We start from the raw sequence: 144,179 nt of genomic DNA on the forward strand, positions 1-144,179 counted from the left end.
CCCGCTCTCACAATCGGTTGTCGGAGTGTAGAAAGACTCCCCGTTGGCTCGGAAAAAATTCTTCCTGGCGGAAAATTTTCAACCAATTCGGAATGACGGGTGATGGTGGGACAGTTATTTTGTACAGGTGGTATTTCTTCAAGACAGAACTCGAAAGCTGATGGTTCGAGACCAAAATTGATTATATCTCCCGGGGATAGTCTGACTGTCGTTATTCTGTAGCCGTTCACGTGAGTGCCTGTGCGGGTGTTCAGATCTTGAAGGATAAATGAATTATTGTGTTTGGAATAGTGAATTGTGGCGTGTCTATCGTCCACAGAACTCGACTGAATAATGTATTATTTGATACATCGATTATTAGTCCACATTGGCGGCGTCCTACAGTGGTACATTCTCCGAGTTCGTATAATATGCCATTGCTTCTCAGATATGCACAATTCATGCCCAATTAAATAAGCAGCAAGAACTAATAAGCAATTTTGTTAATAAAATGTTGTCCGGGAAACATTTTATTCATTTTTAAACCAAAACAAAGATAAATTAAATTAACTTAATTTCATAATTAGAATTTTTTTCATTATTGGACAACTAAATTGTTCTCCGGTTAATTCGACATCTTTACTTGTCGTTTTGCTTTTCTACTTGTGGGGCAGTCATGAAGGATCCATTGACGGGGGAGACAACCTTGGATCAAATGCGGGTGTTGCGACGTCATTAAATGCACGTGTGTCCATCCTTGTTGCAACCAACCCTGCTTATGGGCGATATAACCCACGCAAGTCGAATGAGCAGAATGTTCAGCTTCCGGGCGCCCTGTTGTCCCGATTCGACTTGCTTTGGCTTATGCAGGACAGAGTGGAGCACGACAGCGACCTTCGGTGTGTGTCTGAGTATATGTCCAGATTGGCACGTCATGTGGCTTGTCTACACCAGCACGGGCGACATCCCCAAATCCATTTCAGTCCCCTTTCAATGAGAGCAATGAGATAAAATTGCAGTTGAATTATTTATTCAAACTAGAGCAATGAGATAAAATCCAAGCATTTGGTTTTTAAAAATTGAATTTGTATATTATTTTTCAGCGGAAACAGGGCAGTCAATTTTAGCAGACAGAAATTGGGATTACTTCACAACGATCCTTGAAGCATGTAGAAGTAGAGAAATTACATAAATATGACCTTTTGGCGAACGAATTGAAGGTAATCCATAATGCAAACGTGAATGTCGTACCGTTGGTTATTATGTGGGATGGAATAACATCCAGATTCTATAAACACTACCAGAACTCCTTGCAAGTCCAGGGATCTACGCGAGCTTATATTTAGTCAATCGTGATCAAGGATCTCACATTGGAAAGCATGCGCCCGGAGTATAAACTCCTTCTTACAGCGGCGAAGCATGCAACTAAATCGGACTCGAGAACAACCACAAAAGTGGCCTGCCCTGTAAAATGGATAAGTGTACCCGTCGAGAACATTTGCTCGGGCTCGAAGAGAAGGAGAATCGACTGAAAGCAGACGTATTAATTAGAAATCAATTTTATCTGGACTTTTCAAATAAATTGTTTGGTAATATGATACATTAAGTATTGTTGTTATAGGAAGTATATTTGGAAAGCCTATGGGCTTGTATTTAAGATAACTAAATTAAATGACGATGATTGCACCCTCAAACAGTAGTATTTGTTTTTTTCATTCTGTTTTGGTTGGGGATTTGTTCAGGAGACTTGCTTTCTTACATTAAAAAGCTGAGAAAATCCCGAAAATGAAGTTGGACAGAATGATAATAATTTGGAGTTATTCTTGATTGATTTTTTAGTTTAAAATAAAGTCATCAATTTATTCATTCCCCCCATTATACATCTTTATTAGACAGACAAAAATATAAAAAAAAAATTTTTTATTTACGTAGAATAAAATATAAAATAATCTGAATTATTGGTTTTACCCTCAAAATGTAAATGCGACCGCTTTATTTATTCGTGCAAGTCCAAAAAACTTTCTCAATATATCTAAATTGGAATCAACAAATAAAAATCATTAAAAATTTAAACGTCAGGGCCATTGGGTACAAACGTACTAAGGATGAATTTTATGTCATCTGGCAGATCAGCCACTTTCTGATCTTCCAAAAAGTCAAAATCATTTTCGTCCGATTTATCTCCAACTTCCTGTTCGTTCCTTTCCACCTCCGACATCACATCCAAAGGAATATCAAAGACACATTTCTCTTCTATAGTTTTGCAATCTTGGAAGATCTCTTTCAATACACACCGACTCAACGGGAAAGTCACCAGACACCTCCCCCACAGGACTATTCAATGAACCCCCCTCACTTTCCAAATTATGTGATTCCCAAATACTATCCATTTTCGATGAGGCGACTGTCGTGCATTCCACTGACAAGTCGCGGGGCTTCGATCAGGGGATAACCCGAGAATGGACAGTTTCAGGTTCCCACACACATCGACGTACATAGACAGAATGACACTGTTCGGTGAATTGTGCAGTGCGGAATAAGTGAAGAAAAAAAGGGGGACACTCGACGAAGTGACATGTGTGCACAAATGACATTGCAGCCTTATACAAAGCAAGACGACAATCGGGACTACTCCCCACTCCACTGCATAGCTCGAGGAAGACAAAAATCATAAACATCCCTCACCAATGAACAATCTAACGTGCGGCCAAATACAGAGAACACGGAAGAGACCACCGCTAGTCAAGAATGCACATTATACTCACAATTCAGCATCCCCCGAATTACCGACGGTGATTGGTGAGGACAACGCAAAGCGGTCCCCTCCAACGTCACATATTTCCGTTTTCAACGTCGTTAGTGGATGGGGACCGACACGTGCGGCCACACTGACTCTACCGTCTACAATATTACAAACCAAAACCTCATTTTTTATGACAGAATACAAAATAGAAGAGAATATACCATAAAAGCAGCAGCCTGAAGTCAAGAAAAAACGTACAATTACAGGGAGAGACGAAGGGAAGCCCCGACAGTTGCATGTTGATCGAATCCATCTGCACATACAAATGAGGAATATTGAGCTCACAAAATAAACTTTTCTTCTAGATTTTGGTCTTGGCGGGAGAAGAGACAAACGAATCGTCGACGGAGATGTTCTGTTTTATTTTATTGGCCAGAGTACGTACAAATGAGACTTTCTGCCGTTTCGAAAGCGTGGCGACGGATTCGTTTTTATAGGTAATTTAATTGCTTTGAGACTGGCTGCTTATATTTGATTAATAATTCAACTTGTAAGCCATTCTACTAATGTTCTTACACGTAATTCATATCTCACGGTTTGATAATCCCTCTGGTTAGTTAATACTCTTCTAACTTTATTAAAAATAAAGAATTGTCATCTGATCAACTTTAGTTCTCTGGACACGGTTATTAGGTACTTCAAAAAGATAATTTTGGAAGCAAGAGGATGCTATACAAACGGCATGCTGCTACTGGTCGAAGGAGGTCTGCCTTGGCCAAGGAAAGAAATCGTCTCAAGAAATCCTACGAATGACTTCAGACATGATGATCTATATCAGAACATTTTTATTTATTTATTTAAACGCCAAGACCACGATGAGAGTCAAACAAAAGTCACGTGATCCCGATGCAGTCGACGAGGGACCTCATTTTCGCTGGGTGATCTTTCCACGAGCCCACACAAGATCCCACCGAGCGGCAGGCCGTTTTTGACAGAGCCGGATTAAAGTGTTTGAAATTGAATCGGGTTCTTAAAACTGTAAACTGAAATCGATCAATAAGAGAAATGTGAAAAATCATTCGGCACGCAGCAAAGAGCAATTAAACTGCATCTGCAGAGGAATATATTCAAAAGGGTTGAATAATCTGATAAAGTTCTATGCGAAAATATCACATAAAAAAGAGAGAAAATCTGACACAGCACCCTAAAACATAAGAAACGGTCAGCACCTTTTTTTTCGGTGAGAGATGTAGGATACTTCAATAAACCCAAATGTGATACCGTCATTATGGACACAGCCATTTATAAAGAAACGACTCTCCATCTTTCATACCGGTTATGGTTCTTGGAAGAATAAAAGAATTTTTACCATAAAGGTCTTTTCAATATAGGTTTAAGGAGAAGTCCACGTCTACATGCTTAAAAACATTCACTGATTTCATTCTTACTGGATTTGCAAGTAAACCGAAACACTTAAAAAGTTTTCTTTATTCTGTCGGCATACACAAAGCCTTTAACTTTGTCTCAAGGAGAATTCTATCAAAGAAATTAATTCCAGGGAAGCTCAAATTATAAATTTCACCTTTTAAGTGGAAAAAGGAAAAGGGTGTGACTTGAAGGCCTGAAGTCTACGTATCATCTTCCGCCCAACAGAGTACCTCAGGGATCCTCTTTATCTTTGGCCCTTTTCAACTTCTTCCTGGAAGATCTTCCGCCCCCTACTGACAATAATGATTTCATCCTATTTTATGCGGATGACATCGTATTGGCCCCACGGGATCTCCACAAGTGAAGAGTACTTCCGCATCTTTTTGCATTAAGAAATTGTGGCGATTGATCCAGAGGCGGTTTACAATAAATGTGTTTTCTCTCTTGAAAGAAAACACAGTGATACAGTCCTGTTTTTTCCCATCTCCCCAATCGATCCCAGTAGGTTCAACTATGAAGAAGATTCCGAAGACTTCCAAAAGCTCTCCTGATAAGGTTAATGGCTTATTTGATAATAAAAATTTCTAAGCTTTTGCCTAGATAGACAAACTAATCACTTTATGTTTGTCATTTTTAATTTCATATCATTAAAGTTTTATTTTTGTGGCATTATTTTGAGTAAGGAATAATCTATTTTTCATACATTTGCGAAGAGTTTAAAATTTTAGAATACAAATAAAGTCAAACCCCGTTTACTTGCCAAATTTTAGACCAAGCCAAAAGATGGAGATTAACTGAATTTAACGAGTAACTGAATAATCAATAAAAATTTTATATGCACAAAATTTAAAAATAATTAAACTAAATAAGTAAGGGGGCTAAACCAATAAAGATAAAGAACATGGTTTTATGGTTTATAACATAATGATGGAACTGAAAAATTTATAAAATCTGATTAAAAAGTTGTTTTAATCCAATAGTACTAAACTGCATTATTTTATTTTTGAACTATAGTGATCTAAAACAGATGTTTAGCCTAAATTCCAGTCTTTTTGACAAATTAAATTTTAAAAATCCACCTAACTCTATTTTGCGAGAATAAATTTTTCTTTGATCTTATTTCTTAAAACCGTACTACAATTTCATACTCTACCGTCTTTGATGTTGTAGTTATAATTTTACGTCGCGATTAAAGTGATATTTATGAATATACCAACGTGTTAAATTGATAAAAATGTTTCGAATGGTAGCTTTGAATTTTCTAATTTCGTCTTAGAATGAGATAAGTAGGACAACTGTGGTGGCCCTATCCTATTTTGGAGGGGTTGTTCTTGCTGCAGATAGCAGAACAACCCAAAATCCGAATACTCGGAACGAAACCTGTAATAAATTGTTCAACTAACAAATTAGATAACAACATTACAAAGAAAATATTTCAAATTACAATCAACTCGATTGTAGGGTTCTCGGGGAACATGTATGTTTGTGAAATATTGTTGGATGCATGTCGTTCTAAATATTTGTATTTTTCTGATTAATTTGTTATTTAGATTCGCCCAACATGTCGAACCATGGACTTTAGCAATGTTCATTAAAAAAATTTTGGCAAAATACAAACATCCAAATCTATTGTCGGTATATTTTATTTTTTTATATTTTTAGGGCGTGGTTCTTGTATGTCTTTATAACGGTAGAACCTACACAGTTAGGATTAATTCCTTTGAATTTGTGGACAAATTAAATTTCCCGACGGCAATGGGATCTGGACAAATCTTCGCATTGGAGTGGATATTCAGCCAGTATTTCTGTATAATTATTGGCAGTTACCCCGGAGGATTTATAACGCAAAGTGAGGCGATTAAAGTAGCCCACGATGCAATAAATTATGCTGCGCGAAAAGACCGATTCACAGGAGGATTTTCCCAAAGTATATTTTAATAAATAATATCTTAGTTTACACAATATCTTCATCTGGGATTAGTTTTGTGGGGGCAACCCAACTAAACTAATTGAAAAAAAATCTAGAAACCGAAACCTTTGATGTAATTGGTTTAACGAATTTTGTGCCTCTTATAAAATAAATATTTTTCATTTCTTTCCTTACAGTTGTAAGTTGAAACATATTGGTGGCGAATGGTAATCAAAAAACACTCATTTCTTTTTCAAGTTCACTTCAAAAAGTATCTCAAATTGTCAGAAATCATGTTGTTTTCTTTTTGTATCGATTCATATCAGCATTCGATGTGCGGAAAGCAATGTCTTGGGGAAACTTTTCTAACAAGCCTGCCACAATACTCATAATAGTAAATAATTAACATTTAGGAGACGTAATTTTAAATATTATAAAATTAAGTTGTAATATTTTTCTAATAATTTTTTAAATATATATTAAAATTATTTTAATAAATTTTGTTTCCTTTGTTGTTGTACTTTTTTAAATGCAATTACATTTTAGCTCAATAGATAACACAACAGGCTGATTGTTTTTTAATTACGCTGTTAGATTATACGCAGGAAGAATTATTGGAAATTAGTGATACATTACATCTTGGCTCAAGAGAAAACACAACAGGCTGTTTGTTTTTTAATTACGCTGTTAGGTTATACGCATAAAGAATTATCGAAAATTCTTGATAAATTGATTTCTCCGCGATGTAAGTTCACATTTTCCAGTCCTGAAATTCAACATATGCTGTCACATAGCGAAAAAGAGTATATAAAAAATAACAACCTTCTCCACAAGAGAGTCACAGCAGAAACATTCGGAGGTGAAGAGCTTGGAAGATGCGTATATTGTGGCAGGCTCATTCGAAAAGCTTCCCCAAGTACAGTTGTACTTTGTGAGGATTGTCCCGGACATATTCGTTGCCTAAGATTTGTGAATGGAGATGACCATTTTTTAATGTATTCAAAATCCGAACAACAAAAGGTCGTAAATTTTTTTCCCAAAAAAGATAAGCTCGCAAATTTTTTTTCCGAACCAGATAACGTCGCAACATCTCTTGAATACCAACAAAAAGCCAAATTATTTGGTTTTTATTAATTGGTTTAATAAATTTCATTGGTTTTGTTTAATAAATTTCATGGTTTAATTGAGAAATTAGTTTACTTCCTTCCTTGTAGAATGTTTTTTCCATGATGTTTCACAATATGGAAATTTCCAAATTCAATATGGGATTTCCAAGTTCAAAGTGGGATTTCCAAGTTCAATATGGAAATTTCCAAGAATTTCCAAGTTCAAATTTTTAAATTCAATATGGGATTTCCATGTTCAAAGTGGGATTTCCAAGTTCAAATTTCCAAATTCAATATTGGATTTCCATGTTCAAAGTGGGATTTCCAAGTTCAAATTTCCAAATTCAATATTGGATTTCCATGTTCAAAGTGGGATTTCCAAGTTCAATATGAAAATTTCCAAGGATTTCCAAGTTCAAATTTCCAAATTCAATATGGAAATTTCCAAATTCAATATTGGATTTCCATGTTCAAAGTGGGATTTCCAAGTTCAATATGGAAATACCCTGTTGCTGTTCTCGCCTGGAGATCGCTCGGACTTGGCCTTCCGGAGATTCCTTCAATACAGAAGAGTTGGGATGTCATCCGGTGCACACACCTGTTGGAGAGTCTTCGCACGCGAGTCGACCAGTTGGAACTGGCTTCTTTGAACTGTGCCTGTCAGCCTCACTCAGGAGACTGGCTAAACGCACTTCCGTTGGCGTCCAATGGTCTGCTTATGGAAGACGAAACTATACGTATCGGAGTGTGTCTTCGACTTGGACTTGAAATCTGCCAACCTCACCGTTGTCGCTGTGGTTTTTTGATTCCTTCGAACGGTTTACACGCATTGTCCTGTAGGAGGAGTACTGGCCGATTTCCCCGCCACGTCCTCCTCAATGAAGTAGTGAAAAGGGCTTTGGATTCTGCGGGATTCCCATCGACCCTTGAACCTATTGTGCTCTGCCGCAGTGACGGAAAGCGTCCTGACGGGATGACTATATTCCCCTTTAGAGGAGGAAGGTCTCTTGTTTGGGATGTAACTTGCGTCGACTCCTTTTCAGATACTGTGCTCACAGGAACAGCCAGTACACCAGGCTACGCATGTGCGCTGGCAGAAGAAAGGAAGTTGACGAAGTACGCTGTGCTTCCGAACGTCGTTGAGTTTGTCCCCCTAGCCTTTGAGACTTCCGGTGTGGTTGGAAAGAAGGTAGAAAATCTGTTACGGGTTGTGGGAGGAAGAATCTCACAGAATACAAATGACCGGAGGGAGACGAGCTGGCTTTTCCAGCGCATCTCGGTTGCAATTCTTCGCGGGAACTGCCTCTCTATCCGCAGTGCTTCGTCGTCGGACTAACCCTCAAGTTCACGACATTAATTCTCTATTCATCCTATGTTTTTCTCTTTGTCAAAATAAATATGGAAATTTCCAAGGATTTCCAAGTTCAAATTTCCAAATTCAATATGGAAATTTCCAAATTCAATATTGGATTTCCATGTTCAAAGTGGGATTTCCAAGTTCAATATGGAAATTTCCAAGGATTTCCAAGTTCAAATTTCCAAATTCAATATGGAAATTTCCAAATTCAATATTGGATTTCCATGTTCAAAGTGGGATTTCCAAGTTCAATATGGAAATTTCCAAGGATTTCCAAGTTCAAATTTCCAAATTCAATATGGAAATTTACCATTTTTACCACCTATCGTGTGTAGGTTTATCTAAGGCCTCATCCTCCCGTATTCCTCTATGGAGATGTCTAGAGCAGGCATTCTCAATCTTTTTTTGTTCATCGCCCCCTTAGATATTTTATCGCCCCCTTGTCCACATATAATTTAAAATTTTTTGTGCATTGTCCCTTAATTGGTTGTTTTTTGTATATAACTCAAAAATCAAAATATAAAATAATAAATCAAATGTACAAAATTGAATTTTTATTAAAAATTATTAGTGAGCCCCTTGATATTGATGTTTACTCGCTAAATATTCTATGTCGGGTTTAATTCAGACCCTGGGACATCGTCGTCTCAGGCCGATCTTGCGGGAAGGATTGAACCTTTCAGAAGGATCTCCCTCGTTTGGATCGGCGATCACGGGAATAATTATAATTAACTGGCTTTGCCCGTGTTTGGTCTTTAAATAATAATAATAATAATAATTCTGCTCAACTTTAGGCGTATATCGCCTCTATAACACACTTCCAGTCTATTTCTTTCACATTGTGTATTATGATTGACAAAACTAAATCCACTTTCAACTAAATAAGTGGTTGGGAATGTCAATAGTACATTACTCATTTCCTTCCATAAATTTGGAAATTTCATTTGTAGATCTTTTGATTGCCAAAATTTAGAATATATCATTTTTTCGTGAAATTATCTCTTCTGCCAAAACCAAGTCTTCTTCAGTCTGCAAAAATGCGACTATTGCATCGTAAAAATTAACAAATCTTTCTAAAGCATTTCCTTTTGAAAGCCATCTTACTTCCGTGTGTAATAAAAGTCGAATAAAATCTTCACAAGCATCCTTACAAAACTTTCTAAAAAGACGATCACATTTGCTTCGTGTTTTATTCTGTTAATTGTTTTAATTACAATATTTAAAGATTGATGTAAATCAGGACATATAATCTTCGATACCAGTTGATGGCGATGTAAAATACAATGAACCGTAATGACCCATGGATAATCTTTTTTAATAAGAGAAACAAATCCCTTATATCTTCCAACCATTGACATAGCACCATCAGTCGCACATGAAACCAAATTTTCAAATAATATTCCATTTGTTTCAAAAAACCCTTTTACTACGGAATATATTGACATTCCAGTTGTACAGGTTTCCAATAATTCGACAAACAATAAATCCTCATTTAATACACATTCATTATCGAAATACCTAAATTTTATTAAAACTTCGAAAATAACCTCACAAATCCCATTAAAACAGCTTTACTATCTACAATGACGCTTTCATCAAGTTGTAATGAAAACTTAATTCGCTTCAGTCTTTCAATAAGGATTTCCTTTACATTGTCACCCATTTCATCAATTCTTCGACGAATCGAATCATTGCTAAGAGGTAAGAGGTAGACTTTTAATAATTTTAGAAGCATCTTGATGCATTACATCCAATATTATTACTTCCAGTGATGGAATTATTACATTTTCTGCGATAGTATGAGAACTGGAAGTTTTCGCAATAATTTCAGCAATTTTATAAGAAGCGATGTGCGCACCCACAACTACATATAAATAAATGTTAAATAACCATCATGTACTGGCTTTGTGAATAACGATTTGATCGTTTTCTTATTTTCAAATTCGAATATTTTATTAAATATATTATCGCCCCCCTGTACAAAATTATCGCCCCCCTGTACAAAATTTTCGCCCCTAGGGGGGCGATTCGCCCCCGGTTGAGAACACCTGGCGTAGAGTTTGTTTTTAAAATAGTGGAAAATTCAGATTTCAGTACATCATTGTTTATTGAAATTAAGTAGTTTTTAAACGACATTGTAAGACGGGATACATTGGTCAATTACTAAGTTTACTATTTTAACATCAATTGATTCAAGTTTCTATTTCTTAGTAAATATATTAATGATATTCATAGATCACTTCTATTGACAACATCAAGTCTCGTCCAGATTAGTGAATTTGTTTGATAAATCAGTGTACAGTCAAACGCCTCTAAACTGAATCGGACTGTCAGAATTGTCCAGTATAACGGAAAGGCCGGTATATTGAACAAGTCATTAAATTTACTTATAACTAAAAATGAAACAGTATTAATAGAAGTCTGTCAATAAGTATTTTTTCGTATTAAGCTTTGATTCAGCAATTGTTTTATTGTTCAGATAGATCAGTCTGTTGACGGGATTAAGTAATGCAAAGACTGAGAGCAAGCAAATTGCCAGATTTGCTTTAGAATTTGTTGGAAATTTGTGCGTATTAATTTTTCTATATGTTTTGGCTCTGTTTTTTATCAGAATCTGAGTCATTGTCATTCTTTTTAGAAGCTGAGATATTTGGTATTGCTCAACTAGGGCTGATTTCCATCTTTTGAATTATCAGTGGGTAGTTCCAAGTCTAAGTTGACAAATTTTTTTGTTATTGAATTATTCACTAGACAATTAATGAGGGGTATAAACAGCAAATTATGTTCAGGATTGTAGTTTATATTATATGTTTAATAAATTTTTTTTTGCAAATGGTCTCGCATTAGTTTCTGTGTCCATTTTGCCAAGAAGTTAAGTTTTAGTAGTCTTTTGTATCTTCTTTGTGAGAAATGTTTGTGTCGGCTTAGGTGTTTGGATTTTTATTTGAATTTTCTTCTTTAAAAACAATTTTTAACTTAATTTTTTATCGAAGCTATCATCTTTTAGTTTTCGGTTTTCTGTCGAGTTTTTCGCAATACAGTGGATTTTATTTTTAACGAAAATTTAAAATAATTTTCGTTGGACACATTGCATCACAGAAATCAATTTTCTCTATATCTTCATTTTTATTCTCTTAATCCTTATCTTTATAGGGCTCAATTGTTCTCAAAAATTCTTTTCATTGTTGTTGCAAATTTTATAGGTACAATTTTCATTATCATTTGAAATCGGAGAGTCCTCGTTAATAGTAGAGTCATCCGGAGTGTCCTGCTTTGCCCAATTGTTAAATACTTTTTCAATGCAATTCGTTACTGCTTTTCTTTTAATTTCATACCACGCTTCAATTATCAATGGTATTAGATCAACTATAATTTAAAATTTCTGATTTTTTCATCTTTGAGATCATAAGATGACATTTTCGATAAAAAGTCAGCATGGCCTTCATATAAAAATACAGGATTGACTAATTGCGCATCTCCTGATATAGTACGAGATTTTATTCTTAAAAAAATTAATCCATGTACTTGAAGCTTTAAAATTTGGAAATGAAAATTTTACGAAATAACGAAAATTATTTTTGTTAAATTAAAAAACTTAATTGTTATTTGCAATTCCCTTGATCACTTACCAATGCAAAATCCTCAATATGTAAAACCCTTCCGGAAACAAATGACGTGCGGTGAGCGACGGTAGGAGGCTGACAAATGGGAAAACTGGGCGGACCAGATATTCCCCACCTCTCTTTGGATCCGGAAAGCTGTATTGAAGATTTGAAGACTAATGTTGATCAGCACGAACAGTTCCTTCTTTCTTGGCTTTTTTATTCGATTAGTTAGCTATGACTGTTTGTGCCGGATTTGCTATGCTAAGCAATCTTGGGGGTTAATAATAATTTGCAATTCAAGGTTAAAGACGAATAATCGTATTTGATCAAAGATTGATGTCAAAATGCCGGTTTATGATAAAAGAAAATTAAAGTCGGACCACAAATACAGACGGTATTCTAAATAGAATATTGAAGATAAAATAGAAATGATGGCCTATAAGGTGAATCGGAACCAGAAGTTTAGTCCGGTTTTAAGAAAATTCCGATATACCGACAAGTCAGTTTAGAGGGATTTGTCCTATTTGTTTTTGCATAACCCCGCTCACACACTCATGTATGAGAGTAGCAGCTAGCAGAAACCTTTCTTCGACTTGATGCCGGCAATTTTCTCGGAAAACGCTGAAATCAACAATCTAATTCACAAAGCTCTGGAAGAGCTGGTTTCATTTCAGTTCTGAAACCGACGGGCCTTGTTCTTGAAGATGCTAAACATACCGACGGCTTACGGTTTTCGCTTTTGAATCGGGGAAGCAGTTTGTTTGGGACGTCACCTGTGCCGACTCTTTCGCCAAGGGAGCTTTGAATTCCACTGCTTGTCGACCCGGTTCGTCGGCCGAGAAAGCCGAATCCACGAAACTGAGGATTTGCGCGATCGCCTTTGCTTTTGGGCAATTGCCGTGGAGACTTTCTGTGTTTTTGGGGCAAAGACGCTTGCTCATCTTTAGAAACTTGCTGTCTGTGCACCCATCGCTTCAGAGATCCTTGGGAATTTATATTCCTTATTCAGAGGATCTATTTTACGCGGGAATTGTCTCTCAATCCTGCTAGATTTTTTTAATTACTAAAAATTATTAATGCACTTTTATTTTTTATGTCTGTACAAAACTAAATTCATTAATAACCTTAACCCAAAACTAAAATAAATCCGAAAGTTGGAAAGGTTTTGAAACATGTCGTGGTATAAAAATTATAAATAACTAAGAAATTATCTTGATTATATCATACAAAAAACGGATTTTAAATATATTTATTTTATTAAAGTTATGATTTATAAAATAAAATATCATTTCAGCGCTTGTTGTGGTGTAGTTAATTAATTATTTTATTTATTAAATATACTACTTTCATTATTTATTACAAATTAAACAGAATGGAAGAATCACGAAATATACTTCAAAATCAAACAGTCCCTTACGAACCTCATCCAGACAAGAAGTACCCACTTACCAACAAACTTCAATTCCTCAAGAAAAACGTGCTTCCGGCAGTACTGAAGCACCAAGTCTCCTGGCCCTTCCGAAAGCCGGTGGATGTGGTCGGACTGGGGCTAACTGTAATATAGTCAGTACATTGCAGGACTACTACACCCTGATCAAAACCCCCATGGACTTGTCCTCGGTCTGTAAGCGACTGAACCACGGGTGGTACAGCTGTGGGGAAGAGTGCATTGCCGACTTTAATCTAATAATCCAGAATTGTCTCGCATACAACAAGCCTGACGAAGATGTGTCCAAAATGGCTCAAATTCTCAAACGATTTTTTGTTGAAAAACTCCTAAAAATGCCTCAAACGGAATATGTGGTCACTCCTGGCAAGAAGAAGGAGCCTTCGGGAGGGAATAGTCGACCAATGCCTAAGAAGGTGTGGCTTTATCTCATTCCAGCGAGTCCGAGGACAGGGGACTCTCCAAAAAAGATGTTTTGACGTGCTTTGTGAGTTGTTGGACCCTCGTTATGCCGATTTGGTCGGAGAGGAGGCCACTGCCCTCGAAAATGTAAGAAATGACGTGGAAAATATGAAATATTCCGCATTCACGGAATTTGTGAGTGATCTCCGTGCCGTGATAGCCAATTTCCCCACATCGGGTGAAAAACTGAGAGTATTGGGTGTCCTCAATGTAGTCCTTGTTGGAGGAGACGATAATAAACGTGGGGATTCGGTATTCCAACGAGGAAGGATTGGAACGGAATTTGGACGCATTGATGGAGAGGGTGGAGAAGTTGGAATACGAAGTGAGTCTCCTAAAGAACCCGACCCCCCAAGAGAGTTCGAATCCCCCGAAGGATGTGGAGGAGGAAGGGTATTCGTATGAAGAGAAGAGGAGACTTAGTTCTACTGTGACGACTCGTTTGCCCAGTAGGGATGTGAGTGTCATTTGTAGCGGAGGAGTTGATCAGAGTTATTCAAATGGTTAAGGAAAAGGAGCCGGATGCAGGCAAGTTGAGTGAGACGGGCGAATTTGTGTTTGATTTTGAAAAGTTGAAGACATCGACGATTCGACTGATTGAACAGCACACGAACGACTGTCTTAAAAGGGCTGAAAAGAATCTGACGAGTGGGGGAAATAAGAGGAAGTACTCCGAAAGACTTAAGCAGGAGACTATTGTCGAGCGTAAACTCGAATTGGAGAAAGTTTTGGGAGACGTGAAGAGCATTCTGGCACCAAACTCGAAGAAAGCCCGTACTGTCGAACTGTTATGTGTAGGCACGGTCGAGTCGGAGACCAAGTCAGAGAATCACCGAATGGAGAGACTTAGCGAAGAGTCGAGTTGGTCGAGTCATTTTGAGAGCGAATCCGATGGAGTAGATTTGGGTTGATTTTCATTACGCTGTGTATATGACTTGGTTTGTTTGCCTGTGTGTGGACTGAGGGGCAATAATACTACTAATAACCCGGAAATATATTTCAATACAAATCAACACTTAGTACTATCGAGTGCGTCAGCGAACGAATCAACGTCAGGGGGAGAGTTAGTCATGTCGGTGGTCTCTGTCACCGTTCTACACTCTACTGACAAGGATACAACCTTCTGACAAACTCGAGTGATTCGTTCTCTAAGAAAGCCCTGATGGAGTTGGAGGCGGCCACCTACACTCAACAATGATAGTCAACCTCTGCCCAAAGAGTGGAATATCCACACCCGTGTTTGTCCGTGTGCATCAAATCTGGTCTGTTAAGAATCCTAAAGTCATCTCGAGGGCGAGCAAAGGGCATAAAATCATCCCAGACTGATTTATGCACCAATTCCCAGTGTTTAGTACTACCACATCACACCAGCAAATGTACCATCGGTGAAGATCAAGGTCATACATTCCGTAATAAGCCATCCACAAATAATCCACACATTTGAACCAGTTTTTGGCTAACGTAAATACTCAGAACCCCACCTTTGGTTATTTTCACTGCCAGATCCTCACTTAGAGAACTCATGCGGACTAAGTTATGAGGCAGGAGACAGAATTTGGTCAAAAAACGGACTCCAATCGGGTTAGGACTATGAGAGACAAGTCCCGCGATTCCGTGATAGTCAGGAGAAGTTACCAATTCACAGAACATGGTGGAGAACTGCAAATGTGTGACCCAGGACAACCTGATTAATAAAGTCCTCCAAAAAATCGAAAGGGACAGGGGTCTCTCCCTCAGAAGGATAGAGATTGAGGGAAATGTAGAAGACAGGAGTCACCGACAAGGGTCCACTCCCTCCACGGATTCGGTGACATACACTCTCGAAGGACTCCCTCTTGTCCCCTCGTCTGAAGGGGTCCAAATAAAAGGATCCAATGACTTTTCTCGAATGGTCGACCACATCATAAAGACGCACATTTCCATCCCAAACGTGCTCCTTCTCCGTGAAATCAACAGAGAAAACTTCCCCCACCACCCCAAACAACCCATTGATGACGTCACTGAGGGGAAAGTACTCAGCACGTGACTCGAATGTGGTACTGTCTCATATTGGTGGGTCAAACCTTGAAAAATGGTCCTCGTGCACTCTCCGCCAGAAGGGGATGTCGTACTCTTCCATTACATTACGGAACCCACGGTTTTCCGCGAAACCTTGAAGTTCCTCCAGTCTGTTGAGGGTGGAAGGAATCAGTCGAGACTTGAGACGAACAAGAAAGTCCTCGACCACATCTACGTTTCCCGCCGTCGACAATTCCGCGGCATTCTCATAGCCCAACAGACAAGCCCGACGGTAACACTGGTGACGAATCCTGCCGATTGTCACCGCGTTACTCTCATGGTAATTCCCCCCTCTGGTGACTCCGATCATGAGACAGGCCTGCCACAAATTCGAACGGAAAGTCCTGTTTCCAGCAAATTGGAGGACGTGGGACATTGCCGAGGGTCCCACACTCACCCCTGACCGCGGAACATTCCCGAAATGGTACTTCCACAGACTATCCGGTAGGTTTTTGAGCAGTTCTGGATCGTCTGCAGGCACAAATGTATTTTCGGAGATATTTCGGGCCAAATCACTAGTTGTGTGAATAATGGAAGGAACCAGTATTTCTTGACAGAGATGTCGAGTTCTTCCGTGTACATGAAAAAATCCTGTCTCTTATCGTCATTGGAAATGGAAAATCCGTTGGCGGAAAAATATTTTTGTTGTTTTTCCGTGATTTGATCGACTCCCCAAGGTAGCTTCGAAAACTCCTTTCCGCGCAAAACAAATTTGTAGAGAGGCTCAGACTGTCGGATCAGTTTTTGTAGGTGACTCCAGTGCTTGTGTGCCTGGGCATTATGAGGGGACTGACTCTGTCGACGGAAGTCTGAACTGCCCGATCAGTGCATAAAAGTTTGTAGAGGTTGGCAGTGTCCACCACGTAGGCTAAGGGAACTCCCAACAACTCAAATTCCTCGACCAAGTGGGAATAGTCTCGGGGAGTTCGAATGTCTGGACTGATTAGTAGTGTCTGTACTTGCTGCTTTTTTGAGTAGACCATCCAGATGTATTTCCGACACTAAACACGCCTTGTGGACAGCTGAGAAAATTCGGTGGGCGGGCATCGGGGGGAAAGAGGGCAATTGGTCAAAACTCAGTAAAGAATTGTTGGAGGGAGTGTCGTTGCTCATTTTAGGCACTCTTTGTTAATACACATCATTTTCTTACACTATGAAGCTTCCAGTCGAAGCTTGGGCGACAAGTCGGACAGAAAATAAATTGGGAATTCGGTTCACCAACATGTTCTAATTAATTTAACATTTTTTATTATCAATTCAATATTAATAAAAACTGACAAGAAATCTCAAAAATTATAAAAGTAACAACAACAGTAACAATCAGGAAATAGTATCCCCCAAATCGTCATCAAAAAGAATGTTTTGATTCTACAATACTTACAAGAGTGCCCACCATCTGCCATATCTGCAGTACATTGTCCTCAGACACCGACCCCACGACCAACTCCTCATTGGGACTCCACCCAAAGTCCGAGACCTTCGAGGTATGTCCAGCATGAATGAACTACAAATATGACACAACCACAACCATCAACTCAGGCGGACCATCCCTGGCTTCCTCAAATGACTGTTCTGCCCCAATCCGACTGCAATAATGACACAACACAACCCCAAGTCCCAAATCATGACCCTCCTGTCTGTCCCACTAGAAGCAATGACATGTTCATAGTGCGGTGACCAATCCACCTGGAATATCTCATCAGTGTGACTCTCCAGCGAATGGAGACTCCCCGACAGGTTACGAATATCCCACAAAGCCACAGTGTAGTCAGCCGATCCCGTGGCGAGGACAAATTCGTTGAAGGGAGAGAAGGCCAGACAATTGACTTCCCGTTTGTGGGCGAGGGTGCGACTGACAGGCCGAACCCCCTCCCGGACATCCCAGAAGAGGAGATTCATGTCATCCCCCACTGACCCAAACACAGAGGAGTGGAGAGGGTGGAAAGCCACGTCCTCCACCACCCCGACATGTCCACAGAATATATTGACAGGGGGGAGCACACTCACACCCGAAGACTGCCCAATATTCCACATACACACAGTCTTGGGTGAGAAATGGCCAATACACTGTCGTCGGAGGCAGAGAGGAGTTGTCCTTCCTTGTGGTAGTTCCAGGACAGGCCATATCCCTCTTTCTCATGTCCGACCAGTCGTAGTTGAGGGGAACAGGCAGAGTTGTTGGGGCGGGAGGGGTGTTTGGTGTAGTCAAAGACCAGCACGTCAGTCGAGGCAGTCTTTGTGGCAATGATATGCCCGTTCTGAGGCATGTACCGAGCTCTGTTCACTTCTGTCTCGTGATTTATTCGAATATCAATATTCAGTCTCCCATTTTGAAGTCCAAACCCCCCATACTCTGAAATGCCTTAAAAACGCTCACCCAGTCGGTCAGAGTCGTACATTGAGGCATCGAAGGTGGCAGTTTCTGGGAGTTTTACTGAGGCGATGAGGAGGTGGTTTTGTTCGTTACAGCTGGGAGGTCACGGTGGGTTAAATACGTGTGGGTCCCCAATATTAGTCGGTTGGTGGATGAGCCACCTGCAGTGATAGTCCCGGGCAACCACTGGCAGGTCAGACTGGACCATTCGAGGGAATGAGTCATCAATACGTCGTATAGGAAAGGAGAGTTCTTTTTCCATATTTTATAATCCTCATTTATTTGCTTCTCGTCGTCTTTATTTCCTTTGCTATTTATATATTTTAGTACGCCTACCAGTTTGCATTTGACACCACCAGGTTATATAAATATATTTATTTATATTAAATTAGTATCAATTTTATAATAATTAATAATTTAAATATTCCATTGTGGTGTTATGGATTCCGACGAAATTAATGTTTTATTTTCAGAAATGATTAAAGACAACTTGGACGTGCTACAAAAACAACTAAACAGTTAAGAACCCGGTGGTATATTGACAGCCTCACTAGAGGACTACAAACTGCTCACCAACATGAACAGTGCCCTGTCTGAAGAGTATGAAGAAATGAAAGCCAAACTTGAGAGAATCAAATCATTTTTTGCCCACATTGAAGAGAAAAGTAATTTGTATGACAATTGTTGCAGCAAAGAACTTGTCTCTGCATATTTCCAAAATTGATACAATCGAATTAGCAGTCGAACAAATGGAAGGACTTGTCAAAAAATTGACGGGATATACTGAGAATTTGGAAAATAAATTTTATAAACGAATTTCATAATTTAAAGTTGATTAATTGTTTATTGGAGACGGAATTTTTGATTTATATATAAAATAACTAGGTTACTTAACATTGAAAGTTTACAATTTTATTTAATTAATTTTTTATTAATGATATTTTTAAATAAATTATAATCAATTTAATTTTATTCAACGTGGTTAGTTTTTTTAATGAAAATTTAGTCCTTCATGTGGATAAAATTTCTCTTAAACAAATACGCAGGTCATTTAGTCCAAATAAGAGGAATCCATTGGTATAAATCATTAAACTAACCAAAGCCAAATCCCCTCATATTCGGGGCACAGCCACTGGCAGAACATCCAAGCCACCAAGTCACAAAAAGACTCAGAAAAATCAAAAATAATCTCCCGCCACACCGCAAACCTGCGAAGAATAATGAGTCCTCATTTAACAAACTATTCCAGTCACATCCAGGAATCCCAACCCCGTCACAAACACTCAACTCAAAAATGCGGTCGAGGAAGCACGGAAGGACAACGTTCCGCAGTCCTCCATAGACCGAGTGTTGAATAAATTTGTAATTTGCTCAAAAAACTATTCCAACAGTCCTCGGAGACCACCAGTGTGTGTGTGAGGGCAAATGGTCCCGGTGGAGTCAAGCTCTGCATCACCGGGGACTCTCAGACTCCCAAAAAATTAGTGACCGACCTACGATCCCTGCTCAAAAGGAATGGGTATCTTCCAAATGTTTAATTTTTGATTTTTTTATTGTGACGACAAACCTGTGGACCACTTTGAAGTCACCGGTGTCATCCACGTGGAGTCAGGGTCACTATCCTTGGATGAGATGGTCGACATTGGCATTGAATTGGGGGCTAATGAGGTACTCGAACGGAAGGACGAGTCTGGAAATATATATTTTCTAGTTTTGTGTTATTTTATATATTTTATTAGTTTATAACGGACAGTGAGTCGTTTAAGGCCGTCCGTGATTCGTTGATGAGGAAGGGTCACTCGTGTCTCTATTCCGGGGTGGAGTATGTGGCTTATGATCATATTTCTCTCATGGAAGGGACAGCCAAGAACGCGTACACCAAATTGATGTCTCAGTTGGATGACCTATTGGAGATAAGGAAAGTTTATGATAATGTTGATGACTAATATTTTGCTATAAAATAGTCATAAATTAAACTTTATTTTGCCTTTTTAGTAAACCATCCTTGTTCCATTAGAAATGACTTGTTTGGTTGAATTTTTTCTAAACCTTGAAGAATAAAATGGCATTTAATAATTCTTACAAATCAAAAAATCAAGTCTTTGATTTCACAAATTATCCATGTTTAATTTAGGCGTCAATTCCAGTTTAAAAAAAAACTAGGCTAAATTACATTCAATAATATTTCACCCAAATAAAGAAGAAACATCAAAAAGAAGAAATATGATGGGCTCACCGATCGTTACGTTTTCCGGCCGGTTGCTGTCGAAACCCTGGGATCGATTGGGAAGGAGTCGTTGTGCTTCCTCAAGTGTATTGGACGTCTCAAGACCTTGAGAACACACAATCCTCTGGAGACGAGATGGCTCCTCCAGAACGTGTCCCAAGCAATAGTGAGGGGAAACAGGATCGGCATCAGTTCTTCTTCTTATTGACCTTAACATTCCTGCATTATGTTAATTATGTTGAGAGAAAAAAAAATTTCACCCAAATTGTGTATGTTTCATGCCAATTTAGAATGTACTTTACAAAGATATGGATATCTAGTGATTGTGAGTAGTCTGTTTCAAAGCAACTGGTGTTAGAAAAACACAAGGACTGTTTTATCATGATATTGATTATTGGACATTCTATAAATTCTTGCATTTGACAAAATATATGATGTCATGAACTCGTAGAGAATCAGATCTTATTATTCACTTAAGCAGGCTGGATAGACAGTCTTTACTTGTCAAATCATCAGAATTTAAATAAATAGGTAATAATTCAATAACATATAATTGAACACGAACATGCTTAGTACAAGTATTAACGTCAGAATGATCGATCGACTGACCTCTCCTACAAAGAGAGAAACACAAAGCAATAAATGTTATATCAAAGAATTAGTGCACATACTAAATGTCCAGTTCATTCCCGTAATCGGCCACTTCTTTCACAACACAAATCGGGACTGATAAATCAGGTCGAACTACCAACCTTCCGATTTGTCTTCAAAATAGGAATGTCGGTCATTTGTAAAGCAGGATCTCTTAACTTTTTCTATTTTCTTATCAATTTGAGTAAGACAGCGAGTTTTTTCGAGTTCGATGAGACGTTTTTGTTGCAAATGCATTATTTCGGCGTGCCTGTTCTTTGCTATGCTCGTTCTGCGGGGTAAATTGTGTTCCACCATCGCCCGAAAAACGGCACTGAGTATTTATATATCGCATATCCCCATGGCAGTGACGACTGCAGTGCAACTCACCTCATTTATTCCACAAATTATTACCCAAAATACACCTAATTAACACTTGGTGGTTTATCCTAAAGTACATTGGCCCATTACACTAATACGGATAAGGAAAAAAAGTGAACTTCCAAAAAGAATAATAAAATAAATGTTTAATTATAAATAAGTTTATTTAAGTTTATAATATTAATTATAAAAAATATTACTAATATATGATCCAGATTGATGTGTGTCGGCCAACAAAAATGTATCGATTTGTCATAATTCTGACGCTATTAAATAATGATGCATTTATTAAGCCAAAATGTCGATCTCAATCGTTTGGATTCCCCAACAGAACGAGCTCGGACTCACTCCATAACCTCCCTAAGACAGTCCCTACAAATCGGCAACCCAGCCACTCAATACCTGGGCCGAAAAAAGCGGAATATTTTAAGAAATTGTAACCCAAAAAAATAGTCATTCAAAGGTCTCCAATTAGGGGAGTACACAGATCAGGTCGAGGGCGAAATTGTCACTCGGGGTCCTTCTCTGTTCGAGAAAATGGCCAGCGACGACGACTTGTTCAATGTCCCTTATAAACAGTCATTCCCAGCTCTGGAATGAGTTCGTCAGTCTTTCCGAAGAGGATCAGTTTTTAGTGCTACAGGAAATCCAAGAGAGGGAGTCATGTGAGAGAGGGAATCACGGTTTCCGTGGCTCAGTACTACTTTCTGGACTCAACGGGTATTTTCTGGGTTTTTTGGCAGTGGATCTCGCCTACAATGTGTATGTGAGCAATTCACGTCCAATCTTCCTACAACCAAAACACCGATTTGTTAAATTTATTAAAGTAAACTAACTTATTAATTTATATTTATTAAATATATAAATTATGTAAGTAAGATTAGAAAGAAAAGTAGTAGGCATTTTCCTCATCGTCTTTGGAGGACTTTTTGTGATCAGTGTTGGTCTTTTTTATGGAAGGGGGTTTTGATCTAAACACCATTGGTCTTTTAATCTAGTGGGAAATGACTATAATTCCACTACCTGTCGTTTCGGCTGTGCCTGAGACCTCTCCAAAGCCTTCCTCAGACGTTCTTCCTGATGAAGTTTCTGTTGCTGCTGCTTTTCATCTCTTAGACGCATCCTCCTGTCCCGTTCTCTGATCTACGGACATGGAAGGGCAGCACCTTCTCAGCCAATTCGTACTTGTCGTGAGGAAGTGCTTCTATTTGGTCAAACAATTTAAGCATGTGATTCTCAATGTCTGAGAGCATTTGAAGAGTACTCAACTACACGTGGGAAACCAACTTGATTTGAGCCTCGTTGGGGCCAATCGTCTTGATGTAGACATCCTCTACGGATTTGTGCATGTCTGCCAAAATATTGTCCTGGTCTTCCTGGCTGCATTCAGTAATGGAAAACAATTTTATTCTCAGTTCGAATTTATTGGCTTTTTCCTTTTCTTTTTGAATTGATTCTTTTAATTTGGTTAACTGTTCTTGAAGGAATCTCCTCTCCTCCTCTCTGTCATAAACACAACAAAGTACGTCTCCTCTCGATGGGCGGAGATTTGTTTCTGCACTTCCTCAATGGCCTCCTCCGTCTCCTGGCTGTTTTGGATCAAGGACAAGTTCTGTTCCTCCAATTCAGTGTACACCGCCAGCAGTTGTTTGGGGTCCTCAAAGTACAGGGCGAGTTCGTCACTTTGAGGTCACTTTTGAAAAAAATACTCGTCTGTTCCTTTATACTGTTTTTTGAGTTCCTTTTAAAAATATAAAGGGGGGTTTCCAACCTCGGGAGTGGCTTTGAGGAGGAATGACTTGTAGTAGTTTAGTTCTTTCAGGATTTCGTGTTGGCGAGACACGTCGCTTCTGATTTGGGCAATTTGTCCATTCAGTCTTTTCACTTTTGAGATTTTGTCGAGTTTGTTTCGCGTTTCTCGCTCGGCTCTTACATTTTGTGGCCAAAAGTTAACATTTTTGTAGCCTCGACTGAGTTTTTGTCGTTTTCCTTTAAAAATTCGTCGAACAGGACTGCGTCTTCTTCCAACTTTTTCTCAAAATAATCGAGCTTGTCCCCCTCGGCTTCAATCAAGTTGTCAAGTCTTTTCATTTCGTCTTTTTTGACTTTGACTGCGTACTGTTAGAGTTTTAAATTAAGAATTCACTTGCATTCTGAATATCTCTCGTTTTTTGTCAATGAAGGATGTGGTCGTCTCTTTGTTGGCGTGGCACTCTGAGATTTAGGGGGTCAGTCTACTTTTTGTGGTTTTTGTAGCGAATTGAAGGTCGATTTTATTCTGGTCGTTTTTTACAAAACATGCTTCGGTCTGCATGTCTTGTTCCAAGTTTTTTCGATTATTTGACTTTTGTAAAAGATTGGTTTTTTTGATTAGACTCATTTCTTTTTGATTTTTTTGTTGCTGAGTAATGACCTACACACCCTACCTCTAGTTTTGTTGCGTTTTCCTTTTCTCGGAAGGCAAAGATTTCGTGTTCTGACAACATTTTGAATGGGTTGTTAGACTCCATTGTCTCCAAACGTCCCTTTATTGTCATGGAGCTTATTTTTTTACTAAAAATAATTTCTAATTTTCATGAAATTAAATTTTTGTATTTCGTTTCTTAATCATTGCGTGGAAATTACTGCTGATATTTCTAGATAATTTGGATATTTTACACATCTGCGACAATAAGAAAGTCATAATATTTTTGTCGTTTGTGCCACACCCAGGAGTCTATGCTGGCTGATTTTCGTGCCATGCTCTACTCAATGAAGTGATTAAGAGGGCATTTGATTCGGCGGGATTCCCGTTGGCCTCTTTCTGGGTGATGGGAAACGTCCCGACGGGATGACTACATTCTCATTCAGGCGAGGGAGGTCTCTTGTTTGGGACGTGACCTGTGTGGATTCCCTGTCGGAGACATTATTGGCCAGATAAGAAGTTATTACGGCTAGTGGGAGAAAAAATCGCATTGAAGACTAATGACCGGAAACGAGCTGGCTCTCCCAGCGCGTTTCAATCTCACTTCTTTTCGGGAACTGCCTCTGGATTTTTCAGCTTATTTGATTATGCTCGATGTTTGATTATATTTAACTCTATCGACTTTTATACTTTACGAAAAAAAATTTTTTGGTTTCAACTGCAAACTATGACGAAAGGGGATTGGTATCATGTAAAATAAATGTTCTTGAGATAAGTTTTACCTTACATTATAAAAAAAATGATAATTAAATTGATTTCGTAATAAAACTAGCAAGATACAAGATATATGATGTTCTGCCTCTTATTTAAACCCAAGGAAACATCGTAACCCATCTATTGGGGAATTGCATAATAGCCTCGGGTCACTAAAGTTAACTAACTACTGTGATCCTGTTAAGAATAGTTATTTTAAAATGTTTAGATGCGTTTTTTTAATTTATGTTATTTTGTGTTTTTGATTTGGACAGCCTTTACACTTATTCCAGAATTGGCCAATAGATTTGTATTTTCTATTGCTAGAACCATAAAACATTGAAACAAGAAAAAATTAATAATTCAACATTCTAAAAATAAAATATCGATTTAGATTGTGAAACATGTCAGATCATTGTTGCTTCATTAGGAAATGCCAATTAAAATTTGATAGTGCTCAGAAATTTATGTGAAAGAAACGAGGTGAGCAATCTCAAAAGGAACGTGGTTATCTACGTCTTTAAAATTTAAAAGTTTTCATGCCTCAATTTTGTAATAAAAACTTAGTTTTTTAGTAAAAATAATTTCTAATTTTCATGAAATTAAATTTTGTATTTTGTTTCTTAATCATTGCGTGTAAATTATTCCTGATATTTCCAGACAAATTGGATTTATTAGCACATCTAGAACTCCAATCCCTGGGATATCGTCTTCCCAGATCGATTACCTTGGGCAGGATAGAACCTTTCCGAAGGACCTCCGACCCTTGCAAAGTGCATCAGGGATCACGGAGATTATAATTAACTGGTTTACCCTGCTCCTTTGGTCAATAAATGTCTTATCCGTGAGAATAAGAAAGTGGTAATACTTTTGTCGCTTGTGCCACACTTAGGAGTCTGTCGTCCGTAATCTGCCTTGAAGAGGATCAGAACATTGAAAGTATGTTTCCACGAGAGATCCGTCTGTAGTATGTGGCCGAAAAGTTAAAATTTAATGATATTTGTTTATTTGAATTAGACTTAACATAATCTTAATTACATTGGACGTGATAGATTGTTCAGTTTATTGACATTCACCAGGTTATTAAAAATTTTGAACGTAATCGATCTGGCGCTCCGACCTATCTGGACGGTGACAATAATTGTCTCTACGTGATCTGCTTTGGTAACGGAGTATAAGTCTTAGTTCTTGATCTTTGCATATTCCAGTTGTTACCTGAGTTGTTTCCTGCTAAGATTTTCAGCACATTTTCCTGAGTTGTAAAGTAAAGCGTGGTTTGAGAGATGCACGTAACTTAGCCATCTCAAATTTAGTCTCTTTAGTGCCAATGTCTACATCTTTTTTCGTTGGACATTTTCACAGTCACCAAGCAGTGATCCGACTTTAGTAACTTTATTTTTCGCTTGACTGTGATTGAATCAGTCTTTGGTCGTTTATTTTCAGGAACCACTCTTCGAATACTGCAGGTTAAGTGCAATCCAATCTAATAGACTACGTAATATCAATGAATAAAAAAGAGACAAAATGTTACTATTTCGAATACATAAAACAAGAAATCTTACCTTCAAATACAATATTGAAGATCTTTCAGAATTGAATATAAACATAATCAAGGAGAATCAACAAAAGAGTCTAATGAAGATTATTAAATCGAAGATGTTGCATTCCGTACTTTTCAAATGTTGTGAGGATCAGAATGTTGACATCAATATGTCTACGGAATGGCTAGTGAATGGAAACAACAGTCCGAGATCAGAAGCAATGTATTGTATTATTCAGGATCGAAATATATTTTTCAACGATAACGGAGGAATGTGTAATCATTGTAATCAAGCTAAAAAATCTGTTGATCACATGGCTACAAGATGTAGCAGAATGCTGAACAGTGATTATACCAGAAGACATAATGAAGTTATAAGATGCATCCATTTGCATCTCTGCCGCCAATATGGAATCAAGAAAACCAAAAGGTTAAAGTCACAGACAGTCCAATCGGTTAGCTCAAATCATAAAGTGGAGATAAGAGTGGACACCACCTTGCAGACAGATGTTCATGTAAAAAACAATAGGCCAGATATCTTTGTCCTTGATAAAACGAAAAACGAAATCACTCTAATTGTAGTCGGAATTACTTCCCACGCCATGTTAAACCAAATGGAAGTAGAAAAACTACATAAATATGATCTTCTTGCTGGAGAATTATCTCAAATCCACGGTGCGAAGGTAACGATAATCCCCATTGTCCTCACATGGGATGGGATAGTTTCTAAATTCTATAAGTCTTATATGGAAAGACTGAAGTTGGATGCTTCCACTAGATCGTATATACAATCGCTGACAATTAAGAAGACATTGGAGGCCATGCTTGTTGAACATAAACATGGAGTGGAAATTGAAAAACATGAGGAACAAGTTTCGAGAGCCACCAACCACCTCCTAAAATTGGCTAGAGAAACAACAGATCCACTAGATTTGCCGGAAGATGTGTCTCATGTGTCATATGAAGTGTTAGAGGAGGAGAATTATACAGATTAGTTAGTTATTAGTAACTAAAGACGTTAATTTATAATAAGGCTTTAGTTAAAAAATAAAATTAAACAACTCCCCGTCGCCGGTTGTTTAGCCAGACGGTATTCTTGGTATGACTAACAAGCAACATAAAGGAAAGCTAAAAATGATTAAAAAAGTACCAATATGAATATATATCCCCCAAGAATGCCAATAATATACCACCGATACTTCATAAACAGTTGTTTAAACTTAGTCAGACACCCCACGTGATAGTACTTGGAAATTTCCCCGTTCATCTGCCTCAGTCACCCCAATAATACCCTGACTCCATTCCCACACTCCAAGTCCTGTTTGTCGACAGTACAACACGAAAAGGGCACTCCTCCACGCTCTTTCGCCAGATTGTCGAGTTGTTGACTAAAATATATGTTTTTATCCCAGTCTTCGGGGTCGTTGAGACCACAACAGTGAGCCTGTCTCTCTCAAAAAATCAAAAAAAAAACGAAGGATTGAATCGAGTCGATAATGTTCCTCAAATTGGCATCATCCTGGTACTTCTCCACAATAAAGGACATTTTCCCGCCAATGTTGAGTTGATTGAAGTACTGGGAGACTTGGGGAATGGAGACGTAGACAGACACGAACAGGAAAATGAGGATAATTAAAGATAACAACACTTTCAGACACTTTGAGAACTAAAACCAAATAAAAAAGAGAAAAAATACAATTCTGATGAGTTTTGTGTTTTCTCTGAGCACTCCAAAACAGCCAATGCTATTCACGACTAGTCCAATCAGAAGGAGAGCCACAAAAATGCCCCCGGGATATGCCAGGATGGATATAATGGCAGAAGTCGACTTTATGCTCAGATTGTTGACTGTGAGGACGAGGGAGTACAGTCCGGCAGAGAGGAGTAGTACAGCAATGATCTATTTGAGAAGGTTTCCCTTACCTGGATAGTGCTGAGGACGATTACTATGAAGGTTTTCTCCAGGTTCCATTTTGTTAGAAGCTTCATTATTCTCTGGCGGAGATTGGAGATATAAATATCCATTTTTCGTAAAAACCACATTCAAAAGAGATATATACAAAGCAAGCCACAGCTAAATTGTTTGTTGGATTATTTGAGATTATTTTTAATATCATTTGATAATAAAATTTGGAATTATTAGATTATTACGATGCTGATTCTCGCTTTGGAAGTTGTTTGAATTTTGTGTCCACTAAATGATTTAGATATGGCGGGAAAACATTTTATTTTAATAAAATTGAAAAATATTTTATATTATTAATTAATAGATATAAAAATAATTAACTAAAATTTATTTTAAAATAATAGAAATAAAAACCCGCTATTTGTTATGATGGAAGGACTGTTTTCGTCAATTCTCGACACCACAAAATTGGGAGCTCTAATAAAGCCACTGACCATAAAAGACGTGTGTCCTCACTCCTAATGCTTAGTACGCACATGTGGTAATAACACAAGACGGCCTAAGACTGACAGCCGACGACTGTAAAAGTGTCCAAATTAATGCATATATCAATCAAGACTTATTTGAAGAATATCAATTAAAAATAGATAAAATTCAATTTATAATTAATATATCAATTTTAATAGTATGTTAAGTAATACATTTTAGGATGTCCTCTCTGTGTGTGACTCCCTCCACAGTGGGGATGCCGTGGTGTATGTCCTCTTTGGTCTCCCTCAACTGGGCTGTCCCTTAAAACTCCAGTTTTTTTGACTTTCCCGAATAATGGTAGGACCACAGTGGGCGGGAAAGAAGTCGAATGTAATCTGGGGACATATGACCCAACAGCCTTCGCAGTCCTCGACTTTAACACGGAGGAAACAGTGGCTAAACTAATCATGAAGGTATGTCTGGCCAATCCTCACTGACAGACCGAAGTACTGGAAGAAGTCCTCTCAGATCTGGACAGTTCCTTCGAGTTTATCATATTTTCTGTCGACTGTGAGTCCCTGAGGGTGTCCCTCGAGTCCCCAGTGGCCACATTGACAGTAAATAGGGCTGTCATGTCTTAGTGGTCCACAACACAGCAATTCGAGGTGTGTCACGTGACTAGACCATTGATGACCAGGTTAGTCCTCTCTCCCTACTCAGATTTCGTTGTGGCAAGTTCAGGGCAGTGGAGCGGGCCTTTGCCTGTGCTTATAAAGTGTCGATGAGGTTGGATTCTGAGGGGTTTATGTGTCTTCAATTTTTGGTGGATTTTTTGGCGGGAAAATCTGCATTTTTGGAATATTATGTAACACGTGGGTGGTTATTTGTAGTTTTGTCCTTGTTGTGATTGATTTAGTTATTTTTGTTAATAAATTGAATTTGATTTGATTAATTTAAAAATAATTAAATAGATTATATTTGTGGTCTTTCTGTTGTGGTTATACGTTATGGAAGGTTATCATTAATAAGTGATTGTACAGACGGGAACAGAACCTTTGAATCAGTCTACAGCAAGACTTCCAATGACCTGCAAGCCTTCCGTCAGCAAAGTACTGAATATGTCTATATTCCCCAGTGCAGATAATGAGGGACATTATGGACCAAATCCAGCAACAGCCTGACGACCTGAGGCTCCAAAGTGACCTGTACTGCTATATATCCTCACCCATAGGAAAAAGCAGAAAGGGAGGGGACTTGTTCTCGTCAACCGAATAACCGACAACCTGAAGGTCCTCAACGCGGAGTCGTCCTCAGCCTCCCCGGAACTGGCGGTTGTGTGTTATTGGTGACCCTCAGAAACGGTACAAACACCAAAGCGAAAGTCTGGTGAACGAATTTACCAAATCGCTGGGAAATTTCCAGCAATTTCAGCGCCAATTAGTACATGTAAACCAAGCGCGGGAAAAGGAATATCAGCATCAAGTAGTGACGACAGTGGATAGGGATACGTCGGAGATTGAGGCAGAGAATGTGTTTCAGTTGGAGAGGGACATTGGGGACGTGAATATGATCTTTAAGAACCTGGCAATGATGGTGCACGAGCAGGGGGCAGTCATTGGTATGAGTGGGGGTGATTGTAGACACCATCGAGTCCAACATTGAGGACGCCAACGAGGATGTGTATCGGGGCAATATTCAGGTCTCCCATGCCAGGGAGTATAAGAAGAAATATTATCGGAAATGTGTGTGTCTTATTTCCTGCGTGCTTTTGGTCGTCTTGATTATTATCATTTATTTTGTCGTCAAATATAAAAAGAACTAAATTATTAATTTTCTTTATCAAATATTGTTGGTTATTGGACTAGTTTTAGAATTTATTAGTGAGATGACAGTCAATTTAGTATTGCTTTAATTAGGTATAATTTAATTAGTCTGCTGCTCGAGTCGTCCAACCAGCACCGCCGCGCTTGCCTTCTTTCGGCAGCATCCCGGCTAGTGGAGCTTGGCTTTGTGCATTCCCGAACGCCCCATCTGGCACTCTCCTTGACCATGAAGTGGTAAGGATCGGAGTCTCTCTGCGCCTCGGGCTAAGGCAATGTGTCCCGCACACGTGCTGCTGTGGCTGCACTGTTGACCTTTTCGGTCTGCACCCTTTATCGTGCAAGAGGAGTGCCGGACGTTTCCCGAGGCACTCTGCTATGAACGAAATCATACGGAGGGCCCTCGACTCGGCGGGATTTCTTTCGGTTCTTGAACCACCGGGTCTTGACCGCGGTGACGGGAAACGTCCTGACGGGATGACCCTTTTCCCTTTTGAGGGCGGAAAAGGTCTCGTAGGATGCAACCTGCTGGGACACTTTTTCTGCTTCACATCTAACCTCGTGTGCTCTGGAGGGTAAATCAGCTTTTAATAAGGCTGAAGATTTAAAGCTTTCCAAATATTCTGCCCTTTCGGAAAAGTTTTTTGTGGTGCCGATAGCGGTGCTCTTGGTACGAAGACGTAAAAGTTCCTCCGCAAGCTCGGAGCCAAAATCTCAATGCGCACTCACGATCCTCTGGAGGTGGACTGGCTATTGCAACGGTTCTCGATCGCCGTTATCCGGGGGAACAGTTTGGCGATCCGTTAGGTCTCTGGCCTTCCCTTCGATTAATCGATATTAATTGATAAACTTAACAAATTTAATTAGTATATTTAAAATTAATGATTGGCTGCATTGCACGTCGTGGTGCACATTCAGTCATTTCTAATAAATGGACAGTAATGACTGCAGTATGTCTAGAGAAAAGACCTACCATAACTCCCCAACCCACAAAACACGAAAAGAAATTTGCCGAGTTGATGAGTCAAGTCGAACTAAGCAAAAGTCTTTTATCTGACTTTGAAATGAAAACAGCCGAACAAGAGTATTGAATAACCTCAATTAACCAGAGAAATACTAAAAAACAAGTCCCCCGACGACAAAAACAGAGAAACAGTCACCAACTTTGACCTTGAGGAAATTTGGACTGCCGAATTATCAGAATTTAATACAAAATATGATAAAAGTACAAACCACGTGACTAAAATAGACCCACGTGACAGATCTGATTTGAAACTGTTTTATGCAACCAGAGACAGATCTGAAGGACCCGAGAATTGGAGGTTCCCTGCAGTGACCAACGAGGCAGGGGAGACCCTTCGAATGGTAAGTGAGGCCTGGTAATTCGATTGGCCGCGGAAAGATGCCTCAAGTCTATTTTGGGGGAAGATTGTTCGACTCAGGTGATGGGGAATGCCCCCTGTGCTTTCTACGGTGGGGAGGGGACTAAGGTGGGCATCCTTGTTTGTTGTAGGTGTTTGTAATGAGGGCTGTGTTGATTGGACAGGTGGAGGATTCGGGACAGTGGAAGACGAGAGAGGAATTATCTGTGCAGATGAGTCAATCATATTGGACTTGTGTCGGGGATTGTGTCATTGATGTGTGATGGACTAATGATATCATTTTTTGTTCTTATTTTTTTTGTCTATAAGAATACTTCTCGTGCATGATTATCTTCACTTGTCTGAACTAAGTTGATTGGATTGTCAGAATATTATCTATCTTCTGTAGTTTCAGGCATTTTACAGCACAATTAGTCAGTTCTTTAGACAGGTTGTTTGGGAAAATATTAAATATGTATTTACATTTGAAAACACATTATGGAGTTAAAAAAATAGAGGATTCGCTGACAACTATTTTTACTATTAAAAGATCTATTATTCCAAAATTTTGTGTTTATTATATGACGTGTATTCAAATTCAAACGCATTTTTTAAGCGGGAGCTCCGAGAGAGGTGAATATATTTTTAACGTACTTAATATTTATTCAAAATTTTGCTTTCCATTAGCAACTAATTCGAAGCAAGCATTTATAATTTGCTCTTTTTTAAGATTTATTGTATAATTTTGGATTCATCCAATATTCCAATCAGACAACGGTTAAGAATTCATAAATAAAACAGTTACTTTATTATACAAAGAATTCATCATTTTGGAGAAGTTAAGCCGTCCAGACCAGACCCAATCACAGAGTCAAATTGAAAGGTGCCACTAAACGTCAGCGGGTTGATTACAAAAAAATTTTATGATAGAAAATCAAGAATGGTCTACGAGCCTTGATTCAGTTGTCTATACATGTAATATAAGTATTCATTCACTAACAAAAAAGTCATCGTTTACTATATTTTACCTTAATAAAGATTAAAATAAATTAATGCGGAATTAAAGTGACTTTACATTTTATAATGTTTAAATATTGATGAAAATAATTAAAAAAATCAACCTTGAATTTTGAGGATGACTATGTTTTTTAAAGTTAAAAATTTGTTAAAAAGTGAGTAATAATATCAAAATCTTGGCAGCCTAGGTGGCCCAAATTTTGGGGTAATGAGAGGGCTTGTGAATAAATAATGTTTGATTGGTGATGGAGGTTTGCGGCCCAGAAGTATTCGAAATTGGAGCTGAAAGAAATGGAATGATGAAGAGAATGGCTAAAATTATAGGTTCCAAAAGAGTATGGAACATTCGGACGGAGACGGACCTGTTTTGGGAAACAACACCGATTAAAATTGAAATGAATGTCTTCAGCCAAGGGGTAGATAAAATTCGGCCGGAAACGAACTCTTTTACTTAATAAGCTGTACAAATTTGTCCGGAAAGAAAGGGGATTGCCCCAGGAGTGAGGAATATTCGGCAGAAAAGGACTGCTGTTATACCAGGGGAAGCGGAAATATGGGTGGCGAAAAATTTGGGTAAGAAAAAATTCGAAGTTAGAAAATCGGTTTCTTAGGAGGTTGAAAACCGGGTATAGTTGAACCAACTCCTCCGAGGTGACGGGTTCTGAATTAGATTGAACATACCAGGGCAAATTTTGGTTAGGATTAAGTAAGGGAACTCTATCTGATAGGTTTCGTCTAACGATTTCCCGCCAATTTCTGCCAAGAACGATAAAATTTCCAGAAGGGCGGCTTGACATTGACATAAATGCAAGTCTGTGCCGATTACGAGTTCTCCTCAAGTTTCTCAAAGCTCGGCGGCGATGGCGGATATTGGGTTCTACAATACCCCAACAGTATCGGAAAATATGATAGTTTGAGAGAGTTTGATTTTGTAGGTTTCGGAAATTGAGTGTCCGTCGAAGGCTGCAAGGCTGGAATTTGTGATATTCTCCGAATTCTAATTTAATTTTGAATTTTTTGTCACAAATAATGTTATTTTAATAGACAATAGTCTCATTTTTATAATAAATATATTGAATAATTATATGTTGTCTAATAATTGGTAATACATTGAAAATAATTTCCTTACTAAATACAATGCTCGACAACAAATGCGAAATATTTAAACACTTTGTCAAATAGGCTGTAATAAGGTTAAACTCATTTATTTTACAATTCTTTTGTCATACTTTGCGAGTGATATATGAGAGGTAAAAAATATATAATTCTTAATCGGAGGTCTCAATCACCGACTTCAATCCAATTGAGCAGCATCTTTGTGTAATGATAAAAACAAAATGATAGCAAAATCACCCAATAAATTATGAAATATTTTTAAAATAACATTATTTTGTATATAAAAATCAATACAGAAAGAATTATAAAATTTAGTTATGTCAATGAAAAGAAGTATGGAAGTTAATGAGATAGGTGGAGGAATATCAACATATTAAATTTTAATTTGTTTGATTAAAATAAACAACTAATTTTTTTAATCCTAAAAATTAATATACTTTTGGTTAAAATAAATTTAATAAAAAAATGAGTTTAAATATTAAAAAATAATTGTACAAAATTAAATTATATTTTTATGAGTAAAAAGTAGAATTTTCATTGTTGGGCACTGTATATACACAACGTACAAAGACAGTTTAGGATTTACATGTGATGAAAACACTAACTCTATTTGGGCCTGGTTAAATAACCGCTTAGCTGATTGAGTCGAGTGTGCTACGATTAAATAGTATTTACTAATTAAATGAACTTTTTAAAAGTGCAGCTATGTGATTTTGTTTAAATTCTGGAAATGAGATTGTGATAATTTTGTATTTTCGTTGTATTTTTAAAATACTTATCTTATACACTTGACCTTCGCAAATTGGCCAATGTTTAATATTGGCTACGATTTTGAATTTATTTTTTAATACGAATTTTTTAGAAATATAAAGATTTAGTTAAACATGTCTTCTAATTGTCTTCAGGAAGAAAATGATGACATTTCGTGCTAGAGATTCGCTGATAGATTCACAAGCATATTCCGAGAGACAATATCAAGAAAAACAATAAATTATTAGAAACTCAAAATCTTATAAGAAATTAAAGTAAGAAATACGGTCTTTTTACAAAAATTGCATAGAAAGACGTATCCGAAGAGACGATCAGAAATTGCTTAAAAGCTTTTAACAACTCCGATAACAGCATTCTTGAAATTGATATTAATGATACAACAATCAGAAAGACAGAAATTCTCGATCATCTCAAAATTAAAGATTTTTTAAGCATTGAATATTTCTTTAAAAGATTCAGAAAATAGTGAACATGAATCTAAAAACAAGGCATGTTGACGAAGTTAATAATTCACTTTGTGTTAATTTCCCCGATGTTGATTACATATATAAAATAAGTTCTCTAAACAGAATAAATTTCTAATAAATAAATCAAAACACGAAATTGTTTAAATTTTTTTAGAAAATCGATTTCAAAAATATTTACGATCTGGTAATTAGAAATCGAGCTAGTGAATAAAATCACATATTGAATTTTGGAGTATTGGAAAGTAATTGGTTTAGAAATCAAATATTTCATTACGTAAATTATAAGCAAAATAAAAGGACAAGTAGAAGACTAAATGAATCTATAACTTTCTCAAATTTCTCCGGAACTTTTTTGAATATTATATCCCAAAATAAAAGAATGAGACGATATTGTATTCTCCCGTAGAAAGGCCATTAAAAATATTTTAATAAATAACTTAAAATTTAAATAAATAGGATCAAGACTGTGTGAATGTTAGTGTGCCCTCATTTTAGTTATATTAGGCAGGAAAATGAATCTCCTTCCGCAAACAAAGAGGAGAACTACCAATTCATCAAACCAATCGGAGAAGGCACATTCTCGACAGTCTATTTGTGTCACCATCGTACAAAAAACGTGGAATTCGCCATCAAAAAGTGCAGCAAAGCTACCATAATAAAGAAAAAAGCAAACAAACACGTTCTAATGGAGAAGAATATCCTCACCAAAATAAACAACCTTCATCCTCTCATTATAAACCTCGTCGAAACCTTCCAAAGCCCCGAATTTCTCTTTTTTGTGTTCGAATACTGCAAAAACGGGGACCTCCTCGAATTGATTGAGAAAAGATGGCCACTTTCCGCGGATTCCGTGATTTTCTACATCCTCCAGGTCGTCTCTGCCCTCGAGTTTATTCACGGATTGAACATTGTCCACAGAGACCTCAAACCCGCCAACATCCTCCTCGATTCCAACATGAATGTCAAACTCTGTGATTTCGGATCCGCCACAATCCTCCCCAGGAGTGTCAATTTGAAGTGGGCAAATTATCCCGGAGGTCAAGTTTTGTGGGGACAGCGGAATATGTGTCCCCCGAGGTATTGAAGGGTGCCCAAGTGGATCATCGATGTGACCTGTGGGCTTTGGGGTGTCTGGTCTTCCATTTGGTGGTGGGCCATCCTCCTTTCCGGGGGTACTCCGACGTGGGGGTGTTCTCCAAGGTGGCCAGATGTGCCTTCCTCTTCCCCGACCAGTTCGACGTCATCGAGGAGGATGTCCATGACCTTATTTCCTCCCTCATTGTCCTCGACCCATTTCAGAGACTTGGGGGAGAACAGTCGGGAAATTTGGCGGGAATTCGTGAACATGGATTTTTGAAGTTTTTTGATTGTTTTTCGACGTCTCCCGAACTGAGGGACCCTTCCGAGGGGGTTGGACAAGATTTGTATGTCGAAAAGGGGTTTATGGTCAGAAGTAATGTCAAAATAAAGACCCTCAACCCAATTTCGGGGACTCCAGGACTCCTACAAATATCATCCCCCCACCGGACTAAGCAAGTCCTTATAAATGTTAGACATGCGAGAGTACAGGCTGAATGTTCTGTCTTGGTGAGTATGGAAGATTATCAGTTTCAAATTCTCTGTCCATCAGCTGATTCGGCTCAGAATGTTGTTGATTATATTAATGGAAAGACTGATTATATACCATTTTAATATATTTCGAAGGATATATTTAATTACTTAATAAATTTTACATGTGTATTTGAATATGTCGTCCACGTTGTACGAAGATATTTTCGACATTAAAGAAATGCAGCAAAAGAAGTTCGAGAACGGTGAAGTGTGCTTATATATAGTCAGTCTCGAGATATAATTGTGAAAGCGAGTCATTCAAGTCCGACTTGTTAATAGACATAAACACACAAGTGTTCCCCCTCGAGCAAGGTAGAGTCCACGTTTTCAAAAAAGGAAACAAATTCCGTCTCTCCTCACGACGACACTGAGAGACGATGGTCTCCCCCACAAGGCGGACTACACCTCCCTCCCTCAAAACTCCGAATGGACGCATTCGAGTACGTCATGTACGGAAAGGTGTACAGAATCGATGTGCAGGGGACTGAACAAAACCCCAAATTGTGTATTTCCTGAGAGTGTGACTGCCAGGTCGGTCTACGTGTCTTATGGAGGACTACTCATGAGGATATCTGGGGATGCCAGTAGTCTCAATTACTTCAGGACTGACATGCGAGTCTACCTCCTCCTCAAAAGACTTGCATTTTAATTTTGTTTATTAAATTCAGTTTTTTATTAGCTGACTATTGGCAGTGAATAAAACATGTCTATTTTTAGAAGTGAATCACTATTAACTAAGCCCCGGTTAAAATTAAATATTGTTGTATTTAATTTTAAAGATATTTTATTGTAGTTACGAAAATAAACTCTATAAAATATTTTTAAAATAAATAATGTACATTTACTTCTAAAGATAATATCGTCTATTGCCAAAATAACTTTGTTCAAAAAGGATTCAGGAAGGGACAAGGTACACGTGACAATATAGCAAATGTCTGATGGATTATAAAGAAAGCCCATGAATTCCTAAAATAAATGTGCTTTATTGAATATTGGAAAGCTTTTGATTCCGTTATACACAAGTTGTAATCCGCTGTAAAAGAACTTGGATTGCTCATCAAATCTCTTTATTGGGACCAAGAAGCTACTATTAGAACAAAGTATGGAGACATCGAATGATTTAAAATTGATCAAAGGGTAACACAGAACTGCTTTTTATTTTATTCAATGTGTATTCCAAAATATCTAAATTGGATACTGTCGAGACGAAAATTGAAGGAAGAACATTGAGAATTTGCGTTATGCTGACGACACAACGCTACTGGCCGAAACGGAGGATGGCCGAGTTGATTCTACAAATCATAGAAGAGAACGCCTTTTTTGTTTACTGCTAAATGTCAGTAATGCTAAAACTGCCAATAATGGAAAATTCGCTTACGAGATCTTCAAGGGTCGGACACGACTTAATTGTTTTTGTTCCATAACCCCGATTTCACATTAGATTATGAGACCAGCAGCTTGCAGAAACAACAGCGCCCTCCCAGGTTGCTCCCATAGGACCTCCGGGGAGTGAATGACAAATTTTTTGCGGAGCGAAGAAGACCAGGACAGCAGAATAGATGGGCAGTTGTATGTTCGTCAGCACAGCAAGTGGGACAAAAGGGGGAGATCGAGATGTCCGTTTTATGTGCAGAGTGGTTTGATGAGGAGTGATGGCCGGAACGGAAACGAGCCAAGTTTGTCTGAGCCGAACGGTCAATAAGCAATTCAGAAAGGTGAACGTCAGGAGGAGGTTAATCGAGCACAGAGTTAGGCGTTAGCTTAAGAATTGCTGACGTAGATATCGAATTGTGAATTCTTACATTGGATATGAACATTGGTGCAGGCCATCAATTTTAGCAAGGATCCGGGAATATAGATTCGCCGGCGTGTTCTTCACTGAACGGGAATTTTTTCCTTTTAGCATATTTAGAGCCAAACATGGATGATAGGGAATTCGAGATGCAAATAAAAATTGAGCATCTCTCATATTTAGATTATTTTCAATTGGCAAAAGGTTTGTTTCACAGTGAAGATTATCAATTGGGGTTGATTTCAGACACCCAGATATTGTGCGCATGGCCTTGTTTTGTACTGATTGAAGTGCCATTGTCGAGTTTGTAGATAGGCAGGGCGCCCAGTTTGGACTCGCATAACTATATACGTATGTATTGTTTGTAAACTCGTTTGAGGAGAGACCTCTGGGCACCTGTAATGTGACCACTTATTGCTTTTAGTATTTTTGTGTGTCAGTTTGCTTTGTCAGAAATGTTAGAGACATGCTTGTTAAAGGACATAGTTGGATCAAAAGTAAATCCGAGGATAGTGGGGTTTTTGCATAATGGGAAGTCGGAACCAAAGAGGGACAATTTCGGGTGAAGGTTGGATTGTCTTCTGTCGGAAGAAAATAAGGTGACCGATGATTTCAAGGGCGAAGCCTCGACTCTGTTCTCAATGAAACAATTCTCAACGGAGTATAGTTGTTGCTGGATGTTAAAAGAGGCTGATATATAGTCTGCGTGTTTAGAAGCAATGATAATGTCATCTGCGTTAGATAATGTCAAGTTGTTTGGGTCATTAGCCGAAAGTCATGTAAATATAAGTTGAACAGAGACGGAGACAGCACAGAACCCTGCGGTACCCCATTTGGAAGATAACGTTGAACAGTGGTCCATAAGAGAGACGTATTCCATTCGACCCGATAAGAAGTTTGCAAGCCAGGATTTGAAGTTTGAGTTTAGTTCTGTCTTTAAAATTTTGTTGATAAGTCTACACCGAGGGACGCTATCAAATGCCTTTGAAATATCGATCAAAACTAGTACTGTTCGTTTTGGAAGTCTCTTCTCATTGAAGCCGTCCAGGACAAATTGTGAAAGTGTTTTAAATGAGTAGTTGTTCAGTGCAGTGGTTTAAAACCATGTTGAGTATTGGAGGTTTGCAAATGTTTGGATATTCGGGCAAGGATTAGTCTTTTAAGAATTTTAGCTATCGTGCACAGAAGCGGTAGGAACTTGGAATGCTAGCTGGTTTGTTTGGTTTGATCAATGGAATGGTACGTAATTTCTTCCAGAGGGATGGTATTTCGTTTTTGGCAACAGAATTATTGAAAAAAGAGACTATTGCTTTGATAGCATTAGGGCCTAATCTTTTGAAATGATAGATTGAAATGTTATCAGGGCCAGTTGCAGGGGAGTTTATGGAGTTTTTAATGCATTGCGAGACTTCCTCCGCAGTGAAAGTCGGTATAGAGTCTTTGACGGGAAGTCTTCTAAGAGATTTGGCTACTTTCCGTTCGTTTTTGTTAGATGTTTTGTGACTTAATGAAGTGTAATATTTCATTAGTGTCTTAGCCTGCTGAACCGGATTGAGTGGGGTATCTGAACAGGGACGAGAAAAAACAGTTTGACTTTTCGAACATCAGTTCATTCATCCCTTTAAGGGTTGACCAAATTTTGGAGGAATTGGATTTGTAATCAATAAAAGCAATTAATTGACTCCTTTGCGAGTCAATATGCCGATTTATGGCAGCAGTGATTTGTTTTTTAGATTCCTCAGTTCTATAGAGGACACAGCAGATTGTCCATTTTCTCGTTACAATTTGTTACGAGTCTTTATAAGGGTGTTTACTTTGTGGCTGTAACTTTGCGAGAAATTTTGTATAATTCCCTGAGGAATGAATTTTTTGGAGGTGGAAATGATAAGTGCATTGAGATAATTGACAGCTGCGTCAGTCGAACGGAAGTTGATAATGTCGAAATCATTCAATGATTTTTCTAGAGTGAGACGATAGTCGTCCCGGGAAGCTCTTTTGTAATTCGAATAACAACGCCGTTGAATGTCGATGTTGGATTTTATAGCATTCTTAATAATAATCGGGTTGTAGTCAGAATTTAGGTCGTAAATGACCTTCCAAGAAGTAACAGGGGCCAGAATTGGAGTACACAGCGAGATGTCAGGAGAGTAAATAACGTCGCCTTTCCTTGACGGTGTTCTGATGTGAGATGAGGATGACTAAACCATCAAATTGGTCAAATAGTAGAGATCCTCTTGAGTTGAGAGATTGATTTTTTAACCATATCGGGCTCTTTGCGTTCATATCACCACAAATAATGACATTACTGAGGGACTGGAGGTTTTGAATAGAAGGGGTCCATCCATGAGGACATGAAGAGTGAGGAGGTATGTACATATTGATGAATCATCTGGTTGATGACCCTGTAGAGATAATTATAGCTGTAATTTCAATCACTGGATCGTTGTCAATTAACGAGTAAGCTTGGGAGGTACAGTTAGTGAACGGGATGGATTTTCTGATAAGAGTTAGTAGGCCATCCTCATTTACAAAGTCCGGTCTGTCCCGCCTGGACGTATGAGTAACCAGGGAAATCTGGAAAGCGATTTTTGGTTGAGAGCTTCGTTTCTTGCATCAAAGCAATGTCCACTTCGTGCTTCTCCAGGAAGGAACAAATTTCAGCAGTCTTAAAAGCAATCCAATTGATGTTGATCTTCAAGATGCGTAATAAATTGCGGGACTGATTAGCATTCTTCTTGGTACGGCAAATAACACAAATAAATTGCGGGCGACGACGCACTCGAGGATGTCTAGTGGATCGGCTCAACGAAGACAAGCCTGCAAAAGCAAGAAGAGAATGTCAGTGAATGTGGCAAGTGACGTGGGAAGTATGATATACCCGGAAAATAACAAGACATTGACATTTAGTCAACCCGACACTGAGTTACACATATTTTTGGGATATGTGCTGAGAACAGACAGGCCGAGTCAATTGGTAAATGATATGCCTGTTCTCAGCTATTCGCACTTCTCGTCGACTGTTTCGTCCATTTCAAGGCTAAAAAGACACACTTTCCCTACGGACTTCCCGTGCTGGCCTATCAGATCTACTCACTCTTCCTCCACGAGCACACAGTCAGGGGGTGGCCAGGGCACTCGAGGAAAGACACCTCAAAGGCCTGTTCGACACTTATTTGAGGACAACCTCCACTTCCTCACTCCCCTGTTGGCCATGTTCTTCCAGTAGGGTATTCACATTACCCAATTACCTCAGAAAGTGACACGTGGGACAAGTATTGCGGGACTGAGCTGACGGACGCAGATGTTGAGAGACTGGTTGGAGGGGGAGGGCAGTGGATTGGCCGTGGCCATGCAAACTCTGTTCATGCTCAAGAAGGTAAGTGGAAGAAAGGTGGAGTGTGTGACATTGCAGAGGCCATCAGGGCAGTCTGTAGGGCACTCACAGTCACAGCCACCAGGGAAGTATTCGACCCTCGTGAAACCATTAAAGCCGCGGAAAAGTAGTCACATGTTGGTGGAGGTGAGGAAGGCGGTGTACTGCGGAGTGTGTGGGCGGTTGTTTAATTTTGTTTGCAAAGTGCCTAAATACTATGTAAAGTACATTAAATAGCAGCAAAGCCAATTAACTATGTCTCTCAATGCTGTACTTAGGTAAATAGTGGTTAAATTTCTGCCTCAAACTATTTCATATGATGTTAGAAAAATCACAACAACTGACTTATTTTTAGATTTGCCAGTTCTACTAACAGATTTCTATTGAAAATGCTCTTCGACAACAAACTTGCATATTGGATGCTCGTTTTTTACATGTTTGGGATAACTTAGTTAGTTGTGAACTTGTTTTTTTTCATTCCTAGTAACACTCTGTTTCTAAAGTAAAGTGAATGTTCCTCTACATTGTTTTGAATTCGGAGGTCTCTCCTGCCCAGCGAATCAAAGACACCTTTGCTTGTTTTTTGCATTCTGATTTTGACGAGAACTAATTATATGGTGATCCCCTTGCTTCCAAACCTCCAGAAGTGAATCCGGTACTTTTGTCGAAGTGGTCGCAGTTTTTTTAGAAGATAATTAAAATTAATTAATAACTAAAAAAACCTGCGAAATAAGATCCCAGATGATGTCTTACAGCTCCTCTTTGAGCTTTATTCTTGCATTTTGCACTTATACGTGATTTTGAAAGGATATCCACATTTTGCAGAAAATGCACTGCATCCTCCTTACTTATTGGGAGCTGTCGGAATTTGATGTTGCATAAGTCCACAACAGAATTTTCCATGTGACCTATAGTGCCAGTTTATATCAATATTAGGTACATGCTCGCCATAATATTAAAAAAATTAGAAAATAAATTAGTAAAAAATTTAATAATATTTTAAATTATTGATAGAGCGACTTAAATAAAATATAATATATTCCACCTCAAAAATTATTAGATTTTTTAAAAGGCCTAAAAAAACTGCGACCACTTCGACAAAAGTACCGTGAATCCTTGTGTCGCTCCACACAAGGTAAATTGCACATCTATGATTAGTGCTGCACAAAGTAAACTGTCTCAAAAGGATTTCCGACCAACACTTTGCGGCCATCATATCTGTCAGCCTGCTTTCCCACCACTATTAGGAGGCCGAACAGAGCGGGCTATGTCGGGGACTCAAACTCAAGGATTTGCTGGTTGCCCAACTGACCAAATATCTCTTCTTTATCCACCAACTCATCAAATACTCCAAAGGGCGGGTGTTCACGACTATCAAGCCACTAGCCACCCAACTCCTCTCCAAGATCAGCGAGCAGAGCGAGAGGGCCGAGAACAAACACTTTCAGCCAAATCACTGTCGAAGTCAGACAGGAAGGATCACTCATCCCCACTCCCTTCCAAGTTGGTCTCTCTTTCCACTCTAGACGTGGCACGTGCTCGACAAAACATTCCTTCACAAGGGGCCAGTCCGCCTTAAGGTTAGCAAAAAGAGTTACGAATGTCTCCTCGTTTTCGACACCCATTTGGTCGTCCTCTTAAAAGCAGACAACTCTCGTCACGTCCTCCAAACATTTTCTGACAAGTCCGCCCTCAGTCCACCTCCCCCGTCATCCCACTCTCACAATACCTCGTCCTCCGCATTTGCGCCGCCGGTTATTATCTCCACTCATTCTTAGATAAAAGGTGTTTCCTTGTACTCCACCAACTACAACTCGTCACTTTCCACACTCCCTCCACTTTCCTAGCCAACAAATGGGTCGCCCTCATCACTCCCGCTCTTGTTGCCGCCCGACAGTCCACTCCTTCCCAGGAGGAGTTCACTCACCACACTCCAGTCACTACTGAGGAAGTCACTCTCTCTCAGGATACTCTTGATGATACCGCATTGATTGCTTCCCAGGATGAATCCTCTCAGGATATCCTAATTACTACTGAGGATGCCGAACTCTCTCAGGATGAACTCACCGCGACACAGGATACCTCGATGACTCGTCAGTATGATGAACTATCTCAACTCGGTTGCACACTCACTCCGACGCGGCTCAAGAAAATGAACTCTAGAGTGGAGAGGTCTGCAGTGCTGATGGCGACGACTGTGTCATCCACTCAAAGATGTGGTGTCTCGACTTACTCATCCAAGACATCCAGTCGAACAACTCGGATAACTCTCAACACCTGGTGATCTCCCTCGACCAAGTGAGCAACCTTGCGGGGTCTCTTGACAGTGAAGGATAATTTGAGTGAGGACGATAACATTTGAGTGTTAGTTGTGTTAGTTATTAGCACTGCGAATTTGCAAGCATTGCCTGTCCAATTGGAGACTGTTGGTGATGGTGGCCAGTCGTTGATTTGTGTGGTGGAGTTGTTGGTTGAGCGAGTTGAGGGCGCGTCTGTGGAATGGGAGGAAATATACTTGGCGACGGCATGTGCTTGGCTGAGGGACTCGATGGAGGTGTCCAGTTGACGGACTTGAGTGAGGAGGGCATACTCGGCATTGTCTCGGCACAGTTCGACGTGTTGTCGGTTGGTCCGCTGGTTGAGGCGAGTGAGTGCCAAGTGAAGGGGAGGAGACTTTTGTGCGAGTGATTGGTCAATCTGGGCAATGAGGTGGTGCATGCGCGTCATCTCCCCCTCCACCTACCAATTCATTCATCAACCCAGACTCGGCCTTTTTCCCACTCCAATTGACTGCAGGCTTGCGAGTAATCGTGCACTCTATTTCGGAGGACCAAGTCAGTTTGCTGCTGCTGGTATTGCATGTCAGTGCTCGTCTGGTCGATCGTCCGAGCTATCTCCTCCTGCACTGTCCTCGCCCACTCCATCACCGACTCGGCCTTCCCCGTGTTGAACGAACTAAAGTCGTCCCAGTCCTCCGCAGTCACATTTGTCCCCCACTCTCCAATCCACCCGCATGTCCCCGACGTCGCGTCCATTTGTGCTCGGTCAATCCCCAGGGCGTGTTCTTTGTCCACTATGTCCGAGATGACCTGTTCACGACATTCCTTCAACACACCCTCCACTTGGAAGGCCCGATCCGCCTGTTCTTGCAGTTCCCGACGACACCCTTCCAACACCCGTTCTTCCTGCCCTCATTAGGCCAACAACACTTTTTGGAGATGCACAGTCGGCTGGTCGTCCACTGTCTCCCCTCGTCCCTCCCGGAGAGTCACACATCGAACTGCAATCCCGTAAGGACTGTTGGTGGCACACAACTGCTTTTCCGCCAATGCCTTCGCTTCCTGCACTCCCTTTATTTCGTTGTCCAATTGCTTCCTTGTGCTCCTCAGCTTGCTTAACCACTTTTCTATTGCTTCCACACGATTTCTCAGTCCACACTTCGACCCAAACTCGTCCCACTTTGTCTGCACTTGTGTCTCCTTCACCACCTCCTCGCACTGCCCTCTCACGTTCTCCGCCCCTCGACACTCTCGCTCACTCTTCCACTGCACACTCGCGTTGTTGCAGTGCCACTCTTCTATGCTTCCCATCTCCTGGCAACCACTATATTTTTGATTCGACCCTTCTGGCACGCCATCCAATAACTCCTAATTAGTCTGTCAATTAAACATGTCGATTGATCGTCAGGCGCGTTATAGATTGCAAGTGCAGTAAATGCAATGCACATTACTGGCAAACTGACTGTCACTCTCTGGCCGCCCTCTCCATCCTCACTGCCGGCATATTCTTCATGTTGGACAAGTCCAGTCTGGCCACTGGTTGTCCCTTCTTGTCATGTCCCAGGACTCTACTCCAACTTCACCTCCGACCTCCAGTTCGCCTACCAGACTCACTCACGCCCATTTCCTGGATCAACAACCAGTGGAATGCAGTCATCATCTGGCTGGCCTTCTTCCTCATCTACGGCCTCTCCACCACTTTCCGGTGAATCCACGACACCACGGACTTGCATCCCTGTATAAGCATCCCTGCAGAGGAGTGGTTCCCTATGGCGTGTACTCCTCCATTGCAGTCGTGTGTGATCTGTCCGTGGTATATCTCTTCCTCATGCTCTATTTCCGTACCTCCACCACACTCACACTCCTCTCCGCAGTCCTCGCCCACATTGCCTATTTTCACATTGCCTATTTTCCACATGATATGTGGCTCTTCAGGATTCTCGGCCTCAACGGGCTTGCCTTGCTGTCGGTCTGGCTGACTTACCTCGCACTCGGTAGCCATGGTGTATAGAGGAGGCTCCCTCTCGCCCCATTCCGCCGGGGAGGTGTTTGGCAAAATTTATTTGCTTGGATTGTAGTCACTCTCCTGGCCGACCTGTTCTTCATTGAAAAGTACACTCGCCATGCCCTCGTCCACTACATTTCCAGTATGATCTCCGCGTATGGACTCGTTCTCTTCAGACCCCATGTTTAGGGGACTTTTCACTCAGCACTCAACTGGGTATCGCCATCCTCGTGGTCGCCGGCACTGCCTTCGTCGTCAAATTCGCCTTTGCTGTTGTCCCGACATTTCTCATCCCCTCTCCCCACTCCCAATAAACACTTTCTCGACATTTTCTAATTCGTCATACATTTTATAAATGTCAGTAAGACTGCCAATAATGGAAAATTAGCCTACGAGATCTCCGAGGGTCGGACACGACTTAATTGGATAACCTAACTTTTATTTTGTTTAAATTATATTTTTTGTTCATAAAATAGAACAAATAATGACAAGTACAGTTATTTAACCCTTTTCTTGTTGACACATGGCTCCCTGTGCATTTACAAAAATCGAAAAAAAAGTTAACGACTTACTGCGAAAGGGATACAGTGAGGATTCATAATCCATTTATATTAAAAGATATGAACAACATGACATTCGAGTCCAATAAAACTAATTCAAACGCGACTCTTTCCTTTCTAGCAAATTCGCCCAAAAATGGGCCAGCGAATGGACATGTCGAAATTAAGAACAATTGTGCCAATTATGGTCCCTTCTTATAAACCTTCACTTTGTAGACACCCAACTGACCACCCGACTTACTACTAATAATGTATTCAACCAGGATATCAAATGGGTCCCCAAATCCTTTAAGGGACTCGAAGTGGACGCTTCCATAAACTATTCAGGGATATCGGAATCCAGCAAAGCCTTCTCTCTCACAACCAGATATTGCACTCCCTACATCAATTCATCACTGGGACTAATCACTGGAGACATGTCCTCGTTAATGAAGCAGTTCCTCCTCCGTCCTTCATTGGTCCTGGCGTAATGCCTGTCGGGGATATTTTAGGTACAATCAATGGTTGGTCGCCGGGACAATGGGCTATGAAATCAGAACCAATGAAGTCAAGTCATATGGGGTCACTTTGGGGTATTCCAGTGGGTCGTCTGTACTGACGATGAATTAGTTAGTTTGGTGTGTTATCCTTGTAGTAATGATTTTAATCACTTTTGTGCCACTGCCTACCAACGACTGGATAAAAAAACGGAAGTGGGAGTGTCTGCTAATCTGACTAGCAAGTATTTCAGATTTGGGGCTTCTTACGTGCTATCCCCCAACTGGACTGTCAAAGTTGAGTTGATTTAGACATTGCAGGGGTGTGTTGACAATAAGAATGATGTCAGGATGTTGTGGACTCATAGATATTCTGGTTGAGTTGTGCAGTGGTTAGTGTTAGATTCTCTATCCCTCAAGTTTTCGAATATGTTCAATCTTACTGAATCGTCTAATGTCCCAAAATTCGGGTTGGGGGTTGTTTACGATGCTTGATTGGTCTTCTGGCATTTTGTTTTACTAATCTTGTTTAAGTTATACTGGCTTAATTATACTCCGGCCTTAGAGGTGTAGAGTAGACTTATTGATTTTTGTAAGTTTTAACAATTATTGTCAATTAGAATTGAAGGGTCAGTAATTATTTAAGATTCAAAGTAAATAAATTTCTTTAGCGTACACATCGATCGGTCGGGAAATATCAATTCTCAGTATGAAAAGAGCTTTCTGGGAATTTGTGCGTGATGGTACATATCCATTTGTGTGTGCATACATTGCCTGCAGTGAACCTTCTTCTGAATCTACTTTGACTTAGAAACATGTCTCCTGTAGGAGAAATCTTGTCCAGGCAGTAGTTTTCGTAAAGTTGTTAGAAAGATAATTAGTCTGAGGTTTTCCACAGGTTTAGCCGGTTTCGCGGATTTTTTTTCTGGGTATCAGAATTTCTTTCCCTATCGCAACAGACGTGTGCTTTGCAAATATATATCATTGCGTAGTTCATATATACGTAGCGAATATTTCAGGAATCCCTACTGATACAATTAATTTTCTGACTTGTTTTGTTTTTTTAGTTTTTTTCCCAGTGTACTCAAGACTCTTGGATTTCTATAAATTGTGTTATGTGTTTGTCGTCACTTCTAAAATAAAATTCAAAGTGAACGCCATTATTCTCTGATATTTATTTTAGTCAACTAACTGTCTTTTATTCCTTATTGCCAGTCCTTCAGACTGATCTCAGTTTAGTAGCCAAATTATTCTAAAAATTTTCGGCCCAGCGTCTCTATTTTCTTAGCGTACTGTTTAAGTGTCTATTTATGAATCCCACTTACTCTTTTCGTTATTCTATAAAAATATGATTTGCTCTTTTCTTTTAATAGAGATTTATTTGTTGGATGTTTCGTATTTTCAGTTCTGAATCTCAAATGTTGTGTGTTTTTAATATAAGTCAATTTAAAGGGTACATGTATAATAAATTTGTTTGTTTTTTAGAGTTGTTAAATTAGTTTATTGAATTGGCAGTGATTTGTTATAAATAGTACAATATCTTTTTGAGATAATTAATTGTTGTGCAAATTCAAATAATCCAATAAGAAATTACGTGTTTCTGATTCAATATGTCTACCGGCAATATCTGGATTAAATAAATGCATGACAAAAAACGGAATTTTTAAGAATATTATATATATGGCCTATTCTGATGCTGAAAAACGTTTTTAGTTTGTGATAATTTAGTCCTTGGATCCGAATTTTTAGCAATTTTCTCCAAATACGAACAAGAATGGCAACAAACAGACGATTTCCAAACTGGATTAAAACTGTTATTTGAAGTTTTCATCAGACTCAAAGATACTTTCGCTTTCAAGTCCCTTCAGGAAATAATTAAATACGAATTAAACATATGCTGTCCTATACAGACCACATCCGACGGTCGATGGCAGGTAAAAGCTAAAATCAACATGGACAGATTAGGAGCAAAAAGAATCCCGTTCCGGTAATTATTTGCAAAATGGTTCGATGGTGTGATTTAAGTTCAATAAACGAACTAAAGCAGGTGTCCATATGTCAGTACCCTTATCGGCGAAATGAAAGTGTCGTCTGCCTCAATCCCTTCCACTACGAAAGACTCTGGCATTCCAGCAGTAACTTCAAGTTGACTATTTTAGGATTCCCAGTGACTATGAGACGAGTTCTAAACGACTGTCCAGTGGTCGGAAATCCGGTTGATAGAGGAGACATCACCAGAGTGTGGTTCACTTTATACCACGGTATGGAAAAAAATATAAGCAGTCGTGTTTTTGAGGCACGGAACAGTCTGGTTTGTATAAATGCCAATCCAGCCAATGTCTACGATTCTACAAACTGCTATTCTCTTTACTATGAACAATTTGTGGTAATAAAACGGAAAATTAAAGATAAATTTGCACGTCTAAATAAAGGTCCTGTTTTTTATTGATTTGAAGGAATTTTTATAATCAATGCCACCAACGGGGTGTTCATCCAGTCTAACATTCCTGAACTAATCTTTTTCCATTCACCCTTCATCAACGCTCTCAATAACTTTCACCCAGACACAATTCTCCGAATACGAGAATTCGGAACTGAAATGATTTTTAATTTTGAAGTTATTTATTTTTGTTCAAATTAGGAATTTGAAGCATTGGTCACTAATTTGTACAACAAGGGCTTATATCCCGAGTTAATTTCACTGGAGCATTATTCAAAAATCATCGTCTCTTTTTTTGATTCTTGGGGACTCCACGGCAGTCGAGAACACTACGATGAACTTGATTTTTATGTTGAAATTACACTCAATGAAGTGCTCGCTGATGTGGAAGACGTGGTCAGGTTTATTCCTGATACAAAAATGCAATATTATGATGATCATTTTCATTAGTATTTACATGTTGTTGTTACATGTTGTTTTTCTCTTTGAATGTGTTTTTTTGCTGATTTTTTAACGAATTGGACTGGATTCGAAAATAAACTTAGCTGGCTGACCTGGACATACAAGCAGCATGTGGACATACTGCAGGACGACCCCGGTATTGGAGCATCCATGGACCAATTTTTGAAATGAGCAATTTTCATTTTCAGACTAAATATTTCACGACCCGTTTAAGGCAATTTCAATATTTAAAATATTCAAATTTAAAAATGAATTATCACAAATCTTTTAATGAACCAACTTCAGCGCATTTGGATCAATTAATCATCCAATGATATGCTGGTAGAGTAATGAGATGACTTTGTCTTTCAAAACTTAAGAAACGGATCAATATTTATTTAAACTTAAAACTAGCTCACAACAAAATCATTGGTTTCATATTTTGATTCGTATTCCAAAAGTAAACATATGTAGGAAACAATTATACTTCAATTATTCATCTGCCTCTAATCAGTTCTCTGTAGAATCGCCTTCTGTTAAGTTGGTATTGGCCGTTCTGAAAATCCTTTTTGCTTTAGCTTATAGTGAGTCTGTCTCAGCTGATCTGGAAGCTAACAGGTTAATAATCATCGAAATTATGTTGCCAATGAAAAATTGTCTTATTAATTTGTAACAAAAATTAACCCATTAATTAAAATTATTGACTTCTTGTAGCTTTTATCGTTTTTCTCTTTGTCTAAATATGATGATGACTTTTTAAAGCCAGAGCAGCTTCTAAAATTTCAGAGGTCAAAAAACATCCAAATCGTCAAAATTTCCCAAATTTGATGCTAAACTTGTTGAATTTACGGATTTTATGGAATCAAAAAGTATTTTATTTTCTTAATACTAGATTATATTTTAAATGCTGCGATAATATCAAAAAAGTACAAAGTATTAAGAAAATTGCTATTTTAAGAATTCTAAAGGATTTCTTGAAGCTTCAAAAAGAGACATGAATGGGAAACACGTCATCACTCTATCGGACGATTATTTATTCTACAAAATGAGTGGATGAATTAATCATCTGCGGAGATGTCGATAATAACTGTTCAAAACAGACAGTTAGGAGAAACAACGATGAATATTACAGAGTGATCCTTTCTCACCTCAGATCTGGGTTCCATTAATTGACCCACAAAGTCGGATGCTAAGTTTCCAAAAGACAGTTGACCACCTTGCCACAAGATGTAAAAGAATGCTCGGATGACATAATTACTAGAATCTGCACTTTTGCAGGAATTTATTATAAACCATGTAGTTTTTAGATTTTTTGTACCCGCCATGTATTAACAAATTAATTAATAATGAATCAGAATCCTACACAATTGCGACCTGTCGGAGATGGAAGGGCAGTAGGGACATTTGACACTGCATATGAGCAGAAGACACACAAACAGGTTCCTCGGGGTGATGATGGACCGTATGGCGTCCAGAGACAACAAATGGCCACAGCGCAGTGCCGTGGGGGGATTGCCGAGTGTGCAAGTCTTTTTCAGCACCGGACAGATGTATATTGAGTGGGTCTGGAACTTGGGGTGCAATTTGAGGTCGATCTACAACTCAGTGAGTAGGCAAACGGGCAAGACAGGTTTTTTGTATTTCTTTTTTCTCGTAGATTCATAATTCCGTGTAAAGTTGACAAGTGGCTGAATTGCACGGATCCCGACTTGGAGACTACATTCTCACCATATTCTACATAGGGAGAAGAGCAGACTCGTGCATTCCCTGCAGAACCACGTTGGCCGATCGACAGAATTCGACCTTCATATCCAACCAAATTTCATCCAACAGTTTCTCAGTGCACGAAAAGTCCCCCAAGATGACGAAAGCAACCAACTTGTTGATGTGGTCAATCAGATCTACGTCTCGCAAAAAATTAACCTTCACAGTCGGCGTTTTCGAGAAACACAATTCTAGAAAAACTGAAGAACTCGAAGATTTGATTTCTGACGAGGAACTCGGAGCACTTCAACTTTATAAGGAGAGAGAAAAGTTTGGATTTAGTTTCTTTGAGAGTGTCCAAGTTTTTGTTCATCCAACTGACATTAACACTCTCCGTACTTTATCAGACAAGTCAAGTTACGGTTCCTGATGTCCTCAATTATTATGTTTATTTCTCTCTGGATTCCTACTAGTCGCTGGTCTACCCTCAGTTTGAGTTCCTTTAATGTTAATGTCATCAGGCCACTACTTTCGACAGTATATTGGCTAGTCCTATCTTGCCGGATATTAAGATGTGGTTGATCAGGACTTTGTGGAGCATCACCTTCGAGTAATAGTGCTCAAATTCTCCTAAAACAATCTTGTGAATATCAGTGGCGAAATACTTTCACGTTAATATCATTCATACTTTTTTACTATTTTTTGATGATTTGTTTATTATATTATAGGCTTCCTGGTGTCTACCCTTGCTTACATTCACGAAATCAGCGACGTTCCCCACTGCATTTTTGATGTCAGTAAACGTATCTTGGTCCATTGTTGTAACTCCTATTTCCACTTCTGACATCAATGTTTTTGTGCTACTTTTTTTTAAATCTTGAATGACGCGACTAAGCTGCTGGTTCAAGTCCCGGTACTGTGGCATTAGAGATTGAATAAAATCAAGTTTTTCCTTTGCAATGACAATGCTCTTGATCAGTTCATTAATTTCGGAGCTCATTCTCGGATTGTGTAATTAATTACATTATTATATTTATTTAAAACTACTCTCTTTCTATAACAAAAATTAAAAAAATATAGCTAAAAATATAGTCACATTCCCTGATTACAACCACTGTTAAAAGTGTTGGAAAAATTTTTTCTAATTTATGATCATTAAATCTTTACATTCTAGCAAGCAAACAGAGGTTTTCAGAAACGTTTTAGTAGATTAAAATCCCCCACCATTTTACTCCATGGCATATTTAACAGCAAATAAAGTAAGTGGTCAGTAATTAATAACTGTTCACTGCTTTTTCGTAATAGTCGTCAGAAAGAGGACGGAAGAGAAGACATACAAATACGCAGCCACAAAATTCCTGAAATGAGTAACAAAGACCACCATTTAAGATTTCTCTCTTCAAAGCGATAGATTGGGTCGACTCCTCAGACCTCAGTGTAACGGCCGAGGGTAATACACATTCAGGGACAGCCAGTCGAATATGAGGATTTTGGCCAAAAATAGTTGTAAAAACAATTTTAGGCTACTGGGTCGGAGCCTCGGTAGCTGGCAACTCTATCGATGTGGCCCTACGCAAAAAAGAACTTTTTCTCGAGGAAGCTTTTGATCGTATCAGACAGCTGGACTCGCACACAGCATTATTCCTCTTACGGAATTGCTTTTCGATCCAAAAGCTCTCCTATTTGCTTCATTCTTCTCCGTGTTTTGTTTTTCCAGAGAGGCTTTCAGCCATTGACCTCCTTATCCGCACTTGCACTCAGAGCATATGCAATTCCCCCTTCGACGACATGGGTTGGAGACAGGCAACCCTCCCGTTATCTTTGAAGGGCTCGGCATCCGCTCATGTTCCGACCTATCGTTACCTGCTTTCCTTTCTTCCGTCTCCGCGAGCCACACACTTGTTATGGAAATTCTACGCTCCTTTTCTGAATTTTCCTTAGACATAAATGTGGCTCATTTCAGCGAAGTCAGGAGGGAACAAAGTCTTGACTTTCCGGAAAATCAGATGTCTCAACGAGCCTGGGATCGAATTAGATGCAAGCAAACTTCCAATCTGCTGCTCGACTCGTCCAACCAGCACCGTCGCGCTTGCCTTCTGTCGGCAGCATCCCCGGCTAGCGGAGCTTGGCTTTGTGCATTCCCGAACGCCCCATCTGGTAATCTCCTTGACGATGAAGCGGTAAGGATCGGAGTCTCTCTGCGACTCGGACTAAGGCAATGTGTCCCGCACACGTGCCGCTGTGGCTGCACTGTTGACCCTTTTGGTCTGCACCCTTTATCGTGCAAGAGGAGTGCCGGACGTTTCCCGAGGCACTCTGCTATGGATGACATCATACGGAGGGCCCTCGACTCGGCGGGATTTCCTTCGGTCACAAACCACCGGGTCTTTACCGCGGCGACGGGAAACGTCCTGACGGGATGACCCTTTTCCCCTTTGAAGGCGGAAAAGGCCTCGTATGGGATGTAACCTGCTGGGACACCTTTTCTGCTTCTCACTTAACTTCGTGTGCTCTGGAGGCTAAATCTGCAGCTAAGAAGGCTGAAGATTTAAAGCTATCAAAATATTCTACCCTCTCGGAGGAGTTTTCCGTGGTGCCGATCGCGGCGGAGACGTCGGGTGCTCTCGGTCCAAAAACTGAAAAGTTCCTTCGCAAGCTCGGAGCCAAAATCTCAATGCGCACCCATGATCTTCGGGAGGCGACTGGCTAATGCAACGGTTCTCGATCGCCATTATCCGGGGAAACAGTTTGGCAATCCGCCAGGCTACATACATAAACATAATACTATCATAAACATATATATCTGTATCTGTATATATCTGTATATACATATCTGTATCTATCATAAACATAATACTGACAAGAATTATTAATTGTTTTCTAAAAAAAAATTTTAGGTTTTCTTTATGTCATTAATGTTAAATCCATATCAGGAAACATATTTATTGAACTTTCTGGAGAGCGTAAATAATAGGGAATTTCGGTGCAAAACTAAATGTTTTTTTATTAAAATAAAATTTTGCTCATTTGTACATTCAGTTTGGTTAACACTAAAAATATTTTTTGTATACTCCAATAAACCATAACAGACCAATTTAGTCTTTAATTGACCGCTGATAATTGTATTTAACATGATTATGAATATTTTCTAGGATTGATTCATAGTATCGTTATTCAGTAAATATTTCACTCCAGTATTCAATGCAAATTTTTATTTAAATAAATTGAAAAAGTGACTATGCTGCAAATTTTTGAACTCGATCTATTTGATTTAAATGTAACAGTTGATTGAACTGAGACAGAAATTGAAGCTCCCGGTGACCTTAGTACAAAAAATGTGAGTTATTGCTGTGAAACTACGAACATGGACGGAGCTGCTTTTGAAGACCTAGACAGTTTTTTCGTTTTCACTTGGAAAGAATCAAATCATTACGCAGACAGAGGTACTACTAATCGCATGGTCGCTTTTTATGTTCACTGTCAAATAGTCCCTTATGTTGCATACTGAGGTTGGAAGCGGACATTAGCTCTGACCATGTGCCGCTAACTATGTGGATAAAGATAGCTATGAGTATTAAGGAGGACTTGTTCATTGGTTACAACGTCGTAGATATGAAATGAAGTTTATTTGAAATGAAGTTTATTTGAATCATTTATGCGGAAGTCTATTTGAACTGTCGTGCTCAAGTCTCTGAGGTGCAGAGAGGATGTCGGGTTGAGCCAATTAAATGCCGCCTGAAAGTTGAGATTGACAAGATCAAATATCGTTCAGAAAAAACCTTTCCGAACGGAAATTGTCTGAAGATTATTCTGCTACTTGTGCCCATTTGAAAATCGGACGAAGCTGCCCGATTCTGAATCTATCCAGCGTCAGTTAGACGAAATCCTTTGCCAGTCTTAGTTTCTGTCTCTAATCAACACCGACTCGCTTTCCTCCATCTAGGTTGCTGTCAAGGCAGTGGTGTTTGGTTGAAGGCTTTCCCTCTTCCCTTCATCGGGAATCAAGTAGACAATGAATTTTTGAGCATCGTAATTTCTCTTCTGTTCGAACTGAAGATCTGCTAGCCACAAAAATCAGCTGTGGGGAACTGTTGACAAATACGGTTTACATCCTCTTGGTTGCCGTCGGAGTGCTGGTCGTGACCCTCGTCACGGCAAACTCAACGTTATCATAAGAAAGCCCTCCCTTCCGTGGGTGTACCGTCAATCTTCGAGCCGGTTGACCTTGGATAGAGGAGACGGCAAACGTCCGGACAGAACGTCCACCTTCCCTTTGGCCGACAGATTTCAAGGATAAGACACGATTTTAGAGTCATCTTGGAACGTCTGTCGATCGCTGTAATCCGTGAGAATGGTTTTGCTATTCGTGAGGCTGGTCGAGGGTCTCTTTTAACTTGTTTAACTTTTTCGTTTTATTTAGGAACTTTAACGGGTTGTTTGTTTTTAAAATAAATAATCTTAAATGAGAAAAGGGTAAATATTAATAAAATCTTTTACTTATTTTATAATATTAATAAAACTACATTTTTATACGTAGATATTGGCAAGTTTATTTATATAAAATTAATTAATTATTGAATTATTCTTTTTAAACAAGTCTATTTATGGCAACAGCTGGTAGTTAATGTCCCAAATTAATAAGTATATGTCAGTTTATTAATCTTTAAAATTTAAAAATATACATTGATATTCGTCATCGAATACAATACACATAAATTATTATTTTCACATATAAGGTTGCCAAAATAATTTTATTTCAGGCTTTAAACATTTAAATATTATTGACATTAAATTAATTTAATTATATTTTTGCAATAAATTAATTTTTAAAAAATTATTTTATTCATTTAATTAATTGTAATGACTACTGAAAAAAATAACTATTGGACTGCCAAACATAAACTTCTAAACATCTTCAAAACAAAACGAGACAAATCTACGCCAGTGTTAGATTATTCAGGTGACCATTCTCTAAAAGTAACAGGAATGTACAATTAATTGTTTAGATACTAAATCGAGTCGGAAACAACTGCAATGAACTAATTAAAGTTGTGAATAAATACAGAAAAATGCTACAAAGTTTTATTTTAGCAAAATTCTTAAGACGTCTCCGAGGCTGAAAACAATTTTGCAGATTTCCTTGCTACGAACAATGTTCATAACGTGGAAGGCGTTCAGGGAAAATTGATAAACGTCGGAGATATATTTCGTCATGTTTCGATAAAACGGTTGCTAAAATCCTGAAACTAAACTTTCTTAGGCTTGGAGTCCAAGTTCCATTGACTCGATTTGAAGAAGAGCTTAAGGAATTTAAAAATCATGCTTTCAAAGACGTCATCGCTACTTGCAAAAAATACGAATCAATGAAGAATCAATACCATAGATATATTATATGGATGTCTGAGGCCTCGTCTAAACTCGATCCTGACAACGAGGACAAACTACAATACTATCGAAAAGTCCAATACCAACATATTACTTTAATTAGATTCAAAAAAATGTCCGCTTATGTAAGCAGGACTATGATCTTTCGAGGGTGGCCATGCAACAGAAGATCGGACTGCTTTTAAGTAGTCGTCTATGTTTCCTATCTCCGCACGTGACATTATATAACGAATCCATTTTAATTGCTTTTGGAAAAATCCGGGACTTGTTGTCAGAGCTTCTATTTGTTCTGAACAGAAGTGAAACTACCTCGACTTTTTACAAAGTATTCATTTTTTTAAATGAATAGGAAATGTTTCAAAGCTGCCCCAACTCAAATCCAGCTCTAGATGATATGAGAGCGTATATTAATTTGTTTCCATTAATTTTACAGGGATAAGGAACAAATATATTCTTATGGTTTTTTAATTTTATGTCAATTTAGCCGACGAGGATAGGAATTCAGACGACGTTGAACTGCTGAAACTCAAAAACTCAGAGGAGGAAGAGGGAGGTTACAGAAATGTTATTAAAAATAAGATGAAAAAATATTTGATATTGAAAATATTGAATCGGGTGATTCTCACACAAATGAAAATATAGATGAGTTGATTTTGGTTTTAAGACGGTATAGTAATACTGAGAATGTATCGTTTCTTCTAAACTTTGGATCCGATATTTTTGATTCCAATTCTAATACCAAAAATGTAATTTCACATTTTACAAAAATAGACTCTCAGCACCGAATGGCTCAATTTTCTTGCGGAATGTGAAATCAATATCAACGATGATCTTGACCAGGGGTCACCAAACTTTTTGCACTCGCGGGCCGGATTGACCCCAACACAATGAACGCGGGCCGGAACACGTGCATAGCACGGAGCAAAATATCAATCTCACTTCGGAGTTTATAAAATCTATTTAATACATTACCACAGCTAAGCCATCTAACTGCAGTGTAATATGGTAAGTCAAAATATTCAGATCCAAAATCGTCAAGTAAAACTTTAAACTGACGGTGATTAAGTGAGCTCCCTCGAACAAAGTTTATTATGCGAATAACTGGATTCAACACACATGAAATATTAAGAGCCTTCGCACATAGTGCGTGCTGATGAAGGATGCAATGAATGAACAAAGTGTTTGAAATATGTAATTCCTCCAATTTATTAGTTATTTGCCCAACTAGACCCTTTTTAGAACCAGCCATATTCTTTGCCCCGTTAATCGTAACACAACTCAGTTTCTCCCATTCAAGGTTATAGTCACTTATAGTTTGTTCCAATTCATCAAAAATATCTTTTCCAGTGGTTGTTCCATGAATAGAACAAACAGATGCCAGTTCTTCAGTTATGGAAATATTCTCATCAACTCCACAAATAAAAATAAGAAGTTGCGATGTTCCCGAAATGTCAACTGACTCATCCAATGCAAGAGAATACCACAACATATTACTTGTCTTTTCACAAATTTGTAAATATATATTTTTTCCAAGCTCTTCAGTTCTCCGTGATACAGAACTCGCCGACAAACTTATTCCATCAAATAAGGAAGAATTTAGTGGGCACAAACAATTAACTGCTTCAATAATGCAATTTTTGATATACATCCCATCACTAAAGGGTTTCCCGTGTTGTGAAATAATTTTCGTTATCTCGTATCCAGCTCTTGTTACATTTTCATTATTTTCAAAATTTTTTTTATAAGGCCTTGTTGAATTTGTAAAGTGCGTTTCAGTGATTCAACTTTATCCTCACGTAGCTTTCCAGTGTACTTGGAATATATCGGAGCATGATTCGTTTCATAATGACGTCGAATGTTATACTCCTTCATAACAGAGAGATGTTCGTGGCATATTAAACAATAAGCTTTCTGCTTTAATTCATCTTTCGCAAAAAAATACTTCAATTCCCATAATTTATTGAATACACGGCATTCGCGGTCAACCTTTCTTTTCATATTAGACGCAACAAAGAAAAATTTAACGTTAATGCTGATAAGTTTTTTTCAAATTAAATCTTGCAAAATAGTTTAATTTTTTAATTAAAGTTTTTATTTAAGTTAATTATAAGGTATTAATTGAATATCTCGAAATAGTGCGCGGGCCGGATAAAATGTTGTCGCGGGCCGGATCCGGCCCGCGGGCCGTAGTTTGGTGACGTCTGATCTTGACTGTAAATAATTTATTTGTTCATTGATATTCAACTCAATTATAATCCCCGCAAGCGCGCAACATAGCCTGGCAAACAGCCGTCCTGGACAATAAAGTCTCCGACAGATTATCCACACATGTCACGTCCCAAACGAGAGATCTACCTCCCCTGAATGGGAATGTAGTCATCCCGTCTGGACGTTTTCCATCACCCTGAAAGAGACCAACCGGTTCCAGGATAGACGGGAATCCCGCGTAATCAAAAACCCTCTTAATCACTTTATTGAGTAGACCAGGGGTCACCAAACTTTTTGCACTCGCGGGCCGGATTGACCCCAACACAATGAACGCGGGCCGGAACACGTGCATAGCACGGAGCAAAATCAATCTCACTTCGGAGTTTATAAAATCTATTTAATACATTACCACAGCTAAGCCATCTAACTGCAGTGTAATATGGTAAGTCAAAATATTCAGATCCAAAATCGTCAAGTAAAACTTTAAACTGACGGTGATTAAGTGAGCTCCCTCGAACAAAGTTTATTATGCGAATAACTGGATTCAACACACATGAAATATTAAGAGCCTTCGCACATAGTGCGTGCTGATGAAGGATGCAATGAATGAACAAAGTGTTTGAAATATGTAATTCCTCCAATTTATTAGTTATTTGCCCAACTAGACCCTTTTTAGAACCAGCCATATTCTTTGCCCCGTTAATCGTAACACAACTCAGTTTCTCCCATTCAAGGTTATAGTCACTTATAGTTTGTTCCAATTCATCAAAAATATCTTTTCCAGTGGTTGTTCCATGAATAGAACAAACAGATGCCAGTTCTTCAGTTATGGAAATATTCTCATCAACTCCACAAATAAAAATAAGAAGTTGCGATGTTCCCGAAATGTCAACTGACTCATCCAATGCAAGAGAATACCACAACATATTACTTGTCTTTTCACAAATTTGTAAATATATATTTTTTCCAAGCTCTTCAGTTCTCCGTGATACAGAACTCGCCGACAAACTTATTCCATCAAATAAGGAAGAATTTAGTGGGCACAAACAATTAACTGCTTCAATAATGCAATTTTTGATATACATCCCATCACTAAAGGGTTTCCCGTGTTGTGAAATAATTTTCGTTATCTCGTATCCAGCTCTTGTTACATTTTCATTATTTTCAAAATTTTTTTTATAAGGCCTTGTTGAATTTGTAAAGTGCGTTTCAGTGATTCAACTTTATCCTCACGTAGCTTTCCAGTGTACTTGGAATATATCGGAGCATGATTCGTTTCATAATGACGTCGAATGTTATACTCCTTCATAACAGAGAGATGTTCGTGGCATATTAAACAATAAGCTTTCTGCTTTAATTCATCTTTCGCAAAAAAATACTTCAATTCCCATAATTTATTGAATACACGGCATTCGCGGTCAACCTTTCTTTTCATATTAGACGCAACAAAGAAAAATTTAACGTTAATGCTGATAAGTTTTTTTTCAAATTAAATCTTGCAAAATAGTTTAATTTTTTAATTAAAGTTTTTATTTAAGTTAATTATTAAGGTATTAATTGAATATCTCGAAATAGTGCGCGGGCCGGATAAAATGTTGTCGCGGGCCGGATCCGGCCCGCGGGCCGTAGTTTGGTGACGTCTGGAGTAGACCATAACGCGAAAATCGGACAGCATTCCTCTTACAAGACAAGACGTGTAAACCGTTTAAAGGGATCATGAAACCACATCGGCAACGGTGCGGTTGGCATATATCAAGTCCAAGTCGAATACACGCTCCGATGCGAACAGCCTCGTCCTCCAAAAGTAGACCGTTGAAGCCAATGAGAGACCGTTTAGCCAATCCCCCAAGTGGGGCTGGCAGGCGGGATTCAAGGAAGCTAGCTGCATCGATCGCCTTGCGAGCGAAGGCTCTCCAACACGTGTGAACATCTGATGACATCACAACTCTTCTGCATCGAAGGATTCTCTGGAAGGTCAAGTTCGAGCGATCTCCAGGCGTGAAGAGCAAGGTATTCCGTAAGCTCGCAAAGTTCAGGTAAGTTTATAAAAACAGAGCGAACGAAATTTCTAGAAGCGGACAACGACGAGAAATAGCAAGGCAAGATCTGCACAAGAACGAGCCCCAATACCACAAAAGCGGAGTGTAAGCGCAACACAAGAATTTCCCATCTTAGTAAACAAGTTGTTCAGAAGGAATTGTAACAACAAAGCAACAGCGTCATCCAAAGTCAAAAGTTCTAGATGTAAACAAGAAGATGTGTGGAGCAAATAGGTCAGCAGAGGGATGTAAAGAACGTTTGTCTAGAAAAAACGTTTTGTTCTATCTAAAAAAGTTATCGCAATATCGATTTTTGGTGGACTAAAGACACCGTTTCCGGCTCTCTGCACTCTCTACAAACAATTCATCGAACCAACAATTGGCTACGCCTGCGCCGCTTGGGGTTCTAATCTCTCATGGTCTAACCGCCTTAAAATTGAGACTACACTATGCCGAGCCGCGGCTAGCATAACGAAAATTTCCAAACTGAACAACATTACCCCAACTCCGCTTGACCAACTTATTAAGAAAGATGGAAAGGGTTTCTTAGCCATCCAACAAGACCACCTGCCAAAAGACTTCAACAATCAGAAGCACATCACCCCAATCCAATTCCTCACAAAAACTGCTCCCCGCCCGTCCCGCACTTGCGTTGGGTCCAGAGTCCAACATCGGGAAAAGCTGAGAAAGATTTTGAGGATTGTTGGAATCACCTAATTAATTACCCTAATTAACTGTTGGTGATTCTTGGGTTAAAATAATAATAATATCGCAATATCTGCAAAATCAGGGAAGTCGACTATTTTCACGGACGAATGCTGTTTTGAAATCTTTAATACAAAAAAAGAGAATTGTGATTTAGAAAAAATAATACGCGTCTAAAAAAATCGCATTTATCTCCAACTGTAAAATTTAGAGGAAAGAGACTTATGCTATGGGATTGTTTCAGCTATTATGGAGTAGGAAATTTAGCAAGTATAAACATTAAGATGAAGATCCAATAAGAAGCTCATCGAGAGCATCCCAAGAAAATCAAGTGATGTTTTATGGCAAAAAAGCAAATATATTAAATCTTTAAACAATTTATTCAGATTTGCATTTGTCAGACCACTTTTCATAAATCTTCAAAAGAAGTATGCAACAACTTAAAATCGGTTTTCTAGACCTTGCAAAATTTTGCAATCAGATAATAATTCAGAATTCAAAAATGTGTCTCTGAGAAATTCATGCAAAGAGTTCAACGTAGTTCAGATACATGGAAGACCAAAAAATCCCCGTACACAAGGGATTGTAGAACTTTTTAAACAATCGGCCGCTCAGCAGATTAAAGACCGCTGCAGTTCGTTCATAAAGGCACCCTTCGACTTATCATGTATCACGCCAGATCGCCCCTCGACCCTTAAACAAGACGAAGGGGTACGCTTGGCCCGGTCAGTTAACAGCAAACTAATGCAGGGAGATGTCTCAGCGGCTGTTCGCCTGATTTCATCCACGGCATCCATTGCCCCGCATACTGATTCCGTTCTGAATTCACTCCAGTTGAAACATCCTCCCGCTCCACATGATATCCGTGAACCCCCTCACATAGCCAAATCCGAACGAATTGTTTCCTCCAGTGACGTGTTAGCCTGCCTTGGATCATTTCCACCGAGCAGTAGCGGGGAAGTAGATGGCTTAAAGCCGATACACCTAAAGGATCTTGTCGCGCCCATGACAGGAGAATCTGGTGCACGCCTCCTGTCCTCGATTGCATCCTTGTGCAGCAGAATTGTCTCTGGAAATATCCCATCTTTTGCACGCGATTTACTGTTCACGGCCAACCTGACGGCACTTAATAAAAGTGATAAGGGCATCAGACCCATCGCTGTGGGAAACACATTCAGGAGGCTCTCTGCAAAAATTATCCTCAGTGTTGTCCTCCATGATTTGAGCTCTCAGCTGCTGCCACATCAGTTCGGTGTCGGTGTTCGCGGTGCTTGTGAGGCTTCTACCCATGGGGTGAGGGAGTTGGTTATCAATGGCAATCCAAAAATTCCATATCTTGTTAAGCTGGACGTGCGCAACGCTTTTAACAGTGTTCGCAGAGACCACATCCTGGAAGTTGTGCACACCCGCTTCCCGGCACTCTACCCAATTGTCCATCTATCTTATGCGCGTTCCTTGAATCTCCTTTTTGGGAAAAATATGTTGTCCTCAGCGTCTGGGGTTCAGCAAGGGGACCCATTGGGACCTCTCCTATTTGCCCTCGCAGTGGACCATATTGCTCAAAGGCTTTTGTGCCCGCTAAATTTCTGGTATCTCGACGACGTCACCTTAGGTGGCTCGCTCGAAAATATTCATAACGACGTTGCTGATATTATTTCGGGTTTTAGCCAAATTGGCTTATCCCTTAATGGCTCCAAGTCGGAATTTACCCTGCTCTTCCCCGATCATTCTTTATTTCATCCTGCCTTCTCGTCCCTGTCCGAGAAAGTTGTCGGTCTCTCTGCGACAGACCCGGATGATCTGGTCATCCTTGGTTCACCAATCTCTGGTCGAGGTATTTCCGCTGCCATTGAGTGTAAAAAACGCCAGCTGGCTCAAACACTGGAGCGTATCTCCCAACTGGGCGCACATGTCGGACTATTCCTTATAAAGAATTACCTATTCATCCCCCGCCTAACCTACTTATTCCGCTCGTCTCCATGCTTTCGGGAACCAGACCTCTTGTCCGACCTGGACTCCGTAATCTGGAAGTCAGTTGGGAAGCTTCTTAATGTTGACTTTGGCGGGGACCAACTTACACGCGCAATGTTACTCCTCCGTTTCGGAGGCATCGGTATCCGCTCGTGCAAAGACATTTCTATCCCATGCTACCTATCTTCGCTCTCGGCATCAAGAAATTTTGTCAGTTCTGTTCTTTTTCGCTCCCCTGAACGTTTTGAACTGGCTGAATTTTCTTCTGCCCTCGCTGCCTGGACCGCCTCAGGTCTTGCCTTCCCCGTGGAGGATCACTTGCAGAGGAGTTGGGACTCCATCCGCTGCAAAGAAGTGGTAAAGTCCCTTAAAGGAAGCGCCGATCAAGTTAAACTCGCCTCGTTGAATGCAGCCTGTCACCCGCATTCTGGAGACTGGTTGAAAGCCATCCCTCTGTCCACCGCTGGCCTCCTCTTGGATGATGAATCGACTCGAATCGGGACCTGTCTTCGTCTGGGAATTCCCCTTTGCCACCCTCACCGGTGCAAGTGCGGCCACATGATTGACCCCGATGGCCTCCACCCCCTTTCGTGCCGCTCAAGCACCGGGCGTATCCCGAGACACGCTGGCCTGAACCACGTCGTTAAACAGGCCCTCAATGCCGCAGGCTTCCCTTCTGTTCTGGAGCCTGCCGGCCTCGACCGTGGCGACGGCAAGCGTCCAGACGGAATGACGGTCTTTCCATTCTCGGAGGGGAAATGTCTCGTTTGGGATGTTACCTGCGCGGACACCTTTGCCCCCGGGACCGTTGCTCAGTCTGCGTCCTCCCCCGGCTTCGCTTCCCGTCGGGCTGAGGAGACGAAGCGGAAGAAATACGCCTCTCTCTCACCAAATTACCACTTTGTCCCGATTGCTGTGGAGACAAGTGGAGTGATAGGGACGGCCGGAGTGTCGCTTCTGACCGAAATTGGGAAGTGCATCCACAAGTGCACGAAGGACCACCGCCAAATCGGCTGGCTGTACCAGAGGATATCGATCGCAATCTTGCGACGTAACTCGCTTGCAATCCGAGGTGCAGCCACTGCTGACACTTAATTAGTTATTTTGAAGAACTCTTTTCTAACTGATCATTTTTTTTATTATTCCTTCTATTCCTTCTAACCGGCCTTGTAGCTAGCAATTTTTTGGACTGAAATCGAATAATTTAACTAAATACCTGACAATGAGCACATTTTTCAATTATTTTGCTAATCTCTTCCCGAGTTGCACCATATATCTTTCCCTTAAGCATAGAAAACATTTTATCTCTTCCAAAATGTACATAATTGTGCTCAGACTAATCATAATTAAATAAATTGATACTTCTATATATTTCAGCTTTAACTCTTGTTCTTCTATGCAGAATAATCTGACTTTTTTATTCCTTTGGTATATGTAGGCTATATTTTCCTCAATAAGTATTCGGTTAGCAATCCTACGTAATCTAAAACGTTCTCTTCTACTGATTCCGTCATCAAATGATCCAAATTGTTTAAAAGTTTTTATTTTCAATAAATCCTCTTGTGATAGTGTAATTAGAAACATTTGATAACGTGCAAAATTTAAAAATAAAATACAATAATATATAATATTAACTAAGAAATTGTGATTTTTGAATGATTTTATTATATAGAAAATATAAAAATATCCAAAATCTGACCAAGTGACTCACGTCTGGACTGTGACTAAGCACGCTCCAGCATTGCTCTATTGGATTTAATGGTGCACTGTAAGGTCCCTATCTTATAATTTCAATATCTCGAAATTCTTCTCCGATCATTTTCTCTAACTGTGAATGTACCGGTGCGTTGTCTACCACAATACAAATTTCTGAATATTTTTCATTTGTACTTCTGATCATATCTCTGAACCATTGCTGGCAATCCTCTTTTTTAAAATGTACCCAATATATTAATTTGTTCTCATTAATGGCTCCAATTATGTGAATATTTTGTCCCTTGTTTGCTGGAGTCTTTAAAATGCATCTTTTCCCTTTTAACGAACGCCCTTTCGAAAATCAACATTAATAAATTATACTTGAGTTCTTCTTAAAAATAAGTTTACATTGGTTTCGTCCATATAAATTATATATATTTTTTTTTAACTGCTAAATTAATTTAATAAATTGATTAATTAATCATTTAGTACTTAATTAGCAGCAGAGGATAGGATGGAATGGCAATTCCCACACAAGATGGCTATTGATATGCGTTGGAAAAGCCATGTCCGTTCCCAATGATCATTTCTCCTTCTGCTTGCCAGGTCCCCCAGTTTAATAAGGAATTTTTAGTTCTGGGACCGAGGACTCCCGACGTCTCCACTGCGATCGGGGCAAAGATATGGCGGTGAGATAATGCACTGTATTTCTTGATTTTTAGCGTTTTTGCCAGGTTAGCTGGCAAAAAAAATTATATTTTTGTCTCGACTTTTTCTATTTATTATTTTTTCGACATATTCTTTCCTTTTTATCTTGTTTGCTTTTGAATTCATTAAATTGGTTTCAGTTATAACCTTGCTTTTACCAATATAAATATACTTTCTTAACTGTAAATAATTTTCCATGTAAATATTTAGCTGCTGTCGAATAATGGATAGAAATTCCAGTTTCACTCGCACAAATTTCGCTTAGAGTGATGACAGGATTTTCCTCAACATAGTTTATCATTCTCGATATTTCATTGTCTGTGATTTTTGACCATCTGAATCCTCCACGTTTTTTATTAGGTTGTGAAGCATTTCGTATCCATTTATAAGCTGTATTTCGCTTAACTCCATTCGATTCAGACACAATATGCCAATCTGCATCTTCATTTTCATAAGCAGATATAATTCTCATTTTGGTTTCCAAATTTGTTTTATTATATGTTTTACTAACACGAGAAGAAGTATTCATAGTTTTAACAAAAGTATTCATTTCGAACGAACAAAAATCCATTTATATTTTTTTAGATAAGTAATTTTGACATTAACATATTTGACATTTGACATCTCAGTTCGGATATTAGAAACCACGATAATGACGTTTGACATCTCAGTTCGGATATTAGAAACCACAGTAATGACGTTTGACATCACAGTTCGGATATTTTATACCAAAAAGGTGTAGAATTGAATGCAGCTTTTTTTAATTTTGAAGATTTTTGGAGTAGACAACAAGATTGAGCCACATATGTACTTTCTTAAAGCACTTCCAAATGATCAATATGAGATTTATTACATTGGAATACATTTTAGCTTAATATTAACCTTCTTATTCCTATCGATGCAAAAATATTTGATCCATACGAGTTATCTCATGTCGTGAGATTACTGAAATTTGATGGACGCAATGTTTGTTTTACAGATTTTTCCAACGTATCTTATTACTTTTGTGATTTTCAATAGAGAAAAAACGCGATCGTTAAAGTCCTCGTTTGTAAATCGTTGTCCTTTCAATATAAGGCTGTCAACGGAAATGATTTAAAAGATTGTTCATGGCAATGCTGTTGCAATTAGTTTTTAGTGGTCTTAAATTTGTGGAATTAATGAAATGCTAGCTTACGTGAAGTCGGAAGTAGTGATTAACGTCTAGAATTCCATATATTGGCTATATCACCGAATCTCTGTCCTTGTGCTTCGCAGAGACTGCCATTCAATACGCAGTGCGGTGTAGTTGAGCTAATTCATAGGCTCTTAAATACGCTTTCAGCCACCTACCCTAGCTAGCATATAATTTTTTTGTAAAAAACTAGGTATTTTTTTCATTGTCTGCCAGCCTTATTTTGTCTTTAAATGTAAAAATAATTTTGGTACATATAAATAAAAAATGCCTACGCCGGGAGTCGAACCCGGATCCCCTCGGCCACAACGAGGAATTCTAACCGCTAAACTACGTAGGCCTTTTTTTTAACCGGCCAGTGACTATAATAAAACCTTTTTAATTATTTTAATAACATAGCATCAAATTTCTGTAACTTTCAAGTTAAATTGATTTATTTATTTATTTACCCCCGGCCCCTTCAATTGAAGGAAGCGGTGGCTAACAAGAACGTTAGGGCCAATGTCGGACGCTCCCAAAGATCCCCGATCGTGATCCGGTGTTCCGAGAAGTAGAAGGCGGGCCTGGACAGGAGAAAAGGTCGTTGAGGGAATAGGAAGGGGTTATTTCACCAAGACCGATTTTTATGCGATAATCGTGTAGGCCAGTATGGTGGCCACAGCGGAGACGAGCCAAGTTCACTCGGGCTTCTCTTGAGAGGGAGGATTCGATCTTATTAATTGGCGGCGGAAGGCGTCCAGAAGCTTGTTTATTCCAAGACATCTGATTGCCCTCGTAGCCACCAGGTCGTGAATCCCCTTCTGGTTAATGTCCGGAGGGGATCGTATAAGCTTGCGGACTTTGTCCGCGAGGGTCGGAACTATTCTCCTGTTGTTAGTGGAGTGCCAGAGGAAGTAGCCAGGGTGATTTAGGGTTCGGCATTTGTCAAGAATTGCAGCCCGAGCATTTCAAAATGGTCACTGATTGGAAGGATTTTCGATTCCCAATGTAGGTGGTCGGTAGGTGTCGTTTTTAGACAGCCGGTAATAATTCGTAATGCTGAGTTTTGAGTTCTCTGAAGTTTTTCAAGGTTTGTATTAGATAAGCAGGAACCCCAAGCAGGGATGGCGTAGTTCATAGTTGTTCTAATAAACTGCTTGTATACAGTTGTTAGACTTTCCTTATCCTGCCCAAATGAAGTCCCCGCAATAGCTCGGAGCACATTGAGTTTTTTCTGGGATTTTCCACAGATATATGAAACATGTTTCGAGAAGGACAAACAGCAATCAAATATCAGACCCAAGATTTGGGGGATTTTTCAACTGGGAGTGGAGTGTTGTCTAGGAATAGTTTAGGCTCTAAGTTGAACTGACGGCGGTCAGTTGTGAATAGCGTAACAGATGATTTGGAAGGAGAAGGTTGAAGAAGATTGCATTTCAGCCAGGACGAAAGAGTGTTCATGTGTTCCTGCAGAAATCCAGAAGCGGTGATTATGTTTTGGTGGCGGGAGGCAAAAATTAAGTCATCAGCGTAGGAGAGAAGTAGAGTATTATTGTTCGTCGGGATATTTGACAGATGTAAGTTAAATAAGGCAGGTGAAAGGACCGAGCCTGGGGAACTCCGTTAGGCAAGTATTTGTAGCGTGAGTAAGAAGACATGATTGTGGTGCGACCAAGACGCCCAGAGAGAAAAGAGAGTAGCCATGACTTATTTGGTGGGGGAATTCCGTATCGGTTATTTTCCTACACAGAACGTGTCTTGACGTTCTGTCAAATGCCTTTTCAATGTCGATGGATGCAATAATTGTTCTTTGAGGTGGCTTATGATTGTTAAACCCATCCGCAATGAATTGTGTCAGTTTTGAAAGATGGGTGGAAGTGGAATGCAAAGAACGAAAGCCATGTTGAGATTCAGCAAATGGGAGGAAAGGTTTTATGATGCTCAATACAACTCGCTCTGTTATTTTTGAAACCACTGAGATCAAAGAGATAGGTCGAAAAGAGGAGGGGTCAGAGGTATCACGATTTGGCTTTGGGATAGGGATGATGGTAGATTTCTTCCAAAGCATAGGAACCAGACCATGGTTGATCGAGTATTCGATTAAATTGGTCAGAGCCAGAAAGCCATTAGGACCCAGATTTTTTAGGTGGTGGATGGCAAGGCCATCAGGACCTCTGGCGTTAGAATTCCGCGAGTTAACAACAAGTTGCCTGGTAAATGATTCTGGGATGTTAATATAGTCAGTAGAATTGTCATTTGACTTATAATGTGATTTTCTTACGAAACGGAGATCCTTTGGGGTAGGAAGGTGACTGATTTTTGCATAATGGCGAATTAAGATGTTGGCTTGATCCTGGAAAGATAGGACAGATTTTTTGGTCGAGATACCGGTGGCATGTGAGAGGGGACATGTTTGCCTCGTGTGAATTTTCTTGAGGGTTCTCCAGAAAGCACGGGATCCAGTATTTGGGGTTATTGAAGTGATAAAATCATTCCATTCGTCAGTTTTATGTTTCTTGATTAATTCGTCAATTTGTTTGTTGATTTCTGCTAGGGATTCTCCATTCCATTGATAGAAGTCGTCGATTTGATCCTCCTTCGTTTTTTGAATAGTTCAATGATAGGTGGGGGGAAGTGGAGGCCGTGATTTCGGATGAAGCCGCGGGGAATAAATTTTTTGTCCGCAGAAAGAAGTGTACTAGTAAAGAAAGCAACGGCAGCGTCAAATGATTGAATGGAGGAGCAAGAAAAATTACTGAATATACGTTCAGTTTCACTCCTGAACGAGTCCCATTTCCCACGTTTGTAGTTAATGTAGGTCTTCGTAATTCTCTTCTTTACAGGGTGATGGTTTATTTTGATTAGAATAGGATTGTGGTCCGTTGGTAGGTCGTACAGAACTGTCCATTTGGCGTCGAGGGCGATGTTTGGGGAACATAAGGTAATGTCAGGAGAAGTGTTTGAATCTCCAGGTCGCATTGCACAGCGGGTGTGTAGAAGAGGGTTGTTTAGAGTGATCAATTCTTCCGCATCCGTTGTGATTTGCTGGCCACGTTTGTCAGTTTGTTTGTGGATAACCAGAGAGGATGGTGGGCGTTGAAGTCGCCACATAGAATACAGTTTTCAATTGAAAAAAGAGGCAGTAAGTTCGGTGTATAATTGGGGGCACATGACGAAATCGGGGGGATATATGTGTTAACAACAGAGTAACATATCTTGTTAATGTTAATTTGAATAGATGAAATTTCGGTAAATCGATCATTAGTTAAGAGAGATTCAATGTTGGCAGTTGAGTCTGCAAAGGGAATGGCCTCGTGAATGAGAGTAATGAGACCACCGCCAGGCTTTCCAGACTGGCGGTCACGACGAATGGTGGAATATCCCTTAAAACGGGGGGTTTGGGATTTTGGAGTAAGTTTGGTCTCTTGAATAAGAGCTATATCAATAGAGTTCGTGTGTAGAAAGTAGCGTAGGTCATTGCATTTCTTGGAAATCCCGTTGATGTTCAATTGAAGGATGGTTAGTGTTCTAATAGGCTCAGGTCCAGGGTTTTGTTCCACATCTCCACACCGAATCAACAATAGAGTCAGGGAACGTAAGCTTGGCGCTCGTCCCGTAGCCACTACCAACCAAACCGTTGACAGGTTGGTTGGCAAGGGGGAAAGATTGGTTCTGTTTGTTGCTGATGTGAAATCAGCATCCAATCGTCTCCACGAGAAGGTGAACCACATGACGATCAAATGATTTTTATGATTCAACAAAAAATGATATTTCAAATGAGATTTATTGAATCAGTCTTTTTATTGAGGACGTCAATAGACTCTTTTCATTCCTTTTTAATCAATAGAGAAACTTTTGGTCTCGATTATGGCGTTGCTGAACTAGAATTTGTGAATTTTTCATTTCCAGTAACACAAAACACTATCAACATTATTGCAGATAAATTTTTTAGGCTTGTAGGATTAATAAAACAAGAAAGTTAAATTAGTTAAAAGCGTCACGAGACCCTTGACCAGCCTCGCCAATAGAGAAATGATTCTCTTGGATCACAGTGTTCGACAAACCTTCCAAGTCGCGTCTCACCCTTGATATCTGTCGACCGAGCGAATGAAAGAAGCGAACCGTTTGGGGTCGAGATGCAGAAAGAATCCAAAGCGATTAGAGTAAAAAACAAGTTTGAGAGGTTGCCGTACTTGAGAATCTTGCAATGTTGGCCTGCCTTGATACGTGCCCGGAATCCTTTTTCCCAAGGGCAGTAAGTTTGGCAGAAAAGAAAATTTCGCGTACCAAATCAGGAAGAAAACCGGAGATAAAATGGTTTCACAGGTTGGTATTTGACCGTAATAATCTCCGTCCAGCTTCCAGAGTATCATCAATTCTAGTGGACATATTCACATTAAAATGATCGTCATGTGAAAAATATTTTTTGGAGTCCGAAACACTTTTTATCCCGTCTCGATGTCTAATACATTTGTTTCTTTCACAATCTTCAATAATTGAACTGTCTATTATTATTAAAAGCACTTCCGAGAAGTCATAAAACTAATTAAGCTTCCCTTGTGCCGCGTGAACAACAATACTGTCCCACCAAATTGTATAAATGACGGTGTACTGCAAACCCCAGACCATAGTGTCGACAAGTGCCGGCCAGTGTGATGTTTTCCTCAATCGTCTTCGTCTCTTGGAAACAGCAGACACTGACATGGTGATTCCAGAGATCCCGTGCAAGTTGGTGCTGCTTGTAAATGAATTTCAGTCCTCTTGTGTTAAAGCTCCTAAGTGAAAACGTGGGGGACGTCGCGAAAGTTGTAAAACGCGAAAAAGACATATCCGTAACAGACATAGGTATGTCATTACCTTAACCAATTTTACCAACCGCAGCAGGTCTCCAAAGTTAGCAGCCTCTGGTCAATAAATAAACGCTGGTAAGGGAAGTCGGCAAACAAGATCTGTACCTTCGGTAGAAGGATTGGCTCTATGGGTTGAGTCTTTACTGCTGTTTGTTTAATTGCTGCGTAAGTGGTAGTTGAACATTGAGTGGTAGAACAGTGAACAACCAAAGTAGAACTGGCACGGAGAAGGGGAATCCGACTGTGTAATTGAACTGTCTAAATTTTCAAATTCATGAAGTTTGTCATTTTCAGAGTACGTAACTTGAAGAATGAAATTAATTTCTTTATGAATCTCTCCGGAGCATCATGTTTACAAGATGAGCAGGTGTTAGATATCAAATTTTGGTTTCCGTGCTCCGCGGGAAATGCAATTCAATACGCAGTGCGGCGTCGTTGAGCTGACCCTCAGGCTCTTGAGTACTCCTTTAGCCACTCACCCTAGCTAACATCTAACCTTTTCCTATAAAAAGGAAAAAATGATTAGTCTTTTTAATGTAAAAATAATTTCGATGCATATAAATTTTACAAAAAATTGCCGGTCACAACAAAGAATTCCAACCGCTAAACTACATCATCCTTTATTACAATAATATATCCCAAACCAATAAATAATTTTAAAAAATAGTTATTTCTAACCAATTATAAACATTTTAGAGATTAGAATTATTTTCTATGCGCCAGAACTTTATAATTTTGTAAAAAAATAATTAAAGATAAAAATTATTTTATGGAATATTAAAATTTATTATGTGGTGTCATGACTTTTGGATCCCAATATATTTTCGTTTTCATCGCTTAAATCAGTGCTTCCCGATTTGTTTTGAGTTCGCACCCCAAAAAATGTTAAAAGCCAACCTGGCACCCCCATTTTTAAATCTAACAGAGAATTTTATTAAAAATTATTTAGGTTCCTTAAGATTTTTCTTGCCTTTTAGGATTATTATTTAACCCCGGGAACACAGGAAAGAGGAATAGTAATCGCCTAATTAAGTGATCCCGGTGCCTTTTATCTCTTCCTTGTCTCGAATTCTTAATAAACGTCCAAAAGGGGATGCTTTTTTCAAATTTCCTAGCACATTTCTCACAGGCAAGATACTCCTCTAGTCTTAATTAATTCTTGCTTTTTAGTCTTAATTAATTCTTCGAAACGCGGTTTTTTGTTTGGTAGTGCAATTCTGAGATCGTTTTCAGGGCTAAGAAAGTCGAGTGCATCTGGATCGCGTGACTTTTGTTTTGACTCTTATCGTGGTCTTGGCAGTTAAATAAATAAATGTAAAAGTAATCATGATTTTTAAAATCGTTCCAGGCACCCCCTAAAAAATTTCAGGCACCCCCAATCAGGAAGCACTGGCTTAAATGGTGACAAAATATGCAATTCTTTAAAACCAAAGATTGTTTTCCAAATTTATGTAAGTCGGAAAATTTGATTTTTAAGAAACACAAGCTCGCTGCGTAATTCGAACTAACCCTGCACTACTTTTTCATGTGACAACTATCTTATTTCAGAATGAAAAAGTAATAATGTATGATTGCAGCCCATTTCATCGAACTATTTTTCAAATAGACAAGATTGTATAAATCTTTTTTAACATAATTAATAATTTCGATAGCATCTTCCAAAACTTGACGTGATTAAAATGAAATACGGCATAGCAGTGAGGAGTCCAATGACTACTAGTGAAATTTGAAGCCATTTGCTTTATCCTTTGTACAAACCCAGAAAATTTATAATAAAATTCCCGGAACCCCAAACTGAGAAATACTGGTCTAGATTAAACCAGACGGAGTGTACAAAACTTATTTCCGATGACTATTGTCTTATCCTCCAACTTTTTTCGAGTTTCGCCATTTTTCGTCTGTTCTATCTGCTCTTGTTCGAAAAAAGTTGGAACTCTTTTAGGAGATAGTGAAGACATTATGAGGAGAAAGATGCTATCGACTGTTGCACTTAACAAACTGCGGACCACTTGGCTACGAAACCGCGAGGTTGGAACGGCCTTACGTGCCAAATTATACAATGCTTTTATTAAACCCATACTTTTGTACAACGGAGGAACATGGGGAATATCTGAGTCTGAATCAAAATCTCTTGATGCATTCCATAGAAGACAGTTAAGAATTCTTATTGGCATCAACTGGCCAAAGAAAATCAGAACTCCACCCTATACAATATCTGCAACAGCAGACCCGTCAGTGTGGACATTACCGAAGCACGTTGGCGCCTATTGGGCCACATTCTAAGACTCGACCAGGATGTCTATGCTAACTGGGCAATGGAATCATATTACGCAAAGGACGAAAGATCTGCGTCCCGAGGACGCCCACGAAATACATTACCTATTGTAATCTCAAAAGAACTACAACGCGTTAAAAGACAACTGAAAAATGGAGACGACCTAGATACTCTCAGGAGTATAGCATACAACCGCACATCATGGAAAATTATGACCGAAAGATAGTCTCATATGTGGCACATGTGGGAACTTAATTAGTTTAAATTACATTATGTTCCTATGACAGTGCTAATAATAATAATAATATATTGTCTTATCCTGGTCCGACTTCGAGATAACAATGAAAATGTTAATAAGTAATTTCGTAATCAACTCGGAATTAATCTTCCAAGTATTATAACTTGTACGTCAAAAATAAATACCCAATTGGGTGGGATTATATTTATATTTTATAATCATTTAGACATTCGCTCGGTGTTTATCAGATTTTAGAAAGAGTTTTACAAACTCGAAAAATCATTAGGGATCACTGATTCTTGGTATTTTTCGAATCCCAGACATGCACATTACTCAAATTGAGGGATTAACTACTGGCTATATTGAAGTATTCAAAGCGATCAAAAAAGAGTGTGTATACAAGCCAGAGAGAAAAAATTCGAGAAATATGATGATGCCGAGAATGACGAAGACGTCTGGAATACAGGAACCTTCAACTTGAAGCCTGCTACGACACAACGGGTCACTTATGGGGATGGTTACTGCCGACTCATCCGAGCAAAAGTATTTAGCCGAGCGAGTCTCCCTGGTTATGTTCAGAAGTAAAGGTCTGGATATCTCCCAATAATAAAACTAATCAAATAATCTCTTCATTTTGAATTATATGCCTAATAAAATGTAGTCAATTTCAAGGGTTGAGTGTATTAAGATTTGAGAAATAATGCGAAATTTGTAAATTAAAGAATATTATGCTTTTAAGGTTTAGTATTTGGCTTTCATCAAGTTGACAGAATTGCAGGTTTTTTAAAATTAATGAACTTCCAAATTTTGTAACTAGAATTAATAGTTACTTACTCTTTTGCTTTTGAAGAATAAATTATGCAATTTGTATTTAGAATGGATTGTTTGGCTGTTTTCGTAAAGAATTCCTATCAAAATTCTTTGTTAAAGACATGATGATTCGTGAAGCTCATTTCTCTGAGAGGCAATTATGTTAAACCGAAAATGAGTTAACAATTGTTCCTAAGAAGGGTAACCAAAATCGTCACCAGACGTCTCAAATTTCACGAAGCCTTTGTTTTTACACTCTAGTGTACTTTAATACCAGAAAATAATCTATTATCTGCCAGAAATAAACTTATTTACCATGAGATTGTACATTCTGGGCATGGGATGCTCACTTCCAAGATAACAATCTCCCCGGTGACCTTATCGTAAATCACTCGGGTTTTTTGTGCTAGACAACAATAAAGGTAGGTATTGTGGTATCCACCTTAATACACACCTTAGAGTTGACAAACAAAAAAATGAAATTAATGAAGCTGAATTTTCGAAACCACGCTGAACAATTAAACCACAATTGAGCATTTAAATACAATGAAGAAATCATAAAATGAACAAATGGAATCATCATTGTCAAAAAGTATGATTAAGTGAATAATATTCATTTAGACAAGATATCCATCCGGGGAAGAATAATTATGGGAATTGGCACATTCTGGTGCCTTGCAGTGACGTATATGCAACGGCAAAACATCAACGTTGTTATCGCACAAATAGTATCAATAAATGCATCTGAAAAAAATGTTGAATAAATTCATGATCAATTTAGATATATGAATGGACTAAGCTGCAAAAAGCTGTAGTCTTAATGTCATTTTACGCCGGATATTGTTTGACACAAATTATTGGGGGTATCTCAGCAGAAAAATACGGTTCAAAAATCACTCTGCTTGTATCAATATTTGTATCCTCTGCCGCGACATTCGCAACTCCACCCGCCTTTGATGCATCGCCATATGCTCTTGTAGTCATCAGAATATTAACAGGAGCCGCACAGGTTGAATAGATGACAGTATTTCAGGGATTATTTTTTCCTGCTTTTCTAATAATTGCTGCTAATTGGTTTCCTCCAGAATACAGAGTTTCTGCTATAGGACTAATGTATCCTGGTCAGCTATAGATTTTTAATTATGTAGGGACGTATTTTGGTACTATTCTTTCTTTGTTTCTTGCTTCTGGACTTGCAAAAAACGTGGCATTGTGGAGAATATCTTTTTATGTATTAGGCAAGTTTAAAAAATGCTTATTTTAGGAATTATTGGAGTTATCTGGATCATTTTATGGATAATATTTGCTAGTGATGATCCTAAAAACCACAGATGGAGCAAGAGTGATGAAAAATTCTTTTTGGCATCAAATGTCGAAAGAAAGCAGATCACAAACATCAAAGTTTTCTAAATCATCCATAAACAACTAGAAAATACCAATAATGGAGATGGTAAAGTCTGTTCCTTTGATAGCACTTATGACTTGTCATTTTTCGATTGCTTGGAGCTTCTTTCTTGTTGTGACAATTGCCCCTTCAATGATTAAGGATTTGTATTATGTCAGTGTTAAGAATGTAACTATTTTTGTTGTATTAAAGCAAACGTACATTACTTTTACAATTCCTTTGGTAACATGGATTGGAGGAACTGTTTCTTGTATGATGTGCGACTTTTTTCAAAAAAAATATTCGATTTCTAAAGTAAGAATAAGAAAAACTGCTGCTTTTTTTGGTTTGATGCATTTTATACAATTGATACAGCCCTGTTACCCGTGAGCATATTATTGTTATTTGCAACACTTATTCCTCCTAATAAATACTATTACGGAGTCTTTCTGATTGTCCTTTCCTGTTTGTTCTCAGGGACTTTTGTTTCAGTGTCGATGGGTAATATTGGGGATATTGCTCCTCAATATTACGGCATCATTTCTGGAGCCAACAATACTTTGGGAGCAATTTCTGGTCTTATTGCAATTCAGACATCGTATCAATTCGTTTCAGATAACGTGAGTGAAAGTTTTTACAAAATTGTTATAGCATAATCCACGGCAATGGCAAAATGTATTTTTATTAATGTTGGCAATACATATTGTCGGATTGACTGTTTTTCTTTTCTATGCTGGTGCAAAAATTCAAAAATGGGCAATTCAAGAACCCGAAGATACTAAAATTTCAGAGCTATAAACTTTTGAAAAAATTACAAAATTAACGCTATTAATAAAAAGATACTAATTTTTTGCCTAATAAATCTTCGGAAGCTGAGTGGTTTAGTATCTGCTCTTGTTCTCTAATGAAAAGTTGGCGCAAGCGAAACCTCAGTTACCTATGGCCCTCTGATTCTTGTGGTATTCAGAACGAAATGAATCGTGAAAATAAATTGTTCTAAGTCGTGAAATAAACGTCTATTATTAAATTTTAACTATAGAACCAAAGAATATTTGTTAATATCAATAATTTATTATGTATTAATTAAAGTATAATTTTCTCAATCTGTTCATTACTTCCTCTATTCTGATATTCCCTCATGTAAGGATGCCAGTCTCTTCCCTTGGGAAGTGCTGACAGGCAGTGGCGAAGTTATGGTCATATCTATTTGTCGATAAATTGCTTTAATTCTTTTGTCCAGTTCGAGAGTCCTTTGGCATGGCTCAATCGTTCCTATAGGAAAACAAATCATGCTCTCAAGGGTTTTTTTGATAGTGAGTGATTGTATATACGCATGTGTTCTCTCATTGATGTTCAACGATTGTGCATACTGTTGGAATTTTTAAGTGACAAGTCCGTCCAAGTTAATACAATCGGTACTATTCACATTGGCATGATATATCAACTCCAGTTCCTTTGATAGAAGGTCATACTTTCTAAGTTTTTCTATCTCCACTGTTTGTAGGTTTGGGGCAGATGTTATCCCAACCTCAATCAGGAATATCCGGTTGTTCTCTTGTCAAAGACAAACAAATCGGGCTTGTTATGTTCTAGTATTATGTTGTTTTTAATGAAAACGTCCACTTTATTTCGACAAACTCATTAACAGACACAGTTTGTACAGAGTGAGTTTTCAGCTTCTTCTCATTCTTGAGTCCGTATTCGCGACATAAATGGAAATGAATACACCTAACTACTTCATTATGCCTTCTAACATAGTCCCCATGCAGCATCTTTTCACATCTGGTAGCACAGTGGTCGACAGTCTTCTTCCATTTCATACAGTGTGGGCACATTAAATTGTGGTCTGCAAAGAATAAATTTCTATCCTGTAGAAGACAGAACAAGCCTTCTGACCGTGGGGAATTATTGCCTCTGGCTAGCCAGTGACTGGAATCTTCAACCTTCACGAAATCTTCCTTATTTTTATAGCGAATCGAGTGAGACTTTTTGAAAAGTCTGATCCAGTAGGCGTTTGTTCTGCGCATCTATCTGACAACAGTTTTTTTTTCCAGTAAAAGTGAATCTTCAAAAATATTTGTGCTCAAGTATTCTTCAATAGTGGCCAGATGAGTTTTTTCCAACATTCCGGCATGAAGAATCGAGAAGCTTCTTTTGCAAGCACCACTTCTGCGTTTTAAGTCCAAAAGGAGTCCAAGGAGCATACTTTCACTTAGAAAGAAATTGAGCGTAATCCTCTCCCTCCAAATTCTTACGAGAAGATATAATCTCTGTTTGTTTGCTGGTCAGAGGTTTATTCTGTATTCAGTTAATTTTGATCGGATTGCATCGTCTACCATTTCGAATTCAAATGGCTCAATATCAACTAGTCCGATGTAATAATTGTACAATGAAAGATCGTGTTCATTAATTGCTTTGAATAAGTTTACTCCATTCAATTTAGTATTTGCTAGCCTCTCTATCCGCATAATTACTTTTTCCAAAATGATTTTCAGCATTTTCTGAAATTTTAACTATACAATTTATTAACATTTACTAAAAAAATAAATAAAAAATAATATTTGAAATAGTCAATTTCCGTACAAGGAGTTATCCAAAGAATACACCCCTCTTCACCACAAACCGGACAAGCCATTTTTTATGATTTTATTAATTTAATAATATGTCACGGTCGGCTCATATGGGTGGGCGACACGTATGGCTCTACCCATTTATTTTTTAATTTTGATCGGCAAATATAGTCTTAAATATTAATACAATATTAATTCTAAAATATTATGGCAAACCATCAAGTTTTATCATATTTTTTCGAACCACTTACCGTAGATTATTTGGACACAAGGATGTTATCTAATTTTTTAAAAATTTTTTAATTTCTTTAAAATTAATTTTTAAAACATAATTATTTAAAAAAATAACCAATTATTTTTATGTTTTTTAGAATGATCAAATTTCTTTTTGTATGCTCCATGGAAATAAAAACTAAGCTCCATAGAATTTTATTTGTTACATGATTGATTTTCAAATCACATAGTAAGAAAAAAAATTTCCTTTAGGGATTTCAGATTATTTTTTGAAATTGAATTTACATAAAACATTTTTTTAGCTTAGAAATTTTTTTTTATTCGAGAAAAATGTAAATTTTTAATTTCTCCATTATCACTATTTAGTTTCATGACCTCATAATAGTCGCCATTTATTGAGATGATTTTGTATAAAGATGTGTCGATATCGTCATACAAAGGTAAATGACGGTGGGCCGGATTGCCATCATTATCATGTCTAACTACAACATGATCGCCGATTGCTAGGAATTCCTCGTCGTTTGGCCATTTTCTTTTTTGAGACATTTTTAAAGCTGCTCGAAGAGTATTTATTCTTGCCTCCTCCTGTTCTTTTTGCAGAACATTCATTGGATTAAGACTATCTTCCATCACATTGTCTATTGTGTAATTGTTACTCAAGATCTCGTCCTATTTTTATCAAATTAGAGGTTACAGAATCGTCGTCGAAAGCCAACAGGCCTTGATAATCTTCAAGGCAAACTTCATTCAGATATTTGGCTCCGATAAAAATTTTGAATGGTATTTTTCTTGTTGTCTCGTGAATGGTGTTGTTGTACATGAATACAATTCGTTTAAGGCAGGTTAAATAACTGCCAAATTTATTCTCTGAAGCAGTTGTTGACGAAATCCACCTTTTTATTGATTGATTGAATCATAATGTTAAATTACCTTGTATCTACCTTTCAACTTGACCTTGTATCCAAGGGGCACGAGGTCTACCAAATATCTGTTTAGTGCCGAACTCGAGGCACATCGCATGCATTTTAGAATTTTTAAATTCTCTACCATTGTCGGTATGCAGAATTGTTGGTGGTTGATATGCATAAAAAATTTTCCGAAACAATTCAGTAATCTCTTCTCCATTTTTTGTCTTTGCAATATCAACAATTCCAAATTTGGAGAATGAGTCAATGACCACAAGAATCTATTCGTTAATTTATTGATTCTTACCCAGGAATAACCATCATTTTTTAAGAATACCGCCTAAGATCTATTAGATCCGCGATATATCTATCGCGCGGATTTTTAGCAATGATTGAAGTGACTGTGGGTTTAGTAGCCATTGTTTTTTTTGAAAAACAATAGCTACACCGACGAATGATTGCAGATATTTGGTCTCTAGTGCAATTGTAAAAAAGTTCTTCTTAAAATACTGAATAGTCGGTTTCGTCCAAAATCATATTTGTTATGTTCAGCCTAAAAATAATTGTAAGAACTACTTCTATATAAGCTCTTTTAAGTTCTAGTTCATCAGTTGCAAAGTATCTAATTTTTATGTTTTTTATCTAGAATTCTATACAACGGAGCAAGAGCTCTCAACGCTGCTGGCTTCCCCAACGTGCTTGAACCAGTTGGATTGGACAGGGGGGACGGCAAACGCCCGGACGGGATGACCACCTTCCCATTCTGGAATGGCAATTGCCTGATCTGGGACGCCACGTGCGCAGACACGTGGTCCCCATCCGCTCTACCGTCATCTGCTTCTTCTTCCGGCTCGGTCGCGGCCGTGGCGGAAGCCCGCAAAGTAGAAAAGTACAAGAATCTTGCCACTCGGCATTCCTTCGTGCCTGTGGCTCTTGAGACATCAGGCGCTTCCGGCCCGCAGACCTCATGCTTCCTAAAAGACCTCGGTATCCTCATCGCTCGGAAGAAGATGGATGCTCGCGAGTCCTCTTGGTTGAGGCAGAGGATCTCACTCGCAATCGTGCGCGGGAACGCGCAAGCAATCCGTTCGGCTGGGTTAATTTAGTTAACTGACAATTGTTTTGTTAATTGATTTATTGATTAATTAGCAAAGAAACATTTATAGCCGAACATTCAAATAGACAAAATTTTCGAATAAAATAACATTTTCTGCGTATTTTTTTTATTTGAAGCATTTTGAATTTTTCTTATTTGAACAAAATAGCAATTCATAAATTAAAATATCATTTTTAGTTAGGAAATCGATTTTAAAGCACAGACTAGTTGGCATTAATTTTAAATTTTATCATCGAAAATATTGGCATCCAATTCCATTTTAAGTGTTTGTCATTTTATAATATTTATTTTGACAAAGTCGATTTTGAAATAAACTAAATTTATTTTATTAAGGGTCAAACTACTAAGTAAAGTCAACAAACTAATAAATTCTCCCAGCGAGACGGAGGGAACAGCTGTTGCCACGCATGACAGCCAGCAGGATCCTCTGAATGAGGAAAGTAAATTCCCTAGGGTCCTTGGACCGCGAAGAACAAAGATGTCCCAATTTCTTTAGGGAAGTGAGGGTCCCGGAGCCAAAGACGCCGGAAGTCTCGACAACGATTGGCCAAAACCAAAAGTCATCCATCAAAGATTTTGAAATTGAATTCAAATATGTCACAGGCCACAACTGTTACTCCGCCATATATGTTACACTAAAAATTCATATAAATAGAAATAAAAATTTAAAATTAAAAATTAATACAAAGCATAACCTAATTGTTCGCAAAAATATGCTTTTCTGAATAGAAAAAATTTGGACTGAAACATGAATTTTTTCCCAAAAACCAACATACCGTGTAAAATATGAGTTTAAATTATTTAGGCAATCTATTTAATTTTGGCTTATCCATATCTTTTTTTTATTAAATAATTATTCTTTTTTTTTAATAAAAAAATTTTAAAAGCCTCTTATTAGTTTAAAAACGTTTTCTATCAGGAATCACAAAAAAGAAGGATCATTCCCAATTTTAATTAAGCGTGAAACATGTATTTTCTCATACATGTCACCTGTCTCACTTTGTATTGTTACTACTACAAATCGTCTTTTGCCACAATTGTGTATTTCACCATCTCTAATCCATCATAAAGTGGATATTGTCGTTTGTTAGCGTCATTATCTTGCCTAAATTACATGTTTATACATCCAAATACCTTCTTAAGATTACTATCTCTCCTACACTAAAAGTAGCCTCGTCATACTTCCATTTCTTCTCTGAGCCATTTTATCAGCTGCCAACAGAATATTTACATACGCTTCATTCCTTTCCTCTTCCAAATATTCTATGTCATCTTTTGCATAACAATGATTCTAGTTCCTCCTCTGATGTTTCATAGGATATTTTATGCCCATAAATAGATTAAATGGGACTTTTTTTGTGGTGGAATGGACAGTATTGTTATAATCAAAAACAATGTCTTTGATTATATCGCAATAGCGTCCAAACACATTCATCAGAGTAACTTTTAGATGAAATCCATCTTTTGATACTCTGATTTAGTCTAAAGAATAATGTTATCTTACAACCTTCACCTGTCCCTGTACCCAAGGAGCCCTTGGTCGTCCACGGACGTTTATTTTGTACTTTTCACATAAACGGGCGACATGGTCATTGCAAAATTCTTTACCATTGTCTGTATGCAAGATCAATGGTGGCCCAATATAATAAAAGATGTTCTGAAATAACGAAGCAATTTCATGAGCTCTTTTGGTAAAGATAACTCAACTATCGCGAATTTCGAAAAAGAATCGACAATTACAAGAATCTAATCTTTATATAGCCAAAAGTACCCAGTTATAAGAAATCATCATTAATATCTGAATATCTCCTTAGGTCCACTAAATCGGCGATATACCGATCGCGACTCCCGCCTTGCAATGATCGGCGTAACTGGGGGTTTAGTAGCCAATGATTTTTTTGACTAAAAAATTAATAAAAAAAACTTAAAACCTGGCAAGGAATACATCGTTTTATGACACGATTGATCTCTGCACGTGATATTCCGTGGTATAAAGCGCCAATTTTGAAAACAACCGGTCTCGACCAAAATGATTCAAATTATGTCAGCAATTGAAATAAACATTTATTATGCAACTTCAATATATTTATCTTTAAGTTCAGCTTCATCGCTGCAGAAAAATCTAATTTAAGTCATCTTTAGTGATATATGGAGCTCCATCCAAAAATCAAATTTTTTGCTAATTTCAGTAGTCTTGATCTTTGCATCCGCGAAAGCGTCCTGCTGACGAATACGAGCTCAGGATTGCTCTTAAGTTCCTTAAGTAATTCAAGTCTTCCTTTGTTACTTGCACTAAACGCATTTTTAACGTGTATTGTAATTTAAAAAACATCAATATTTTTTAAAAATTTATAAGTTTTCTTGATTTCATAGAAATATACCAAGGATTCATGTTTTAAGTTTTTTCCAACTTGACAATTTGATGTTGGTGTAACACATCTGGCGGAGTAACAGTTGTTGGCCGGTGACAAAATATTTTTTTGAATTTTTTTCTAAGTCCATAAGTGTAACGACCTAGGCTCGGTAACAACCTAGGCTCGTGACAAAATATTAGTTCTATAATAGCATATATAATAATTAATACACAATTATTAGTAAGTAACAATATTAAGCGTAAGTTTTTTTTAACTATATTTTTTTAACAACAAAGTAAATAACTGACAATATCATGGCCGTCCCCAAGTAGAGAACCAAGTTTGTTCGTTTTGCGCCGGGCTTCACTTGAGCTTCTCTCCATCCTCATGATTTCACGATGTCGGTTTTTCCAACGTTTCATTTTAAGGAACCATCTGTTCAGCTCAGCAGGTGCCACTTCAAGGAGTCGAAGTAAGGCCGATTTGTCGTCTGACACGAAGTCGACGTCATCTGCATATACAATTTCGACGATATTGCCAGCATAGAATTTTCGAAGGTCTCGTAGTGCCGTCTCCAGATAGATCACGAATAGCAACGGCGAGAGGGCGTCTCCCTGAGGGTACCGACGTAAGAAGAAAGGCTCTCGCTTGGGCCACGATGAACAAGATAAGAAAGAGTGGATCGGCAAACGACGACTCTGTACGTCACTTCTTCTGAGGATGTATGAAGCCTTGTCAACCAATCCTGACATATAATTCGGCGACCTGGGGAATGTCTAGTACTGAACAACGTGGACTCGATTCTTTTCACCGCAGGCAACTTAGATCCCTACTGGGATTGAACTGGCCTATAAGAATCAACCAGGAATCGCTATACAATAGATGCAGAACTGGCCCTCTGAGTGGGAAATCGTTAATATGCGGTGGAGGTTTTTTTGGCCATATTCTACGAATGGACATGCTTGCCCCAGCTAACATAGCAATGGAGGGCTACTTCCTGAAAGAGGGATCGAGCTTCCGTGGACGTCCACGTGTTACGCTGCCGGAAACACTTGACGGAGACCTGAAATGTGTGAAGAAAAGGCTAAGGAGTGGTGAGGATCTGGACGAGCTGAGGAAACTCGCTCACGACAGAGGAGGTTGGAGGAGGCTGGTTCAAAGGATTGTTTTTAATGCTGCACGAGTAAAATTATAACTAATATGATTCTACGTATGTTGCAAATAATAATAATAATAAAGTAAATAACTACAAGTACAAGCGTAAGTTTTTGATTTTTCATATTTAATTAATAAAATCATCAAAAATAGCTTGTCCGGTTTTCGGTGACGAGGGGTGTATGTCTTAAACAAATAGAATTCCCAGTTTCTCTTACTTTTTCTTGTATGTCATTAATTGAAATTTGCTGATTTGAAACTACTTTTTTAATCTGATTAGATATCATATCAAATATTGTCAGCCATCTATGATATCATTATCAAAAAATATATAATAGCAAATTTTTTTCAAATTGAGATTCGTTTCAACAAATTCCAATCATATCCGTCTATAAATAAATTTAACTTTATGTGCTCTATAATCAAAATGAAATCATGTAAAATCTGCGGAGCCAGAGCTAATGGAACAAACTATTCTGTCAGAAGTTGTCACGGGTGCAAAAATTTTTTTCAGTATTCAGTTTTTCAGTCACGGGTGCAAGTAGTTCGTCCCTGAGGGCGACGAAGTGCAGTGTAGCAGATATGCTACATTGCAACATGGCTGAGGCCAAGAAGATCCTTGGCGAGGAACCGATATGATGCTCAACATTATATCGGTGAACGCGCGCTCCTTATCCGGTAAAGGAGACGCGGTTCAGAGGATGTTGGCCACCACGAGTGCGGACATTCTGGTGGTCAACGAAACGAAGGTAAAGGGGGGTCCGTACGTAGTTGATGGCTACAACTGTTTTCACATACCCTGGAAACAGGGGTCAATATTGGCACGGGAACTAGCCTCTTCTACAAGCCGTACCTCGCCTTGCAAAGTTCAGGTTTATGTTCTTGTAGCCTATGCGAATTCCTTCAAGTAAGGATTCGTATAGGTAACCTTACATTTCCCTAGGGGCGATGTATTCGAAGAACTTTACGGCGTGTTCCTGGCACGTACGGGAGTTCTTTGGAAAGCATCCGAAGGCGATGGTTGTTGGAGACCTGAATGCCAAGCACATAGAGCTTGGTTTCAGGTAACCAACGCGCATGGTTTGGCTCTGAAGACGCTGGTTGAAGACCTCGGGCTGGAAATCCGGACTTCAAGTGAGCCAAACCACATCGATTCGCGAGCGGACTAGACTGGCTAGGGCTTGCTCTGGTCAGTCCTGGAATGCTAAATTGGGTTAGTAAAACAATTTTATTGCCCGATATTGGAAGCGACCATCTGCCTCTATTGCACGAACTCCGCGAGCCAGTCCCTCAAAGGGTTCCGGGATACTTCGACCTCCGGTCGGGTTCTTGGGCCAACCTGGAGAGGTTCATGGCCAGCAGGTTGCCCTCACTTCTGGTGGGGATACCTGTGCCAATATACGTGAGTTGGAGGCGTTAGATAATGGAATCAATGCTGCCCTGACTGATTATATGCGAGATATTTCAAACAAAACTCAGTGCAGGGTCAGTCACATCCCACGCTCCCGTACCGGATCTTAATAAAATTAAGTTTAAGCGCCGGCTATCCAGACTACGGGACAAATGCGTTTACGAGGAGAACCGTGTTTGGTTTCGTGGCTGGATTAGCCGGCTTCAGAGGGAGATCAGAAGAGAAATCCGCGAACTTGAAAGTTCACGGTGGGAGCGAGCCTGCAGACGCGTAGACGCCCGCTTCCCGGACTTCTGGAAGCAGTTGAAGAGCCTGTCGGAGAGAAGGGGGGCTAAGTCAGTGCGCCTTAAACGCTCTGATGGAACCCTCGCTTCGGACCCGGTTGAGGTGGCTGAAATATTTCGACCCACCTCGATAACATCTCTGGAACTGACGGAAGTCAGTTCGTGGAGACATCGTCCTTTGATACTGTCCAGCAGATATTGTCGTGGGACAAGCGCTGCCAGCTGGGCAATCAAGGAACGATGCAGGCGATATTTCCGAAGCGGAGATTCTGGCAGCGATCTCCCGAAGTAAGAACACTGCGGCGGGTCTGGATCGGATCCCTATGGCCATCTTTAAGAAGGCCCCGCCGTTGTTGATCACCGCCTTACAGGTCTTGTTTAGCGGGAGCTTGCGACTTGGGATGATTCCCTCTAGATGGAAAGTGGCTGAGGTAATCCCTATCGGAAAACCCAGGATGCCACATGATGTCCCTGGGGGATACAGACCTATTTCCTTGCTTCCCGCTGTATCTTGGCTGAAGAGTATGCCCTGGATACTGGAATTCAGCCGTCGTGGGTTCGAATCCAGAAGAGGCTACTTTGGAGTCGGGGTTAATCTCGTCGAAGTTCCTTTGCCCGTGAGGTGACGAGTACATCTGGCACGACACAGTATGTCAAAAAGGGATCTCCTTCCTATCCGCCTTAGAAAGGCGTTACGTGGTCCACCAAATTCACTTGGAGATTTCGACTGGATTTGGAAACGCCGAGGGGGCACCTAATGCTCACCGAAAAAGACACAATAGCTCTCCTACCCCCTGGGACATCGTCGTCGCAGGACGATGCACTTTGCATAGGATTGAACCTTTCCGGAGGATCTCCGTCGAAGTGCGTCGGGATCACACGCTAATTAGTTTGGTCTTAACTGTGGTCTTGGTGTTTAATAAATAAAAAATCTAAAATTTTAGAAAGGATCATGCACCGAAGGCTCCTGGAGGAGCTGACGGTGGTTGATGCCCTCCCTGAGTTCCAATGGGGCTTCAGGGAGGGTCGTTCGTGTGGAGACTGCCTATGGAAGGTGTCTTCTGAGATGAAGTGCGCCCTCCAGAAGAAGAATTCGGTATGCTAGTTAGTCTTGACATTGAAAAGGCCTTCGACTCGGTGTGGCACGACGGCCTCCGGAGCTCCCTCGCCACGTGTGGGGTTCTCCGTGTCTAAGGCGCTGGCTGTCGGGGTTCCTTGAATCTCGCGGACAGGTCGTGCGGCATCAGGGGGTCTTTTCTAAAGTCAGAACAGTCCTTCGCGGGGTCCCTCAGGGCTCTGTGCTGAGTCCCACGCTTTTTAATGTCTTTATGACATCTGCGCCCATGCCAGTCAATGCTCGTACTGAAATGGTAATTTATGCAGACGACATCATCCTCTGGGATCACTCGATGAAACCTGAGTGTGCGTGTCGTAGGCTACAGGTTGCTGTGGATGGACTTGTAAACTGGTGTGGGAGTAGGGGTCTAAAGATGCGTGCGGATAAGTGCAGTGTTCTCAAAGTCTGTAAAAGGACGAGGGGTTACACTAATTACGCTCCTAGGTTATTGCTGAACGGGTCAGCAATTGCTGCAGTTGATCAGATGACTTATTTGGGCGTGCTCTTTAAGCCGTCCGGTAAGTTTGATGATCACATTGCACGTACGAAAATGCGTGCAATGCAGCGATTAGGCGCGTTGCGTGCTTTCCGGCTGCGGAGAGGTGCTTGGCTACGTGTGTTTAACGCCATGGTGTTACCCGTGTTGACCTATGGCGTACATGCTTGGCACTTCTGTGAGGACCGAGAGAAGTACGTTGACGCGCTCAAGAAAGTCAGAAGACGAGCCATCCGGCTAGCCCATGGCTTAGGATGGCGAGTGGAGCTCACGGACACCCAGGAATTGTCCCTCAAAGGCCTCCCTGAGGTCTTAGAAAAGATAATGTCTGGGTGGCAGGTAAGACGGTAAGTCTTAGTTTGCGGCTGAGAGGCGAGCGTGTGTGCGGGACTGAAAAGGCAGAAATGCCGAAGGTCTTAATTATACCCTCACTAACAGCCTTTTATTTTAAAATAAATTTTTCCTTTAAGTGTTTGTCATTTTATAATATTTATTTTGACAAAGTCGATTTTGAAATTGAATTCAAATATTTTTTTGAATTTTTTTCTAAGTCCATAAGTGTAACGACCTAGGCTCGGTAACAACCTAGGCTCGTGACAAAATATTAGTTCTATAATAGCATATATAATAATTAATACACAATTATTAGTAAGTAACAATATTAAGCGTAAGTTTTTTTTAACTATATTTTTTTAACATCAAACAACAAAGTAAATAACTACAAGTACAAGCGTAAGTTTTTGATTTTTCATATTTAATTAATAAAATCATCAAAAATAGCTTGTCCGGTTTTCGGTGACGAGGGGTGTATGTCTTAAACAAATAGAATTCCCAGTTTCTCTTACTTTTTCTTGTATGTCATTAATTGAAATTTGCTGATTTGAAACTACTTTTTTAATCTGATTAGATATCATATCAAATATTGTCAGCCATCTATGATATCATTATCAAAAAATATATAATAGCAAATTTTTTTCAAATTGAGATTCGTTTCAACAAATTCCAATCATATCCGTCTATAAATAAATTTAACTTTATGTGCTCTATAATCAAAATGAAATCATGTAAAATCTGCGGAGCCAGAGCTAATGGAACAAACTATTCTGTCAGAAGTTGTCACGGGTGCAAAAATTTTTTTCAGTATATTCTTGTATAATTTATTATTAGAAGATGCATCAACAATAAATATATGTTCTTTTGCAGCTTTGAGGGAAATTGCATTTTAACATACAAAACAAGAAATAATTGCAGATTTTGTAGGCTAAAAAATGTTTAGACATGGGAATGACAAAAAATGGTTATTCAATTTATTAACTTTAGAAATTAAAAATACATTTTCAATATCTTATGAGGTACAGATATTTCCAAGCCAGTTTATTACGTACGAAACTGAACTGCAAGTTGAATTATTCATAAAATTGTTAGAAATATTTCGATTTTAACTGCTTAAATTGCTTTTTAATGAGAACTTGGTTAAGCCAAATTAGAAAAAATTGTTTTCTAAATTTGACCAAAAAATGGATTGAAATTTTGGTTCAAAGTGAAAATCTGATCGCCCAGATTGTAGGATCATATTTAAAATTATTTTTAGGACGTCGAAATGGTCTCCAAGAATTATTTTCATTTCCATTTTTCTAATTGCTGTTTGAGTCAAATTTCGAAAAATTCTTTCCCACAAACTCACGTTAATATGAATTGTAACGATGGTCCGATCTTAACCATACTGAAACAGTTTAAAGAATTGTATCAAGCTATTACTGATTTACATATTACGAAAGAAGAATATTTCTATTTAAAAATTATTTTATTTTTCAAATTTTGTAAATTTTTAATGATATTCTTAGATTCAGACGAGGTGAATGATTGTGAGCCTATACTATTCAAATATCTTGCATTGTTAGAAAAAAATTGCATTTCACGGAAAAAATTAATCACAAAACTTTTAATTTTGTTACCGGATTTCGAAAATCTTTCTTTAACATTTAAAAACTTTTTAATTCTCTATTAATTTTAAAAATTCTATTAATTTCAAAATTCTATACAAAAATGTCAATAAAACAACAGGTATAGATTTAGAATTATCTAATTTGATAAAATATGTGATATCGCTTAAAAAGATTTAGCTAGCTTTTTTACAATTCTTTAAATTCAAATATTATGTGAAAATATTGAACAAAAAATATATGCAAAGAAACTTAAATTCAGTTGCTGTAGAGAAAACAGCAACCAATCGGTAATATTAATAAATATAAATAATCGGTTATAGTATTTCTAAAATCAACAAATATAACTGTAAAACTGGAATTCAATCTGTCTGATCTCTTAGCAAAGTCTCATATTTATTTACCCTAAACTTGAGACTAAAAAGACTTTCCACGCATTTAAAACGACCAGGTTCAATCAAACTAAATTGAGAAAATAGACATCAAAATAATTTTAATTTCATTTGCTAAGAAGCTAAGTGCTCAAACTTTCAATTTGTGATAAACTTAGTTAGTAAAATATTTTTATCAATTATTTCGTTTTCTTCTGATTTTCGAGAAGTCATTAAAATCAAAGGAATATAAATAAAAGATCCAACTTGTTTTTTATAAAATTTTTAAATAATTAAATTAAATTATTTATTTGAAATTAATTTAAAACATATTTTTGATGTCCGCTGTTGGTTTAATTCCTAACGATCGGTTTCACCATGGAATTCAAAGTATTATTGACTTGAAAGAAATGGCTGAAAAAATAATTCAAATCAACAATGAAACCGAAATTTTGAAAAATAGGCAATCTGAAAAAGCCACAAACATTCTCTCTATAAATCTTGCTATGAGGTACATTATAAACTGTAACTGTCAGAGATATCATACGCCAGAGAACACTCAGCCTTTTAAAATACAACAAAAATATTGGTCTGCCATTTCCCATTAGCCTGAACATGACTAACGACCTTATTTGTGATTGCCTGACTCAACTTATAAATTGGTGCAACACAATAATCAAAAATCACGATGAAATTCAAAATGGTTTAAAAAGACTTTCCACATTTGATAAAATTGATAATCATGATTTTGACTGGAATACCAATTTTGATATTGCCCATTACGTGATAAACATGTGCAATTTATTTAAAGGACTTAGTGCTGTAAAAATGGAAGGATATTCACTTCTCCAAGTTTATTTTTTAACCTAAATATAGATTCACGTGGGCGATTGTATGGACGTTAATTTCGTTTTACATTTAAATACATTTTCAACTATTGTAGTTCGGGGGATTAGCGAGCGGTCAAATAATCAGGATTTTTTAAAAAAGTCGCGGTTTAGGGTATTTCGGGAGGTTTTTTTTGTTTTGTAGTTTTAGGCTAATGATACTATAATTGCTGTATTCATGAGTGTGTGTTCTAATCCGGGAAGAATTGCTTATGGAATTAAAAGATTTATGGTTTTAAAAAGTTTTGTTATATTTTAGTATTTTCTGGAGACATACGTAGATTTGTTCTCTAAAAAATGTTTTGTATGCGATAAAATTCTTAAAAATATGTGCCCTCCAACTGCCTGTTCATTGGATACCTTAAAACGTCATCATTCTGAATGTAGTATTTAGAAAATTTTGATTTGATGTTTATTAATATTTTTACGTCTTCATTCAAGAAATATTTGATACTTAAAAAAATTTTACTGTGTTTTAAAAGTAAAAATTTAATTAATTAATTGGGAACATTGTTTTTATCAAACAAAAGATTTCTTCTCAATACGAAAATCGCCTTGTCTGTATAAGTACCAGTCTGACGCAGGGATGTTCAATTTTATTTATCATCCTTAATATAAAGACGGGTTTTTGGCACGCTTCTATCCGTGATGGCTTTATTCCTTTGTGTTATTTTCGTTTGTATAAATCTATTATTTCTTGTTCTATTTTACTTTTAGCCTTTTACTGCTGTTTCATTATATTATTTTAAGTGAGAAAATTAATTATTCTAATTAGATGGAAATTAGGACCGCACCGCTGATAGCAAGCAAGTTACCTTGCAAGATTGATATAGATACCCTCTGGTACAGCCAGGTGGTTTTCCGGTGGTTATTGATCTTCTTCCCAATGACCGAAAGAATCCTCTTCACGCGGGCCCAGTCACGCCCCCCGTCTCCACGGTGATTAGGACGAAGTGGTACGCTTTCAGAAGCGATGCGTACATCCTCCGTTTGTATTGGTAGCACCACACGACGCAGACTGAGTGTTCCGGGAGCAAAGGTGTCCACACAGGTTACATCCCATACTAGACACTTCCCCTCGCTGAATGGGAAGACTGTCATTCCGTCCGGACGCTTACGTCTTTTGCTGTTTTATTCACATTCTTACGACAATTTTTTTAAAAATAGACGAAAGGAGATAAAGTTAAAAAAATGGGACAAATTCACTAAAAAGGCCTAGTATCCGCAAAAATGCTTCCGCGGTTTATCGCTCTTCTCCAAATCGGCCTGTGGTAATATACCTGATTTTTCGAATTATTCTAACGAATCCGAAATTATTGAGTATTTGTCTCATCAGTTTTCTTTAGTTCTTGGCGGAAGTAACGAGGCTAGGAAGTTCGTGACATCCCATTCGGAAGTCTATACATGTCTGAAGTCCGTGTGTGATGAAATATCACAAAGGCGTCACTCGTCAAACCTATTCAAAGCTTCCGGCATAGACAGTCCCTGGGTGAGACCACAGCCACATTAATCACACTCTAAACGAGAAAGTGTGTAGTGGAGGGTTTGCAAAGTAGGGAGGCAATGTTATGTAAAACTCCCCTATGCATGGAACTTATTTCATGCCTTGAACAAGTATACGATCTCATTGCTAAACTAATACGTTGGCCTGATCGAATTCGAGCCGAGTGAGTACGATGAAATGAACCTTATTGTCCGAAGAGTACTCCAAAAGAATCACGTCCACGAGTTATCAGGCAATAAAAAGAGATTATACTTGTCTCGCGGGAAACTATGACGTGTACTGAGTAACATCGTAAACTTACTTGAGCGAATTCTTACTAAGATGCACGACACTTTGTGGAGTGAGTCGAGTGTATCCCAAAGAAAGATTACCATCCTTGCTGTTAAAAAAGAGCGTGGTACACAAATAGAGACCATAAAAAGCTACGTGTCGGCTAAGTATTGTCTGGGTGCTATCCAAGTTAATGTGAAGAAATTGATCAAACTTCAGAGAAAATCGCTAATAAAAAAATCAGCTTAAAAGTCTATCACAAGACTCTCTTTAGCAGCCTGGACAACACGCACATTGACGTTCGTCGTCATCAAAGTGGCTGAAATATGGGAATAACTCTCACCGATCAGAAGGGTTATTCTCATATTAGCAGGAGAGTAACTTTTTTAATGGTCAACGGAAACAGTGTAACCACTGTAAAACTAGAGCGATGACCGTTAATCATTTAGCCACGAAGTGCGGAAGTATGCTTTATCGTGATTATACATGAAAATATAACGAAATGGTGAGGTTTCCCCAAACTTTTGCTCGACAATAAGTATGACCTGAGACGGTCCAGAAAGTTCGAGTTCAACCAGTGTGTGACAACTCGAAGGTGTGCATTAAGCTAAATACTTTTATACGGACCTCGATTTTCGAATGTGTATAAACTGAAAATCTTACTTCAGCGAGAAAAATGATGTTCTTATTTTCGATTCTAATTTGTAAAATTCGTAAATTATCTGGATATCTTTTTCTTAGTGCAATGATATTATCAATATTTTTCCTCGCTAATATTTTCACAATTTATTTCACTCTGTAGTGAAAGTTTTTAAGACCTCTGTTAATTGTACTCAGACTAATGTTTACCCTATATTCCTACAACAACACGTCTTTTAGCTTTGATAGTGTCAATAATTGATTATCGCCGATCAAACTAAGAATGTTTTGGTTGTGTAAATCATTCAATTTGGAAGAACGGTCTCCACCACGCGGTTTGCTCTCAATATCGCCAGATTTTCTCTATTGAAAAAAAATTTGACTTATTGAGGATTAAGCCATGTTTAGATAGTCACTTATTTCTTTATTAGATTTCCCATTTTTTATTTTTCCAGAATGAAATTTATAATATTCATTTATCATGTGATACATAGAATGAATAATCTGAAAATGTTTTTTTCGAATCTGTCAAAATCCCAAAAATCAAAATAAAAAATAACACTTGACCCAGGGTACTTTCAAATAGGATCAAATACAGTCCAGCCCTTTATTTCAGGCACATCCCACCTTATTGTTTATCTTAGTTTTACTTATTTATTTATTAAATCACCAAGACCACGCTAAAAACCGAACAAACGTCACGTGATCCCGATGCACTTAACCAGGGACCTCATCCTCGCTCGGTGATCTTTCCACGAGCCCACATAAGATCGCACTGGGCGGCAGGCCGTTTTTGGCGGAGCATTCGCTGACGGGCCCAGGTTCAGCTTGATGAGGTCTTCCAGAGAAGCTGGACCGGGGCGTTGGTTATCAATAAAATTAAGCTTGTACAATTTTTCGAATTATCTTGATCTGTTAATAATTTTAAATTTCAAATGAAAACAAATTAAGTAAGGAATGGGCAGAGGGGAAACTCTGGGGGGGCTAAAGCACGCACCCTCCTGCGGAAAGTACCGCATGCGTGTTGCCACGGAGAATAGCGATGGATATCCGCTGCAATAGCCACGAAACCTCTTTCATCCTGTGGGCCAATTTCCACCCGATGTCGCTGATAAAGGCCGAGGTAAGAGGCCCAGCGACGCCCGATGTCTCCAAAGCGATTAGTACGAATATAAAGCGGCGTCCAAGTTCTTGGTATTTTTTAATTTTGGCCGCTCAGCCTTTTCCGGGGAAAGTGACAGATGACATGTTTGCCGATGGAGAGAAAGAATCGATTCACGTAGCATCCCAGACGAGGCACTTGCCGTCCCGAAAAAGAAAGATTTTCATTCCGTCTGGGCGTTTGCCGTCACCACGGTCCAATCCGACAGGCTCAAGTTGTGATGGAAAGCATGCAGCCTTGAGGGCTCTAAGCACGACGTCATTTAACAATGCGTGGCGGGGACTTCGACCGGCACTCCTGCGACACGAAAGAGGGTGGAACCCTTTAGCGTCGACTTTGGCTTCATATCGGCATTGGTGGATGCTGCATATGTCGAGACCAAGCCGAAGGGAGATCCCGATCCTCAGGCAGTCGTCATCCAAAAAGATTCCGGTTGATGTAGATGGGTAGGCGCCGAGCCATGCGCCGCTGTGAGGATGTGCGGCCGAGAGTAGGCACGCTAGCCGGTGTTGGTCTAGCTCTGGTTTCATCTTCGAAAACGAGTCGGCGGCCCAGATTTCATCCCATTTCCGTTGCACGGACATGTCGGACGGGAGGGGTAGGTTAGCGTCGGTCCAGAAATTCGATAAAACTTCAGCCGACAAGTGCAATGAGAGTTCGTTATAGGAGAGTAGAATCTCATTGGCCAGGTGACGGCTGCTGCACATCGAAGAAAAATATTCTTTCGGGGCCAGATCCTTTGGCGAGCGAAGTCCAATACCTCCAAACCTGACGGAAAGTTTTCCTTGTATCCACCCAATGTCATCAAATTTTACGTTGAGAATTGATTCGGCTGTGGATCTCAAAGAAGAATCCAGGAAATTCAAGATGTCAGGCTGAGAGAAGCATGGTAGGCAACGTAGAGTGAAAAGGAATCTTGGCATGTGAAGACTGTTTTTCAGCAGAAAAAAAGGAATAGTCCGTCTAGGCCCCCACAGCTGCTTTTCCCGAATGAGACCCCTTTAACGAATAAACCTGAACGCACAAACCTTCGTAATAAAGTCCACGTCAAGCTTATGGAAAACGATGTTAAAGCTGCTGTTCGCCTTGTGGCTTCCGATGACGTTGTTCTACCTCCGTCGGAAGAGCTTCTCAAGGCACTCAAACTTAAACATCCGGCTGCCCCCACCGACCTCCGTGCTTTGCCAGTCCTTTCTGGAACCCCTACACATTCCTTTACACCCTCGGAGATCTTAAGCTGCATCGCGAGTTTCCCCCTCAGCAGCAGTGGTGGCGTGGACGGTCTTCGTCCTGGCCACCTACGTGACCTGACGTCCCCGGTTACAGGCGAGGCAAGAACCCGCCTGGTGAAGGCAATCACTGCTCTTTGCAATCGGTTTTTCTCCGGCGACCTTATCCCGTATGCACGTGACTTATTCTTCTCTGCCAATCTCACTGCCTTGAGGAAGACCGATGGTGGAGTTCGCCCCATCGCTGTCGGAAATGTCTTCAGGAGGCTGGCTGCTAAGCTTGCTTGCAGGCTCGTCTCTACTGATCTTGGCGCATTTTTCGGACCTGTTCAACTCGGAGTTGCTGTCAAAAATGGATGTGAAGGCGCCGCCCACGCAATGAGATGTTATATCGCCAATCCGTCAGCCGATTCTCGCCATGACAGGGCACTTCTCAAACTTGATATCAAGAACGCATTTAACTGCATCCGCCGGGATCACTTCCTGTCCGTTTGCTTCGACCAGTTCCCCGTTTTGTATCCCCTGGCGCTCTTGTCATATGGAAGACCTAGCTCTCTAGTATTCGGTTCGGATATTATTCCTTCAAGTACGGGAGTTCAACAGGGCGATCCACTAGGTCCCCTTCTCTTTGCCTTGGGAATAAATGGAATAGCTCGGTCGGTTTCTTCCGAACTGAATATTTGGTATCTGGACGATGCCACTATTGGCGGCTCCCCAGAGACGATTTTAAGAGACGCTTTGTCGTTGGCACCTGCACTTCTGAGGATTGGATTGGAGATTAACCCCACCAAATCCGAATTAGTCGGTCTCAACATTCCTGATAAACGCCTTGACGACCTATCATCGTCCCTCCGCACTGGTCTTGGCCAAGTGCGCACGACTGACGTAAATGATCTCCGGATCCTTGGATCCCCCATCCTGCCTACTGCTATTAAGACTGATCTTCTTACTAAACATTCCACGTTAACTATTTTGCTGGACCGCCTCACGTTTTTGGACAGCCACGTCGGCCTGTTTCTTGCGAGAAACTTTTTCGCCCTGTCTAAATTACTCTACTCCCTCAGAAGTGCACCTTGTTACCTACATGAGGACATTCTCACTGATCTCGGCGACTCCCTTCGCTCGAAGATCGAATCAATATGCAATGTCGAGTTCGACTCTTTGGGGTGGAGTCAAGCTTCACTCCCCATACGACACGGAGGCCTTGGAATTCGGTGCCCGAATGATGTTGCACTGCCTGCCTACCTGTCGTCACTTTCTTCATGCCAGAAACTCATGGGCACGGTTCTTCCAACCGATTTTGAACATTACGTGCCCTCTGAGTTATCATCGGCGGTCCTAAAGTGGCACTCGCTAGGAATGGAAATCCCAAAAAATCAGTATAAGCAATTTGTTTGGGACGAAGTCCGCCTACAATCCCGAATCCAATCATTACGTACATCTCTTGACCAACACCGCTTGGCCTGCTTTGAGACGACATGTCGCCCTCACAGCGGAGCCTGGCTAAATGCCACTCCACTGCCGAGCATTGGGAACCTTCTGGACAGCGAGTCCGTACGCACTGGTATTTGTTTACGTCTCGGTCTTCGCCTATGCGAGCCACATGTCTGCCGCTGTGGCGCGAAAATCTGTCGCTATGGATTGCACGCTCTATCGTGCAGACGCAGTGCTGGCCGCATCCCGCGTCACGCCGCTCTAAACGACCTTATCAGGAGAGCCCTGGAAGTCGCCGGAATCCCCTCCCTGCTTGAACCCTCTGGGATCGATCGGGGGGACGGAAAAAGGCCTGACGGGATAACCGTGTTTCCTTTCAACAGGGGGAAGCCTCTCACCTGGGATGCCACGTGTGTGGACTCTTTCTCGCCTCAGAACCTGCTGATGTCCGCCTCCGCTCCTGGATCTATTGTCACAACCGCGGAATGCAAAAAGATGCGGAAGTGCTCCTCACTTACGGAGAAGTTCCAATTCCTTCCATTCGCGGTTGAGACTTCCGGTTCCATGGGCAGTAAGGCAATCAGCTTCGTTCAGGAGATCGGGTCCCGCATGTCTGCCATCACAGGCGACGCCCGCGAATCGAGATGGTTTTTTGAGCGAATATCCCTTGCGATAGTACGCTCTAATTCTTTCTCGATCGCGTCGGCTTCCCGCCCATGTAGCCTTTAATTAATTAACTTGTAATTAAATACTTGTTTCATGAAAAAAAAAATATATAAATAAAAAAAAAAAAAAATTAACTAAGTAATTTTACTAACTAAGTCCAGAGCCTTCGAAGTGAGCAGAAGGTGGCACTCCACGCACCTTCTCCCCTTCTTCCTCCGAGAAGGTGCAGTCCAGCGCCTCTTGCTGACTAAACGTCAGGAAAGGGCTGGATCGGCGAGCATCAAACGAGACACTTTCCAGAGTCCTCTTAAGAACAGTTGACTGTATATAAGCCTGTAGAGACTTATCTACATCCAACTGTCTTAAGTACCGCTTGTGGTATTTGATGACCAGTCCATCCCATGTCATTACACACGGGATGACATGGGATGGACTGGTGCATCAGTCCTAGCTCGTTTGCAAGGAGGTCATACTTCATCCTTTTCTCCACTTCCACTATCTGCAAACGGTCTAGGCACGTGATGCCCACCTCCACGATAACAATCTCCCCGGTGACCTTATCGTGGACCACAATGTCGGGTCTGTTGTGCTTGACAACAATCGAGGTGCGTATGGGGGTATCCATTTTAATGCACACCCGCGAGTTCTCACACACCGATTGAACTCGATGGATTCGCAACTTTCTGGACCGCCTCAAGCCATATTTATTGCAGAGCAAAAGATGGAGGGACCTCACCACCTCGTTATGCCTCCACGTGTAATCATGGTAAAGCATACTCTCGCACTTCGTGGCTAAATGGTCAACGGTCATTGCCTTACTCTTACAGTGGTTACACTGTTTCCGTTGACCATTAAAAAAGTTTCTATCCAGCAAATATGAGAACAACCCTTCAGATCGGGGAGAGTTATTCCCATATTTCAGCCACGTAGATGACGACGATACGTCAATGTGCGGGTTGTCCAGGCTGCTAAAGAGAGTCTTGTGAAGGACTTTTAAGTTGATCTTTTTAATTAAAGACTCCTTTTGAAGTTTGATCAACTCCTTCACATTAACTTGGGTAGCACCTAGACCATACTTAGCCGACACATAGCCTTTTATGGTCCCTAGGTGTGTACCACGCGCTTTTTCCGCAGCAAGGATGGCAGCCTTCCTTTGGGATACACTCGACCCACTCCACAAGGTGTCGTGCATCTTAGTAAGAATTCACTCACTTAAGTGTACGATGTTACTCAGTCCACGTCCTAGCTGCCCGCGAGACAAGTACAATCTCTCCTTATTGCTTGCCAACACGTGGACATGATTCTCTCGGAGTACTCTCCGGACAATAAGGTCCATTTCATCGTACTCACTCGGCTCGAATTCGATCAGGCCAACGTAGTAGTTCAGCAATGAGATGGCATACTCGTTCAAGGCATGAAATAAGTTCCGTGCATTGAGCCGAGTCTGACATAACATTGCCGCCCTACTACGCACACCCTCCACTACACACTTTCTCGTTTCGGGTGTGATTAATGAGGCTGGACTCTCAACCACACCAAGATACTTATATCCTTGGTGTTCCTCCAAGACTTTGACTAGGTCACCGCACACAGGGGTGTTAGTCGCCGACTTGTTGTAGTTGAGTTCCAACCCCACGGCCTTCATGAAACCTTTCAGGACTTTGCCCATCGAGTGGAGGATCTCTGAAGACCGAGCGAACAGCTTAATGTCGTCTATGAACATGAGATGGTTGGTGCTAAAACACCCTCCTTCATGTTCGATCGACATTTGTTCGAATTGGGCAGTGAGGACTCTACTCAGCGGTTCTAGGCAGAGGACAAACAGCAGCGGAGACATGCTGTCGCCCTGTAATATGCCCCTCTCTAGCTTCACCTCGCCTATATCGCATTTGTTGTAATGTAGATGCACGTTCCACCTGTCCATCACAGTTGCAACAAATTTGATAAACCACATTGGCAACTTAAGCCTTCGCAGACACTCAACGAGGTAGGCATGATCAACCGAGTCATATGCCTTCTTCACATCCACCCACATCGACACTAGTGAGTTTCCGTGGGCTCTCGCGAGGCATTTGTTGATCAGTGCCTGCTCCTTAGCTCCCTGGCAATCCCGCCGAGTACCTAACTGGTTCTCGGACAGAATCCCATTCACCTCCACAAAATTTCTGACCTCAGTAGCCACCACCTTAGTCATCAACTTGTACAGGTTGGGCATACAGGTTATCGGACGATAATCTGTCGGAACGGAAGGGTTATCTACTTTAGGGATCAAATAAGTGACCCCAGTACATAACCACTCTGGAATCGAGCCAGGGTCTAGTGTAAACTGTTCGATTGCTCGACACATGCAATCATGGATAGGTTTGCAATTTTTTATAAAGAAATTATACACCTTATCGACCCCAGGTGTCTTCCAGTCAGAGAGACGGGTTACTGCTTCATCGAACTTCTTGCGGATGTCAGTGACACCACAAAACTCGGTCATCAAAGGAGCATCGGGTCCACAAAACGGAAACGACACACCCTTGCGAGGACGTGCTTTCCACATACTCCCCCATGTATCAAGCATTTCGGCCTTTTGCTGGGTACCCTCCTTCGTCTCTCCGTGCAACCGACGATAGAACAACCTGCGATTAAATTCAAACAGGTTGTTCTCCCGCCTGCGCTGACACCGAGACTCATGAGTTGAAAGCTTCTTCTGATAAACGAGAATCAGCTCCTCCCTCTCTGCCCGGACACGCCTCAACTCGTGAGGTCCCATTTGGCAGCTCGTTCCCGACGAAGTAAAGTACGCACCAAGGGGGGAGTCTTGCCCTTGACCCCATTGCTCACATTCAAAATGTGCCCAGTCAGCGCTTCCAGCTCGGCTTTCCTTGCGGCTACTTTTGCGGCAATGTTTTCTCTCCATCTACTCTTTGGGGCAGGCCTCTGAGTGATTTCATCATAGGTTGTCTGTGCCGAGTACAAATAGAGAGAAATCTCGTCCATTGTCTCCGGAGACATACTTTTATTATTAAATGGCATTGAATAATTTTGTTTAGATTCAAATCTGGACCAGTCTAAAAAATTACCTAAAAATTGATTCCTAATAATAACCAAAATATGAGTAAATCACTAATAAAGAAAAAATTTAATCAAAATCAATAAAAAACAACCGTAAAAATACTTTTTAAAAAGCGATAAATAAATTCTATTTAAATATTGAGGGAATAAAAGTATTGATGGGTAGAGTAAAGTTGTGAAGGTAGGTTAGGAAATGAGGGGCCACACAACGGGCACACCGAATTAGGGTCAAGCAGTCGTCCATCGAACGGTGAGACTCCTTTGGGATATCACCAAAAAATCTTCTATGTATTTCCACAAGAGAAAAAGACGGTTCTCTCATATAACTTTGCTTTGTTGGATGATAAGAACTGTCCAAAGTAAAATCCAATTTCCTCCGACTGCCGCTGATTACCCCAGCGGTCAAAAGTCCTGGACGGGCAGATGGTTTTACGGTAGGAATATGCGGAGGCAGCGCTCTCTTTTTGGGAGTGGAGAAAGAATCGCCTGGAGAATCCTTCCTCAATAAGTCATTCGTGTCAAGAATTCCTTTTTCCCGAAATAGAGCACGAAATATGTCGACTGTATCCGCTGAGAGCAAATCAGAGGAAAACGCGGAAGGATTAATCTCTGAGATCTTAGCCATTAGAAGAGGAAAGTCGAATCTCTGCCCATTGTGTGCGATCAGAACGGACTGTCCTCCAATATGGTTCAGAAAATCACAGATAAGGTCCACAGAAAGTTTTCCAAAAGTACGAATTGGTTCTAACTCGTCGTTGTAAAGTCCAGTTAATTCGCTTACATTGGCAGGAATGACACGGCCAGGGTTAAAGCAAAGGGTCATTGTGTTAAGAACACGAGGAATTGTCCTCTTCTCCCAATCATGAAGGAATGAATCACAACTGAGAGCAACAAATGATATTTCCGTAATTCTATTCTTCCCAGTAAAGTCATTAAGACCAATCGATTCAATATCCATAAAAATGAGCGTGTCGATGCTCTTTAAGTAGGAGCACTAATGTTTAAGAATAAAAGAATTACCATGTTTGTCATCGACGTGATCTGGTAAAAAGATCTTTTAATGTAACTTAACAACATGGCTCATCGTTAATTAGAATAGATCCTTGCGACTTTTATATTTATATAAATAATATGTTATTTTGTTTAATTTAATAAATGTTAATTTAAATTTTGAACATAGAGATTTTAATTTATTAATTTTCGAAAAAATCCTTTGAATATTTATGCTAAGTATTTTTGAATATTTAAATTATACTTAAAGTTCACATAAACAAAAACTAGGAAAAGATTTAAATATTCGAAAATAATCATGAATTATGCATGATTATAAAAATGCGTAGGTAAACGAATTTTTAAAGAAAAAAATCCACGTCACATTCTTTGAACAAAACATGACGTATAGATTGATGTATATAAAACAACCCTGAACTGTCATTCCAAATGAAAACTCAAACTTATACTTGGGGGAATAAAGGAAAATGCAATAATTGTAAAAAAGATGTCAATTGGAATATGAACATTTCTTCTGACACCGAGTTTCGCACAGCCTACAATTCCCCCAGACGTGGAGATCGAGGAATTCCAATTCCATATCCAGAAAACACCACTTGGATCTGTTTTGTTAAATTTTGTTAATATTTAGTACCGGGCAACCCATATGATACAGATGCCGACGTCTACTTGACTCAGACTACTAAAAACGTTTATATGCACGTATTCTAAAGTATTTAGTGGCACAAATTCTATACGAAAATGCCAAAAATAAGGAGCAACATAAATAAATTTACTCCGCGTCCAAGAGGTGATTGTAAATCGAGGTGTCTTAGATAATGGAATATTTTACTCAAATAATGTAATGAATCAGCTCAATGACAGAATGACCAAAACCCATATAAATTGGTCTGCTGAAAATGCTTCTGCATTGTTTACAAAACCGTAAAATCTCGGAAATAAAAAAACTAACAATTCTTAATATCACATCAATTTATTGAATTTGAATAAAAAATTTGTCGTTTTAAAAAAATAATAAAAAGTCTATTTCTATAAAGATCAGCACAAAGTTCATTCTTTTTACAGTTCAAAAGTCTTTGCACACAGTTCATCTATGTTCTTATAAGAAACAATCATGTTTACAAGGGTCCTCTACTGATGTTAAGAAAACGTGCATATTGAGGAATTTTTGAGTTACAAGTCTATCTCATGTTAAATGGGTACTATTTGTACTTTCATACGATAAATTAATTCCAGCTTTTTGGATTACATGAATGTATCTCCCTACTTTATAATTCCCATTTTACATCTTCTCACATCTATTGGCGCAGTGGTCGACGGTCTTCTTCTATTTCATTCAGTGGGGACACATTGAGTTGTGTCCTTTAGAGAATAAATTTATATCTTTCACAAGACAGAATAAGTTTTCAGACCGCGGAGATTTGTTGCCTTTGACCAGCCAGTTTTGAACATTCACAGAATCTTTTGTAACATTTTTGTATAAGATAGATGAAGACATTTTGAAAAATCTAATTCTATAGGTACTTGTTCTAAACATCGACCACCTGAGTACGGCCACCTTTCAAACTCGTTGTTTTTATTTCAATCGCTTTGGAATCCACCATGCAGTGAGGACATAAGACGCATTACTTTCTTCGCTCGCTCGAGGGGTTTCAAGAATAAGACACGATTCGAGAGAGTCTCTTGGCTCTTGATATTTCTGTCAATCGCTGTGATCCGATGGAATAGCTTGAAAATTTCTTGTGGTGTACGGATGGTTGGTTTACAAAATGGAATAACCATATCTATGGACGCATCTACTCAAAATAATAGTGAAAATTGTAATGGAAGAGTGGATTTAAATGTTCATGGTCGTCCTTATTCCTCCGGAAATTCACTCACTGGACCTCCCCAGCAGATATCGACAAGTCTGCTACCTCTGAAAGCTTTGTGTGACTCTGTCAAGTTTTCGAATCCTGGTGAATGGATGACTCAGCTCTTCGGGCTCGTCAAAGATCGGTTTAAGCGGATGCCTAGAGGAGGATGGCCTTTGACTGTGGATTACTTCAATCTGAAGTTTGAGAAGAAGAAATCAATATATGAACTAAAGAGGCTTATTTTAACCTTATATACTAAATGCTATGAAGAATTGTTGATTCAGATAGAAGAAAATAGTTCAATACCTTTTGAAGAAAGAATGCCTACTCCGAAAGTCCCTGCTCAATATATTAATCATCTGGTTATCGATTTGATTAACAGGGCTTTGATCCAATATACATCAGATAATCCTCTAAAATCGATTTATGACATTTCTACTTTGATATATTCCTCACAATGTACTTATCATCGAATTACACAGAAAGAATTTTCACATCAAACTGGGTGGACAATGTGAAAAGGAAGATTGAGTCTTTAACTGAAAATGAGTCTATCATTACAAAGTTTTTTACCTCAACAGTAAGTGATGAGGAGAAGAAGAAAGCAACGGATATTCTTTGCTCTTTTAATTATAAAAAAAATTGAAAAGTGGTGAATTTGAAAGAATTTCGACAGCCATGAATGATAAAATTAAAATTCTCAATAAGAAAGTGAATATTTATGATTCAAAAAGACAGTTCAGGAAGGATAACAGAAATTTTGAGTTGTATAGAAAATCCTTTTATAGAAGACTCAATTCTACCATCCAACATAATGAGTGTCTTGACACTGACCGTTGCTTGAAGTTTTGGACTAATGTATGGAAATAAAGAGATATAAGTGAGTATCAATTGGCTGTGAATAGAAGAGTCACTGGTGCCGAATATCTCGAACCTGATGTTAATGACACCTTCATTTTAAAGATCATCGAATTTCTCCCCAACTGGAAAGCTTCTGGCTGCGATGGAGTTTACAACTTCTTCATCAAAAAATTGGACTCCCTACATAAGTTTCTATTTGATGAGATCAGAAATATCATTACTGGAAGCAGTCAACCCCAGAGTTGGTTTTTTACCGGAATAACTTATCTTATTCCGAAAAAGGATAATTCCACTGAAGCCAGTGATTTCAGACCAATTATCTGTATGCCATGCCTTTATAAACTCGTCACAAAGTGTGTAAATGAGAAAATTGTTGAGTATTTGGAAACTTTTTATTAAAAGAAACAAAATTTAACTTAAGCTAGACTATTTAATTTAGATTCTCAGTCCCGATTATTGGAATCTCTCTCCTCCTTTTAGGAGAAGAGCTTGCAACCAGTTCCTCCTCACTCTCCATCTCCTAGTCAGATAGATTTTCTATTTGTCTCATATCTTTCACCGGCGTGTCACGGCAGCATGCCACTTCTGCAAGCTGGTAAGCAGCAGAGGCGTATTCTTCGGCAGATACTCTCACTCCATGTCTGTGTTCAACTACCATGCTTTCTAGAGTCCTTTTTAAAACAACAGATTGAATATAAGTTCTTGTGGCTTTTTCGATCGATAATTTGTCCATATAGTTTTTGAAATATCTCGAAACAACACCGTCCCAGGTCAAGACAACCGGGATAATCTTTACCTTTGCATCATAAAGTATCGAAAGTTCGTTTGCGAGCAGATCATATTTATGAAATTTCTCGATTTCGACTTGTTTGAGGCGATCTTGTGACGTGATGCCAACTTCAATTAAGGTTATCTCTTGTTTGGTTTTGTCATACACGAAGATATCTGGTTTGTTGGATTGAACTTTAGTTTCCGTCATGATTGACATATCGACTCTGATTTCAACATTCTGCGTCGATATCATGGACTGAACAGAATGAGTCTTTAATTTGCTTCCTCTCTTAATACCGTAGGTTCGACACAAATGAAGGTGAATGCACTTCACAACTTCATTGTGTCTCCGCAGATAATCACTGTTTAACATCTTCCCACACTGCGTAGCCAAATGATCAATTGTTTTCTTGCATTTTTTGCAGTGACTGCATAAAGATCCCATGGATGTGAAGAACAAAATCCTATCCTGCAAGAGACAGTACAATGCTTCACTCCGTGGACCATTATTTCCTTTAGATAACCACTCTGAGGATGGCTAGATCAACATTTTGTTCGTCCATGCATTTGAATAGAACCGAATGTAGCATTTTACAATTGATGTTCTGAAGCAAATATTTTCTTTGAGCATCTTTGATAAACTCAACACCCAAATTCTCCATGTCGAGAATTGCACACTTGGAGGCGAGAAATCCTGCAATTGTGGCCATATGCCATTTATTTGTTTGTATCACACGCAGGATTCCCGATCTCCGTAAGCATACTGTCGACTGTCTTTCTAAACTTTTCATGAACTGGAAAAGTATCAGTTCACTTCTGAAAGAGACTGAAGCAAGTCCTCTCCCAAGAGATTTCCGATTTAAATATAACCTCTCTTTATTTGCAGGTTTGAGATGGAGTCTGAGAGTCGTAAGAAGTTGTCGTATTTGACGGTCAATACAATCAAATTCATGAGGTTCAATATTAATGAGTCCGATGTAATAATTATATAGAGAAATGGCATGTTCATTTATAGCGTGGAATAAATTTACCGCATTTAATTTCGTCTTTGAAAGCATGGTTATCCTTTCCTTTACATTTCCAAGGATAGAATCCATTACTTTACTCTTAAGAACATTACTTCCTGCATCTTCAAGTACACCCAAGTAGCGATATCCTTTGACTCCTTCCAAAATCTCACAACAAGATAAAGATTTGACATTTGATGCTGACTTTTCTGAATTCATCTCCAAACCAACAGTTTTAAAGAATCCATCAACAGCTTCCATCATTTTAATTACTACATCTTCTTTAAGAGCGAATATCTTTAGGTCGTCAATGAAGAACAAATGATTAGTAGAATAGGTCAACATATTTGGGTCCTGTTGATTAATCTGAACCTTTGGAAACATGGCATTAAGAATCCTGCTTAGTGGGTCCATCACCATAACAAACAGTTGCGGAGATAACGAGTCTCCTTGTAAAATCCCTCGGTTCAACTTTACAGAACCAATTCTCCTTCCGTCAACATGGAGCTTTACAGTCCACATTCGTACAGTCCTTTTCACAAAGTTAACAATCCATAAAGGTATCCCAGAGCACTCCAACACATGAAATAGAAAGTCATGGTCAACAGAATCGAAAGCCTTCTTGACATCAATCCATGCAGAGTATAGCCCATTTCCATACTCTTTATTTAGGAATTGGTTAATAAGGGCCTGTTCTTTAGCACCCTGACACTGTCTCCTCGTACCAAGTTGATTGTCGGAAATTAAGCCAAATACATCCATGAACTCAGACAGTTTTCCATTAACACACTTGGTAACTAACTTATAAAGTGTCGACATGCATGTTATAGGCCGTAAATCTTTCGGGGTCTCACAATCGTTCTTTTTAGGAATTAGATATGTAATTCCAGTATAAAACCAGTTTTCTGGCATGTAATCACCGTTGATTATTTTCTTGATTTCAACACATAAAAATTCATGCAGAGATTCTAGTCTTTTAATGAAGAAATTATATATTCCGTCACATCCCGGTGCCTTCCAGTCAGGAAGATATTTAATGATCTCCATTATGTAATTATTTGTTAAATCTGGCAACATGTCTTCACTGCCGGTTATTCTTTTATTAACATTGCCCAGTGGCACGGATATTTCGCGCCTTTTGCTCCATAAGTATGTGGAAATATATAATCTAATCTCTGAGTGTCAAAACTGTTGTGTGAACAGGTCACATGAGTACAAATTATTTTCTTCATGGGTAGACGTAAAAAAAGCCTTTGGCTCAATCAATCACGAATTCCTTGCAATGATTCTGAAAAACTCCGGGCTTCCTGAATGGATAACAAAGTTTTTAATGTCAAACATTCCAAATTGGAAGGTCTCCCTCAAATTAGGAAAGCAGCATCTAGGAATTGTTGACATAGAACGTGGAATACTCCAAGGAGATTCCCTGTCTCCTCAGTTGTTTATTTTGACTTTGGATCCGTTGAGCAGATTGTTATCAGCTAAATACCCAAATTTATCAGTCAATACCGATCAAGAAAATTCAGTGTTTTTTTCTGCGAACCATTTTTTGTTCATTGATGATTTGAAATTGCTCGCCAAAGATGAGGTCACACTCGGGTGTATGATGAAAGACGTGGATTTATTTTTTAAAGCTTCGGGTTTGGAAAACAATTGTGAGAAGTCGGCAACAAATATGTTGTTTATTAAGAAATGATGCCAAGCTGCTGGATGGACTGGATAGTTACCGTTATTTGGGTGTATTGGAAAATAAGTTTAGTCAGGTTGTTAAAGAAGAAGTTTTGAAAAATTTACGGATTGAGGTTCAACAACGTATCGAAAGATTGTCGAAGACGAAACTAAATTCGGTGAATTTGTTTAAGGCAATTAATGAACATGCTTTATCTTTGTACAATTATTATATCGGCCTTCTGGATTTGGAACCGTCCGCTTTTGATAAAATTGATAAATTTGTCAGTATCTACCGCCAGTACTTCGAACAATAAATTTAAGATCAATTAATAAGTAAATTATCTCAAAAAATAGAATTCTAGTGTGAATTTCTATTTTTATGTGATGATTTAGCTTGGTGGATCTAAATATTCATATGAAACCAGCCTGTAAGGAGAGGCTATATTTGCCGAGGGATAAACTTGGAAGAGGGCTTGCCTCAATTACCTTCAGGTCGGAAAAAATGCTGTTCAACTTTCGTGAAAATCTGGAGAGGCGAAAGTTAATCTCCCCAAGAAAGGCAGCAATTCTGTGGGCCGAGCAGAAAAGAAAGTCCCATATGGCCACGATCACAGAATTCCTGCATTGTAAATATAGAACGAACACCCAAGGAGAGATAACCAAATCACTGAGTAGATTGCAGATTGATTCCTTACTGTCCAATATCAAGAAGAAAACACTTCACTCGAAGCTATCTGAATCCCTTGATGATAACAATTTTGATATTCAATCGTCTTCAACATGGCTTAAGAAAGGGAATATATCTCCTAAATCTGAAGCTATGTTTTCATTTCTTCAAGACAGGAATATTTTTTCAGAGACCCTAATTCAAAATGTCCACACTGTAAATCTCCCAATAAAACGGTTGATCACATGGCAACTAGATGCAACAGGATGCTTAATTCGGATTATACGAGGAGACACAATGAAATTGTGAGATGCATCCACATGCACTTGTGCCGTAGATTTGGATTCAACAAATCCAGAAGACTGAAAAATCACTCTGTCCAGAGTATTATGTGCAACACCTTGGCAGAAATACGAGTTGATACAACAATTACAACAGAGTTGAAAATTCAATATAACAAACCTGACATTTTCCTCTACGACAAAAGAGAGAACCTAATATGGCTTATTGAAGTGGGTGTGACTTCAATAGATAACCTAAAGAGTGTGGAAGTAGAAAAACTGCACAAATACGACATTTAACATTACATTTGGAATAATAGTTCTAACAAGATAAACCACAATAAATTTAAGATCAATTAATAAGTAAATTATCTCCAAAAATAGAATTCTAGTGTGAATTTCTATTTTTTTATGTGATGATTTAGCTTGGTGTACTAATTAAAAATTGTAAAAAAATTTGTCATTAATACTTATGAATTAGCTCTTTTAGATTTATAAATGAATAGTCACAAAATTAAATTATTTAATTATAAAGTATTATATTTTTACAGTTTAAAGATTTAGTATCAGCAAAATGTTTAAATAAATTAATCTAATTTAAGAAATCGTGTTAATGGAGGAATCACTGCCAATATTAAGTGCACCCCAAACAGTTCCAAAAATATTTCAAATAGCTAGAGTTCGCCAAAAAGAAGCCTCGGGACACTGGGAGGGGTCTATGGTCCAGTAACCCTCGGAATGCTGGGCAGTGTCATTTTCTTGAGAATCGGTGTGATTGACCTTCATCAATAAAATAGGATACATTGTGGGAAATAGCGGAATCGGGAATTCTTTACTGATTATTGGAATTTCATTTTCTATTGTTCTTTGTACAGTTCTTTCAATATGTGCAATCTCCACCAATGGAGACATTAGCGGAGGGGGAACTTATTGTAAAAAAATTTGTCACTAATACTTAGACATGGTCAGTCGAACTCTGGGACCAGAACTCGGCGGAGTCGTTGGAGTGATGTTGTTCCTGGCCCAAGTAGTAGCTGCGAGTTTATATATTCTGTCCTCAGTAGAAGTCATATTACAGAATTATTCTAAATATCTAATTCATGGTTGTTTTTAGAATTTTTTATATTCTAGGAAATGTATTTGGTCATTGGGACATTTACAAGTATGCATCAGTCATTGCTGCTTTCTGTCTGCTTGTCTCTTTGGTCGGAGGAAAGATGTTTAGTCGATTTACTAACTTTATTGTTATGGTATGCTCTTGTAACTCACTCAAGATTGTTATTTTGTGTATTTCCAGCGTAGTGGTATCATTTGCGTTCCAAAAATCTAAAGCCGTGGCAATTCCACGAAATAATATTATTGTATATCGTCTAAAAAACATAACAACTATATACGCAAATTACACTAGAATGTCTTTGAATACCTGTAAAGAAAATTTTTATTGTTGTATATTACGTAATAATCTCAGCAAGATATTCTCTTGATTACACATCTCTAAAAAGGACGAACTTTGGAGTCATATTTGCCATTTTCTTCACTGGGATGACCGGAATCACCAATGGGGTCAATCTTTCTGGTATTAAGTTTTCTAACTGCAGGTGAGTTGTCTACCCCGTCTTACAGCATTCCTGTTGGCACACTTTTTTCCTTCTTATCTGTTTCAGTTTTATATATTTTACTTGTGATACTGACTGGCTGCACGTGTGATAAGTCTATTCCAATATATCACTAATTGTAGTTTTTTACTCCAAAACAACTATGATTATATGAAAGATGTCAACTTACTGCCCTGGTCCATTGTTTTGGGACAATTTGCCACGTGTCTGTCCGCCTCTTTGGCCTCTCTATTTGGTGCCTCGCGAATATTAAAAGCAATAGCTGATGATGACATTTTTTGTATTTGTTTTCTATATCTTTAGGGAATGGACTTGTTTTTATAAAACGTTTAGTCTTGTTTGGAAATCCCGTGGGGAGTGTATGTTTCTCATACGTCCTCGTACAGTTATTCATGCTTGTTGGTTCTCTCAATGCTATGGCTCCTCTTTCGACGACGGTATTTCTAATTTGCTACTCCTCACTTAACCTTTCTTGTTTTGTCCTCCTTGTTGCAAAGGCACCAAACTTTAGGTTTTTGGGTCATTTAATACTCAGACCAACTTTCAAATATTTTCATTGGTCCACGTGCCTCTCTGGGTTGATATCTTCGTTGCTAATGATGTTTGTGGTTAACCCCATATATGGGGGAGTATGCATAGTTGTGTTTGTCGTACTTGTGATTTTGATGCATTTACGTACATATGATATTCAATGGGGAAATATCGGACAGGCCATAATATTTTTTATAGTAAATGTTTATATATATATTTTGGTTCGTAAATATCTACTGATGCTCGACAGTCAAAAAGATCACGTCAAATTCTGGCGTCCTCAAATAATTTTGTTTGTATCAGCATCGGGGAAATCAGATAGTGCAATTATATTCACAAATCTACTCAAAAAGAGCGGATTATTTATAATTGGACACGTCTTTGTCGGAGACTATGACAGCCTGATGTATTTTCCCTTGAATGTATCCACCATTTCCACCTTTTAGGAACTGAATTCATGGAGTAGATACATAAGGCAACTCTCTGTAAAAGCATTCCCAAATCTAACTGTGGCTCGGTCTCTGTCTGAAGGTGTTTTGTAAATTTAATTTCTAAAGGGATATTCAACATGACTTTTTTGTCGGGACTCGGAGGAATGAAACCAAATATCGTGGCATTTGGCTTTTATACTCCTTACTCTCACAGATCACACGAGACAACTTCGCATTTTGAAAATGAATGTTACCCACAAACAAGTTCTTGGTACAGTCTGGAGGAATATTTTCAAATAATTGGGAAACTTATAAATTTGGGAGTTTTTCTCAATCTTATATATTTTAGAAAAGTATTTGCATTTTACGAAATTTTGAAGATTTCAAATTGCCCATAGAGAAACATTCATGTAAAATAAATGTATGGTTATTCGACTTTTTCGGGGAAGGGGTCCCTTCTTTGGATGATATTCGAGTAAATTTCTTACTGCAAATGGGCTGCATTCTCAATATGACCAGGCCTATCCGTCCACGTTCCGAGCTGACGATATTCATTCCATGTCTAGAAAAAACAGATCCTAAAAATGAAGAGGATGAGCTAAAGGCATTGTTTAATAGTCTTCGAATTAGAGGAACTATTTGGTTCTCTATTTTATAATTTATTTATCAGTTGGGTTTGTGGGGACACATATTTTTCAGCACGCAATGCGCTCTATTTTCCGACGGATGCGTCCGACGTAATAAGAGTCGCACAACTAATTGAGGACCATCAGAAATCAGCCATAACCAATCTAATTCAACTGCCAAATCTTCCCTCGGATGAGAAATGTTATCTTCAGTATTACAATGTATTGAACGAAATGACGAGAAATTGCAAAAATGTAGTTTTTTTACATGGAAGTTCATTCGTTACTACAACTCAATTTTAAAATTATTTTGATAATAATTGTGTCATTATTTAACTAATAAATAACTGAAAAGAGTAATTTTCGGGTTTGCTCAGTCGACCATTTGGCAACTCGATGCAATATAATTCCGATTATACAAGGCGACATAACGAAATTGTTAAATGAATACACATGCACCTATGCAGAAAATTTGGATTCAAAAAATCAAAAAGGTTAAAGACTCACTCTACCCAAAGCGTAATTACCAATGATCGTGCTGAATTACGAGTTGACACTACTATCCCTACCGAATCAAAAATTCAATATAACAAGCCGGACATTTTTCTATAGGACAAAAAATTAAACCACATATGACTAATAGAGATTGGAGTGACGTGTGTGGATAATTTAAAGCAGTTAAAGTTGAAAAACTTCATAAATATGATATCTTGGCAAGTGAATTAGAAATCATTTACAAAGCCAAAGTCAAAATACCTCCGATTGTCATTACCTGGGATGTAATCACCTCCAAATATTTTAAAATATACATGGATTTGATTCGCATTAAAGACAGTGATCTGGCGTATATCCAAACGATTGCATTAAAGAAGACGTTGGAAGGAATGTTCGTAGAATATAAACATGGTTTCGAAGACATAATGACTAAAGCATTGATTCTCTACAAAGATTATGCAGTGTGGAACACTCACCAAAGGGGAGCTAACTCGATGAAGAGGAGACATGATGAGGTGACAGAAAACGAATACAAAATAATAGCAAGAGGATCACGAAAGGTTATGGCGCTGTTCAGGGAGGCCCAAGACCAGTAAATTGAAAATTTTAATTAATCTAACTTTTAATTCACGCTTTATTTTTTAAGTCTGGTTTGATCAAATATCCAGGTTTGCTAATTATTAAAAAAACAGACAAATATCAAAATGCATGATTCCCTTCAGGAGTCCGTCTGGTCGTTCCCAATGCCTTTGAGACCAGCGGTTTCATTAATAAGTCTGCACGTGACCTTCTAACAGAGATAAAGGCACAAATCTCCTCCAAAACGTTTGACCACTAAAAGATGAGTTGACTATTCCAAATGATCTTGTTTGCCATCCTCCAAGGAAATTGTTTGTCAATCCTTTCGCCGGCGTGTCTGAATTAGTTCTAATTGTTTGTTTTTCAATTCACTTGTTCGCTTAAAAAAAATATTGAGAAAATTATTAAAGTGGCAAAATTTTTATAGGATAAAATGAATTGATTTTGATATTATACACGAAACGCGACAATAAAACGTCAAGTTTTTATCCCCCTTGTGCCGCGCCCTGGACGATTTTCTTTGTTGTTTCACGCTCTTTTTGAAACTGAAATTTTTCAAAAATCTAGTCGTATTTTAGCATCAGTATTTTCTAGTCGTATTTCAACATTTCCAGACCGTTTTGCATAAATAACGGCAGAGTTGTGCATGATCTGTTCAAAAACAACCAGTGCTTAAAAAGTACAACTCCATTAACTGGTTTGTAGGAGCGGCAAGATCCATTCTCAGGATATGTCTATCTAGTCCCGATCGAGCATTTCTTATAGTGATTTCCAAGCATTCAAACTTACATTTAGCGTTTAGGCTCTTGCTGCTGCTTATTTTTAGATAACGTATCTCCAGTATGCATTTTAGTTGTGGTCTGTGAAAGGCGTCTATTTTTGAAGTAGTTTTCTAATATTATAAAAATTAATCTTAAAACAAATTTTTAATTTAAATAGTTATTATAAATTTTAAATGAAATTAAAGCTGTAATATAATTTGTTTAGCCAAAACTATATAGAATATTAAACTCAAAAGTTAGTTGGTGATATGGAGAACATAAACACAGTGGTTGTTAACACTGGATCAATAAATGATCTGGCAACTAGTCCCATCTCTGATACTACAATAGTAGAATCCCATTCCTCACAAAATGTTCAAAATCTCACGGAAGAGTACATAAAAGAAAACAAAGAACTCGACCGAGCTGTTATTTATATCAAAAAAGTAAAGGTACATTATATCAGCTTCAACTCACTGCAGGATCACTTAAAGAACGATCCGGAAATCTATTCCGAGTTCCTAAAGGCCATGTCTAAATACCAAAACGATATCACTGCAAGTACCCCAGAAACTAAAGGATGGCTGTTCAAACCAGAAGACGATTTTTTGAATACTGTGAATGACCTTCTCAAGGGAAATGATTCCCTCATTGACGAATTTTTTGAGTTTTTACCCACAAATCGGCGGTCTCTGTTTGCAAACGAATTCGTGCGATGTCATGATTTGGGAGAATCAATGAGAAATATTTTATTGCCTTTTACTCTTCATTCCAAGGCAATGGCGCACGAGGAAAGGGACAAGACATTGCAGAGACTGTGGCAAGACAATTCTCCTATCAAAACCAAAAAGCCTTTAAAGACTCAAAAAATCATCCAAATTGACAAATCTCCTCAGTTTTCAATACCCAGAATAGAATGTACGTCAGAGTCGTGTTTTTTCAACATTGTTCGACACGTTCTTAATAATGATGCTGTCTTTGAAAATTTCCTACGAACCATTGTACTATACATGGACGGACTGAGTGATTATAATGGAGTGATTTCACAAATTACGAAATTTCTCGGACCATACCCGTCTCTTTTGAGCACATTCAAGTCTTTGTGTTGGGACTGGGAGGGCAGTAACGGCGAAAGGACTAGAAAGGATGTCATTTGTGATTCCTCCAAACTTGAAGATTTTCCTCCTGATGGGGACTGTCCAAGTTACAAGCGGAAGTACAATGGAGATGTCCAGAATAGTGGGGTATTTTCTGAAGTGAGAGTTATCGTGATTATCCAAAGGTTCTCAATTCTACATTCGTATGTGTATCGGCTGGTGACGAAGACGGTCGGCGGAATACTAATTCCAAAAAGAACTACTACGAGGAACAGCTGGCTAAGTATGTCTTTTAGTTTAGTTTATTCTACTTTGAATATTAAGCATCTTTTTAGAGTCGAAGAAGAGCGATTTGAGCTTGACTATCAAATAACAAATTTGTTTGAAGGAATTCATTGTCTTCGGGTGATAATGGAAAAAATTTTGGCAACGGAAGACCCTGAAAAAGTCTCGCTTCCACCATCACTCGAATTAGAGTCCCCAATGTTAATATACGCTCTCCTTTACAGGTTATTTATTAGTTCTATAATTACAGAACATATCGAGACGCCTCTTTAGCAGTCATGGAAAGTATGGCCAAAATGCCATATAAAGTCATTCCCGTCGTTATTGCACGGTATTGGTCTTTTTATTGACTTGTAGTTTAACTGCCACTCAGGCTGATTTGATTAAGAAGAAGGAGGACATGACAGACGACTGGAGGAATACACAGAAAAAGGCCCATCTGAGAGCGTTGGATTCTCAGAGTGCACAATTCAAGCAAAACGATGTAAAGAATTTTTCAACTGACTATTTGATGGGTGAAATGAAGTCTCGACTGGTTTTTATTTGAGGACCATTTTGTAGAAAGACAAGCACCCTGGGAGTCACTCTCATTTCAAAATGGACTACAGCGATCAGGATGTCATGTCAGACTCAGCAGATTTGATAATTTATTATATTAAACATAAAAATGAGCCAGACTGTTCAGACGACTATGTTGATAATGCAATGTACATACTCTACAAATTTATTCCCAATTTGTTTTGTATTGGTCGAGATAAAAGTTAGTCTTGTCTATATTTTTTAGCTCAAAATGGCCAAGTTCAAAAAAGTGATTTATTTCATTGTGGGAAACATTGGTATTATTTCTTTCGTATATACGAACTGTTGTGCAGTCGTCTTTCACAACTACAAAGGGCAGCATGCTTAATTCCTTCATACGACACAGGTAATGAGAGCTTGAATTACTCTCAGAGTGTACTAAACCGGAAATTTGTTATATTCGATGCATAGGCTTGATCCAGCAATTCATAACGAAAGTGATTGACTCAAACAAGTTTGAGGACGGAATTAGGGGGATTCTGGGAGTCAAGTCATTTCACATATTCACAGTTGACAAACTGATTGCTGCAATTGCCAAACATGTATTTATGTTCTGTTGATAATAGCTTAAACGAATGATTGCCGGAGAGTCAACTGGCACCTCGTTCGTGAAAATATATTTTGACAGGTCCTACGATACTGAACTCGCGCCAGAACTATCTGCTGTTCCACTTTTGTTTAAATGTTCATTTGTAAGTTGTTGGCTTTTTTAGTTTTTAGACGAGAAATCCTCTTGTTCTTGAGATTTCATATCTTCGTCGTCTCAAAATATCTCCGATAACAAAGAACAGTTTCTTCAATCAATTGAAGCCTAATTTAACTCCATATCTTGGAAGGTTTTTGTTCATCTTGTTAAGTTTAGGAACTTGCGCAAGTCACTGAATGTAATTAAAAGTCGGTTTGGATACAGTTCTGAGAAATATGTTCAGAACGGTGATTTTATATAAATTATACATAGAGATATTATTTGACGGGAAGTGTCAGGGTGATGATCACATGTGTTTTAGAATGAAGAATCGTAATTTGATCAAGAAAAATGTAAGTTATCTTAATTTTTTTAGTTTCTTCAGTCGAGACAGGGAATTAGTGCAGGAAAGTCAGAAATATTTGATTGGCTTCATATTGTTTACTGTATGAATAAATAAGTTTAAAAAACTGCGTTCATTTGTTTTGAGAGGATAGTGAATTAGCTATCTGGTATCTAGCCAAAACGTGGTAATCATGTGCGTGTTGATTTTTGAATTATACAGTAAACATCGGTTAATTGCATAACATTTGTCCACGGAAAATCTTATGCAATTAACCGATATATGCAATTAACCGATGTTTTAATAAAAATCAATAATTTTTTTAATAGTCAAGAAAAGAAAATAATCAAAAACGTTTAAAAAAATCATTAATTTTGGACTGTCTAGTCTTCTGGCAAAGGCGTAGGACACTTTTTTCTAGTTCATAGAAGTTTTCCATATCCATTTCACTTGTTAAATCGCTGTTAGTAAGAAACTGGCGTATTAATCTGCATGCACCCATAGCCTCCGAACTGGTTGTTTTCACGGGTATGGGATCTTCATCGTCCTCATCATCTTCACAAGAAATATCTCTTGACATTAAACATATTTCTTCATCGTACATGATTCCGATACATTCTTCATCCTCATTAGCAACATCCATCGTTATTTCGTTACATTCAATGTCACTAAACATATTTTCCCCCACTTCCTCATGGAATCCAGCCTTACGGAAACAGTTGTAAATTGTTGCTATTTTGACTTCCCTCCAAACCATTTTGAGCATGTGTAGCGCATCCAAAAGAGTGATAGAATTCACAACGGATTTGAGACAGGCATCGTCTGAATCAATTACGGCAATCACTCTTTGTAAAAATGCCAATCTGTAGTTGTGCTTTAGACTTTTTATGATCCCCATATCACATGGCTGAATGCATGCGGATGTGTTTGGTGGAATAAAATACAATTTAACATTTCTTCCCATCGCGTCGTCTTTTTCGACTCAAATTGATGCAATTAGATTCAGCCAATAGCATAATTTCTTCTCTATTCTTCAAAATCCGTGAGACTTGAGACTGAGAACAGTTAAATCTTGCAGATAGAGCTGATTGAGTTTGACCTCCTTGAATAAACAAATTGATTATTTCCAATTTTTGAGAAAATGTAAGATCACGACGTAACGAAGATGACATGTGTAATAATAATTAAATTTTAAAATTACAAATTATAATTATGCAATTATGCGAAAATTTTTATAAGAAAAAATAGTAAATGTTCCCAATGAGAGTATGCAATTAACCGATATGCAATTAGCCGATATTTTTTCAATGGAAACCATATAAGTTATGGTTTTAAACATGAATTTATGCCATTAACCGATTTATGCAATTAACCGATATGCAATTAACCGATGTTTACTGTACTTTCCTCTCCCCATGATTCTGAATTTGAACGGCACTTGTGATGATTCTTTTGTATTAACTTGGTCTTTATAAGAGAAAATAACTGCGGAATGAAATGATAAATTTATCTCCTGCCTGAAGTAAAATAGGCCTAAAGAATCTTATATTAGCATACGAGAAAGACTTAACAAATTAAATATACCGTTCTACCTGACCTTGTATCCAAGGGACACGTGGTCTTCCACAAATGTGCTTAGGGCCAAACTTTGCACACATTTCCTCCATCATATTGTTTTTAAACTCCTTTCCATTATCTTTTTGCAACATTAATGGAGCTCAAATGATCATAAAAATGTTTACAATACTAGGTACTATTTCTGTGGCGCATTTGGTTCTAACAGGTTCTACAACCCCATATTTTGAAAAAGAGTCAATCAAAACGAGAATCTGGATAAATCGTAATAAATACCCATTTAAAGCTGCTATTTATTTCTGAATATCTTCTTAAATCGATCAAATCAGCAATGTATCTATCTCTTGGGCCTTTTGCAATAATAGGAGTGATAACCGACCTAGTAGCTAGCAATTTTTTAAACTGAAATCGAATAAGTTAACTAAATACCTGACAATAAGCACATTTTTTTAATTATTTTGCTAGTCTATTACCGAGTTGCATCATACACCCCTCGACATTAAAATCCGGACAAATAATAAATCGTCATTTTTATTATCAATTTTATTAAATTAAAAACTTAAGCATGCTAATATCATCTATATTTTTTAATTTTAAAATATTTATCCATAAATCTTTTGAAAATATTGAGAATAAAGCAAGAACCGATTTTTTAAGACAACAAATTCCGGACAAATGTCAAAAAATAAAATATTAGTAAGGAATATGCTTTCCTCTCGATTTATATAACTCTAAACTACGAGTTTTCATCGAAGTTATTAATTTTTGAATAAAATCAATTGGAATTTTATTCCTAATTTCTAATATTTTATCCTTTTGTTGATGTTTCTTTTTTGGTCGATTTTCTGTATCATCCCTCGATAATTCGTATTTAATTTTTGACCAAATATGTTCAATGAGATTCATATCGGGGGATTGTGCCGGCCAATCGAGTAAATTAATTTTGTTTGCAGAAAAATACTCCTTTGTTGTTTGCGAAGTATGACATGGGGCATTGTCTTGCTAAAATATAAAGCTGTTTTATCCCATTTTAATGGCTGATTTTTCCAGACATAAGTTACGCCGACGTGACTCACATCTGGACTGTGACTTAACAATTAAGATTGGGTTATTGTCAGTGGTTAGGTCATTAAAGGAGAATTTATTTGAGATTTTCCGTTGGTTAATAATCAGACTTAAAATAAAATCACAAGGCTCATTATGAATGACATAACCCTCAATTTTATTTAACCCCATTCGCCCCTGAAATTGGGAGGAATGCGGCACGAAAAAACCGAAAGACCTCTTAGGGTCACACCATAAGTTAAAGAGTGAGTTAATTTTATAAGATTTTCTTATAGCGGTGAGATACTTGCAATCCAAAACGACGTGCGTTACTGTGTGTCGTCCGTCATGACAGATTGGACAGGACAGTTTCTATCATTCTTGAAAAACTTTATTCTCTGTTTGATCAGAGTGCCGATTGTCTCAGTCGAGTTAGCCTCCAAGTCATTAAGCGGAGTATCCACTCGAAGAGTAACTTCATTTCATATCTTCTTGTTTTGTCGAAAAGATCAACAATCTCGTCTGAGCCAAAATTAACACACTTCTTTTTGGACTGCTAGAGATGACCTCAAATGTTCTTAAAGTACGGCGTCTTACACACAGAAAGCGATATTTTTCAAAATAAGTCATGCAGTTCTAACTTCTGCGAGTCGAAAAGTATGCCCGTTAAGACCAAACGGGCTATATGAATCCATGGCAGAGGAAAAATATGTCAGGTCCTCATTCGATTTGAACTCTAATCAGTATCCACTGGAGGATAGTCGATACACACGTTCGTAATTTTGGTTGCTCATAAGGATAAATTATTTATGGTAATAACAAGAGCCAGTGGCATAGATTTTGTTAACATCAAATACACCACAATAGTATTTACAAATTAAACTCATTTAAGAAAATTTGAAAACCAAGATTTTAATCAATTTTTTTTAAATAACAATATCTAAAAGTAAAAAGATAGCTAAGCTAATTAAAGGCCTCACGAGACACCCGGCCAGCCTCGCGAATGGCGAAGCCGTTCCCTCGGATCACAGCAATCGACAGAACCTCTACAGGGCAAATGATAAGCCGACTTTGCCTATAATTTCAGCAGTGACCACAATCCTATTACAGTCTAACCTCTTTTTGGAGCACCTAGTGCCCCAAAAACAGGGGTTTCCCCAGATAAAGGGGTTTTCTAATATTAACGAAAAAAACTAACGTTTTGTTAATTTAAAACCAAAAGATGTTTATTCTTGATTTCATTTAACAATTTTAGTCTTTACTTGTCGGGAAATGATTCGTTATTTTCGCTCCGAATTTGTACTTTTGAATTAATCGATCCATTGTCAACTTCTTAAAATTATAAAATTCATTTAATATCTCTGGAGCATGCTGCAAAATGCCATCTTCCATTGCATTAATTGAAAAAATTAGTTCCTTGATAGATTGACATTTCATAACTCCGTCATATAATGCGTTGTCATTTTCTATACCAGAGATTTTTACTGATATAATTTCGACCTTGTCGAGAAATGAATGTTTATCACTATTATCGGGTTCTCTGAAGCCCTCAGAACCTTCACATCCATCAAAATTACATATTTCTCGTTTGATTCTAGAAATAGTCCCTTTGCTTGTGTTGAATTTGTTTAAAACTTGTCTTTCAGACATATTTTTCGTTTTTAAAGCCTTTGCAATCTCTAATTTGTCTTTGACAGAAATTCTCTTCGGCATAACAACAGAAACACGTTATTATTAGTTATTATAAAATAAAATTCAAAAATTATAACTAAAAAATACATAAAACATTAAATGCCCCATAACGGGGTTTATCTTATAAAGAATAAACAGAAAAACTCCTAATAGAAATTCAAATTGCCCCAAAACCCGAGGGTGCCCCACGTCCGGGGTCGCCCCAATAAGGGGGTTCACTGTATCTTAGACTTAAGAAGAACTGTCGCCCGAAGAAATGCTTAATCAACTACAAACACACGGACTTGACTCTTTACAAAAATCTAACTGATCAATACCTGCAGAATCTTTTTTCTGGACAATTACACTTATCTGGACAAAATAATTCCCCACGTCAACAGTTCTATCTTGGTGGCTCATTCTATGTCTGCTTCAAAACATCAAAAAAAATTCTCGAGAAAGGTTGGCAAGGCACGCCTAAAAAAAGAAAGGATTCAACTCAAAAAGTTTACCAAACCAACTTTAAAGGTCATGCTTAAATTGAAGGTTTTAAACGAGGAAATAAGAAACAAGGAGCTTTATGCACAGAGAAAGAAATAGTCCCGAGTGCTTTCCTCCATGAACAGAAAAAGTTCGACAGCATTAATTTATAAGGCCATCCGGGAAACGACTTGCGCTAAGGATAAAAGATCGGAAGATGACCACAAGAAAAAAATCTCAACAATTTTATGAATTTTTACGTAAAAATTTCACACAAAGACCACAAAAATTCGGTCCCCCAATCAATTTTCGAAAAAAAATTTTATCCCGAAGATCCCATCAAAAATCTCATCCAATCTTAAACTATGGATATCAAACTTTCTCGGTGGTTGGAGAGGCCGTGTTTGCATTGGTTAATCGAGTTCAAGATCACGCCTCCTCCCAAACGGGGTTCCGCAAGATTCCCCGCTCTCATCCATCCTGTTTAATCTTTTTACTGGTGAAATGCCTCTGCCAGTTAACGAAAATGATATTTTGTCACCGTCCAGATAGGTCGGGGCGCCAGATCGGTTATGTATAAAATTTTTAATAAAAACTACCTTTCGAAAGTTATTTTCTTTTTCTGTTCATTCTTTTGTTGATTTTAGTATTATTTTTGCCAAAATATTGAAGTTACTGAGTTCATAAAAAACCAACATCCAGCCATTTCCAGATAATTACCGTATTGATTTTGCATTTTATTTAAAAACGCTTTAACCAAGGTTAGCCAAACAATTCTCAACAATAAAGTTTATTAGAAAAATCCATTTTTAATTTTTAAAAATGTTGTAAATTTCTATTTTTATTATTAAAACTCTAAAATACAATCCGGCCTACGGCCGGATGATTCAATGTGAATATTTTTCCCTATGCGGCCTTCGGCCGCGTCGAATTTGTAACAATGGCACAATTATTTCACAATTAAGTAAATATGACACGAGAAAAAACACAGAACGAACCCCATGAATATTTGCAGTTAAAGTTTTTTTACTCTGCTAATATGATTCCTTTGATCTTTTTCATCCTTTTCATTAATTATCGTTACGAGTTCTCGATCCCTATTTTTCACAATATATTTTTGTGCAGATATCTCGTCGTATAATGGGTATTTTCTATAACCCGGGTTTGCATCCCCATCATGGCGTATTAAAATTTCATCGCCACTTTCAACTTCGTCATTGCTATTTTCTCCACGCATGTTTTATAGCATCCAAAATTTCCATTTGATGCACTCGTGGAGCCTAATTTAAATAAACAAATACACTACTTCAATAAATTTTAACTTAAGTTCAGTGTCTTCAATACAAAAAAAACGCAACTTTGGGCCATTTTTAGAAATGTAGGTGTTGTTCTCCTTGAAACTAAATTTTTTGGCATATCTCCGTATTCGTGCCCTTTCTTCCGAACTCAAGGAATCATCAAGGTGGCCTGATTCCAAATACTCCCTAATTTTTTCGAGGGTGTCTCGAGTTAATTCAACTAAAACCATTGATTAATGCTAATCTTTTCAACTTTTTAGAACTTTTTTATTAATAAGATTTTATTTTTTTATTATCAATATTTTTTTGCAATGAAATGTTTTGTAGGAAAAATATTTGTTTTGTATTTAGATAATTGACCTGACCGATCTGGCGCCCCGGCCGGTCTGGACGGTGACATATTTTGATTTTCTATGCTGACAACATCGCCATTGCCATTTTGGGTGTTTCGTCAAGGCTACAACAAGCTTAAATATATTACACAATAGTATCACTGCTAACCGCTTATCAACTTGCCTAAAAAACTCAGCGACCTCTTCACTTTAGACAGAATAAGTCAGTGGTTCTTACCCTGGACAACAACAAAATTACGTTTGGCCGGACTCTGAAAATCCTAGGAGTTACTTTCGATGGCATGTGCTTTTCTCCACACTTGGAGAACTCCTTAACAAAATCCCAAAGAAAAACCAACGTATTAAAGTGTCTCTCTTGACTTTGGAAGTTTGAAAAGCACCCAGTACTTGGATATCTATACAACCAATACATCGTGCCTTGTTTATCGTATGCATGTACGTTATGGGGGCAACTCCATTTCCTGGTCCAATAACAGGAAGATTGAGGTGAGCCTGAAAAAAAGCTCTAGCACTACGGAGCGTTGAACAAAAGCCAAGCTTTCAACTTCTACAGGCATGGAAGCCCTCTTGCTCTCCTGCACGGGTACTCGTGAGGAGTCAGGATCACGAAATGTTACTTTTCCTGTCTTTCATGTTTCTAATGAGAAATTGTTATGCTCTTCAATCCAATCAGTTTTCATATTATCACACAAAAAATAATAAGATTTCAAAGTTAAGTTCACAAAAGAATTTTCTCTCTTAAAATCAATTGACTTCCGAACCTATTCAAGGGCCTCAAGCATGATTTTGTTAAGAGCAAATGGCGAGGTATATAACCTGCGGACATGAAGCCCGTATGTATCTATCGTTGATCCACACTAGCAGGAATGAGAGTTACAAATTAATAGTCCGAGTCAAAGGCATATTTAAATATAACCAGTAAACGTCAATTGACTGACACTCGATTTTTTGACAAGATCAAAATAATAAACGTCAATTGACTAATATAATATTATTTTTCTGACCGCAAAAACAATCCAAAAATGAACTATCAATTTTGTTCTGACGCCAGAAAATTAGTTAGACAATGTGTAGTATAATGTTCATCCAACTTGGAAAGATCACCAAAGTAGTAAAAGACACCTGTTATGACACTATTCCTAAGTACAGTTGATTTTTACAATAAGAAACAATATCAAATTTAATTTTAAATGTATTCGTAGTGAGAAATGTATTTATTTTGAGAAAAATAAACTGTTATAGGTTTATTTAATTAAAAAAATATATTTCTAGACATTAATTATTTAGGTAAAATCTGATTTAGTATTACTTAAATTATGTTAATAACATATAATAAATTAGCGCTTTAGTTCTTATGGATTTGAGGTTGTTGGTCACATAATTTTCTTAATATAGAGAAACTGACAAAACTTCTGTTCCAGAAGAAAATCTCCCACCTAACCATGCTTCTATAATCCAAAGAAAACTAAGGAGACAGAACATATATTTCGACTCAGGAGACTACAACATGGCCAAGGCACAACTTAAACCTGGAGTCGATAAAGATGCAGCTTTAAAAAATGCCACAGGCTCTCAGCACCCCACTCCTGCAGATATTCCACGTAAGCTGTCTGACACTTGTATAATGGATCCCAATGTTTCAAAAGATAAACACAACTAATGATTTTTGTTCTCTAAAATTTCTTTTTTATATTCGACAAGTGATAGGGCAAATAAATTTTGCCAATAAATCTAATGACATGTATTTTGTAGGTTTTCTGCAGCGACGTGAAAGGTCTTGACTCTTAGGTCTTAACACAGTGGTCATCCCATCGGGTCTTCTTCCGTCCTCTACGAAAATCCCTGCAGGTTCCAATTGTGTGTGGAATCCAGCAGTTCGAAGAGATCGACAGATGATCTGGTTCAGTTCGGAATGCCGTGAGGAACGTCCAATTCCGTTTCGACATGAGAGGGAGTGATATCCAAACTCGTCAGTCCACACGCCGCACCGGCATTGGTGTTTTTCATAGACGCGTAGACCGAGGCGCAGACAAACTCCAATTCTTAAGGCTTCATCATTAAGAAGCCAGCCAGTTGTATTACAAGGGTAACAGTTTAGCCATGCGCCGCTTAGGGGCTGGCTGCCCGCTTGTAAACAAGCCAACCTTCTCTGGTCCATGGTTTTCTTTAGCCATGAAAACGTATTGGCGTGGACTTTCGACGTCCACTCCGATTGGCAGGTCACATCAGATGGCAAATGGCAATCCCAGCTTTTCCCATACGACGACGCAATCATCCACAGCAAATGATTTCCTCTGTTCGTTTATTATTATTATTATTTGCAACATACGTAGAATCATATTAGTTATAATTTTACTCGTGCAGCATTAAAAACAATCCTTTGAACCAGCCTCCTCCAACCTCCTCTGTCGTGAGCGAGTTTCCTCAGCTCGTCCAGATCCTCACCACTCCTTAGCCTTTTTTTCACACATTTCAGGTCTCCGTCAAGTGTTTCCGGCAGCGTAACACGTGGACGTCCACGGAAGCTCGATCCCTCTTTCAGGAAGTAGCCCTCCATTGCTATGTTAGCTGGGGCAAGCATGTCCATTCGTAGAATATGGCCAAATAACCTCCACCGCATATTGACGATTTCCACACTCAGAGGGCCAGTTCTGCATCTATTGTATAGCGATTCCTGGTTGATTCTTATAGGCCAGTTCAATCCCAGTAGGGATCTAAGTTGCCTGCGGTGAAAAGAATCGAGTCCACGTTGTTCAGTACTAGACATTCCCCAGGTCGCCGAATTATATGTCAGGATTGGTTTGACAAAGGCTTCATACATCCTCAGACGAAGTGACGTACAGAGTCGTCGTTTGCCGATCCACTCTTTCTTTATCTTGTTCATCGTGGCCCAAGCGAGAGCCTTTCTTCTGACAATATCATGGCCGTCCCCAAGTAGAGAACCGAGTTTGTTCGTTTTGCGCCAGGCTTCACTTGAGCTGCTCTCCATCCTCATGATTTCAACGATGTCGGTTTTTCCAACGTTCATTTTAAGGAACCATCTGTTCAGCTCAGCAGGTGCCACTTCAAGGAGTCGAAGTAAGGCCGATTTGTCGTCTGACACGAAGTCGACGTCATCTGCATATACAATTTCGACGATATTGCCAGCATAGAATTTTCGAAGGTCTCGTAGTGCCGTCTCCAGATAGATCACGAATAGCAACGGCGAGAGGGCGTCTCCCTGAGGGGTACCGACGTTGCACGTGAATTCACGGGAAAACGCCGTGCCGACCCGCACCTTGAGCTTTGTGTTCGATAGTAGTACTCTTATCATATTGACAGAGTCAGGGTCCAGGAATTGTTCCAGTTTTGAGGAGTAGACCACGGCGTACCGTGTCAAAGGCCCTAGACAGGTCTATTCCCAGGACTGTTGTTGCACTTTTGTATCTCTGGGTGATAGCGCAGTACCACTTGTGGGCCCAGACAGCATCGGCGGTGGATCTTCCTGTCCTAAATCCACTATGACTCGGGGATAGATAGTGTCCACTTGTTCTCTTATTCGGTTCAGTGTAACTAATCCAAAAGTTTCCGTAAGGTGTTTAGCAAGATTATAGGGCGTAGATTTTCGACAGGCCCAGCCTGCTTGTTAGGCTTTTGGATCGGTATTAATAATCCGGAATCAAGACCGAGGAATTCCTTTTTCATAAACATACCATTGAGTAGCTCCGCCAGTTTGTCTGTTAGTGCAGGCGGTCCGTATTTAAACAGTTCTGAATTTATTCCATCCGGTCCAGAGGAGCGGCCATTTTTAAGTTTGGCTATTGCAGTTGATACTTCACCGGTGGTGATAGGTAGGCTGAGATGAGTGGTGTATCCGCTGGTGTAATCGGATATTTCTCCGTGAGCGGTTAATATACTCTCGAAATACGAGGCTATATATTCAGCCTGCTCTTTGGGATTTGTGATGAATCTTCCATTGCTGTCATGGATTTTGAGTTTGTTAGTTTGTTTTTTCCTGTTGAGTAGGCGGATTGCCGTAAACATTTTTGAAGAGTCCTTTAGCTGTTCAATTCCTGCAGCTATTAAGTCGAGTTTGTTAGTGAAGTTTGTCTTGTTCAACATTTTGATTTTTTTCTGGGTAGATGAACGTCTATTCTGTAAGATTTGTTTCTTCTTCGGATCAGATGTGTTTTCCAGTTGTAGTCTTAGCTCCTTTTGTTCTTTGATGAGGGCAGGGAGATCAGAGTGTATACCTTTGTTGCATAGTACTTGCGACCGAAGGCCAATTGCCTCGTCGGCTGCCAAGAGATCCCTTTCATTGTCTCCGCCCAGGCACCTCCTGGAGAAAGTTCGGCATTTATGTTTCCAAGAGATTTCATGATTGACAGTTGGTAGTTGTCTCTGACCAGCGTAGATGAGCACAGTTGTTCGATTTTATGCCTTATCCTTACATCAGCGTTGGGCCCCCTTCGTCGTAGGTCAATTGATGTCTTCATAGCAAACTTGGCAGAGACAATTTTATGATCACTGTAAGTAGCTGCACCTCCATAAGACCTTGAGTCTCGGAGAAGCGATTTTTCCCCGGCTCGACAGACGATGTAGTCAATTTGGTTGAAAATGTTGACGGACCCTGCGGTCGGTGAGGGTCGTTGGCCAGTCCACGTCGTTTTGTGACGCGCGGGATGCTGGAAACCGGTGTCTGTTCGTTTATATTTATTAATAATTTATTCTAATTGAATCGTTTGAGCTTGTTTTAATAAAACACTACAAATAACGAAAACTGAAACTGAACAACTATCAATTATCTGTTAGTATTTAAATAAATGATAAACTACAAAACTAACTGAAGCAATGACGTGGGTCACCTTTACGTGGTATTGTTTGAAAGGCGTTCTTACAGCAATTAAAAGACCTTCAACAATCTCTAAATAATCCGAGATGACCGCTCTCAAATCAACCAATGTCGCAACTGGAAAATATAGTCATATTGAACGACCCACACTTACACACAAGGTGTGCTCTGAGACCTAACGACACTAATACATCTGCTCCCCATTAATCTCCTCTCGTGTAAATTGGTCAGTGATTTATGATCTTCCATCAGGCCATTTCAATTATTCTTCTATCATCTCGGAACATTTTCCGAAAAAATATCATCAGTTGCAAACAGAAAAATTGATCCGCCTATCGTCAAGATACCGAAGCTGCCTTCAAAGATTTCTTTGTAGGAGGCCATAACTCACTGGACTCCGCTATCCAATTCACTGGACTCCGCTATCCAACATCGACACTATTAGCGGTTGATAAGAGATATGTGACAAAAAGATTCCACAAAAATAAAAGACCATTTTTCAACAGAGAAATAGTGGAACTCGTACAAAAAAGACGCTTAATAAAAAAGGAGCAATCGCACAAACGTGTATGAATTGTCAGTCCTCAGCGAGAAAATCAATCAGATGATCGCAAAGCTTGAGAGAAAAAAATGGTCAGAATTTATCTCCTTTCTCGACCACAGAACTAAGCTCTCGCATTTCTGAAGAGTTCTGAAAGCTATCTATACATCACAATCAGCGTGTTCCTGGCACATACGGGAGTTCTTTTGAAAGCATCCGAAGAGGATGGTTGTTGGGGACCTGAATGCCAAGCACATAGAGCTTGGGTTTAGGGTAACCAACGTGCATGGTTTGTTCCTGAAGACCTCGGGCTGGAAGTACGATCTTCAAGTGAGCCACATCGAATCGACTCGCGAGGCGGATGAGACTGGCTAGGAATTGCTCTGGTCAGTCCTGGAATGGAAAATTGGGTTAGTAAAACAATTTTACCGCCCGATATCGGAAGCGACCATCTGCCTCTATTGCACGAAATCCGCGAACCAGTACCTCAAAGGGTTCCGGGGTACTTTGACCTTCACCTCGGATAAAAGATTGGGAAGGACGTCAGTCGACTTAAAGCTGAACAATATATCCGTTCCCTTCTGCGGGAGTCAGACGGTCCTAGGGGTAACCCTCGACATGCACCTCTGTTTCTCCCCTCATGTGGACAACCTCCTTCGCAAATGCGAACATAAACTGAACATTCTGCGAACTCTATCTGGTATTTGGAAAAACGGGTCGCACCCGGTACTGGCGAATATCTACCGCCAGTACTTCGAACCCTGTGTTGCGTACGCTTGCGGATCATGGGGTCCCGGATATCGTGGTACAACAGGAGGCGAATCGAGGAGGCCCAACAAAGGGCCCTCAGATTAACCGATCGTTGGTCACTTGATAGCCAACGCCCCGGTCCAGCCTCTCTGGAAGACCTCATCAAGCTGAAGCTGGGCCCATCAGCGACTGCTCCGCCAAAAACGGCCTGCCGCCCTGTGCGATCTTGTGTGGGCTCGTGGAAAATGAGGTCTCTGGTTGAGTACATCGGGATCACGTGACATTTGTTCGGTTTTTAGCGTGGTCTTGGTGTTTTAATAAATAAATAAAATAAATAAGTACCCCATATCCTCACATCTATGGACCTCCACAAATTTTATAATATACTACGCAATTCATTACATAATCTCAAGTCCCCCCGTATCCTCACATCTAGGGATTTCCCCAAATTACATACAGTGAATCCTCGCAAATTGGCCATTTTTGGTACATAGAGATTTTATGGCCAATTTGAGAAAATGGCCAATTTGAAAAAAATCAATATTTAAAAAATAAAATAAACACGTTTAAATTTTATTAAAATAAAATTCAATCCCTAATTCCTTTTTATTTGCTCTTTTTACATTTTCTTTGTATTTTCTTATTGCAGTAATCAGCGAAACATCATTCTCATTTTCTGCATTACAGTAAAGTTGCCTTTCTATTCTAGTTAATGTCTTTGCAATATCTTTTCTATCGAGTGGATATATGATTTTTGTCTCTTCGTCGCTAATTTCAGACTCTTGATCCTCTTGTAAACAATTTTCGTTTATATCTTGATCTTCTGTGTTTTCGATATTTAGAAAATCTTCGCTCATTAGAGGATCGAAAATGTCAGTTCTTTCAATTTCAGTCTCATAATGTTCAATTAATGTATTTTCGTGATTAGATTCATTTAAAATCTTAAAACAATTTTGAATAGTTTCAGTAGATACGTCATCCCAAGCCATATTAACAAACAAAATTACATCTTTTAATGTCAATTTTTTGTATGAATTGTATACAGAATATTTTCAGTCTCCAGCAAATCAGTTAAGTACTGTAGCTTTCTTCTCATGAAATGAGTCTTGAAGGTTTTTATAATTCCAATATCCATTGGTTGTAGTAATCCAGTAGAATTTTTAGGAAAAAATAAAATCTTAATACAATCCAAGTTTTGAGGAATAGAATGTGCAGGACAGTGGTCTATTAGCAATAAAATTTTCTTCTTTTTAATTTTAAGCTGGAGATCAAAGCTAATAATCCAATCAATAAAAATAGATCCAGTCATCCAAGCTTTCTGTGAGCTATAATATGAGACAAGACATCCATAGTCAAAATTTTTAAAACATCTAGGCATTTTTGGTTTTCCAATCATCACAGGTTTCAATTTATGACTTCCGGTCATGTTTGAACAAAGCATAATAGACACACGGTCTTTAAAATTTTTGTATCCTTGGAATCGGTTTCTGCATACGCTTTTCGATGGAATAAGCTTGTAGTATAATGCAGTTTCATCCAAATTATAAATTAGATCAGGCTTATACGATTTAGAAATTTCTTTAAATTCTTCACGAAAAGAATTAATGTCAACTACTTTATCTGTTCGCATCTCTCCATGTAATTTTAGCATTCTAAAACCGTGTCTCTTTTTGAATTTTGCCAGAAATCCATTAGAATTTTTAAAGTTACTAAGTTGTAGCTCTTCGGCAAAATGCGCAGCCTTACACGATATTAAGGAATCATTCAAAAAACCACCTAAAAATTGGTTTTCAATTAATACCTTTAGACTCTATTGTATCCATCCATTCGATCAATTCTTCAAGCGTAGGAAATTTTGGTTTGTGAGCAGCTTTATACGAATTTTGATAGATTTTCGAATCCCGTAAAATAGAGTCTTTATTAAGCAGTAGATTATTGATCGTCTTTCTCGAGATCGTCTTGTGGAATAAATGTGAGAATCTGTCAGCCAGAAGCTGACACGAAACACTGTCATTTTCTTCCTTGTAGTTTATAATTTGTGTTTTTTCAAGAAAAGTGAGCCGAGTATAACGTCCACGAGAATTTTATAAGACATGTGATTAAAAAAATAGTTTATTTTCTAATAAAAAAAATAATAATTCAAAAATTGTGGCCAATTTGAGAATTGGCCAATTTACTAAGAAAATTAATTTTTTTCTTAGTAAATTGTGAAAAAATTGGCCAATTTAAAAATTGGCCAATTTGCGAGGTGGCCAATTTGCGAGGATTCACTGTAATATGTTACGCAATTCATTACATAATCTCAAGTAAACCAATATCCTCAAATCTAGGAATCTCCCAAAATAGCATAATATACTACGCAATTCATTACATAATCTCAAGTACCCCAAAATCCTCATATCTAGGTACCTCCTCAAATTGCATAATATACTACAAAATTATTACATAAAATCAAGTACCTTCATTCCCTAGCGTTCCCTAGATGTGACGATATAGGGGTACTTGAGATGATGTAATTAATTGCGTAATATATTATGCAATTTGGGCGTTCCCTAGATGTGACGATATAGGGGTACTTGAGATTATGTAATTAATTGCGTAATATATTATGCAATTTAGGCGTTCCCTAGATGTGACGATATAGGGTACTTGAGATTATGTAATTAATTGCGTAATATATTATGCAATTTGGGCGTTCCCTAAATGTGACGATATAGGGGTACTTGAGATTATGTAATTAATTGCGTATTATATTATGCAATTTGGGCGTTCCCTAGATGTAACGATATACGGGTACTTGAAATTATGTACTTGAGATGATGTAATTAATTGCGTAATATATTATGCAATTTAGGCGTTCCCTAGATGTGACGATATAGGGGTACTTGAGATTATGTAATTAATTGCGTAAATATTATGCAATTTGGGCGTTCCCTAGATGTAACGATATAGGGGTTCTTGAGATTATGTAATTAATTGCTTAATATATTATGCAATTTGGGCGTTACCTAGATGTAACGATATACGGGTACTTGAAATTATGTACTTGAGATTATGTAATTAATTGCGTAATATATAATGCAATTTAGGCGTTTCCTGGATGTGACGATATAGGGGTACTTGAGATGATGTAATTAATTGCGTAATATATTATGCAATTTGGACGTTCCCTAGATGTGACGATATAGGGGTATTTGAGATGATTTAATTAATTGAGTAATATATTATGCAATTTGGGCGTTCCCTAGATGTGACGATATACGGGTACTTGAGATTATGTAATTAATTGCGTAATTTATTATGCAATTTGGGCGTTCCCTAGATGTGACGATATATGGGTACTTGAGATGATGTAATATAATTGCGTAATATATTATGCACTTTAGGCGTTCCCTAGATGTGACGATATAGGGGTACTCGAGATTATTTAATTAATGCGTAATATATTATGCACTTTAGGCGTTCCCTAGATGTGACGATATAGGGGTACTTGAGATGATGTAATTAATTGCGTAATATATTATGCAATTTGGGCGTTCCCTAGATGTGACGATATAGGGTACTTGAGATGATGTAATTAATTGCGTAATATATTATGCAATTTAGGCGTTCCCTAGATGTGACGATATAGGGGTACTTGAGATGATGTAATTAATTGCGTAATATATTATGCAATTTGGACGTTCCCTAAATGTGACGATATAGGGTACTTGAGATGATTTAATTAATTGCGTAATATATTATGCAATTTGGGCGTTCCCTAGATGTGACGATATAGGGGTACTTGAGATTATTTAATTAATTGCGTAATATATTATGCAATTTAGGCGTTTCCTGGATGTGACGATATAGGGGTACTTGAGATGATGTAATTAATTGCGTAATATATTATGCAATTTAGGCGTTCCCTAGATGTGACGATATACAGTGGGCGCAAAAAAAATCCGGTTTTCTAATTTCTCTATTTTTTTATATTGTGCGATATAATATTTTTTTTTAATCTTAAATTTTAGTGAAAAGTAACTCTTATTTTTTTATTTTGATTATTTTCATTATTTTTTTCAAGAGATATTTCCAATTTAAATTTACAATGCGCAAAAAAAACCCGGTTTTTTAAAAAAATGTCAAATTAATATTTAATATGCCGTCCTTTAGCCATAAAAACATCGTACACCCTTCTCGGCATGCTGTTTATGAGTTTCTGTATTAGATCTTTCGGCATATTTTCCCAAATTTCGATAATTTTATCTTTCAGCTCATGCATATTTTTTGGAGGATTTTCGTACAATTTACTTTTAATATATGCCCAAAGATGTTCTATGGGATTAAATCTGGCGATTGCGGTGCCCAATCCAATAGTTTGACGCTTCTTTCGGCAAAGAAATCTTTCGTGATCTTTGATGTGTGTGGAGGAGCCATGTCTTGTTGGAATATGAATTCATTCAAGCACATTTTCGCAGCGGACTCCCACAGATTATTTGATAATATGTTCACATAAGTTGCTGAGTTCATAGTTCCATTTATAATACTAGATTGCCTACTCCATAATACCCGAAACATCCCCACACCATTATTTTTCCCCCTCCAAATTTAACAGTTGGAGATAAGTGCGATTTTTCTAGACGTGTGTTGTTGTTTTTCCTATAACAAAATTCCTTTTTTTTGTGATTAAAAATTTCGAAACAGCATTCATCACTAAAAATAGTTGATTTCCATGACGTCATATTCAGTGCGATAAATTTTTTTGACAAGGAATATCGTTTTTCGATATTAATTTTAGACAGATACGGTTTTTTTGACACACACGTGAATATATTTCCTTTTGTTTCAGATAATTCCCAATTGTTCGTTTTGAGACGATTTTTCCTGTCAAAGAATGAAGATCCTTTGACAGGCAACGGGAAGATTTTTTCGGATTGTCAGAAACAAGCGTCAATAAAGTATTTATATCATCATTATTTAATGTCCTAGGTCTTCCAGAACCGGACAGTCTCTGTGTTGTTCCATATTTTTTGTATTTACGTATGTAATCTCCCACTGTTGATCTGGGAATTTCTACTTCTTCTGAAATTTGTTTATATGTCCAATTAAGGAAATAAAGTTGAATAATTTGTCCTTTCACAATTTCTGAAATACACGACATCCAACAACAACAAAAATGACAACAATTTCAAATTTTTGAGAATAAAAGACTCAATAATTAAAAAAACCGAGTTTTTTTGCGCATTTTAAAATTAAATTCAAGATATCTCTATGAAAAATAAAAAAATACTTAAAATTAAAAACATACTCGATTTACATTTCAAAATGATACTAAATTAAAAAAAAATAATATAAAATTTATATTGAAAAATTCGAAAAATAAGAAAACCGGATTTTTTTTGCGCCCACTGTAGGGGTACTTGAGATGATGTAATTAATTGCGTAATATATTATGCAATTTGGGCGTTCACTAAATGTGACGATATAGGGGTACTTGAGATGATTTAATTAATTGCGTAATATATTATGCAATTTGGGCGTTCCCTAGATGTGACGATATAGGGGTACTTGAGATTATGTAATTAATTGCGTAATATATTATGCAATTTAGGCTTTTCCTGGATGTGACGATATAGGGGTACTTGAGATGATGTAATTAATTGCGTAATATATTATGCAATTTGGACGTTCCCTAGATGTGACGATATAGGGGTATTTGAGATGATTTAATTAATTGAGTAATATATTATGCAATTTGGGCGTTCCCTAGATGTGACGATATACGTGTACTTGAGATTATGTAATTAATTGCGTAATATATTATGCAATTTGGGCGTTCCCTAGATGTGACGATATATGGGTACTTGAGATGATGTAATTAATTGCGTAATATATTATGCACTTTAGGCGTTCCCTAGATGTGACGATATAGGGGTACTTGAGATTATTTAATTAATGCGTAATATATTATGCAATTTGGGCGTTCCCTAGATGTGACGATATACGTGTACTTGAAATTATGTACTTGAGATTATGTAATTAATTGCGTAATATATTATGCAATTTAGGCGTTTACTGGATGTGACGATATGAGGGTACTTGATGAGTAATTTTGTATAATTGCACATAATATATTATGCAACTGGACGTCCCTAGATGTGACGATTATAGGGGTATTTGAGATGATTTAATTAATTGAGTAATATATTATGCAATTTGGGCGTTCCCTAGATGTGACGATATACGTGTACTTGAGATTATGTAATTAATTGCGTAATTTATTATGCAATTTGGGCGTTCCCTAGATGTGACGATATATGGGTACTTTAGATGATGTAATTAATTGCGTAATATATTATGCACTTTAGGCGTTCCCTAGATGTGACGATATAGGGGTACTTGAGATTATTTAATTAATGCGTAATATATTATGCAATTTGGACGTTCCCTAAATGTGACGATATAGGGGTACTAGAAATGATTTAATTAATTGCGTAATATATTATGCACTTTAGGCGTTCCCTAGATGTGACGATATAGGGATACTTGAGATGATGTAATTAATTGCGTAATATATTATGCAATTTGGACGTTCCCTAAATGTGACGATATAGGGGTACTAGAAATGATTTAATTAATTGCCTAATATATTATGCAATTTGGACGTTCCCTAGATGTGACGATATATGGGTACTTGAGATGATGTAATTAATTGCGTAATATATTATGCACTTTAGGCGTTCCCTAGATGTGACGATATAGGGGTACTTGAGATTATTTAATTAATGCGTAATATATTATGCACTTTAGGCGTTCCCTAGATGTGACGATATACGGGTACTTGAGATTATGTAATTAATTGCGTAATATATTTTGTAATTTAGGCGTTCCCTAAATGTGACGATAAGGGGTACTTGAGATTATGTAATTAATTGCGTAATATATTATGCAATTTGGACGTTCCCTAGATGTGACGATATAAGGGTATTTGAGATTATGTAATTAATTGCGTAATATATTATGCAATTTGGGCGTTCCCTAAATGTGACGATATAGGGGTACTTGAGATTATGTAATTAATTGCGTATTATATTATGCAATTTGGGCGTTCCCTAGATGTAACGATATACGGGTACTTGAAATTATGTACTTGAGATGATGTAATTAATTGCGTATATATTATTGCAATAGAAGGAGTTCCTGATGTGACGATATAGGGGTACTTGAGATTATGTAATTTTGTTAAAGATTATCAATTTCTTCCCCAGATGGAAAGCTTCTGGCTGCTTGAAGTTTACACCTTCTTCATATCAAAAATTGGACTCCCTACATAAGTTTCTATTTGATGAGATCAGAAATATCATTACTGGAAGCAGTCAACCCCAGAGTTGGTTTTTTACCGGAATAACTTATCTTATTCCGAAAAGGATAATTCCACTGAAGCCAGTGATTTCAGACCAATTACCTGTATGCCATGCCTTTATAAACTCGTCACAAAGTGTGTAAATGAGAAAATTGTTGAGTATTTGGAAACTTTTTATTAAAAGAAACAAAATTTAACTTAAGCTAGACTATTTAATTTAGATTCTCAGTCCCGATTATTGGAATCTCTCTCCTCCTTTTAGGAGAAGAGCTTGCAACCAGTTCCTCCTCACTCTCCATCTCCTAGTCAGATAGATTTTCTATTTGTCTCATATCTTTCACCGGCGTGTCACGGCAGCATGCCACTTCTGCAAGCTGGTAAGCAGCAGAGGCGTATTCTTCGGCAGATACTCTCACTCCATGTCTGTGTTCAACTACCATGCTTTCTAGAGTCCTTTTTAAAACAACAGATTGAATATAAGTTCTTGTGGCTTTTTCGATCGATAATTTGTCCATATAGTTTTTGAAATATCTCGAAACAACACCGTCCCAGGTCAAGACAACCGGGATAATCTTTACCTTTGCATCATAAAGTATCGAAAGTTCGTTTGCGAGCAGATCATATTTATGAAATTTCTCGATTTCGACTTGTTTGAGGCGATCTTGTGACGTGATGCCAACTTCAATTAAGGTTATCTCTTGTTTGGTTTTGTCATACACGAAGATATCTGGTTTGTTGGATTGAACTTTAGTTTCCGTCATGATTGACATATCGACTCTGATTTCAACATTCTGCGTCGATATCATGGACTGAACAGAATGAGTCTTTAATTTGCTTCCTCTCTTAATACCGTAGGTTCGACACAAATGAAGGTGAATGCACTTCACAACTTCATTGTGTCTCCGCAGATAATCACTGTTTAACATCTTCCCACACTGCGTAGCCAAATGATCAATTGTTTTCTTGCATTTTTTGCAGTGACTGCATAAAGATCCCATGGATGTGAAGAACAAAATCCTATCCTGCAAGAGACAGTACAATGCTTCACTCCGTGGACCATTATTTCCTTTAGATAACCACTCTGAGGATGGCTAGATCAACATTTTGTTCGTCCATGCATTTGAATAGAACCGAATGTAGCATTTTACAATTGATGTTCTTAAGCAAATATTTTCTTTGAGCATCTTTGATAAACTCAACACCCAAATTCTCCATGTCGAGAATTGCACACTTGGAGGCGAGAAATCCTGCAATTGTGGCCATATGCCATTTATTTGTTTGTATCACACGCAGGATTCCCGATCTCCGTAAGCATACTGTCGACTGTCTTTCTAAACTTTTCATGAACTGGAAAAGTATCAGTTCACTTCTGAAAGAGACTGAAGCAAGTCCTCTCCCAAGAGATTTCCGATTTAAATATAACCTCTCTTTATTTGCAGGTTTGAGATGGAGTCTGAGAGTCGTAAGAAGTTGTCGTATTTGACGGTCAATACAATCAAATTCATGAGGTTCAATATTAATGAGTCCGATGTAATATTATATAGAGAAATGGCATGTTCATTTATAGCGTGGAATAAATTTACCGCATTTAATTTCGTCTTTGAAAGCATGGTTATCCTTTCCTTTACATTTCCAAGGATAGAATCCATTACTTTACTCTTAAGAACATTACTTCCTGCATCTTCAAGTACACCCAAGTAGCGATATCCTTTGACTCCTTCCAAAATCTCACAACAAGATAAAGATTTGACATTTGATGCTGACTTTTCTGAATTCATCTCCAAGCCAACAGTTTTAAAGAATCCATCAACAGCTTCCATCATTTTAATTACTACATCTTCTTTAAGAGCGAATATCTTTAGGTCGTCAATGAAGAACAAATGATTAGTAGAATAGGTCAACATATTTGGGTCCTGTTGATTAATCTGAACCTTTGGAAACATGGCATTAAGAATCCTGCTTAGTGGGTCCATCACCATAACAAACAGTTGCGGAGATAACGAGTCTCCTTGTAAAATCCCTCGGCTCAACTTTACAGAACCAATTCTCCTTCCGTCAACATGGAGCTTTACAGTCCACATTCGTACAGTCCTTTTCACAAAGTTAACAATCCATAAAGGTATCCCAGAGCACTCCAACACATGAAATAGAAAGTCGTGGTCAACAGAATCGAAAGCCTTCTTGACATCAATCCATGCAGAGTATAGCCCATTTCCATACTCTTTATTTAGGAATTGGTTAATAAGGGCCTGTTCTTTAGCACCCTGACACTGTCTCCTCGTACCAAGTTGATTGTCGGAAATTAAGCCAAATACATCCATGAACTCAGACAGTTTTCCATTAACACACTTGGTAACTAACTTATAAAGTGTCGACATGCATGTTATAGGCCGTAAATCTTTCGGGGTCTCACAATCGTTCTTTTTAGGAATTAGATATGTAATTCCAGTATAAAACCAGTTTTCTGGCATGTAATCACCGTTGATTATTTTCTTGATTTCAACACATAAAAATTCATGCAGAGATTCTAGTCTTTTAATGAAGAAATTATATATTCCGTCACATCCCGGTGCCTTCCAGTCAGGAAGATATTTAATGATCTCCATTATGTAATTATTTGTTAAATCTGGCAACATGTCTTCACTGCCGGTTATTCTTTTATTAACATTGCCCAGTGGCACGGATATTTCGCGCCTTTTGCTCCATAAGTATGTGGAAATATATAATCTAACTCTGAGTGTCTCATAAGAGGCTGTCAAGTGCAATGAGCATAGTTGTGTGACAGGTCACATGAGTACAAATTATTTTCTTCATGGGTAGACGTAAAAAAAGCCTTTGGCTCAATCAATCACGAATTCCTTGCAATGATTCTGAAAAACTCCGGGCTTCCTGAATGGATAACAAAGTTTTTAATGTCAATAATTCCAAATTGGAAGGTCTCCCTCAAATTAGGAAAGCAGCATCTAGGAATTGTTGACATAGAACGTGGAATACTCCAAGGAGATTCCCTGTCTCCTCAGTTGTTTATTTTGACTTTGGATCCGTTGAGCAGATTGTTATCAGCTAAATTTATCAGTCAATACCGATCAAGAAAATTCAGTGTTTTTTTCTGCGAACCATTTTTTGTTCATTGATGATTTGAAATTGCTCGCCAAAGATGAGGTCACACTCGGGTGTATGATGAAAGACGTGGATTTATTTTTTAAAGCTTCGGGTTTGGAAAAGAATTGTGAGAAGTCGGCAACAAATAGTTGTTTATTAAGAAATGATGCCAAGCTGCTGGATGGACTGGATAGTTACCGTTATTTGGGTGTATTGGAAAATAAGTTTAGTCAGGTTGTTAAAGAAGAAGTTTTGAAAAATTTACGGATTGAGGTTCAACAACGTATCGAAAGATTGTCGAAGACGAAACTAAATTCGGTGAATTTGTTTAAGGCAATTAATGAACATGCTTTATCTTTGTACAATTATTATATCGGCCTTCTGGATTTGGAACCGTCCGCTTTTGATAAAATTGATAAATTTGTCAGTATCTACCGCCAGTACTTCGAACAATAAATTTAAGATCAATTAATAAGTAAATTATCTCAAAAAAATAGAATTCTAGTGTGAATTTCTATTTTTTATGTGATGATTTAGCTTGGTGGATCTAAATATTCATATGAAACCAGCCTGTAAGAGAGGCTATATTTGCCGAGGATAAACTTGGAAGAGGGCTTGCCTCAATTACCTTCAGGTCGGAAAAAATGCTGTTCAACTTTCGTGAAAATCTGGAGAGGCGAAAGTTAATCTCCCCAAGAAAGGCAGCAATTCTGTGGGCCGAGCAGAAAAGAAAGTCCCATATGGCCACGATCACAGAATTCCTGCATTGTAAATATAGAACGAACACCCAAGGAGAGATAACCAAATCACTGAGTAGATTGCAGATTGATTCCTTACTGTCCAATATCAAGAAGAAAACACTTCACTCGAAGCTATCTGAATCCCTTGATGATAACAATTTTGATATTCAATCGTCTTCAACATGGCTTAAGAAAGGGAATATATCTCCTAAATCTGAAGCTATGTTTTCATTTCTTCAAGACAGGAATATTTTTTCAGAGACCCTAATTCAAAATGTCCACACTGTAAATCTCCCAATAAAACGGTTGATCACATGGCAACTAGATGCAACAGGATGCTTAATTCGGATTATACGAGGAGACACAATGAAATTGTGAGATGCATCCACATGCACTTGTGCCGTAGATTTGGATTCAACAAATCCAGAAGACTGAAAAATCACTCTGTCCAGAGTATTATGTGCAACACCTTGGCAGAAATACGAGTTGATACAACAATTACAACAGAGTTGAAAATTCAATATAACAAACCTGACATTTTCCTCTACGACAAAAGAGAGAACCTAATATGGCTTATTGAAGTGGGTGTGACTTCAATAGATAACCTAAAGAGTGTGGAAGTAGAAAAACTGCACAAATACGACATTTAACATTACATTTGGAATAATAGTTCTAACAAGATAAACCACAATAAATTTAAGATCAATTAATAAGTAAATTATCTCCAAAAATAGAATTCTAGTGTGAATTTCTATTTTTTTATGTGATGATTTAGCTTGGTGTACTAATTAAAAATTGTAAAAAAATTTGTCATTAATACTTATGAATTAGCTCTTTTAGATTTATAAATGAATAGTCACAAAATTAAATTATTTAATTATAAAGTATTATATTTTTACAGTTTAAAGATTTAGTATCAGCAAAATGTTTAAATAAATTAATCTAATTTAAGAAATCGTGTTAATGGAGGAATCACTGCCAATATTAAGTGCACCCCAAACAGTTCCAAAAATATTTCAAATAGCTAGAGTTCGCCAAAAAAGCCTCGGGACACTGGGAGGGGTCTATGGTCCAGTAACCCTCGGAATGCTGGGCAGTGTCATTTTCTTGAGAATCGGTGTGATTGACCTTCATCAATAAAATAGGATACATTGTGGGAAATAGCGGAATCGGGAATTCTTTACTGATTATTGGAATTTCATTTTCTATTGTTCTTTGTACAGTTCTTTCAATATGTGCAATCTCCACCAATGGAGACATTAGCGGAGGGGGAACTTATTGTAAAAAATTTGTCACTAATACTTAGACATGGTCAGTCGAACTCTGGGACCAGAACTCGGCGGAGTCGTTGGAGTGATGTTGTTCCTGGCCCAAGTAGTAGCTGCGAGTTTATATATTCTGTCCTCAGTAGAAGTCATATTACAGAATTATTCTAAATATCTAATTCATGGTTGTTTTTAGAATTTTTTATATTCTAGGAAATGTATTTGGTCATTGGGACATTTACAAGTATGCATCAGTCATTGCTGCTTTCTGTCTGCTTGTCTCTTTGGTCGGAGGAAAGATGTTTAGTCGATTTACTAACTTTATTGTTATGGTATGCTCTTGTAACTCACTCAAGATTGTTATTTTGTGTATTTCCAGCGTAGTGGTATCATTTGCGTTCCAAAAATCTAAAGCCGTGGCAATTCCACGAAATAATATTATTGTATATCGTCTAAAAAACATAACAACTATATACGCAAATTACACTAGAATGTCTTTGAATACCTGTAAAGAAAATTTTTATTGTTGTATATTACGTAATAATCTCAGCAAGATATTCTCTTGATTACACATCTCTAAAAAGGACGAACTTTGGAGTCATATTTGCCATTTTCTTCACTGGGATGACCGGAATCACCAATGGGGTCAATCTTTCTGGTATTAAGTTTTCTAACTGCAGGTGAGTTGTCTACCCCGTCTTACAGCATTCCTGTTGGCACACTTTTTTCCTTCTTATCTGTTTCAGTTTTATATATTTTACTTGTGATACTGACTGGCTGCACGTG

General features: G+C 38.4%; 10 protein-coding genes, 1 long non-coding RNA gene, 1 other non-coding gene and 1 pseudogene across 12 annotated transcripts; 3 read left to right on the forward strand and 10 right to left on the reverse strand.

Moving 5' to 3' along the window:
* Nucleotides 1–17,442: 17,442 nt before the first annotated feature.
* LOC115229573 lies at nt 17,443–21,583 on the reverse strand (annotated as a pseudogene).
* Nucleotides 21,584–26,387: 4,804 nt separating this feature from the next.
* Nucleotides 26,388–27,398, forward strand: LOC115229574. The gene has a single exon (XM_029799903.1). The coding sequence runs from the start codon at nt 26,388–26,390 to the stop codon at nt 27,396–27,398; it is 1,011 nt and encodes a 336-aa protein (XP_029655763.1).
* A 46-nt stretch (nt 27,399–27,444) lies between these two features.
* Nucleotides 27,445–28,373, reverse strand: LOC115229570. The gene is made up of 3 exons (XR_003883344.2): nt 28,100–28,373; nt 27,878–28,069; nt 27,445–27,847 (listed from the first exon to the last, which is right to left on the reverse strand). It is a non-coding gene; the product is annotated as an uncharacterized LOC115229570 (long non-coding RNA).
* A 7,431-nt stretch (nt 28,374–35,804) lies between these two features.
* On the forward strand, nt 35,805–36,548 carry LOC115229575 (putative 3-phosphoinositide-dependent protein kinase 2). The gene has a single exon (XM_029799904.1). It carries the CDS (start codon nt 35,805–35,807, stop codon nt 36,414–36,416), a length of 612 nt encoding a protein of 203 aa, XP_029655764.1. The 3' UTR covers nt 36,417–36,548.
* Nucleotides 36,549–58,218: 21,670 nt separating this feature from the next.
* LOC115229576 (general transcription factor II-I repeat domain-containing protein 2-like) lies at nt 58,219–59,046 on the reverse strand. The gene has a single exon (XM_029799905.1). It carries the CDS (start codon nt 59,044–59,046, stop codon nt 58,219–58,221), a length of 828 nt encoding a protein of 275 aa, XP_029655765.1.
* Nucleotides 59,047–59,869: 823 nt separating this feature from the next.
* LOC115229577 (general transcription factor II-I repeat domain-containing protein 2-like) lies at nt 59,870–60,691 on the reverse strand. Its single transcript, XM_029799906.1, has one exon. It carries the CDS (start codon nt 60,689–60,691, stop codon nt 59,870–59,872), a length of 822 nt encoding a protein of 273 aa, XP_029655766.1.
* Nucleotides 60,692–68,166: 7,475 nt separating this feature from the next.
* On the reverse strand, nt 68,167–68,238 carry Trnah-gug. The gene has a single exon. It is a non-coding gene; the product is annotated as a tRNA-His (tRNA).
* Nucleotides 68,239–102,372: 34,134 nt separating this feature from the next.
* LOC115229578 (three prime repair exonuclease 2-like) lies at nt 102,373–103,203 on the reverse strand. The gene has a single exon (XM_029799908.1). The coding sequence runs from the start codon at nt 103,201–103,203 to the stop codon at nt 102,373–102,375; it is 831 nt and encodes a 276-aa protein (XP_029655768.1).
* Nucleotides 103,204–106,493: 3,290 nt separating this feature from the next.
* LOC115229579 lies at nt 106,494–107,189 on the reverse strand. Its single transcript, XM_029799909.1, has one exon. The coding sequence runs from the start codon at nt 107,187–107,189 to the stop codon at nt 106,494–106,496; it is 696 nt and encodes a 231-aa protein (XP_029655769.1).
* An 11,025-nt stretch (nt 107,190–118,214) lies between these two features.
* LOC115229580 (tigger transposable element-derived protein 4-like) lies at nt 118,215–119,362 on the reverse strand. The gene is made up of 2 exons (XM_029799910.1): nt 118,810–119,362; nt 118,215–118,282 (listed from the first exon to the last, which is right to left on the reverse strand). The coding sequence occupies exons 1-2, from the start codon at nt 119,360–119,362 to the stop codon at nt 118,215–118,217; spliced, it is 621 nt and encodes a 206-aa protein (XP_029655770.1).
* Nucleotides 119,363–125,261: 5,899 nt separating this feature from the next.
* On the forward strand, nt 125,262–126,479 carry LOC115229581 (alpha-endosulfine-like). The gene is made up of 2 exons (XM_029799911.1): nt 125,262–125,305; nt 126,215–126,479. Exons 1-2 carry the CDS (start codon nt 125,262–125,264, stop codon nt 126,477–126,479), a joined length of 309 nt encoding a protein of 102 aa, XP_029655771.1.
* A 5,480-nt stretch (nt 126,480–131,959) lies between these two features.
* Nucleotides 131,960–132,592, reverse strand: LOC115229582 (tigger transposable element-derived protein 6-like). Its single transcript, XM_029799912.1, has one exon. It carries the CDS (start codon nt 132,590–132,592, stop codon nt 131,960–131,962), a length of 633 nt encoding a protein of 210 aa, XP_029655772.1.
* Nucleotides 132,593–138,588: 5,996 nt separating this feature from the next.
* LOC115229584 lies at nt 138,589–139,284 on the reverse strand. The gene has a single exon (XM_029799913.1). The coding sequence runs from the start codon at nt 139,282–139,284 to the stop codon at nt 138,589–138,591; it is 696 nt and encodes a 231-aa protein (XP_029655773.1).
* Nucleotides 139,285–144,179: the final 4,895 nt, after the last annotated feature.

The sequence above is a fragment of the Octopus sinensis genome, unplaced genomic scaffold (assembly GCF_006345805.1).
Source record: "Octopus sinensis unplaced genomic scaffold, ASM634580v1 Contig13104, whole genome shotgun sequence".
In the NCBI taxonomy this organism is placed as follows: Eukaryota; Metazoa; Mollusca; class Cephalopoda; order Octopoda; family Octopodidae; genus Octopus; species Octopus sinensis.

Excerpts from the sequence above, each read along its gene's own strand:
- LOC115229574 (XM_029799903.1), top strand. The coding sequence starts at position 26,388 with ATGTTACTATTTCGAATACATAAAACAAGAAATCTTACCTTCAAATAC.
- LOC115229575 (XM_029799904.1), top strand. The coding sequence starts at position 35,805 with ATGTTAGTGTGCCCTCATTTTAGTTATATTAGGCAGGAAAATGAATCT.
- LOC115229576 (XM_029799905.1), bottom strand. The coding sequence starts at position 59,046 with ATGTATATCAAAAATTGCATTATTGAAGCAGTTAATTGTTTGTGCCCA.
- LOC115229577 (XM_029799906.1), bottom strand. The coding sequence starts at position 60,691 with ATGTATATCAAAAATTGCATTATTGAAGCAGTTAATTGTTTGTGCCCA.
- LOC115229578 (XM_029799908.1), bottom strand. The coding sequence starts at position 103,203 with ATGGATATTGAATCGATTGGTCTTAATGACTTTACTGGGAAGAATAGA.
- LOC115229579 (XM_029799909.1), bottom strand. The coding sequence starts at position 107,189 with ATGGGATCTTTATGCAGTCACTGCAAAAAATGCAAGAAAACAATTGAT.
- LOC115229580 (XM_029799910.1), bottom strand. The coding sequence starts at position 119,362 with ATGGGAAGAAATGTTAAATTGTATTTTATTCCACCAAACACATCCGCA. Across the intron at positions 118,283-118,809 it reads CTTCTATGAACTAGAAAAAA|AACTGTATCCAAACCGACTT; the intron begins GTGTCCTACGCC and ends CATATTTCTCAG.
- LOC115229581 (XM_029799911.1), top strand. The coding sequence starts at position 125,262 with ATGGGGGCAACTCCATTTCCTGGTCCAATAACAGGAAGATTGAG. Across the intron at positions 125,306-126,214 it reads CCAATAACAGGAAGATTGAG|AGAAACTGACAAAACTTCTG; the intron begins GTGAGCCTGAAA and ends TTCTTAATATAG.
- LOC115229582 (XM_029799912.1), bottom strand. The coding sequence starts at position 132,592 with ATGCTAAAATTACATGGAGAGATGCGAACAGATAAAGTAGTTGACATT.
- LOC115229584 (XM_029799913.1), bottom strand. The coding sequence starts at position 139,284 with ATGGGATCTTTATGCAGTCACTGCAAAAAATGCAAGAAAACAATTGAT.